Source organism: Physcomitrium patens, chromosome 2, assembly GCF_059467195.1.
Source record: "Physcomitrium patens ecotype Gransden chromosome 2, ASM5946719v1, whole genome shotgun sequence".
Classification (NCBI taxonomy): Eukaryota; Viridiplantae; Streptophyta; class Bryopsida; order Funariales; family Funariaceae; genus Physcomitrium; species Physcomitrium patens.
Window position 1 is genome coordinate 23,149,000 of NC_143411.1, and position 144,179 is coordinate 23,293,178.

Consider the following 144,179-nt stretch of genomic DNA (forward strand, 5'->3'; position numbering starts at 1 on the left):
TCCAAAGAAGCGACGTAACTACAAAATGAGGAGTACGGCTGTCAAAGAAGACAGTATGTCGGAAAACGAGTACGTCCAGCTACAATAGGGACCGTGCGGCTGGAATCTTGTACAACTTCTAATAAAGGTCCTATCCTCTCCTCAAAACCATCTCCTTGTTTTATAATAGACGTGCGTTTAGGACCTAATAATTACAAAGCCTCTGCCTTGGTAGATTCAGGAGCCTCAGCTTGTTTTTTAGATGAAGAATTTGCTAGATGTCATAGAATATCATTAATACAAAAAACTAAACCTGTACACGTAGAAGTCATAGATGGTCGTCCGTTGTCTTCTGAAGATGTAATTCACGAAACACTTCCTGTAGATGTAGTAATAAATGGTCATAGTAGTTGCGTAATTTTTAATATAATTAGATCTCCCTCTAATCCAGTAATTTTAGGCTTATCATGGTTAGAAAAGTATAATCCTCGAATAGATTGGATTTCTCGTAAACTTGATTTTCCTCGGAGCATTAGTAACAGTTCTATTAATCAAGTAAAAAACCATGAGTCTAGTATAGTAAAACTCACACCTATAGGTGCAAAAGCATTTATACACGCAGCAAAAGAAGGATCAACTTTTGCTATTTATGCTGCACCTATTTCTGAAAGCATAAAGACTTCAAGTGGCATTCCAAGTCAATATCAGGATTATCAAGACGTTTTTGAGAAAAAGAATGCAGATATTCTTCCTGAGCATCGCCCATACGATTGTTCAATCGATCTCAAGGAAGGAACTCAGCCACCATTTGGACCAATTTACAGTTTATCGCAAGATGAGTTGGCTGAACTCAAGACATATATTGACGAGAATTTAGCGAAGAATTTCATACGCCATTCAAAATCTCCAGCAGGAGCTCCAATTTTATTCGTAAAGAAAAAAGATGGATCTTTACGAATGTGTGTTGACTATCGAGGACTCAACAAGATCACAATCAAGAACAGGTATCCATTACCTTTGATATCAGGACTCCTTGACCAGTTAAATCAAGCTAAGATCTATACAAAAATAGATCTAAGAGGAGCATATAATCTAGTACGGATCAAAGAAGGAGATGAATGGAAGACTGCGTTTCGAACCAGGTACGGGCATTTTGAATATAATGTCATGCCTTTTGGACTCACGAATGCACCAGCTGCTTTTCAACATCTCATGAATGATGTATTTCGTGAATTCTTAGACAATTTTGTCGTTTGCTACCTAGACGATATCCTGATTTATTCTAAGAATGTTGAAGAACATGAAATACATGTTCGTCAAGTATTACAAAAACTTAGAGATGCAGGATTGTACGCCAAGATGGAAAAGTGTGTATTTCACACTACTCAAGTTGACTTTTTAGGATACATCATTTCAAATGATGGTCTTATGATGGATTCTAAGAAAGTCCAAACAATCATGGATTGGAAGATTCCAAAGACTGTGAGAGATGTCCAATGTTTCTTGGGATTTGCCAATTACTATCGGATCTTCATCAAAGACTTCTCACGAGTTGCAGCTCCACTTACACGCTTGACTAGTAAAGATAAATTCCAATGGAATCAAGAAGCGGAAGCAGCATTTGAAGCCTTGAAGACATCGTTTGTCTCTGCACCAGTCTTATATCGTGTTGACTTTTCCAAGGCATTTTTTATGGAAACAGACGCATCGGATTTTGCCTTGGGTGCAGTTTTATCACAAATGGGAACAGATGACAAACTTCATCCGATAGCTTTTCATTCAAGAAAATTCTCAGCAGCCGAGATCAATTATGAGATCCACGATAAAGAACTTCTTGCAATCGTGGATTCCTTTCAAGAATGGCGTCATTATCTAGAAGGCGCTTCTAGTCCAGTCACTGTGTATACAGATCACAAGAACCTCGAGTATTTCATGTCAGCACGCGTGTTGAATCGTCGTCAAGCTCGTTGGAGTATGTCTTTGTCAAGATTCGACTTCATTATCACTTATCGGCCAGGAAAACAACAAGGTTTGTCCGATGCCCTGTCTAGACGTTCTTATTTTGCACCAAAAGAAGGAGATGCAGCTTTTGAGCAACAAAGAACGGTCCTCTTGAAACCGGAGCAATTTCATCTCCGAGCAGTGAAATCAACATTGACTGTTGATTCAACTTTTCTCAAGCAAATCCAGTCCAGTATGTCCTCAGACCCTCTTGTTCATGATATCGAGAATAATTCTTCCAAGTCTCATGATTCTTCTAAGTTCGAGTTCAAGAATAATCTATTATATTTTGAAGGACGCCTATATGTTCCAGAAGGAAAAGCACGTTTGCGTGTTCTTCAAGCACGTCATGACTTTCCAGCAGCAGGGCACTTTGGATATAATAAGACTCTGGAACTCATATCAAGAGATTTTTGGTGGCCACAAATGTGGAAGTCAGTCAAAGACTTTGTACAATCATGTGATATTTGTTCAAGATCAAAAATTCCTCGACATCGACCTTACGGACTTCTTCAGCCATTACCTATACCAGAACAACCATGGTCTTCTGTTTCTATGGATTTCATCACAGATCTTCCAAACTCAAGATCTTATGATTCTATATTTGTGATAGTAGATCGTTTCACCAAGATGGCACATTTTATGCCATGTACAAAATCTATCACAGGTGAAGAAACAGCTAAGCTTTTCATTGATAATATCTATCGCTATCATGGATTACCTAAAGATATCATATCGGATAGGGGAACTCAATTTGTGTCGAGATTCTGGAGGACTCTTTTCAAGATTTTAAAAGTGGACATAAAGCTATCTTCAGCTTTCCATCCTCAAACTGATGGACAAACAGAGCGCGTAAACCAAGTCTTGGAACAGTATTTAAGGTGTACCATCAACTACCAACAAGATGATTGGACAAACCTTCTGCCATTGGTAGAGTTTGCTTATAATAATACGGTACATTCCTCCACGCACCAAACACCTTTTTTTGCCAATTATGGCTATCATCCACGACTTGATACTTTTGATTTTTCAAAAGTTGGTAATCCTGCAGCAGAAGATATGGCAAATTGGTTGTCAGAGTTACATGCAATAATGAAGGCGCAGTTGAAGAAAGCTCAAGAACGACAAAAGATAAATGCAGATGTATATCGTAAAGAGCAATCACAACTCAACGTGGGTGATAAGGTATGGCTACTTCGTCGCAATATCAAGACCACTCGACCTTGTGACAAATTGGACTATCGTAGGCTTGGCCCCTTTTCTGTTTCTGAACAGATCAACCCCAGTTGCATATCGGTTACATCTACCAGAGTCAATGAAGATCCATCCTGTATTCCACGTATCTCTTCTTGAACCATATAAGACAGTGGATATACAAGGAAGAAGACAAATGCCACCGCCTCCTATAGAAGTAGATAATAATGAAGAATTTGAGGTGGAAGAGATATTAGACTCAAGGCGGCGCCGAAATAAGCTGGAATATCTTGTTCATTGGTGCGGATATGATATTAGTGAGCGCACATGGGAGCCATCCATGAATCTAGCAAATGCATCAGCTAAAGTCAAAGTTTTTCATCAACGACATCCATCAAAACCAAGATGAAAACCTCTCTTATAAAAGAGACAAGATTGAGGCAAGATAACATTCAATTTCCTATCCTTGTTTGTAACTTCTTTGCATTTTGTGACGCTAATTAGATGGAGAGCCAACAACCAGCGGATTCAACTCAAGAACCTTCGTTTGCTGACTTACCGAATGAGACATTGCGATTGTCACAACCTTCAAGACGACGCAACCGAAATGAAGACCCTCAAGAACGACATGTTCTTCCTCGAATAGATGGTGAGATACAACGCGTTTGGTATCACGACCTTGGAAGAGATTCTCGATGTTTGGTGATATTATTGGAGATAGGAACGACTCCTGATGGTGTTTCAAATGTATTATTTGAAGGAAGTTATGAAGGCCTCAACAGTGATCAAATAACAGGGTGGTCTTCTCGCCCTGGAATGGGACACTATCGATGGCTAAGAGGACCCATCAACTATCTTCGAAGAGAACAAAGATCAGAGTATGTAGCAAATACAATTCGCCGCATATTAGATTTTCTCAATATATAATCACCGCTCATCGTGGAACTCGTCTCTAGAAGGGGGGGTAATGTCACGGACATACATATAATTACCTATATGAATAGATAAAAGTATGTAAAAGTAGGTTAATTGTGTAATATCTTCTAGAGAAGCTTCTTAGAAGCTTCATAGACGCTGCTTTGACTTTATAGGAGTCTATAGTTGACTTTTAGGTTAGAAACTTGGTCAACAAGTTAGCCATGTGCCACACATGTTGGAAGCTTAAAGAACAAGCTAACTACGTGGTCCATCCATAGAAAACTTGCCTTGCAAGCAAAGGCATGTGGCCTAGAAAGTCAACATATATTGGAGGTCTTATAGAACATCGCCACGTGGCTTCTAGTTAGATAGTATATATAGAGGCAAGAGTGAAGCCTTCTTCACTCTTGTCAACTCCTTTCTTGCTTCTAGTCTAGTTTCAAGGGTCTCTAGTTTTCTTGTATTTTGGCAATAGCCATTCCAATTTCTTTCTTAATATACATATTTCTATTTTGTCCTATTTCTTTTTGAGAAAAGTCTCACTTACTCTTTAGCTTTCATCGAGTTCTTGTCCCTGACATAAAGACTGGTTGTCAGATATAGTTAGTAGGATATTTCATCATGACGAATCGTGTGAAATAAGGGATAGTCGATCCAATTGATTAGACCATAGTAAGAAATAGGAGAGGGGCTCTTGACAAGCATTGTGTTTTCTTTTGTGTAAGTAGCCATGTATGTGTATTTTGAAAGATTAGTTGTGAGTGCTTGCTTGTGTTAGAATACTATGGCGATTGAGAAGACTAAGAGGCAGTTGAATAGGAAAGAGAAACAACGCAATGTAAGGCGCAATGATGAGTTGCTACCATTGGAGTATATTATTGTGACTAATATGGAGCCGATCCGATTGGATGTTTGTTGGACTAAGGAGAAGTAGTAGGATTTTCGAGGAGCGCATATGCATGGGTTTTTACGCATTTCACAAAACTTATTATTAATTGACATTGCGCTGGTAGAGGTTGGGGTTAAGGAGAAGTGGATGGCGGAAAAGGAGAAGGTGGCAAACATGGTGTCTGAGAAAGCAAAGATGGAGACCGATTGGAAGGAACAGCAAGAGTGGCTGCAGGTAGAGGTTGCGATGTTGCAGACTAAACTAGCTGCATTAGAAAAGGAGGCCAATAATTTAGTGCGGACCAATACGCTAGTTTCAGCGACAATACCTTCGGTGATACCTTTGAAACCGATAGAAGAATGGTAGAAGATGTTGGAGGAGCATGATAACCATATTGCCCGTCTTGAGTCTCAAGTATGGGAATTGAGTTTCTTGAATGAAGATCTGACAGCGCGTTTGGATGGAGAATCCTCGAACACTAAGGCACATGACAAAGATGTAGTAGAGGAAGAGGTCGCCAATTCATAGGGTGGTAAGCCTTTGACTGAAGAAGCCAACGCTGCTACGTCTTTATAAGTTGAGGCTAAATAATGTTTGCGAGGGCACTATACAATTAAGAGTGGAGTTGTATAGAATATGTAAATAAATTTTGTGGTAAGTTACTAGTTGGTTATTGATAACCTTGAGAATTAGACTTATGGTTAGGCATTTTAGTTGGTAACAGTAGGTTGTTAGTGGAACAAATGGTTAAGAATTCAAAGGTTCATAACCTTTGGAATCTGATGGCCGACGGTCCATCTTTTGGTAGGATAAAGAGGTTGAAAAAGGGAGATCGTGGCCAGACTAAAATAGTCATAAGTTGCGATAAGCTTCGTGCTACCTCTTTGTTTTCTTTGCTTTTATTATTTTCTTATGAAGAATTGTGATTGAAAGAAGTATTGTTGAAATTGTGATTAGAATATTGTGGAATATGACTTTGGACTGACCGTTTTGGAGAAAATCTGTGACCTTGAGAATTGAGATTATCGAATTGTGTTGTGTTAAGTGAAGATATTGAATTCTGTGTGATGAATTGAGAAATTGAATATAATAAGTAAACTGGAGATCAGTAATTGAATATATATAAACCGCAAAGAGAATAAGTGGGAGATGAACTGATAAGAATATAGAAGTATTGTTGAATTGATATTCGTAGAATGGATTATGTGTTGAATTAAGATGGAAGTAGTAAGCCTTGGTGCTTTGTAGTTTGATAATTGATTTTAGATAGCTAGAATACAGTCAATTGTGACACTAACAGATCCAATTCATATAACCAGTCTTTCCTCGTGTTCGAACCCACCGCTATTAGTTCAATTGCTTTGGTATATTGAAGCTTGAAGACAACAAGAACAACATAATATAATATAAACTTTTATTCTTCTTGTGAAATATTCCAACACTATGGTCAATTCCAGAAAAGTAAAAGGCTATTTTTTCAATTCATTTGAGATTCAGACAATTCAATAACCAGACCCGACCACTCACAATTTGACACGTGGAAACAACGGAAACGATTATCTCGAAGACGTCAAACTAGTCCTTGTGCCCCAATTACCGTCGCTCCACGGCACCCCCCTTACAATATTGCCGCGCCACGTTTCCAAAACCGCGTATTTGTCCGATGGGTAACTGTACCCATCACCGAGGGATCGCCGATCCGCTTCGCATGAAAAAGCTTTGTCACGAGAATTCGAGCCTCGGCAGCCGGATTTTGCCGGAATTTGCCGGGTTCTCGTCTTCGAAGCGTGGATCGCGAAGGTTTCCTCGCCAGAATTCCTTATCGTAGGACTTCTTACGATTTTTACAAACCCTAAATTCGATGATACAGCCGTGTCGGATTTTTCCACGCAAAGCCCAATTTGGGTTTTGCACCATTGCCCAACTGAGTTTTCCATCAACACAAGCGAATGCCAGAAGATTTGTTCAAGCTCGTCAGCTTGCACTGAAACTTGCCGGATCTGCCGAATTCAAGAGAACGCTGTGCATTTTGGGTTTTGAACCAGAGCTCCCGGCGTTGATTGTCATTCTGGATTGCATAGGGTGGCTTTGCTTGAAATTCCACCGAATAACTCCTCGCATCCCTCCCCCCCTGTGTGACATTCACTTTGGGCCGTGGAAGTGGAGTTTTCGTACTCAACTTTGTTCGCTTTATTTTTCACAAGTTTGACTTGGGTTTCTGTGCATGGGTGTTTGCTTTTGAATATAGACAGTTGACTGACCGTTGAAAAGCTGTTGGGCTTCATCCATCATCGTGGGTTGGTTGTATCATCAAGCTCTACGATGGTTCCAAGAGTTCCACCAGATATCATTCTGAGTGTCTTAACAAGGTTAATTGTATGACATGCCACTTGATGCTGTTGGGGGTCTGCGTTGGGTCCCCTATCCCTTTCTCTTCACCAGCACACACCTCATGGGGCTGGATTGTCAGGTGAACCCTTCAGAAAAGACCTCTGGCAATGCTTCAGATGCGACGACACGCTTCCGTCGAATCCGGTTCTGGCGGCAGAACTGAATTATTAACGATTAACAAATACAGCCGATTCAATAATGTCCTCGAAGAACGGATGGTGCATCCTTCAGTAGGTCACAGTACAGCCTTTTCCAGATTCGCACAACAATGCACGCTATTTTTGAGCTCATCCCTGATTCTATTTTTAACATTTTTATTTCGTTGTCCTTTTCTAGTTAAGATCTCAGGAGGCGACATCCGGACTTTCAAGACAGTGCGTCTGAGAGATGGTGAGCATGTATGAACGTTGGTGGCTATGGCGGGTCCGAAGGAGATTTTACGAGTGGTTTGTGCAGACTATTCTGGTTGACTGATCATTGACTGAATGGTGACGCTGGAGCCGATGGCAAGATGCCATGCATTCGGGTACGCACTGCCCCGGGGAGCTTTTATTCTGCTCGCCATCCCCGTCATGGTTCTATTCTTCGTGCAGCTCCCCAAGGCCATTCTGCCGCAACGCCTCGATCCAGTTGTGCTGCCCTGCAGAATGAGCGCCACTCACAGCAATGGCACCGATTGCGTGCCCTTCCACCGATCGCTGTTCCCGGACAAATTCGTGTTTGGGGCTGCCACGGCTGCTTTCCAGGTTAGGATAGTCCGTCTATTTATCGAGGGTCTTGCATGCCCACATTTTACAGGACTTACTTCTCACAGGATCGGTATGTGTTGTAGGTGGAAGGCGCTGCGTACGAGGGAGGTCGGGAGACAAACATTTGGGACACATTCTCGAAAACCCCAGGTAAAGCCTTCATCAAGAACATCGTGACAATAAAAAGGGGAGCCGTGGCCAAGAGCTGAGAAATTTTAGTTCAATTTCAGCTTGGTTAATTTTAGTGGAGTTTCGATCTGCAGGGAAGACTGTGGATGGAAAGGATGGCGATGTGGCAAGCGACCAGTATCACAAGTACTTGGAAGACATCGACCTGATGAGCCAGATGAATCTTGATGCGTTTCGATTCTCCATCGCCTGGTCGAGAATCATGAAACTAGGTCATTTTTCGTGACGCCTAGTCTAGTGAGCTTGTTGTCGTACGCCGAATTGTTTCCAATTTTTATTTGTATTAGTATGTGTGTCTAGTGTGCTTGAGATTTAAATCTTGTTGACCTGTTTGTAAAATTTCTTTATTCGCTTGCAGGTGGGCCAAACCCAGTCGTGAACCAAGAAGGAGTGGCGTACTACAATAACCTTATAAATGGTCTTTTGAAAAAAGGTTTGGTTGATTTTCTGTGCTCTTTTCGTCATTATCACATGTTTGAATTCCCTTTTAACCGTTCTGTGATGTGTGTTAATGTTTAGAGGCTATGAATGTGCAGGTATCCAACCATACGTGACACTTTATCACTGGGACCTTCCGCAGTCTCTTTATGATTCATATCGCGGCTGGATTGACCGCAGAGTTGTGTGAGTTTCAACGTCCGTCCTCTTTCTAGTTTGTTGATTGTTTTGGTTAACTCTAATAACCTGCTTTTCAAAGCTCCGACCTCATTCAAAAAAATGAAAGCTAATTGAACTTTTCATGATCATGATAGGAATGATTTTGCGTTGTACGCTGAGACTTGTTTCGCTGCATTCGGCGATCGAGTCAAGCACTGGATGACATTCAACGAGCCTCAGCAATTTTCTAATCTTGGATATGGAATTGGATTACACGCACCTGGAAGATGCTCTGACCGAATGAAATGTCCTGAAGGTAACTCAGCTACGGAGCCTTACCTTGCGGGCCACAATGCGCTTCTTGCTCATGCTGTAGCTGTCGACATATACCGGAAAAAATTCAAGGCCACACAGGGTGGCATGGTGGGCATTGCGGTGGACTGCGAGTGGGGTGAGCCGATGACCGATTCTCCTGCAGATAAAGAAGCTGCAGAGCGACATGTGCTTTTCCAGTTGGGCTGGTATGAATTTTAACTAATGCAGATTTCTGAAGTGCCTCGCTTTCTGAGAAAGCCTTGTGTGTCATAGGAGGTGATCAAACCTTCTCATATAATCTCTTATCGTTCTCATTTTTAGGTTTTTGGATCCAATATACTATGGCGATTATCCAGCAGTCATGCGCAAATATGTGGGTGACCGATTGCCTTTGTTTACTCCGGACGAGATCACATTGCTGAAAGGATCCTTGGACTTCATCGGCCTTAACCACTACACTTCCAGATTTGTAGCTGCCGGTACTCCTCCAGCGAATGCACTGGCCAGCAGCTATTGGGAAGATCAGGCAATGGTGTCTTCAGGTATTCTGTTTTGTTCTCAATGAGTGTAATGATTTTTTGCATTGCTCAGGACGCTACTCTTTATTGACGTGTGAACTTGATTCGGTGTTGCAGTGACGCGGAATGGAGAATTAATTGGAAATCGGGTACGGCTTATTTGCCTTCTGATAAAACTTAGCTCTTAAGCTTAGACCTTATATTCCTAGCTCCCTCCACTTGCTGTTGGTGCAGTGGAGTTACATGTCATGATACGATGCATTTATATATCCAGAAAGTGGTATTGTAAGATAAGACATGAATTGTTTGGATATTAATTTCACAATCAGTTTCATCGATTCTAATGTGCACACCACCTGCAGGCGGCTTCAGAGTGGCTATACATAGTACCTTGGGGTATTGGGAAAACTTTGTTGTGGCTGACAGAGCGATACCAAAAACCGTTGCTGTACATCACAGAAAATGGTGACTTGCAATCATTCTTTCCTCATTGTACAAATGCCTGAAAGACTCCCAAATTTTGTCTTCAATGAGTTGTGTTTTCAAGCTGCAGCGATGTTTTGAAACTAGCAGTTTCTTCATCTTCAATCAGGTATGGATGACTCGGACGACCTCGGCAACACCAAGCTTGCGACAGATTTTCTAAACGATTCCAACCGTATCGCTTACTATGAAAACTATCTGTCATCTGTTCTTGAATCCATTCGGTAAGTTCGTCAGAAGCAGAGCATGAGCTTGTTGAGTGTGTGCGTAACAGTCTATAAAGCATTTAATTTGGACATGTTTTAATCCTCTGCGAGCTTGTGGCGTGTTGCAGGAATGGTGCGAATGTGCGTGGATATTTTGCCTGGTCCCTTATGGACAATTTCGAGTGGGCCATGGGCTACACTAGGCGGTTTGGGCTAGTCTTCGTAGACTACGACCATGACCAGAAGAGGTATTTGAAGGACTCTGCCAAGTGGTATTCCCGGTTCCTATCTCGCCCCATGTGAGTACTCCCACGACGAACCCCACTATAATTTTGGATGTGGAGGCAGCAGCACTAAGGCATACATTTTGCTCCTGAAAATGTATATTGTCTTATCTCTTCATCTATAAATACGTATCCATCTCTCATGAATGTAGACTATTTTCAACTTGAATGCTCCATATGTACAATGTCCAGTGTTTTTCTTTGGTTGGGAACTTGCTTATTGCCTGTTATACTACCTTCTTGGAAGGCCTGCTTCAGAGCATGAGGATGGGCTACTCCCCCAAAAAGAGAATCAAAATCTGGAGATTAATCTCCTGGGGTCAGACAAACACACCATGGCTCACCCCAGTTAGTTTCCCACCTCAATAAGCGTGCCCAGTGGGCCTGGGTAGACATTGTATTAGAGGTTTTATTCCTAGCTATGAGAAACATAACTGGAGAAACCTAGAAACTTGCTATCTCATGGACTAGACAGAAGTGGTGTCTGACAGGCTTGGTACTGATGTTGCCATAAGTACCAAGCCTGTGCTTTAGCAGTTTAGGCTCATGACCACCTTGCATGTTGTTGTGATGTCACACAAACCATGCTGATTCTCACTTGTTGCTTCCTCTGGTTGGTTATTTTAGTTGGTACATATACCATCCACTGGCTCTGGTTGTGGTAGCTCACATAACAGGGTTTAGTACATCACTTTCAAACCATAGTAGTCTAATCCAACCATGTCCTTACATTTACGAAATTCTAAGATTTAGTTTGTTTGATGGTCTTCCACAATGAGTCAGATATTGGAACTACAGGGTTGGTGAGATCCATTGTATTTGTGTGATTCTGATCTGTGCTATATGCTGAAATTGAACAGAGATGTTCTTATTTTCTGTGGCAAATTTATTGGTGTACTTTAGTGTGGAGCAGTAGGTTAGTGCACCACAGAGTTTTGCACTAACCAGCTGGGATTTCTCCAATTTCTTTAATAAAATATATTTTTGACAAAAATCTCAGTCTTCCCTCTGACCAAAACCTTCAAAAACTAAAATATAAAATTTTAAAAAAGCTTAGAATTCGAATTAAATTATATAAACTAAAATAATCTTGAACACGTCCACAAACACTTCTTATCCTCCCAACCTCCAAAAATGTTCTTTCTCAAACATAACAAAGTTAAATATGTATATATATATATATATAAACTATTTATTTTAACATTAAAAAAAGTAATCACCTTCTAAATTTGATTTCTATTTTCTACTTATTGTTTTTCAATTTCATTTCATTTAATTTAATTCTTTTTCAGAGACATCTAATTTGCTTGAATCAGATCTTGAATACAACGATTATGGTAAATAGCTTCAAGGTACTATGAAGGATAAAAAAAATGTTCAGAATTTTTATTTAATACACAACAAAACAGCCATGATTAAAAAAATTATTTGGATTATTAGTAGTAAATCAAAAGTAATCAATTAAGAACCTATGTATATACAATAAATCTTTGGTGGCTCTTTGAAAGCTTTTGATATAAACAAGAACTTATTTTAAGAAAAATATTATGAGAAAAATCTGTTATTTCTTTTGAATCATAACTTATGTGTTTGATATAACAACAACAAGGATCAATAATTAGAATACCATTATTTCTAAAAGAATGTTGTGTTTAACCTCATAATATATATTTAAATATATGTATTGGTATTTTTTTCTCTTAATTTTTTATATTAATAAATAATAAAATATAAAAATCAACACAGAAGAAAGGAAAAAAATAAAATAAAATAGTATAGCACAAGATATAAAGTAAATAACTATACAGAGTCATATATATAATCAAAATTCACAAAATCAACAGAGTCTAAGAAAACATTTGAAGAAATTGAGGATATTTTAAGTTCCATTCCATTTATATTAAAATTTGAAAATTAAAAAAATGTTGTGGAAGATTATTCTAATTTATTGCAAAAGTAAATAAAATAAATATACATATATATTACCACCATGTATATTAACAAAAATCTCTACAAACCAGTTCTGTAAAATTTCTAAATAAATTCCAAATAGATTTAAATTTTATAAAAATGTGACAACTTGTATACAACATGCAATGTGAGAGCATGTATTTCTCAAAAAGTCAATCCAAATTGAGTAATGTATCAAGTTGAAGTTTAAAATATGCATTAGTTATAACATCCATGTAAAAATATTAATGTATAAAATTTTATAAAATGTTTAAAACAATGATGTGATGTATTGAAGCAACTTGAAATACACATCCAGCCACTCACCTGCACACATATTCTGACAACCTTGGAACAATCCTCTGGGCCGGCAGCCAAAGACCCAATGGGGTTTAGGATCCATGGTGCAGAAGGCATCACTAGCTCATTCTTTGACCTTTCACCATATCTAAAACGAATATATATATAACATATCTTGACATCTAGTGATCTTGCAGTGCTACTCTTGGCTATTTGAAGTCCATAACAGGCAGATTTTGTTCTTTGATTGATCAAAAGTTGAGTTATTGCTTCACCTTTGATGAAAACAATAAAATATGCAGTCAATCAAAGAAAGTTTTTGTCTCCTCTGATTTATCCCATCAATTTATCTCCCTGAATTGTTTTATATAAGCAACATATACATATACAGACATATAATTTTGGGCTTTGTAAGTGATGAGCAGGCTATCAATCACTGCAAAGCATAGTCCCCTTTAGATTCTTGTCCTTCAAAGCATCATAGTCCCCTTTAGACTTTGAGCATGAGAGGGGGCACAAGATGGTAGGGTCTCCATGTCCTTGAAGCAGTTAGAATCCTTTTTGGACCCAGTGCCTCTCTCTCCCTGTGTTCATTCATTCACTATTATCATATGTTCATTTACAAATACACCCACAGTTTGTGGACCCAGTAAGCAACACAAGCAGCAGCCTTCCATGTGCAAAGCCACCACCACATGACAGGGTCATGCTCTCTACTGTGAGAAAGCTATGTGGTTGAAAATGTCCTACAAAAGAGTTTTGTAACTTTGAGACAAATGTAAAGTCCTGGATAGGGCAAGAAATTTGTGTTATTTTAATTTGTTATTTTTTTTTTACATGGGTTAGAGAGGTTGCAGTGGCCAGCTACTTTGAACCCAAGTTTAATACCAAATGTAGAATCCTAGTTTTTGTAATTCTAGTTGGCTCCATTCGAGGGTGGCATTTGGAGGAAAGTTGCTTTGGTCCCAAGTGGATTCCTTGTGTTTAGTTTTCCCTGCTTAAATTCTCTCCTCATCTTCTGCCCTCTCTAATGCACCACAACATTCTGAAAACCCCATTCATTGGTTTTATCAAACATTGTTGGAAGGTAAGTTGTCTCTTACATTCTTGTCCAATAATGTTGGTATTATTGATAAGAATATTTTGGAGTCTTGATAAGCATTTATGTGTTTTAATAAAAGGAAAAATAATGAAGATGTTAATTATAATTTTATGTTATTTTGTGTATGTTGAATTTGATTAAATAAAATTGATGTGTTTTTAAAATGATATTCAACAAACATTCAATGTATCATATCAAAAATAAATAAATCAAATGAGATTATGTTGGTCACTAATATATTAATGATTTTAATACTACATCTAGATAGTTTTTTGATTATTTGACTTTAATGAAAACAAATAAAGATAAAAAAATAAAATGAAGACTTAAATTTTCTTCACTTTGTTTATCAGGATGTTACTATGGGTACCAAAACCAATACCGATGTGCCAACAATCAATCTCTTCTATAAAACAACTCAAGGGATAAACCAAAGGAGACAAAAACCATCTCTGATTAGCTGCATATCTCGTTGTTTTCATCAAAAGTGAAACAATAACTCAACTTTTGATCAATTAGAGATCAAAATCTCTATGTTGTTGTTACAGATTGCCAAGAGTAGCACTGCAAGATAGGAAGCTTCCTACTGTAATCTTCAGTAAATATTTTTTGTGGCCAACAACATTGGTTTCCACTAATTTTATCTCAATTTATCACAATAATAAGTCTTTACATTAACAGATGATGAACAAAGGAAGAAAGTGAATTGGCTACAAGACAAGCATGCAAATCTGTGATGAGGGCTTAAACAAACCACACCCATGCATCAGGAAGCAGCTAGAAAACATGGACCAGTGCAACCAGATACAAACAATTTGACTCCTCTACCTTGTGATTCATAGCTACATGACCCAGAAAAGGCCCATTTTATTTATTTGTTTGTTTGTTTGTTGTTTACTTAGAACCAGAGACAAGTCCTCTGTGCAAGCTGGTTGAATGATTCCATGGTCTCTCGCCAGGAAATCGAATCTAAATGGCACTGCGCTGATGATGTTTGTAATACGAAGCAAGGCAACAAAAGGTTGGCAGAGTGCGGTGCAATCACAATAAGGGTCTCTCACCTTGGCCTCATCAATGTCCATAACCTGGCCTTGAAACTTGTCCTTTTGAACAAGTCTCGCAAAACAAGTCGGCTGGGTGAGCAAACAAGAAAAAAAGGAGACCGCCTCTATCACAACACTCTGCTGTGATCTGACCGCAACATCAAAGCAGTGTTTCTAGACTGCACACGCACACATGCGACCCTGCAGGGCTCGGCTCGGCTCAACAGCAGCAGCACACATCAAGCCACCCCACATTCTGGAAGCGATCCTGATCGGGTCCTTGGAATCCTGATAGCCTGAATGCTGGCTATGTCACTTTATAGACTTGTTCAATCATGCACCCTCCTGATTCTTAGTCCAGTTGATTGCTGTCGATGTTGAGCTCAACTTTTACAACAGGGCTCACTTTCTGCCTTTCCGTTTTTGAATCTGATTTCTCTGGGTTAGAATTAAATATCTCGAATTTGATCTCTCAAAATCAGAAAATGTGGTTTGAATGCATGGCAATCCAAGATAGTGAGGTGTTTAAAAAACATGGATTTTTCAACAGACAGAATGAAATTGTGTATTAAAAGGTTTCTTAGAGAACTGGAATAAAAATAGAAAATCTCAAATCTCGAAGAAAAGTAAGAATGGTGGGGACACACCCAACTCAAAATGGGTTCCTCCTGATTGAAAGGAAGGTGCAAGTACTGTTGAGGTTCAATTATGTTAGTTTCTTTATTTAGATAGAATCCTAGAATTCATTCAATAATGTGGTTGCTGTGAGACTAGTCAGGTAAGGAAGGCAAAAACATAGCAAGGTTGTGTGAACGTTGTTTTGTATTTTTTGTTTATTTTGTTTATTTTGTATTTTGTAATTTTTTTTTACAGAAATTGGAAATTACTTGATACATTATATTTTATAGAAAACAGCTTACAGAGTGCCTGAGGTCTTAATTCTTGAGGTCCTTACTCTCTGTGGGCAAGACAGATCCCATAGCAAGAGCACACGGAAATACAAATCACACCCAAAAGTCTAACATTAACCTTCATGCACCATCAAGTCACCATGAGAAACTCTGGAGTTTCATGTAATTTTCAAACTGGTTTTGGTCTATAACATATTATTGGTCATCCAAAGGTTTGTCCCATTTGTTGGTGAATGTTTTTGTAGTTGTCGTGTTGTTTTTTTCATTTGTTGTAAGTGATTTTTTGGGACATTTTTTCATCATGTTCTATCAAATTATTCTATATCATCTTTTGTGTGTGATGATTGCTCCATTCTTCACCTTCAAAAATGAGTGTAATTCATTGAACCTAGATAGTCCTCTTACATTGTCCTTTAGATAGAGTCCAAACCGTGTTAGATTGGTTATTAATAAAGAGAATTTGGGTGGGAGAAAATCTAAGATTTATAAGAAAAGCTTTTCATTATTTCTAATGCTCTGGACTAGAGGTGAAAATCGCCTTCAAAACCCACACATCATTATTAAAACTACAACTTTGAGAGTTTTGTGAGGTGCCCATTCCGAAGACAACCGCTACTCAAGGCCTGGAATTTTCTGCCGCGATTGTGCTGTACACTGAGAGACTGCAGGGATGTTCACAGACGATGTCCACCTCTCGGATCTTGAGGTCTAGATAAGAAACCTGCAGATTGTGGCGTGCACGGGGAAATCATCGCCTTCAAAGAGCCGTCCAAGCCCTCGCTTGAAATCGCGGTGGAGATCCTCCACCACGACCAGTCTTCAACATGCGCAAAGACCAGGAACCAACGCCGCCCTTCCAGTTGTTGACCTCAATCCATCAATCAACCCACAATGCAAAGGTTCCTCTTTTCCATCGCACCGAAAAAGCTGCAAATCATACAATAAAAAAAAGCAAAAATACGATATTTATACTAAAAGAGAAAAGAGGAAGCGTGAAAACCGAGAGAGAGCGAGTGTGCTGTTTGTTCTGTTGCGTGCCTCAAGTTTGTGTGTGTGTGTGTTTTTTCCTGCTTTTGGGGTGCCGACGGTGGACTTGTGATGATGCTTTCAAGATGAGTGCCGCAGGTGGACGTGGTCGAGGGCTGTGCGAGTGCATGGACCCCATGGGAGGCAAGCTACTCCCCTACTGCAGATCTTATCTGCAATGGGGTGACTAATCAACACCTACTACATTCTCTAGTCCCGGGTGACCTTACCACCCCTCGCACACAACCAGTCGCTCTCATTCAGATCTAAGCTCCACTGTTGCTCACTTCATTCTCATAGACACACACATGCACAAGCAAAGAGGAATGAGGAATGGGTTTACACGAGAGACAGAAAACACGGAGTTAGAGATGAGGAACAAAGATGAAGCCTTTTTTCTATGATCGGAAGAATTACTTTCACTGTGTTAAGTAGAGTGTTCGTTTTTCTTCACGAGACATGTTTTTCAACGTAGGAGAATGTTAACTAGACTTAATATGAAAGCTTGAAGAAATGTCTGAAAGCAATGAAATGCCATCGAAGTGGGAAGGTGACTGAATTTTGCAAGACCCATTTCTGTGCTAAAAAAAGTACTGGTTTATATTTGTGTCCATACTTTTTATTTTCCTCTTCTTCTTCTTCTTGTGTGTGTGTGCATTTGTGTATGTAGATAAGTTAGATAATAAAATTTAAACATTTTTAGCAACATTCATACGTACATACATACACACACACACACACACACACATATATATATATATATATACAAATAAAGATATATAATTTGGAGTTGATTTATTGTAAGTGGGTTTTTTGTGTCCTATATGTATGTATTAAATGTCCAACATGCCAGAATCAATGTTGATAACCAAGGTAGTCACTTTTGATAATAAAATACGATACGTAAACAATATGCTGAAGTATCCAATGTTATTCGTTTTTATTCGTTTCTTTAAGATTGAAATAGTCATCATAAATTTTCAATTAACAATTAATATACATTTCACAGAATCTAAATTTCATTTCTGTTTGATAACTACACAATGCTGATGAAATATCACACAAATGACACAGTGTTTGTTTCAGTTGCACTCACATGTATAATGTGTGATTTCAAAGTGCAACCAAAACCATCTCATATCAATACTGAAAAGACTGAAACTAGAAAATCATTCTTGTGATAACTTATAAGAATAAAAGATAGAAGGAGAAACAGAAAAAAAGTAAAAGTAAAAAGGATCAATCAGTTTGACATTCACACTTGGACGAAAAAGGCACGACGACTTGATCACAACGACGGCGACTTGACTGGATGTGGACGAAAAATACAGGACGACACGACTACGTTAGTGTTGATGACTTTGATCATTCATCCATGTATTAAATATCATTAATCTCCATCTTCGCAGTACAAGAGCTTCGCGGCCTGAAGGGTTTTCGTATTCTTCTCGCATCGTCTCGCAGCTCTGCTCGCTCCATCGGTCGGCAGTCAATTGCATAACCTCGCAAATTAGGAATTTGATTGTTTCTGTAGTAATCATAGTTCATTCAGCTACCGAAACTTCACCTGCATTGCGCATATCACAATTGAGCACTCTTGTTGTGTTGTGTTGGGTGCTTTTGAGGGGTCTGTGCAAGGTCTCAAACAATCTCGTGTGGCAATGGCGTGAAGAAACCAGGAATAGAGAAAATCGCAACGAGAAGGAAAGGTGTGGACTCAGTATGTTCAGCATGTGCAGAGATTTAGAATCGAAATATTCGGGAATCTATTTTGGGTCAATAATTGGATATTCAGTGATGAAGTTGTTTTTGTCGTCTGGCTTTTTTGTGGAATATTTTAAATGAAGAAATTGTGTCCGGCAGATCTGAAGAAATTTTTGGAAGAGAGTGGGAGGAGGTTGAGTTTAGGTCTGTTGAATGGTCTTTTAATGGCTGTGCGGAAGTGTGGTTCTGAGTAGGGCTCCAGAGATTGGCTGATTTATATTCTTGGAATTGTTTCCACGGTTGACGGTACTATTTAATGTAGGTTTCCTCGAGACGATTTTACGAACACAGGAATCGGAAACATGGGAATTGGATTGGTGGGAATCTTGACGATCAAAATGCATAAGGATAATCTTGCTTAGAAGTTTTCAGACTGACTCTTGTACAGAATGGAGACATCGAGTCGATTGACTAGACATGAAAGGAGGTCAAAATGAGGGTTGCTAGTTGCTTAATTAGGTGAAAGAGTACAGGTTTCTTGCATTGACAAAAAATTGTAGCTTTTTGGTCTTTCAGCTCCTGATTGTCGCAGTACAAGCCTCTTCGTAGTGATTGCTTCATCCTTCACTCCTGATTCTGGTGGCAACTGATCTCTGTACACGAACCACTCCCTGTTGCAAAACTCGTAGTTCTACAATTCCATTTTTCATGAGCTGATAGTTCTCTTGTGTGCCTCCAGATTCAGATTACTGTCGAGCACTTCGTAACATTGATTCAAATGATTACATGCATCAACTCTAAGGACGGTTGAGGACGGACCACTCACATATTTGTTTGTTTAAATTTTGTTTTCCTCGAGATCAATTAGCATACTCTTGTTGCGGAATCGGTGGCGATGTCAGAGGCAGGGAAAACATTCATCTGTCCAATTTGCTTGGAGTTAAGCTACAAGCCCGTGGTCCAAGGATGCGGCCATATGTTCTGTTTCTGGTGCGTCCACCGCTCCATGAATACTTCCACTGTCTCTCACTGCCCCGTCTGTCAAAAATCTTATGTCCACATCCCTCGGATCTCACCCCAGCTCCACCACCTCCTTCAACTCGTGAATCCTAGCGAGTACCAATCCCGCACTCAAGAGATTTCAGCTGAAGAGCACGACCAGAATATTTACTCTCCTGAAATCCCCCCAAACTCATCTTCCTTAGGGCGCAAAGCCGCCATAAATTGTAAGATCTGCAAGAAAATGCTCTACAAGCCGGTGGCTATGAACTGCGGCCACCTCATGTGCCAAACATGCGCCGCGTCCGGTCCAACCAACAGCTGCCGTTTCTGCGGTGTCTACCATCCAGACGCCTTTCCGCAGGTATGTGTGGAGCTGGAGCAGTACATGGAGAGGGAGTTTCCGAAAGACTACAAGTTGAGAAGCGAGGAAGTGAAGAGCAGCGATAAGGCGAAGATGCAGATGAAATCATGGAGGTCCCAGCCAGCGGATGATCCTGAGGAAATTGGCGTTACGCAGAACCCGATTCATCAGAACGTTGGATGCGACGGGTGTGGCATGATGCCCATTCTTGGCAGACGATTTCACTGTCTGGACTGTCCGGAAAGTTGTGGGTACGATCTTTGCCAGACTTGTCAGGATCGTGGGAACTCTTTGCCTGGGAGGTTCAACCAACGGCACGGGCCTCGACACCGCATGGAGGAACGCTCCTTGCGAAACCCCTGGATATTTGTGTGGGCTTGGTGAAGAGCCTGTCAAGAATTTCAGTTGCTTAAAATCTTGACGTATGAGTTGAAGTAATGTTCCATAGAAGTAGCTACGGCGACAGCAGTGCATATTATCTTCATCAACGAATGCTGAAACGGGATAATCCAATCCTCGTACGTGCTTAACAACGGTAGTGATTTGTGCTTATTGACGATATTCCCAAACGTAGAACACAGTTATTAGCAACTTAGAGGACTATCCTGCAACTAGAACAGTCCAGTTGTACATTCAGTTGTATATCCAGTTGTATCTGGCAACATCAACTGCACAGGATAGTTAACTGCAGAACGGGAGTTTTGACGCGTTTGCCTCACCTAAATCTCATCTACGCCTCCATGACCCTTATATTTCAGCTTCATTCTACGACCGTTCCACTGAAGTGTCACAGGAATCATCACTCACAAAACAGTCAATCTACCGGTTGCAGTCTCTTCAACCAGGTCTGACTTCTATTCCCATACAATCTTCTGATTCGTTTCTGCAAACTGTGTTGCAACTGCCTCTCCAAGTTCCCAAATTCTCTCAATACTTTGCAAAGTCCTCTGTCAGTGCAGGGAGCTTCCGCACCACCATGCAAAGCACAGCTTGTGTGAATCCACCCCTCATTTTACTGTATACTGTGAATCTGTCTTGACCGATGCAATGTGCTCCGTGTTGGAATGTGAATGATCTTAACATACGATGGGTTTCCTGTCTTACGGATCTTGTTTATATAGGTAGATTCCAAGTAGTCACACTGGACATAGGAATTGAACCTGAGTTGTCAGTAAGGAAGTAAAAAATTACATTTCTTCTTGTTGGGAAAAAATTCTCACTGAACCATTCTTTTGGAACAAAAAATTACTGACACACTGTGAAAGGTTTTGAAAGTAAATCATTTCATTTGAAAAAATTAACTTTACCCTTGGTAGACATTCCAAATTTTTATTCAATCTTCTTCAATGCACCAACAGTTATTACAAAATAGTTTGCAAATTCAAGCCATATATATATATATATATATATATGAAAGGTGAACAACCAAGGCAATGACACGGACAAAGGAATTTCTAAGAAATGTGTGGCAAATTGAGAAGTTGATAGATTCTTAAAAACATAAATTCTTCAGCTGATAACAAATAGTATTTGTTGATTAGATAATAAATGTATTGGGACTACTTTTTGGAGAAATTTTGGTACGAATTGGTTATATGAACTGACGATGTTAGATCAAAACATCCCAATTGAAACATTGCTAATATCTTATATAAATAATCCAAATCTAATGTGTATACATAATCATCTTAGATTATTTGTGATTGTGTATTACTATGTGATTGTGTATTACTATGTGATTGTATATCATTAATATGCGATTGTGTATCATTATTACGTAAATGCATAAATTAATTAGTTATAATATAATATTATAAATTTTTTATATGATTAATTTTGAGTGTTATTTTAATTTTGAAATTTAGGATTTATATTTTTATAAAAAATAACCAAAATTGTATATGTTTATATATTTATAAAAACATATATGAATAGATATATGAATAACTTTTTGGATCATGTATTTTTATTTAGATATAACTAAAATATGTCATTTAATTAGAATGTGTTTTACTTTATCTAACAACAGTAAATATAATTCAAACTTTGCAAGACTTGGAGTATGTACATGTATATATTTTTGTATGTATATAGGTATATATATATTTATTGTATTTTAAATTACATTTAAAAATAATAAAAACTAAAATAAAAAGAAGACAATTTATCTTTAAACATTACCAATAATGATTTGTTATGTGTATATTTTATTATCTATTGTGTAAATATTGCATTTATTATAAAACACTTTCATGAAAAGAAAAGAAAATACATTCAATAAATGTTATAAGAATAACTTTAATTATTGAATTATCATAGATGCATTCAAAATACTGATTTTTTTTTATAGTTTGGATGATGATATTTGTCTTAAATTTTTTCTTTTTAAAACAAGTGATAACAATTTCAAGAGAATAAATTCTATTACTAAATCAACAAAAGAACTAAGAGTGAAGAAGTGAAAGACTACTCAATTAAAACATTCTCAATCAAGATATTTATTAATATATATGGAAAAATTCAATCCTTACTTAAATCATCATTTATTGAACTACAAGAAAATTAAATAGAAAAAAATCTATACCTTCTTGAGTTATATTAATTCTTTGTTTTTCATTGTCAATACTGCACAAAGAATAGGCTACGTATACTATAATATAAAGAATAGTATAAGTAGGCTACTTAAACCATGGAAAAATGAACAATAAAATATTTTTTTATTTTTAAAATTAAAATTCATAAATTAGAATATGAACACACTCTATTTAAGATAAATTAGGAATAAATAGTTAAAAAATCTTAAATATCTTCAAAGAAACCATATTTAAATACTAATTGACATTCCTTAGTTTTTGAGTACTATACTCTTTTTTCATTTTGTTTCATACCATAAATACATATAATTTTTAAAAATATAAATTTATTGTAATGTAATTTTTAGTAATTGTTCTCAAAGGTGCTGCCCACAGGAAGGCACATTAACAGAGGCACCTCGAGCCTTCTCAGTGCCTGCGTTCATCCAATTTTAATCCATCCAATGGATGAACCTGGGGCATTACTCAAAGTGGTGATGGTCCAAACCGGCACTCAGTGCCCTGCATTAGGGTTTTTGGTCCCTGAAGGGTTTAGGGTATAGGGCATTCATTCTCACGATTTTCGTAGCTCCTCTGGCTGTGGGAGGACCTGGGACGCATGGCAGTTTGCAATCTGGGTTGAAATTTGAAGTACCGGAGTCAATTGTATTGTAGGTTTATTTTTATTTTTATTTTGTTTCCTGGTGGAGATTAGCTGCGATGGGTAGCGAGGATGCACCGCCACCAGCGGCCGGAGCTTGGTCTGCCATAGCCAGGAAGGATGCGGTGGTGCCTGTGAAGGCGAAGGTTGAACCAAGCGCTGTGCGCTGTAAGAGCGGCTTGAACACCGTTGTGGTGGATACCAACGCAGTTATTGGGAGTGGTATGCATCTTGTGGGAATTGCTGAGCGATTTGTGACGATGCGGGAAGTGCTGAAAGAGGTGCGAGATCCGATGTCGCGTATGAACCTGGCAGCTTTGCCTATAAAATTGGAAATCATGGAGCCAGACCCGGAAGCTGTTACCAAAGGTGAGTGCGAGCTTGTATTCGTGGGAATTGGTCAATTAATCCTCAAACCTGTGGTGTTGCCACTGCTCTAGTTCGCGAACTTTGTCAGCTCGCGTCGTCGATGAGAGTCTTCTCTTTGAGGTTGCGGAAGGCTGTCATGGAGGACTGTTGATTCAATCTAGTAGCTTTTTACTCATTACAAAGTTGCTACAGTCGGTGACCATGTTCGTTTTTTATTTTATTTGTAGTGGTGCGATTTGCGAAGGCGACTGGTGATTTGCAGTCACTATCAGAAGTAGATACGAAACTTATAGCTCTAGCTTACACTTTGGAGTCTCAGATTCATGGTGTATCACACCTTCGAACACGCCCACCTCCTCTGCAGGTCCACCATACTACCTAAATCTTCAATTTCTCAAACATCAGCAATTAGTGCATCGAATTCTGCTAGGTTTGTCGATATTAGGTTAGTATATTATGCCCACTTCCTTGTGCTGCAGAGTATGATTAAATAAATTCAACCAATTTTTTTAATTCTTCTTGATTGAACTTATGGAGAATCTAAAGTGTGGAGATTGGGGGTGCCACAGGTGACGCCTGTGCTGAAAAATAAGCCACGTGAACCGCTTGGCTGGGGTTCAAATGTTCCTAATCTGAAGGAATGGGAAGAGTTGGAGGAGGCGGAGAAAAGTCAATCCAAGATCAACCAGTCAAGAATCCTTGGATTGAAGTATTTGAATTTAGATGGGTCGGAGTCGGGAAACTCCTCACCAGTAGTTGAACTTGAGAGTGCTAATTTACCTTCAGACCCAGGTTCAAACGAGTCAGAGATTCCTTCTACTGCACGTGCTAGTTCGCGAGGTGAGACTAATTCCGAGGGACGTGGGGGGTGGTCAAAACGAGAGCCTAAGGCGCCAAAGCTCAAGCCCACCATCAGCATTGAGGGTAAGAAAAATGTTGCAGTCGGATTGGACGCGTCTAAATCGGAATTAGCCGAAGCGGATACCTCTGGTTGGGTGCACGCATGTAGCAGGACTACTCGGAACAAATTTCTAAAGCGACAAGCTAAGCGGGAAGCCAAGGCGGCGGCTTTATCAGAATCATCCTCTGTTGCGGGGGATCATCACCCCACTGAGATGGATGTACAACCTCAGAGATCATTCTTTGAAGGGGAAGTCGTACCTCCGCCCCTACTTGATGAGGACGAAAATGAGGATGTCGAAGATCTGACCGAGGAGTGTATTAAGAACGAAGGTGACACTGACCCAGGTGAAGAACAGGACGAAGGAGCAACCGCTAATCTAGAAATAGAGAGTGCTAAGGTGGCAGACGAGGGAAAAGGAGCGTCTGATAGTGACGAAGGCGACGAAGGTGATGAAGAGGATGATACTAAAGCCTTCGAAGCAGAAATGGCTGCACATGCAGCCTCAGGTGAGGGTTTGCAGACGGATGAAAATGAGAGTAGTGCGATTAGCGATGCTAATGGCGTAGCACGATCTACAGAAGCTGAAAAGAGAGATTCATCGTGGCAATCCTCGGTTGCCTGTGCGACTGGAGATTTCGCCATGCAGAACGTCATACTTCAAATGGGTCTGCGGTTACTCTCGCCTAATGGAGCCCATGTTCGTGAATTGAACAGGTAAGTGTAACCGTTTCTTATTTTTATTTTTTCATGTAAGCTGTTAAATGCTTACACCTTTGAAGTTAATTACTGTATCGGATTAGGCTCGACATTTCTTGGTTGCTTTGGGATACTTGGTGGATCATATGTGGTTATGGTTTTCCGAAATAATCCTCTTCATTTTTTTTTTTTTTTTTTTTTTTTTTTTTTGTAGGTGGGTTCTTAAATGTACGGCTTGCAATAACATCACGGCTGAGGTGGGGCGCATCTTTTGTCCCAAGTGTGGGAATGGAGGCACTTTGTACAAGGTGTCTGTTACTGTGGGAGCTAACGGCACCGTTCACGCTGGAAAAATTAAGCGTGTGAACATTCGTGGCACTCGGGTCTGTTCCTCTAATCGCCTTCTGCCCTGCAATCTGTAACACCCAGATATTTGTAGCTTTATTTACACGTCGTGATTCTCTTTTCACTCATACATTCTTTTCATGATGGGTGCAGTATTCACTTCCTATGCCCAAGGGTGGTAGGATTGGAGCTGCCCAGAATCCCATTTTACGGGAAGATCAACTGCCTCACAGGGTCCTGTATCCTAAACAGAAGAAATCTTCTCACGCGGTAAGAATCTCTTCTTTTTCTCAGTTTTGCGACCCGTTCGCTCAATTATTCCCAGCTAATTACTTGCTCCTAGTTGTCTTAGCATTGGATATATCGTAGGTAAGAACCGGATTGTTTGCCTAATGGTATTTTTGCTTTAATGAAGTTTGTAGAACATCCATTTTAGAAACAAAAGAACATTAGTATGGCTGGCCTGGTTAAGTATGTTGGTACTGATTGAAGTCGTCTGTATCACGTGATCTCTTGTTCATGACAGGGTGGTGATGTGTATGTGACTGCGGACACACTATTCACAAACAACAAAGGGATGCAGAACATAGGATTGATGCCGGCAGTGCAACAAGCATCTGCAGTCTTTAGTGGTCGCCGGAATCCAAATGAGCGCCGGAACAACCGGAAGCACTGATATTAATTTTATATTTATTTTACGTAGCAGACTGTCTTTTTCTATTGACTCCTCTGGTAACCTCCGAGATTATTCACACCACAATACAGTAGACTTTCCTTTTTAGTTCCTCAGCAACATGCTTGGCTTTTAGATTCCAAATTAGCAAATGGAATAGGCTTTCTTCTGCTTTTTATTTTAGTTTACTTTTTTTGTTTGTTTGTGTGTGTCATGGTTTTTGTTTTGTTTTTGTCTACCTGTTCTAAGCTAATTTGTTGCAAAAATGAAAGAAAAACTCTATTTTGGTTCCACATGAACATACGTAGGGGGTTTGTAGAATCTAGAGGTCATGGTTCAAAAGTCTTTCAAATATTGTTTTTTGGGTGCAGAATTGTTTTTGGAAATTTTGATCTCTGGAAATTGTGAAAATAATGAAGAGGTCACAAAATGAATCAAATTGTATTCTAATATGAATCTAAATGTGTAAGTAGATATGTTGTTTCTAACAATTATGAAAAGTACAAAGAATTTGATTTGTTAGTTTTCTTTAGTTATTTGTAGATTTTTCTGACATGATTTGTTAGAAATAAAATCATCTTTGAGTTGGGCATACTACAGAGTCAATGTTATGTAAAAAAAACAAGCATTCTTGCCCATACTTGGGCCAATTTTACTGAGTCTATAGCTTAATAATTGTGGCTTGTGAATCCCAGCCAATTAAGTAATTATAAAGTTGTGGCCACTTGCCTTCTCTAAGTGAAAAAAACCTCTATAATTCTACACAGCATCTAATTGGGGTTATTACTAATTTCTAGATTTGCTTACAATCAAAATAGTTGAAGAACATTTTATCAACTAATTTACTAACAATTTTAAAAAAACAAATTTGTATTGTAATCATTATTATCAAAATACAAAAAATATTTGATTTAAAGTAGAAACATAATTATCATAATTCTTTTCTTGATTTTATTAAAATTTTATACAATATATGTAATAAATATTTGTATATTAAATATTTAATTTTAGAATACTATTTAATACTTAATATGTTGACATATTATAGATTGAAGATGTGTTTAATATAACTATATACTAAAAAAATGTTTATTTTCTGAACACAAAAAAAGATTGTAGAAATTGATATTAATAGTTGCTAATCACTTTTCTAAAATGTTCAAAGAGATAAGATCTCAGATGTATTTCTCTTATATTAAAACATAAATATAAGGTATTGTAATTTTTGGTCAAGTGCATATCATATCTTTTGACATTAGAGTCTTATAAATAATAATTATTCTAATTTATTACAAAAATAAAATAAAATAAAAAGGTATCATTGTTGAGATATAGTCTTAAAAGGTTTTTAGGTTTTGAATTGTCATTCTTACATATGAAAATATAAATCCATAAAAGTAGAAACAAAGTTTTTGTAAGATATAAAAAATTAAAGATTTTTTAAGATGTGAATTAATTGAGATGTAATTTAAAATAAAAATATTTATTTGGTATTATTTAATTTTAAAAGTAGAATAATATAATTATTTAAAAATATTTTGTAAAAATAAATAAATATATATAATGAGTTATTATTGTTACTACAATTTTTGTTATAATCACCACAACTTATCATCTATCACATGCCAACACAAATTGTCTTAAACTTAAGTTGTACATCACAATGTACTTTTTGCAACTACCTACATTGTTACCAAAATTCTTATTTAGTCTTATTTTGAATTATTATCCTTATCTTCAAAAATTGGGGCATAAGAAGGTTGTGCTTCCGTTTCTTTCACCTTGGCCTTAAATACAAACTTTGCACCACCTTCTCTTTTATCTTTCTTCCTCATCTACTCACAACATGCAAGTATTGGAAGAGCCATGAATTTTGAACACAAAGGCATTTGAAGATGTGAAGTGGTCCAAATCCTTTTTGGTTGTTTCTAAAAGCTATCTAAACAAATTAACTTAGATAGGAAATGCTAGACCAAGGTGTTTTTCCATTGGCGATATGATACATAGTCCCTATAGCTAATATTGTTGTTTCTATGTACTAAACTATGAAAGAGTCGATACATTGAATAACATTATTAATTCAAAAAGTGAATGCTAACTTAGAAAAGTAACAATATCTTCATTAGTTACAAAATATGATTAAGATTTTTGCCTAACTTTGTATACTAATTACACTAAGAACCTTTCTATATTTTCATTTGAATCAATGTTTTTTTCTTTGCATATATCTATATTACAGCAACAAGGAAAAACAAAGAATTTATGATTTTTCTTATCTGTTGATTTTGATACTATGTGTCAAGGACAAGAATTTAAAGAATGTAAATAACCAAATCATATGTTTTTTAAAGAAAGATGACAAAAAATAAAAATAAAAATAATGAATATGTACATTCAAGAAAAAATTGAATTGACTATTGCCAAGAACTAAGAAATTAAAAACTCTTAAAACTAGACAAGAAGCAAAAAATGAATTGATAAGCGTGAAGAAGGCCTTACTCTTATCTTTGTATGTACTATCTAATTAGGAGCTATGTGGCAAAATTCTATAAAACTTCTAATACTTGTCTAACTTATAAGTCACATGTCTAATTTAGAAGGTAAGTTTTTTATATGTATGCTACATGTGCAACTTATACCACAAGTGGCTAACATGAGTAATTTGAGGCTAACTTGTTGTGAAAGTTTTCAACCTACAAATCACCTACAAATACATAGTGAAATAAATCCAAGTCTAGGTAGCTTTTCCATGAGATACTATCAAATCTATCTACATCTACATACTTCTATCCATTCATATCATCTAGATAATTATTAGAGTAAATATGTATATCTATAATACTATAAGGCCAAGAAAGTTTGTAAATTTCAACTACATGGAACAATGCCACCAAGTATTATGGCTCTTTAATGTCAACCAACTTTAGTGCAAAATAGATTAGACTATAGCAACACCATTAGATTAGTTAGGATTGATTTGGTATAGTCATGTCATATCTTTAGGGCTACTACTAATCTAACTTCCAAGGTTGTTAAGATTTTTGATGTCTTAATTAATCTAAACCATGTATGCCTAAGTATTCATCATGATATTAGATCATATAATTTTTTCTCATTGTACTATCCTTTAAGTTAACTTGAGTATCACATGTTTTATTTTAAATTAAGTTAGGTTGTTTAGAGACTAGATCTCAAAATTTCTTATATTGTTTATTTTTATTATTTTTTACCAATTAATATTTTTGTATGTCTTAGGATTAGATTCCATTTTATTTTTATTTTAAATTGATTATTATTATTTAAGTTTATAATTCATATTTATTGTATCAAAGATTAGTTTTTAATCACTTTTTGTATTTTTATATTTTATATTTTTTTCTTTTTATTATTTATTTATTTATTTATTTATTTATTTATTTTTATTACTAATATTTTAGATGATGAAGATTGCTAATTTTTTCGCTAAAGTTGACAAAATTGATGGTAAAAGTAATTACATTATGTACAAAATTTGGATCAAAGTTCTTTTCATTCAAGATGAGATTTAGGATGAATTTGCAATGAGCCACCTAATATTATTATTGCTATAGCTATTGCTACGACTAATGATAATGTTATTGTTGATGAAGAGATAAAAAAATCCAATAAATTGTGAAGATGATGCTCTATTATTGCTGATTGCTAGCAAAGAAAAAGAAAAAGAAAGATAATCAATTTTATTTTTATTTTCACAACTATTACTTGTGTTAAAGTTTTGTCAAAAATTGAAGGCTATTATATTGATTTAGTAGGATGTTAAATCTATTTCAAGCAACAATATAATAAGAACTTGTTCTAATATAAATCAATGCTTGAATATTGATGTATTATGTATATTCTTGCTTGAAAATGCACTGGGCACATAATTGTGGAAGATAAGTAACAATGCAACAAAAAATCTACCAAGTCTAATAAAGCCTTAAATAAGCTTTAAGTAATTCTTAATAATCCAATCAAACTTTAACCTATTGAAATAAATTTAAAAGAAGTTACAAAAAAAATACAACGGATCCTAAAAAATACTAAAAATAAAAAAACTAATATAATTTTAATTAAAATCCTAATTAAATCTTAATAAAAGCTTAAGTCAAATCCTAATTGAAATTCTAATTGAAATCTTAATTAAACCTTAATAAAATATTAGGTCAAATCCTAATAAAATCCTAATGAATTTCTAAATCCTAAATAAACTTTAGACAAGTTTTAAACCAAATCCTAAGCAAATCCTAATCCTAAATAAATCTTAGACCAAATATTAAACCAAATCCTAAGAAAATCTTAATCCTAAGTAAATCCTAGACCAAATCTTAAACCAAATCTTAATCAAATGTTAGATCTTAAATAAATTCTTAATAAATCCTTTAGCAAAATAGAACATCATTAGTTAATAATTGAACCATTGATATCAACTCAAAATTTGCACATTTTTTAATGTCTTAGTTAGGAACAAGCACAAGAAAAATAAATAAACTACACTTATCAATTTAGAGAAATACAAGATAATCCAATTAAGTATTATGTGGCCTCTTACTCCAATTTGAATGCTGAACTTCCAACCCTAATATCTCCTAAATCCTAAACCATTGAATTGCTCTTAATTTTTACCTAAAATTTTGAAAATTGAGTCTAATATCTATAATTTTTACCTAAAATTCAATTTTATATATACCAAAAAACTCAATAAACCTTCAAATTTGTAAACATATTTTTATTTCTCAAAATCTAAGCCAATCGAGAATATTACTAACTTTGAAAATCCCTCAAAAGTTTAATATTGATTCAATTGATATAAAACCAATGCTTAAAAATTTCTAATCAAGTTTTCTCTCAAATTCTACTTTTTTATTTATCAAAGAATTCCAAAGTCACCATATGTGCGTAGTTTTGTATCTCAAGGTCTAATTTCAATCCAGATTGACAATTGATCTTCTCTGGGTATCAATTCGTAGCTTCTTGAAGTAATTTTTTCTAAAATCTATTTTTAATTATCTCTTATATATACTTATATCATTTAATTTTCCAATCTACTTTATTTTGCCTTATTTTTGGTCCTACAAAGTAAATAAAAGCTAATTTTGACAAAAAACAACATTAAGATTATTTAACTTTACTATCTTTTGACTATTATCTATATTTTTAAGATAATTTGCTATAATATTTTAAAATAAGATCTTCTATAATATAATGATTTTTTCTCTCTTTCATTCGTTAGTCGTATTACATGATAATAATGTCAACTTTAAAATGTCAACATATTAGAAGGGACTTTTGTTGTGGATTACTTCAAAAAAGTTGAAGACATCACTAGCAAGCTAGCTAGCTTGAATATTAAGTTAAAACCTATAAAATTAATATACATTATTTTGCAAAGCCTTTCTAAAAGTTAACATCTATTTATCTCATAGTTTGATAATGATCTCTTTAAAATTCCTAGCCTACGTATATAATTTTAGTATAGTATACAAAAATTGAAGAGTTTTGAAAGAATGGTTCTTATAACAAAATCAAAAAAGATGCTATGTATTCTAGATTCTATAACCATGGCCTATATATTTTAATAAGAAGAATTTTTAGGAATACAATTCCTATGGTGGACGTGATTGCTCAACTTATGGTGCCTACTAAGGCTATTTTTTAAATTATCAAGAAATAAAATAATAACAAAGATCTATAAATGTGTACAACTATTATAATAAATAAAGATACTAAGAAACTGAGTGTAACGTGAAGTACATTAATGAGCATGTTATTATATCTTAAGCATGTGTTGCTATAATACATTGCATCAAGAAATGCATTCTTATCAAAGCTAACATTAATGAAATGTCCAATGAATACTACTTAAAAAATGATAAATATTATGAAATCTCTTAAGAACAATTTGAAGCAAATTTCAAAAACTATCATACTCTACTTTGATATATTAATTTTATCGCATCCAATAATGATTAGGAAGCAAAACGTTTAGAAAACTTTAAGCCAATTGAATTTGATGGTGATGTTACCGCTACCAATCAAATAATAATCTTTATTTTTGGAAAAAAAACTGCCATTATTGATAATAAAGCCTTGACTCATGTTTTGAATGTGTTAGGTCTGAGTAAAAATATCATCTTTGTAAAAAAATTGATTGATGTTAGATTTATTTTAATATTTTTATCTTGTTCTTGCATAGTTTATAAATAATCTTTTTGTCAAATATTATTTCATGTATAGTATAAGATCCACATAAAAATCTCTATATAATATGTGAACAAATGTTGAATCTTAGAGTCAAGGCATATCTTCTCTCAAACACCTAATTCTCACAACATATTGACTTATCTCAACTTATGTATTGTACTATCTATTAATGGACTAAAATTCATGAAATAAGACATACTTCAAATATGTCAAATAATCTTAGGTATATACATCTTAGTTATATAAATTTCCAATTAGCTTACTCCATGGTTGCATAAAATTTGGTTATAAAAGTTCTTTTGCTATTGATTATTAAACAAAGATATTTTTGTACTTTCAACAAAAGTTCTAAAAAAAATTCTTAAAAAGACTCAATCTACCACCAATTGACTGTTTAAACTTCTATATACTAATCTTTATATATTATTGACATCAACTTTTTAAAACAACCATATATTCACATTTATTGACAATTTTATCAGATATTAGTGGATTTATTTTCTTAAATTATAAAAAGATATTTTAATATTTGTAATCTTTTAAAAAAATAATCAAAAGATAGTTTAGACTTAGCATCTTATCCCTATAGAGTGACTATGGCAACAAATACTACTCTACTTAAATTTCTTAAATTTTGCTCCATCTATGGTATACAATGACAACTTACAAATCTATTGATTCTTTATTAAAATAATTTTATTTAATTTTGTTGTATTCTAATACTATCATATGATAAAAAAATATGGATTCTATTATAAAATATCCTAATTGAAAGATATAATAGCAAAACATAAATAAAACATAAGAATGTAATAAATTATTTTAGTATTAATGTTATTTTTTTATAAAAAAGCTTATATTTATTTTTTATAGCTATAAATAAGGTAAAATAAAGTAGAATAGAAAAATAAATAATATAGTCATCTTTAAAAGAGATTTAAGAATAGTTTATAGAAATAATTACATTAAAAAACCAAGAATTAATATCCAAAGAGAACTATTTGTGAACTAGAGTCAAAATCAGATCTTTAGGCATTGAATTATATATCTTTATTATTTTTAAGTTTTTTTTATTAATTAAATAATTAAATTAAATAGAAAATTTTAGAAGAAATATTTTAGTATTTTTATAAGTGATTTGAATGGATATTAAGTTTCTAAAAGCTTTTCAAAATAAAAGATGTTTCTAGTGATATCAAACATATTATCAATGCTTTTTTAATCCTTAGTCTTGTTTCAAGACCTTCTAATCTTTTTTTCTTTGGCAATAGCCATTTTAGTTTAATATTATATCATCTTCAAAAGATTTTCTATTCTTTTAAAAGAATACAAGAATGTATTGATATTTTAGTTCTTTAAGGTTTATATCTTTTTAATTTGGCAAGAGTACTAATTCATTATTTTTATCTTTTTTAGAAGTGAATAAATTACTCCACTTCTATTATTTTATTTTAAAGGTTACAAACTATCTATTTTTAAATAAAAAAAAATTAATTTTCTAAAATTGATTTTTTCTTTAATGAGAGTAAATTATTCTTTTTTGAAGATTTTTTTTTATTTAATATTAGAAATTTTAGTTTATCCTCTTCTAATTTTACTTGTGGATTTATCAAGTTATTTGAAATAGAAGAAAAAATCATAGATGATACACTTGGTGGAAGTAAGAATAGATTTGCAACTATTACAGATCTTTACAAGCTTGTCAATACTCTTAGGATAGAAATTTCATGCATCACTAGTATTAACCATGGAAATATTAATCTTATAACTATGAAAGAAGTTCAGAATTAGTGTCAAGAAATTATGTACAATTGAAAGAAATAAATAGATCAATTTCACAACCAAATCTAGGAATTTTTGCTTTTATAAGTACGATAGAGACAAGGATTAGTATGCCCATGAAATTTGATGGAATAAGACCAAAATTTTGAAGATTTTTGCAACAAATCAAGTTCTATCTAAGATTTCATGCTTTTCAATATCTTGATGGATTTATTCAAATTGGATTTATAAGTGCACTTCTATCTAGAAGTGATTTTTCTTGATTTATATCTTTGATGGAAAAAGATTCATAATTCTTTTATGTTTTAAGTTTATTTTTAAAAGTGTTTACAGTCACATTTGGAAAAAGTGATCAAGAAAGGGTAGCAAAGACCAAATTCTTATTTTTACGACAAAAATCATAATCAACCACCATATATGTTGCTAAATTCTAAAACCTTGCTAATTATATGGACTAGAATGACAAAGCCCTTATTAATCAATAATAAATCTTTTTCATTTATTATTTATTGTTAATAACAAATCTCTGATATTATCCTTCAATCTACATTGTCAAAGATTTGTTATTAAAAATGCCAAAAGTAGATTTTTTGGAACAATTTATTATTCAAGCCATTGCATGCAATAATTGATTATTTGAAAGGCATTAAGAACAAAGATTTGGCTAAAAAAGAACAAATTAAGTAATGATGGTAGCTTCTAAGTTTTTAGAAACTTATTCATTAAAGCCAAAATCAATACAAATTGATACACTATATTTTAAATCTTTTACAAAGTAAGAAAAGATTTAATATTATCAAGAATGTTTATGCTTATATTGTGGAGAAGTTAAGCACATTATTCAAAATTATCCAAAAAAGTAATATCAACACAAAATGAGGAGCATGATTGCTAAAGAAGACAATGTATTGAAAAATAAATTTTTCTAGTTATAATATTGTGAGCTCTAAATTCACCACTCACTAAATTGATGCCACACAACAAATTCAAGAGGTGGAATGGAGGGACTCCCAATTGTGAAATTATTGAATTAATTTAATTATGGATGTTTGTAGTTCAATTCAAATTAATGCCTTCCAAGCAATGATTTTCGACATTAAACTAAAATGTTAAATGAAATTTACTATATAAACATAGTAAAAATAATTAAATAAATTATTACTATTAATTGATCGTGAGATTAAAAACTTAAATTTGAATTAAAAGTTAAAGTTAAAAGTTAAAGTTAAAAGTTAAATTTTAAAATTTAAAGGCTAAGTTAAAATTTAAAATTCAAGATTAAGTTTAAGAGTTAAAGTTAAAAGTTAAATTTAAAAATTAAAGTTAAAACTTAAGTTAAAAGTTAAAGTGATAATATTAAAGGTTAAAAACTAAAAGTTAAAATATATTAGCCAAAAGGTGAAATTTAGAGATTACAAGTCACTATGAAGATAATAGTAAAAATAAAATAAGAGAGGTAAAAGCGAAGGTATCTTGACAATACACAAGGATTGAAGGCAGCAACCCCCTTCTACTCCAAGATTTGCCAAAATTTGTAATTAGTTTTGATTTGAATGATTCTTAGCTTGTTGCAAGGCTAATTTAAAGACGCTCCTGATATAATAAATTTAGTTGCAATCTAATGAATCAGTCATGAGAATTCCTCCTTTGAAGTTGAATGATCCAAACTGCTGTGGCGACCAACCCTCTTCATTTAGAAATTCACTAAAAATTCAGATTATTTTTAAATCCAACAAAACTTGTGCTTTTCAGAGCTTAACTTATAAATCTTGATGCTCCTAAAATTTCAAATGTAGGCAATTATCAAGAACTGAGAAATGCCTTTCCAAACTCGATTGATCCAAACTGCAAAGGTAGTTAATTCCCTCGCATTCAAAAATTCACCAAAAATTCATTCTTACTTTAAATCAACCAAGTATTATCTTGTCAAAAAGTTAACAAAAAAAGCTACATTAATTTGAAATTTTACATTAAAACAAAAGAAATTAAGTAACTGATTGAGGAAAATCCGAGGCCCTTGAAACCCTTGGGATATTTGGGAGGCCAAGGGAGCTATCTACATCAATGAAGCATATTTTAAAACTTAATGACCATCCTTTACAATTCAAAATCCATACATACACAATCACAAGGTTCAAAATGAGATTTAAAATCTAAATAAAATTAAGATTAGGGTTTTGGCCAAATTTTGGTATGGCTTTGCCCTTTATCCAAAAGAGGAGAGAGAGGGCTTGGAAAACCAAGCCTGTCTTATACAATTGAGTGGAGGCTTGTAAAAAGGTGGCTACATCTCCACCTTTGATTTTTAAGATTCATAATCTAAATCTACAACCTTCATTCATCTGACAGCCAATCTCGTTACAAAGGCTGATGGATCTTGTAAGTGGTCAAGGAAGAATTTTTTGGTAAATCTAACTTCACCATTGTATTCAAAACATCTTTTTAAGCTAAGATTGACTACTCACATGCCTCAATCCATGCTCAATTATAATTTTTATGGAAGTTTTTACTTACAAGGATCTTGGCAATTTTTTGTAAAATTCTTCAAAAGGAGAATTTCATTGCTTCACTTGTATTTTGAAGGAGAGGGTGCTGATCTTTTTTTTTTCACTCTACATGATAAATCCGGTGCCACTATTGCATTAAATTGCTAACTTCACTAAATCTTTTAGAAAATTATAATTCTAACTCCTAAATCACGTGACTGATTATAGGTGCATTCATAGTCTTTTAGTCAACCCTCATATTAATGATTAACAAACTCTAAATTATTAAACTAACTAAGTTGCTATTTTAATTTTTTAACTCTTATCACTTTTCTAATTAGTCTAATTCAAGGAATTAAGCTATAATTTATACCATCAAAGATTGTAATCCTAAATATTCTATAAAACTAAATTTTACTTATATGAATTCTAATCTAACATGCTCAATTATCATAAAATAAGAAAATAACAAAAATTTAAATTTTAGAATATAATTGAGAGGTCACAAATAGAGACCATACAATTGAAATCATGTGCAACACCTAATAAAGGTCCTATTCTCTTTTCAAATTCTTCATCTTGTTTTATAATAGATATATGTTTAAGACCTAAAAATTACAAAATCTTTACAATATTAGATTTAAGAGCTAGAGGCTATTTTATAAATAAAGATTTATCAAAAAATAAGAAATATTTTTAATCAAAAAAACTAAATCTATAGATGTAGAAATCATAGATGGTCATTTATTATCTTACAAAGATGTTATATACAAAAAAAATTCTTTTAGATGTAAAAATTAAAAATCATAACAAAGTAATAATATTTAATGTGATAAAATCTTCTTTTAATTTAATTATTTTAAGGTTATTATATTTAAAAAAATATAATCTTCAAATATATTAAATTTTTCATAACTTTAATTATTTTAGTAGTTTAATTCAAAATTCCATTAATCAAGCAAAAATATATAAGTCTAGTACATCCAAATCCTTATTGGTAGGTGCAAGAGCTTACATACATACTAAAAAAAGTAGTCATCTTTTTCTATATATGCCACATTCATTTTTGATGGTAAAAAGATATCAAATGATATTTCTAGCCAATATTAAGATTTTTAAGACATTTTTGAAAAGAAAATTGCACATATTATTTCTGAGTATCAATCTTATAATTGCTCAATTGATCTTTGAGAAGAAGCTCAACCATCATTTGGACCAATCTACAACTTATTGCAAAATTAGTTGGGTGCATTAAAGGAATACATTGATGAAAATTTGGCTAAAAACTTCATATGTCATTTGAAATCTCCAACATATTCTTCTATCTTATTTATGAAAAAAATGATGGATATCTATGGATGTGCATAGATTATCGAGGACTTAATAAGATCACCATAAAAAATAGATATCTTCTACTTCTAATTTCAAGATTTTTTGACTAATTCAATGAAGCAAAGATTTATACAAAAATATATTTATAAGGAAGATATAATCTAGTCCACATTAAAAAAAAGAGATGAATAGAAGACTATTTTTTGAACTAGGTATAGACATTTTGAATATAATATTATGCCTTTTGGACTCACAAATGCAGTAGCCACTTTTTCATGTCCTATGAATGATATTTTTTTTGAGATTCTTGATGATTTTGTAGTCTTCTATTTAGATAACATTCTAATCTACTCTAAAAATATAGAAGAATATGAACTTCATGTTTGTCAATTATTACAAAATCTTAAAGATGTAAGATTATATGCTAAGATAGAAAAATATATATTCTACACTACTCAAGTTGACTTTTTAGAATACATCATTTTTAATGAAGGTCTAATGATTGATTCAAAGAAGGTTCAAACTATCATAGATTAGAAGATTTCAAAAACAATAAAAGATAAATAATACTTTTAAAACTTCATCAATTACTACCAAATCTTCATTAAGTTTTTTTTTCAAACTGTAGCTTGACTTACACGTTTGACTTGTAAAGACAAATTCAAGTAGAACAAAGAAGCTGAAATAACTTTTGAAGCCTTGAAGTCAATATTAATTTTTGTACCAATCTTATATTGCATCAATTTTTTCAAGGCATTTTTCATGGAAACAAATACATCAAACTTTGCTGTAAGTGCCATTTTATCACAAATGGGAGCAAATAAAAAATTCAACCTAATAGCTTTTTATTCTAAGAAATTTTTAACAATTGAGATTAATTATGAAATCTATGACAAAGAACTTCTTGCAATCATAGATTCATTTCAAGAATGGCATCATTATTTAGAAGGCACCTTGAGTCCAATTATTGTATATACAAATTATAAGAATCTTAAGTACTTCATGTTAGTATATGTTTTGAATCATTGCTAAACTCATTGAAGTATGTCTTTATCAAGATTTGATTACAAAATCACTTATCAATTTGAAAAAAATAAGATTTCCTAGATGTTCTTTTTAGATATTCTTATCTTATATCAAAAAAAAAAAAAAAAATGTATCTTTTGATCAAAAAAGAATAATTGTCTTGAAGTTGGAATATTTTCACATTAGAACAATAAAATCAACATTGACTATTGATTCAACCTTTGTCAAAATAATCCAATCAAGTATGTTATTTGATTCTTTTATTTATAATATTAAAAATAATTCTTCTAAATCTCATGATATTTGTAAGTTCAAATTTAAAAATAATCTACTAAATTTTGAAAAATAATTATACATTCTTAAAATTACGTATTTTTTTAAGCTTGTCATGATTTTTTAACAGCGGGATATTTTAGATACAACAAGACTTAAGACCTAATATCTAGAGATTTTTGGTGGCCTCAATGTAGAAGGTAGTCAAAGACTTTTTATAATTATGTGATATTTTTTTAAGATCCAAAATTCCTCATCATTGACTTTATGGATTTTTTTAGCCATCACCTATTTTGGAATAACCATGGACTTTCGTTTCTATGGATTTCATTATGGTTCTTCTTGTCTGAGGTTTGTATGATTCTATATTTAAGATAATAGATCATTTTATTAAGATTTTATAATTTTTATCATGTACAAAATCTATCACAAGTAAAAAAATGGCTAAGTTTTTTTTTTGACAACATCTATTTATATCATAGATTGTCTAAAGATTTATATTAATCAAAAATTCAAAATAGAAGAAATCTTAGATTTAAGGCAATGCCAAAATAGATTAGAATATCTTATTAATTGGCATAGATATGATATTAATAAATGTATATGGAAGCCAACAAAGAATCTTACAAATATAACAAAGAAGATTAAAGCTTATCATTAATGATATCTATCAAAACTAAGATATAGAATAAAAAAATCTTTACTATAAAAGAAAAAATATTCAAAGAAGATAGCATTCTACCTTTTAGTCTTATTTATAACTTTTTTATATTTTTGATGCTAAAAAGATAGAAAAAAAACAACCAATAGATTCAATTCAGGAGCTATTACTTGTTGACTTATTAAAATGAGATATTGTGATTGTAACTTTCAACTTTCAAGATAATGTAATTGAAATGAAGATCCTCAAGAATGATATGTCTTTTTTTGAATAGATAGCAAGATACAACATGTTTAATATCACAACCTTGGAAAAGACTTTTGATGCTTGGTAATTTTATTAGAAATAAAAAAAAACTCCTAATATAGTTTCAAATATTTTAATTAAAAAAAATTATGAAGGCTACAAAATAAATTAAATAATAAGGTGGTATTTCCATCTTTATATGAAATACTATCAATGGCTAAGAGGACTTATCAACCATCTTCAAAGAAAATAAAGATCAAAATATCTAGAAAATATAATTTTTTGTATCTCGAATTTCTTCAACATATGATGACTATTCTTTGTAGAATTAATCTCTAAAAGGAATAATAGTGTTACAAATATATATATTTATTTGAATAATTACTCAAATAATTAAATAGAAGTAGATAAAAGTAGATTTATTTTATAATATTTTTTAGAATAGCTTTTTAGAAGCTTCATAGATGCTACTTTAACTTTATATGTATTTGAGGTTGAAAGATATATTCAAAACTTGATCAACAAGTTAACCACATGTAGCTACTTATGGAACAAGCTAACTATGTAGTATTCATATACAAAACTTATAAGTTAAGATATGTATTCTGCAAAGTCAACATGTTTTAGAGGTACTATAAAATATTTTCATGTAATTCTTAGTTAAATAGTATATATAGAGACAAGAGTGAAGCCTTCTTCATTCTTACCAATATCTTTCTAGTCTTTAGTCTCATTTTAAGACTTTCTAGTCTTCTTGTCTTTAGCAATAACCATTGTAGTTTAATACTACATCATCTTTGATTGAATTTTTATTCTTTTTGAGTAATAAAAGAGTATATTGACCTTTTAGTTCTTTAAGGTTCATGTTCTTAATAAGAAGTCATTTTAAAATAAATTTATATTTTTGAAGATAACATTGATGAAACTCCTATATCTTTGTAGCACATTAATTAGATTTTTTGCTAATTTCTAAATATGTCCATTGATATTGTAGCTATGCCAATGAATAAATTATTCATATTTATCTCTTATATGCCAAAAATCAAGGAATATTTCCACCTCATATTCTTCATGATTGTTTATTTCAATATAAGGCGGTGATAGTTACATTTTTTTTGAAATAGTTGATTTTGAATAAGACTTTAAAAGAAAAACATAAAAGACTAGAAGCATCTTTATAGATGTAGATAGTTCCAACTAATAAGCTACTAAATTAATTTTTTTTTTGAATACAAAATGGTCATACTCTTTAATTGTTCAACTTATTATAAGGCCAATTAGTCTTGATATTTTGTCAAAAAAGCCATACATTATCTTCAACTTAAAAAGCAAGGAGTTCTTTTCTTAATTCATCTAAAGATGCTTTGTAAGAATCATAAGTTGTTATAAATCGAGCTTCAAAGTTGTCAAAAGTTGTAATAATTGTTATATAAGATCTTATGCTATTGAATTTTTATCGTTTGATGTATCTAAAAAAACAAGCTTTGGATGGTAATCATAATTAGTATAAAATAGTATTTATTAAATTAAAGAATGAAGAATATTATTATAAGTAATTTCTATGCAAGATAAATATAAGGTCGAATTATATTATTAATAATTAAGAACATTATAGATACTACTCCAAAACTTAATTGACTTATTATATTTGACCATTGATTTAAGAGCAAAAGATAGAAGAAAGTTTTATATTGACCTTTAATATCTCAAAAAAGAATTTCTAAAGCTTTGATATAAATTGAGGTCATCAATCAAAAATGATGTCATGATATATGCCATGATATCATTATATATATATATATAGTCAAAAAAGAGCCTCGTTATTTTTTCTCTAAAAATTATTTTTTTGTATAAGATAAGATGTGCCATCTTTATAAATTGATCCAAAAAAATATAGATAGCATCAATTATAGCTAATGGTAGTAGATTAGTGATGAAATTTATTGATATAAAAAAACATAGTTACTTCAAAATTGGAAGTGGCTATAAAAGTCTATAAGGGCAATGTTAAGAATTCTTGAATCTTGAATACATGTTATATGAGAGGACAAAGTCTTTTATTATTTTTTTCATTTGAGGCCACCAAAAATCTCAAGAGATAAGTACCAAAATATCAAAGCTAAAATGTCTTACAGTTGAAAAATTATGACAAGATTGAAGAACATGAAGTTGTATTGATCTTTCTGGAATATATAACCAATCTTCAAAATACAAAAGATCTTCAACAAACTTGGGCTTGTTATTGTTAGAAAATTATTTAATATTATTAATTAATGAATCTTTAGTTGATTAAAAAAACTTATATCAATATATGTAACTATAAAAGTAGCACAAAGATAAAATTATTCTTGCTTCAAGAAAATGATATATTGCTGATCAAATGTTGCTTTTTTGGCCTTTGGAGTAAGATATGATATCTTTGATAAAGCGCCTGATAGTCCTTGCTACTTTTCTAGTCAGTATGTAATTACAAAATCAAAATAATATAATAATATATTCCAACGAACTTTGCGGCGATTCAAAATTTGAAATGACATGAAATACTCTAAATTTTTATGATTTGTATATATAACCATAAGATATGTAGTGTCTTCTAACAAATGACACCATTTTTAAAAAAGAGTCTATAATTGCAAGAAGTTCTTTATTATGAATTTCATAATTGATGTCTATAGTTGAAAACTTTTTAGAATAGAATACAATTTTATGGAGCTTTCTATCATTTTTCATTTGTAATAGTACCACTTTTAATGCAAAGTTAGAAGCATCAATCTCTAAATAGAAGTCCTTCATGAAATTTGGATGTATTAAGAATAGAATTGTAATAAAAACTACCTTCAAATCTTAAAAAGTTCTTTAAGCTTGAGGTCTACATTCTAATTTGGCTTTAGATATTAACCAAATGAGAAGAGCATCAACTTGAAAATAATTCTTGATAAATATTCAATAGAAATCAATAAATTCAAAAGAAACATTATACATTCTATATTATTTTTGGAGTTACTCTCTCCATATAGCTTGAACTTTCTTCAAGTCCATCAATAGATCTTTATTGGATATAAAATATCTAAAAAAGTTTATTTTTGGTTTATAGAATATACATATTTTTAATATTTTATATAATATTTTATTTTATAATTTTTGTAAGACTAATCTCATGTATTCTTCATATTTTTTAGGAGTCTTAAAATAAATTAAGATGTCATCAAGATAATAGATAATAAAATTATTTAAGTTTTTTTTAAAAAAATCATTCATAAAATATTGGAATATAGTTAGAACATTTTTTAATTCAAAAGGCATAATATTATATTTAAAATATCTATAGTTTGTTTAAAATATTGTCTTTTATTTATTTTATTTTTTAATTTATATTAAATTATAAGTTCTATAGAAATCTATTTTAAAGTAGATTTTAGCTTGATCGAGTTTTTCTAAAAGCCTTAATATCAATGATAATGAAAAATAATTTTTCACCGTTATTTTGTTGAAGTTGCAATAATCAATACACATTTATAAGGATCTATCTTTTTTCTTTATAAAAAATATTAAAGAACTTATTACAGATTTAAAATGCAAAATAAAATTCTTTGTGAGATTTTTATTAATATAATCTTTCAATTCTAAAAGCTTGTTTTGTAATAGGTTGTAGATTAGGCCAAATAGTGGTTGAGTTTTTTCTTGAAGATTGATAGTACAATCATACAATCAATGTTCTTGCAATAAGTCAGTATTCTTCTTTTTGAAGATATCTTAAAATTCTTTATACTACTCTAGGATAGTTACTAGTGAGCTTATTTCTTCACAAATTGAACTTGCATTAATGACAAATGGAATTTTCTTCTTAATAGTCTTCATAAAAGTCCTTGCTCTAAGAAATAAGGGCTTTATTTTTGATGATTTTTTCATAGGTTTTGACAAAAAAAGTTCTATTAAAAATTCGATCTTATAAAATCTCCAATCTATAGATAGATTATATCTTTTAAACCATGAAAGTCCTAGAATAATAGGATTGGATAGGATTCTAATATTATTGAATATTATTTTGTTACTAGGGACCTCAAATGATATTTTTAATAGTATGGTTTCATGAATAATATTACCTGAAGATAAAAGTTGACCATCAATTATTTTTATATTATATATGTTTTGATTTTTGTATTAGAGGAATTTTATGAAGTTTAAAAAATTCTTTATGTAAAAAACAAGAAAATGCTCTTGAATCTAATAAGGTATTTGTTTGAAGTTTTTGTAGGCTAAAAAATAAAAATTTAATAAAATAATGAATAGATTGGATAGAAAAAGAAGGATCTTGGTGAAATTGAGGTATTGGAATGTCTAGTTGCATGGTCTTTATTGTGATTGGGCCTCTTTGTTTTTCTGAACAATTATACTTTCAATCATGATTGTAAGTTGTTTCTTTAGATAGTTCTTAGATTTGTAGTCTTTTTTATCATAATACACGCGTAGATCTTTTTCAAATTGGTGCTTCTTATCTTTTGCTCAAAAAAATTTGAACTATTTTGCATCAACTTGCATATCTTCAACTTCAAAGTATAGAAGTAATATATTTGTTGAAGCAACAAAGTACAAATTTTTGGTCCATTGTTTTTTCAAAGTTGACAAGCATTGATCTTGATGGAATTGAAATAACTAATTATTTTACTTTATAAATTGGCTTATAGTTTCATTGAGTATTTGAAGATGAGATAATAATAATAATAGGTCTTTTATATTTTCTCTTAGTCATTAATAGAATTGGCTCATATGAGCTTGTTCATCATAATTGATATCAGAAGCCAATTATCTAAATTCATATACATAAAATTCCTAATATTTAATAGAAAAGTCGGATCTTGTTATGTTCTCCAAATACTTCTACAAATGCTTCTAAAAATGCTTCAAAGTTGCTTAAGATTGGAGATTTCTTCTCAAATAAAGAAACAAACTAAGATAAAGATTATCTTGTGAATACAATTCTAATTAAATCAATTTTAGAATTTTCTATTAGATAGCACTTAAATTGTAGAAAAGTTATCAATTAAATTTAGTTAATAAATCCTCAAAACTTAAAGCATATGCCATCAATTTTTTTTGAAGACTAATTTGAAGCTCTTTATATTGTTGAATAGGTGAGTTTTCTTGTTGAGGTATGAATGGTACTACCCCTTTCAATATAGAAGCTTAAGAAAGTAGTTGCATCATAGGCTAAACTGCTTCAAGTCTTGCATCACTACAAAATCTTATAAAGAATCCTTCAATTTTAGTAGTTCTATGAGATAAAGCATTTAGCATGTTTATAATAATATTTTACTAACATCTTCATTTCCAACAATCTTAAAAGAAAAAAAAAGAGTTTCTAAACAATATCAATTTATAAAAAAAATAATTTGCAACCTCTAAAGCATTCGAATGCCTTGAAGAAAAAGAGTAATCTATTCTCTAGCAAGAAAGATCAAACTCTAATATTAATAAGATAGCAATTTTGACAAATTGTCATGGATATATTATACAAAAGATCAAGTAAAAAATTAAACAAAAGAGTTTTAAGAAGAAAGTTAGCATGAATTTGATTAAATCAAATGAATATAAGATCATTACCAAAAAAAATTAATTAGAGCTTCAAAGAATATATTGTCAAGATTGAAGATCCTCTCAGCCTTGACTCTAATATATATTAGATATTAGGAATTATTTTGAGAAGTTCTCATATTTCTTGATGATAAAATAACCTTAAAAAGCTTCTTAGACAACTTAATCATCCTAAAAATTTCTAGAATCTATTAAAATATTTTGAAAACCTTTTATAATCTTTTATAATAATTTTAAAATATTTCTAGAATATTTTATTAGAATATTTTAAAAATATTTTAAAACCTCTATTGGAATATTTTAAAAATCATTTAGAACCTCCTAGAATTTAATAGATATTTTTAAATTATTTTCAAAATCTTCTTCTTAGATGTCCATAATAGGTCTTAAAAATACATTAATTGAGTTTCTATGGGTGATTGATCAAGTATTATTTAGCTTGTTATTTGATAGATGCTACACTGATGATGTTATTATTTTTAGTAGCACCCCATAAGATCATGTGAGAAATTCATAAGTAATATTTGAGCAATTATGATAATAGAAATTATGCTTAAATCATGGCAAGTATAAATTCTTTCATGAATGATTATCATACTTAGATTACATGATTATTTTAGAAGGTCTTAATATAGAGCTAACAAAAGTAGATGCCTTGCAAAAAATCTTGGTATTAAGTGATATTTCATAACTTTGGACTTTTCTAAAGTTGACAAACTACTACCAAATATTTGTTAAAAATTTTATTTTGGTTGTCAGGTCTTTAATTTTTATTTTAAGCAAGAATCAACCATAAACTTGAGATTGTAAGCAATAACATACATTTGACATATTGAAGCAAAAGTTGGATTTAGCTTGAATGCTTTGATGTCCAAATACCATTAGACCTTTTCAATTATACATGGTTAAATTTCATTAGGATTGGAAGTAGTCTTGACATAAAAGAATGATGTGAGATAAAAATATATCATTGCATTTGCTTCTAAAATCAAAAACAAAGCAAAGTTCAATTATTCATCTCATAAAAAAAAAGCTTTGGTAGAAATTTAAACCATTACTCTCTTCTACCCTTACTTGTATAGTTAAAAATTTATATTGGTAATTGAACATCATACTTTGAAGTGGCTTATAGAATTAAAGAAGATTATTGATAGGCTTGCAAATTATCTTTTGTTGTTTCAAGAATACAACTTTGAGGTTGTATATTGAGTAGGTATTACCAATTTGAATGCCAATGAAGTGTTTTGTAATCCAAGTCCTTCAAAAGAAGACTTAATCAAAGTTTGGTAGTATAGAGATTATAATAGAGAGGTAGTTCTTAGATGGCATGCATCTACATACATGACTTTGATGTCAAATTCTACAACTGTGGTTCTTAATTAAAATTTAGATGAAGAATTAGACAAGAATCAAGTGATTAACAATGTATGGAAGGAACTTATAGACTTGTATAAGTTTTAATAAAGAATATTTTTTCAACTATTTTTAATATAAAAGAGATATAATTAGTTACTAAATAATAAGATTTTATTGGAAGAATAATTTTTTATTTTATATGTGGCCAGATAGAGCTAGGCTTATAGTTTTAAGACCAAATCAAAGAACATCCTGGATATAACAAGTACATGAAGAGCTTAGAAATTTTGAAGTACACATGATATATTCTATGTTACACAATCAATATTGGTGGAGTGGTATATATCAATAAGTAGCCACATATGTTTCTCAATGTAAAGTGTGTGATTGGATTATGTCAAGCTTTAACACCTTATCACTTTGTAGAATAGATATTAGTTCATTTCTATAAGATATTGATAAAATAGACTAATAGTCTATAGAATAGTCAGTTCAGGAGGACGGATGATTGATTTAGTTATTAAAAGCGGTTAATTACAAGATTACGGTTAGAATCTAGAAATCATAAGCAATTATATAGGAGTTGTAGAAGTTTGTTGGAGTGCCAGACTGTGATAGTCATGAGCCGGAGTAAGCTTGATGCTACCTCTTTGTTTCTTTGTTTTATTTGTTGTTGAAGAGTAATGGATAGTTTTTGAATATTGAGAAGTGAGTCTGTAGAATAAATCAGAGATTGATTTATGAGTTATTGATTATGTAATTGGAGTACTGAGTGATTGAATTATATGAGGAGTTATTGGAAGATTATGATTGTTGTTTATTGAGAGCTGTGTGTATTTTGGACAAAGGAAGTTGGTGATTACATAAATTCTAAAAATTGAGATTGATTAGAGTGAAGTTTGTTATTTCTGGTATTGGATAGAAATTATGTGTTTTGAGCGGTCTTTTGAGAGTGTAGGATTGCACACTGTTGTTATCAGTTGATGAAGGAGTATTATTACTGGGAGAAAGCATTGTAGTATTTTTTAGTATTTTAGTGGTTCGGAATACTGTTAATTGTATGACCCTTATGAGCAAAATTCATACATTTAGTCTTTTCCTATGTTCGAATTCTCCTATACATGTTTATTCTAAAAGGAATTGTAGAATAAGTAAAACAACAATCACACATTTCAATTGAAGCCTTTATCTATCATAGAATTGAATTATTATTGATCTTTGGACTTTGCTAGATCACTTGTTGTTACTTCACATAGAGCTAAATATAAATTAGTGATGGTATTATATTTTAGCAAGTTAATTAAACTTCTAGCTTTACTACAAAAAAATTTAAAAATGGCAGCTATAGCTTTTTTTGATCATATATTAGCTTGTTTTGGAGCACTTGCTGAAATCTTAACAAATTGAGAAAGAGAGTTCTTTAGATCATTTGAAGCTTTATGTACTAAAGCTTTGATAGGTCATTATATTACCTCTAAAAATCATCTTAAGATAGATGACTTAACTGCATAGATTGCTCAGATTGTCAAATATGGTTTATAGAAGCGTAGATCATTTCATAGCAACCATCTTCATTGAAACTTGATATTGCTATAGATTACAATAGATTATTATTTTAATAGACTAGCATCTTTGGTATCTTATAGTCCTTACCACTTGTTGTATGAAAAAGAACCAATCCTACCAAACTCAATACATAATTAGCTGGCTTTAGTTGTAGACTTAGATGATCTTAATATTTAGACTTAATGTTTAGACAATCAAGTAGAGTTTTTTAAATAAGCCATGCTTATGGCTATAAAAAACTTATCTATTACTCAAAATTGTATTATTTTATGATATACTTATATTTGTAGTAGAGCTTATGGACCTCAATTACAAAGATTTTCTGAAGAAGATTATATCTATTTGCAATATGAGGTGCCTATAATACTTGATGTTAAAGTAGGGTGCATAATTCTACATGTACAAGATGTATTACCTAGTGGTATTTTATTATTGAAAGGTAATAATAGATAAGAAAATTGGAAGCATTCAAAAAATTGTAATCTTTATTATTTATCTATTGATGATTATATACATCTTGAATTGAAAATTGTACCAATTTATCTTTTTTATTTTATATGTGGTAAAAATAAAGGGGCTACTACCATATTTTTTTGTAATCAATTCTAATGTGGGTGGCATATGGCATATTTAGCACCACTTCTTTCAACTCTTTCTTTAAGAAACTAGATTTGTTCTTATTGTAAGATGACTTTTAGCCATGACTTATTTATTGATAAGGATTAAAGATTTTTTCTATCATATTTGTCATGTATTCAAATTGAGAGTATTTTGGTTGTGCATTTGTATTTTATTTAGATTACATACTTTGTGATTGATTTGAAGCATTCAATGTATTGTGTATAATAATTTTTTTTTACACAACAGCTATCATGTGATATGGCATTAGATACCAAATTCTATTAAATATATGTAGTTTAGTTTGATTAGTGGTTTTTCATCCATTGAGATTTTTTTGTTAGTTGACTTTGTTAATATCAACTAAGGTTTGTATACACAAGTAGAAATTTTTTTTTGACTTGACATTCTTCTCAAGTCAAGTTTAATTAAAGATTTTGAAAGAGAAAAAATTTATTGTAAGGATTTGCTTGAATATGGTGATTTAGCTATTTTAATAAAAAAATAGATTTTTTTTCTATTTTTACACTTATATTCCTAGATTTCTTCTTTGTGATATGAAAGATAGCTTAACTTAGTTGTATATAGATTTCTAATACTTTTTTGAAAATAAATTAGATGTATATTTTTATTTTATTTAGATTACAAATTTTATGATTGATTTACAACACTCAATATTTTTTGTATAATGACCTTTGTTTATACAAAAAAAATATATAAAAGCCAAACATCATTTTATAAGAAAAAAATTCTAAAAAGAAAAGTTTCATTAAAATACATTACAATCAAGTTGCAAAACATATATATATATATATTTATCAAACAAGTTTCACAACAATGTTTTGAATCTATGTGAGCATTATTGGAGTTCAATCACTTATACAATAAAAAATAGCTCTTTAGCTACTAATCATCTATTTTTAATACTTTGATGCCTAATAATAAGTAAGACATGGTGTTATAAATCTTATCACTTTATATTAAGTAATATATAACAATAGTTCATATCTATTCTTTATAAACTTAATTATGCACCATCTTATTATATGTTTCTTTAGTATTCTATTACTTCATTGCTTTTTAGTATAAACTAAATTAGTAAGAATTAAATTATGCTATAATATTATCTTTAAAATAATTAGGATTGATCTAATATAATCATATTATATCTTTGTTGCTACTAATAATCTTCACAAATATAATTAACACTTATAATTATATAGATTAAATAAGATAGATAGAAATTAATAGAAGTAAGTAAATTTGATGATATCTTGTTGACAAGCTCTTTAGAAGCTTTATACATACAAATTTGGCATTATATGAATTTATAGGTGATTAGTAGGTTGAAAATTAGATCAATAAGTTGGCCACATATTATACATGTTAATAACTTGAGGTACAAGTTGGCCATGAGGCGCTTATATAATAAACTTGTTTTACAAGTTAGACATTTTTTTTGTAAATTGAATACATGTCAAAGGTCCTATAAAACATTGCAACACAATTCTTACTTATGTAGTATATATGGAAGCAAGAGTGAGGTCTTTCTTATTCTTCTCAATGCCTTTCTTGTTCTTAGTCTTATGTTAAGAGTCTCTAATCTTCTTATCTTTAGAAATAGCCATTCTATTTTTAATATTAAACCATCATTAATCAATTATTTTTTCTTTTTTAATAACATAAGAGTATATTGACTCTTTGTTTTTTTGTGATTCATATCCTTGACATTGATTGGACTACTAGTCTCTTTAATTAACAAAATTTTTGAAATTTGTAGTATCTTAGTTAGTCTAGACTATGTATAGCTAAATTATTTATCAATGGAAGGAGGTGTGGTATAAGTAAAAGAGTTTTTTTTTACAATTATAAAGATTTCATGCAAAGTGAAGAGGTTAAAGTTGAGGTTTATTATGAAAAATAGAATAAAAGAGATTAAACAATGTGCAGATGAGGTAATATAGTTGGATGAAAGAAGGTGGTACTAAATATGTATTTATAGTTGAGATAGAAGAAGTAGAAGTACAACTTGTGCCTCTTTAGCTTTTGAAGATGAGTAGAATAATTAAGAGTCATAAAATAAATCAGAGTTACCAAGTAATTAAGATTTAAGAAATAATTAAGAATTTTAGTTGTAATATAAGTAGTTTAAAATAGTACATCATTGTATATAACTCAAGGTTCAAAAATTTGTAGTGGCATTAACAAAAAACCATAGTAGCATTTGGTAGATAGAAAATTATAATTGCAATAGGAAGATCCTATATATATATATATATATATATATATATATAATTTCAAATGTCAATACTCTTTACTAAGATCATTTATACAAAGATATTTTAAATGGATATGTGAATTTCTTTTTATTATTATTCTTTTTTGTATCAAAAGTCACCATAATTTTAGTGATTTGAAATAAAAATAAAAAATAAAAAATTATATATATTATTCAAGGAATAAATTAACATATTAAGTACTCTAAAAATTTTAATGTGGCAAATTAATCAAGGCTTTTAGTGATGAACCTTAAGGGACAACAACTCTATTGATTAATATAATAATAAAATCTATTATATATTCAAAATAATCTTTAAAACGTAAGAGAAGGCTATTCTAATTTTTTAATTAATGTTCATTATTTGAAAAAATACCAAGAAAGAATAAAATGTTTCTTAATAAGTGACCTATAATTAAGTATTTTCAAGATAAAAGTTACAAAATAATTAAACTAAAAGGCTAAGAAAGAGAAGTGTGATTAGAAAAAATAGAACCACAAAGAATACATTAATTTATGTTATGATTATAAAGACAATCCTAATAGAGAAGCAAAACCACAAGTACCAATGTCACTAATATTTTAAAGATTATAACATATTGTAACATATTATAACATGATTTTTTTTCTAAATCTTTATTTTTTCTAAGTATTTTTTTTTATTCTTACTTGAGTTTTATTAAACCTTTATTTTTTTAAATACATATGTATATATTAATAGATAACTTAAACTTTAAAAGTTGGTGTAATATTTTTTATTTGAGAAATTAAAAAAATATTATATGCCATATTACTGTCACGGACATAATCATGTAAGCTAGTAATTACATATACAAATAGGTAGAAGTAAGTAAAAGTAGGTAAAAGTAAGTTAATTCTATAGTATTTAATATAGAAGCTTCCTAAAAGCTTCATAGACGCTGCTTTGACTTCATAGGTATCTTTAATTGACTTTTTGGATTAGAAACGTGGTCAACAAGTTGGCCATGTGCCACACATGTTGTTAACTTGAAGATCAAGCTAACTATGTAGCCTACACGTAGAAAAACTTGCCTTGTAAGTCAAGGCATGGGTTCTACAAAGTCAACACATATTGGAGGTCCTATAGAATGTCGCCATGTAGCCTCTAGTTAGATAGTATATATAAAGACAAGAGTGAAGGCTTCTTCACTCTTATCAACTCCTTTCTTACTTCAAGTCTAGTTTCAAGGGTCTCTAGTTTTCTTGTCTTTTGGCAATAGCCATTCCAATTTCTCTTTCAATATACATACTTGTTTATTTATATTTTATTATCTTTCTTTGAGTGAAGGCTCACTTGTCTGAATTGTTTTTTCATCAAGTTCTTGTCCTTGACAGATTGACAAGAGTACACCTACAATATCAGAGCTTTGTCTAATCTTGATTAAGAGTGGATTACTTCTTTTTCTTGATAAGATATAAGCATATTAGAAGTTGCAGATTACCCTCTTCTAAACTGATATTGTCTTTAGTATTTTCTTTGTTCTCAAGTCCTCTCTTCTATTTGTCTTGAGCAATATTAGACATCTTCTCTTTTTTAAGTGTTATCATGGCAGAACTTGTTGAAATGAAGAGTGCAATGGCACAAATGTAAGAGCAATTGAGGGAATTAATGCTTGCGATGCATCAACTCAATTTACCACCACAAGGAGCAACAAGATTGGCAAGAAGTGAAGATATAGAAATGGTTGGAGCTGCTTCAACATCTGCACCAAATCATGTCCTTTCTCCTATGGTGGAACGCCCTTCAAATGTTAGAGAATGAAGAATTCCCTATTCGAGAAGTTTGATGGCACCAGATCCAAGTTTCGAGGATTTATCAATCAAGTGCAACTTGTGATTGAACTTCAATCCCAAAGCTATCCAACTCCAAGATCGCAAGTTAGATTCATTGGTACACTTCTTTCAGGTTCAGCACTATCGTGGTTTTCATCTTTTCTTGAACGACGAGATCCAATATTGGATAATCTAGAGACTTTTTTGGTGGAGTTTCGATCCATGTATGGAGAACATGATGCAATTCGTGTTGCAACCAATAAGATCCGTATTTTATGACAAGACAATCGATCAGTAATGTTATACGCTTCATAATTTTGACAACTTGCAACTAATATCAAGTGGGATGATGCTGCACTTATTAGTCAATTTTTCTACGGATTACAATATGAGATAAAAAAATTAATGCTCAACTTACCTGATCCTCAAACATTGAGTCAAGCAATTGACTTTGCTGTGAAGTGCGACAATCATCTTTTTGAATTCTGATCTAAGAACCATACAAGTGGACCTCAACGTTACTATAATTCAATGGCAACACCAACACCTCTTCAACACATACATTCGAAAGTAGAGGATATGCAAATTGATGCAGTACGTTTCAAACCTCTTATTGAGCAAGAAAAGACTCGTCGTCGTCAAGAAGGATTATGTTTATATTGTGGAGAACCTAAGCACACTGCTCAACATTGTCCAAAGAAACGATGCAATCACAAAATGAGGAGTATGGTTGTGAAAGAAGACAATATGTCGGAAAATGAGTTTGTCCAGCTACAATAGGGACCGTGCGGCTGGAACCTTGCACAATATCTAGTAAAGGTCCTATTCTCTCCTCAGAGCCCTCTCCTTGTTTTACATTAAATGTTATTTGAAGACCTAAACATTACAAAGTCTCTGCCTTGTTAGATTCAGGAGCCTCAGCGTGTTTCTTAGATGAAGAATTTACTAAAAGACATAGCATATCTTTAGTAAAGAAAACTAAACCCGCTCATATAGAAGTCATAGATGGTCGTCCATTGTCTTCTGGAGATATTACTCACGAAATCCTTCCTATAGAAGTAATAATAAATGGTCATAATAGTTTTGTAGTATTTAATATCATTAGATCTCCCTCTAATCCAGTCATTTTAGGTTTATCGTGGTTAGAAAAATACAACCTTCAAATAGATTGGATTTTTTGAACTCTTACTTTCTCTAAAAGTATAACTAACAATGTAGCTAATCAAGTAGAAAGTCATAAGTTCAGTTTAATTAAACTCGTATTTATAGGTGCAAAAGCTTTCTTGCATGCTGCTATGAAAGAATCACCATATATTATTTATGCCACACCCGTTTCTACTGGTGAAAAGACTTCAAGTGGCATTCCAAGCCAATATCAAGAATTTCAAGATATATTTGAAAAAAAGAATGTGGATACACTGCCAAAACATTGTCCCTATGATTGTTCAATTGACCTTCAAGAAAGAGCACAACCGCCATTCGGACCAATCTACAGTTTATCACAAAATGAGTTGGCTGGACTCAAGGAGTATATTGAAGAAAATCTAGCCAAGAATTTCATACGCCATTCTAAATCTCCGGCAGGAGCTCCAATTCTATTTGTGAAGAAAAAAGATTGATCATTGCGGATGTGTGATGATTATCGAGGACTAAACAAGATTACCATCAAGAACAGGTATCCACTATCTTTAATATCTGGACTTCTTCATCAGCTGAATCAAGCTAAGATCTATACAAAAATAGATCTTTGAGGAGCATACAATCTAGTACGCATCAAAGAAGGAGATGAATAGAAGACAGCGTTTCAAACTAGGTATGGACATTTTGAATACAACGTCATACCTTTTGGACTTACAAATGCACCAGCAACTTTTCAACATCTAATGAATGATGTTTTTTGAGAGTTTTCGGACGATTTTGTGGTCTATTATCTAGACGACATCTTGATCTATTCTAAGAATCCAAAAGAACATGAACTTCATATTTGTCATGTGTTACAAAAATTAAGAGATGCAGGACTCTATGCCAAGATAGAAAAGTATGTATTCCACACTACTCAAGTCGATTTCTTAGGTTACATCATTTCAAATGATGGACTTATGATAGATCCTAAGAAAGTTCAAACTATTATAGATTGGAAGATACCAAAAATGGTAAGAGATGTCCAATGTTTTTTGGAATTTGCCAACTACTATCGGATCTTCATCAAAGTCTTCTCTCGAGTTGCAGCTCTACTTACACATTTGATTTGTAAAGACAAACTCCAATGGAATCAAGAAGTGGAAGTTGCTTTTGAATCTTAAAAGACAGTGTTTGTTTCTGCACCAATCTTGTATCATGTTGATTTTTCCAAAGCATTCTTTATGGAAACAAATGCATCGGACTTTGCTCTAGGTGTGGTTCTATCACAAATGGGAACAGATGACAAACTTCATCCAGTAGCCTTTCATTCAAGAAAATTTTTAGTAGAAAAAATCAATTATGAGATCCATGACAAAGAACTTCTTGCAATTGTGGATTCTTTTCAAGAATGGCATCATTATCTAAAAGGCGCTTCCAGTCCAGTCACCGTGTATACGGATCACAAGAACCTCGAATATTTTATGTCAGCACGCGTATTAAATTGTTGCGAAGCTCGTTGGAGCATGTCTTTATGAAGATTCAAGGTCATCATCACTTATCGGCCAAGAAAACAACAAGGTTTGTCTGATGCCTTATCTAGACATTTTTATCTTGCACCAAAAGAAGAAGATGTAGCTTTTGAGCAATAAAGAACAGTTCTCTTGAAGCCGGAGCAATTTCATCTTCGAGCAATAAAATCAACATTGACTGTTGATTTAATTTTTCTTAAGCAAGTCCAGTTAAGTATGTCTTTAGACCCTCTTGTTCATGATATCAAGAATAATTCTTCTAAATCTCATGATCCCTCTAAATTTGAATTCAAGAACAACCTACTCTATTTTAAAGGACGCCTATATGTTCCAGAAAGAGTAGCACGTTTACGTGTTCTTCAAGCTCGTCACGACTTCCCAGCAGCAAGACATTTTGGATATGATAAGACTTTGGAGCTGATATCTAGGGATTTTTGGTGGCCTCAAATGTGGAAGGCAGTTGAAGACTTTGTACAATCATGTGATGTTTGCTCAAGATCAAAAACTCCTCGTTATCAACCTTTTGAACTTCTTCAGCCATTACCCATTCTAGAACAACCATGGTCTTCTGTTTCTATGGACTTCATCACGGATCTTCCAATCTCAGGTTCTTATGACTCTATATTCGTGATAGTAGATCGTTTTACCAAGATGGCACATTTTGTACCATGTACAAAATCTATCACAAGTGAAGAATAGCTAAGCTCTTTCTTGACAATATCTATCGCTATCATGGATTATCCAAGGATATTATATCAGATAGGAAAACTCAATTTGTATCAAGATTTTGGCGGACTCTTTTCAAGATTCTAAAAGTGCATATAAAACTATCTTCGGCATTCCATCCTCAAACTGATGGACAAACGGAGCATGTTAATCAAGTTTTGGAGAAATATTTAAGATGTACCATTAATTACAAACAAGATGATTGGACAACTCTTTTACCATTGGCAGAGTTTGCTTACAATAATACAGTACATTCTTCTACAAAACAAACACCTTTTTACTAATTATGGTTATCATCCACGACTTGATACTTTTAACTTTTCAAAAGTTGATAATCCTGCTGCGAAAGATTTAGCAATTCATTTATCAGAGTGTCATGGACATACATTGGAAGATTCTTCGAATATTCTTCTAGAATATTCTCTAAAGATTCTCTAAAGATTCCTTTAGAAGGTTCTAGAAGATTCTTAGAATATTCCCTAAAGATTCTTTTAGAAGGTTCTAGAATATTCTGATAGATTCTAGGAAGTTGCTCGAGAAGTTTCCTAATTAGTAGAAGTTGTTGGAGAAGCATCCTAGTTAGCGGAAGTAGCTCGAGAAGCTTCCTATTCAGTAGTATATATAGGAGTCGAGGCTGAAGGGTTCTTCAGTCTCGACAACACATCTCTTGGAGTTCTAGCTCACCTTTCTGGTGTTGTTCTTGTACTCATCTGTTTAATCTAGTTTTGCCACTTCTTCTTGAACTTCTTGTTAGATTTCAAGTCTGTATTTTGTGTTCGTGACAATTTGTCGAGACTGCATTTTCACTGGTATCAGAGCTAGTTCCTTCTTGTTAGAGAGTGGATTACCCCTCTTCTTGAAGGTGTGCTAGTGTTTTAGAGGTTGCGGATTACCCTCCTCTAAACTGATATCTCTTCTTTCTCAATATTGGAGCCTTATTCTTCTTGGAGAGAGTGGATTACCCCTCATCTTGGAGTCTTAAGGCGTTTTAGAGGTTGCGGAGTATTCTCCTCTGAACCAATATTGTCCTCTTGTCAAAACTCTTTTTTCTTCTTTCTGAAGGTTAGCCGAAGGTTAAGACGTTAAAATGGCTGAAAGTTTGGAATCCAAACTAGACGCCATCATAAATGCTCTTGCCTCGTTGTCACATAGGACAACAGAGATCGAAGGAGTCATGGTAGGACTCCATAACAATGGAGCATCTGGGATAGCGCCATCTAAAGCATATCAGCCTCAAACTTCTGCGCCAGAAGAAGCAGTTCTACCTCCATTTCAACAAGATCGAGTAGTCCTACAACGAAAGGAGCCTCGAGTTAGTCTTCCGGATAAGTTTGATGGAACTCGTTCCAAGTTTCGAGGTTTTGTCAACCAAATCAGGTTGATAACAATTTTACAACCAGAACGTTATCCGACGGAGGAAGCGCGTGTTGGGTTTGTTGGAACCTTGCTTACAGCACAAGCTCTGTCTTGGTTTACTCCCTTGTTTGAGAAGCGATCGCCAATCCTGAGCAACTTTGAAACGTTCTTGGAGGCGTTTGCAGAAGCATTTGGCGAGCATGATAAAGTTCGATGGGCTACAACAAAGATCCGATCGCTACGACAAAGAACACGCTCTGCATCAGTCTATGCCTCGAATTTCAGACAATTGGCAAGTGACATTAATTGGGGTGAAGAGGCGTTGGTGAGTCAATTTTATTGGGGCTTGAAAGATGATGTGAAGGACTTGCTGTTATCTCTTCCTGATCCTCAAACGCTCAACGAAGCTATTAGCCAAGCTGTAAAGTGTGACAACCGCCTATTCCAGCGTCGCCAAGACCAACGTCCAAGACACCAAATGACTCGTTACGACGTGACTATGTCTGCAAATAGCTTAAACTCACATTCGGAGGCAACAGACATGCAAATCGACACGGCGCGTGTCCGATCTCTTACTCCAACAGAGAAGAAACGGCGTATGGAGGAAGGATTATGTTTGTACTGTGGAGAAGAAGGTCACAAGGTTGGAAATTGCCCAAAGAAGCAAAATTGGCACCCTGTCAAGACTAGAAGTGTGATGATTCCGGAAAACGACGATGCCCAGCCACAGTAGGAACCGTGCGGCTGGACAATCTAATATCACGACAACAATCAGGTTCCTCCTTCTCTGTCCAACCTGCCCGTTGTTTTACAATTCCTTTGTTTTTAGGCCCTCAAAAACAAAAAACTTTAGCTTTATTGGATTCGGGGGCATCTACTTGTTTTTTAGATGAAGAGTTTGCTAAACGCCACAAGATCCGTTTAGTACAAAAGTCGAAACCTGTTCACGTAGAGGTGATAGATGGACGACCCTTATTGTCAGGCAACGTTACCCACAAATCAGAACCTATAGAAGTGGTGTTTAAGGACCATAGTAGTCACGTTATTTTTAATATTATTAGAACCCCATCAAGCCCTGTTATCCTTGGTCTTTCTTGGTTAGAAGATCATAATCCGTCCATTGATTGGAGACTACGAAGGATAACATTTCCTGAAAAAAATAATAATAAACCTCTTGGTAGAACCTACATGAAGAAATCCATGTTTATTGGAGCGAGAGCGTTCCTAAGATCGTCCAAGGAAGGCGCACCATTTGTCATTTATGCAGCTCCAACTAGCGGCGAGAATATCTCAACATCAAATATACCAGAGCAATATAGGGATTTTGAAGACGTGTTTCAGAAGAAGAACGCCGATATACTGCCGGAACATCGACCATATGATTGCGCCATAGACTTAGAGGAAGGAGCGCAACCACCTTTTGGTCCAATATACAACCTATCGCAGACGGAGTTGGCAGAATTGCGGAAGTACATCGATGAGAATCTAGCCAAGAATTTTATTCGACATTCAAAGTCGCCAGCTGGAGCACCAATCCTATTCGTGAAGAAAAAGGATGGCTCACTGCGGATGTGCGTGGACTACCGAGGACTCAACAAGGTGACCAAGAAAAATCGCTATCCCTTACCTTTGATCTCCGGCCTCTTAGATCAACTTGGACGTGCAAGAATTTTTACAAAGATTGATTTAAGAGGAGCCTACAACCTTGTGCGAATCAAAGAAGGAGATGAATGGAAGACAGCCTTTCGTACAAGGTATGGCCATTTTGAGTACAATGTCATGCCTTTTGGTCTTATCAATGCTCCAACGGTCTTTCAGCATATGATGAACGACATCTTTCGGGAGTACCTCGATGACTTTGTTGTCATCTATCTGGATGATATTTTCATATTTTCCAAGAATGAAGAAGAACATGAGAAGCACGTTTGTTTGGTTCTTGAAAAACTACGCGAACGAGGACTCTACGCCAAGTTGGAGAAGTGTCAATTTCACCAGAATGAGATGGAATTTTTGGGCTTCATTGCGACTACAGAGGGCTTGAAGATGGATCCAAAAAAGGTAGAAGCAATTATATCTTGGGAAGTTTCGAAGACGGTTAGAGATGTTCAGTGTTTTCTTGGATTTGCTAACTTCTATCGGATCTTCATCAAGAATTATTCTCAAGTTGCTGCACCACTCACGTGTCTAACAAGCAAAGACAAGCTCGAATGGGGATCACAAGAAGCAAAAGCATTTCAAGATCTCAAGACGGCATTCACTACGGCTCCAATCTTGGTACACCCTGACTTTGCAAAGGCTTTCTATTTAGAGACCGATGCTTCAGATTTTGCTTTGGGAGCTGTGCTTTCACAGATGGGCATAGACAAGAAGCTTCACCCAGTTGCGTTCTATTCACGAAAGTTCTCTGCTGCTGAGATCAACTACGAGATCCACGACAAAGAGCTGCTTGCTATAGTAGATGCCTTCCAAGAGTGGCGTCACTTCCTCGAAGGAGCTGCACATCCAGTGACTGTTTATACGGACCACAAGAATTTGGAGTACTTCATGACAGCTCGAATTTTGAATCGTCGTCAAGCTCGATGGAATATGTCTCTATCACGATTTGACTTTATTATCACCTATCGCCCTGGAAAACAGCAAGGATTATCTGACGCATTATCGAGGAGATCGTATCTTGCGCCAAAGGCTGGAGAAGCAGCGTTTGATCAACAATGTACAACATTGTTGAAACCAGAAAAATTCAGGATTTTTGCTACTGTTGCAACTATCGATGACGGCTTCCTCAGCGAGGTACGTACTGCGACCATTGAGGATTCTATAGCTCTTGACATCAAACAACGTGTCGATAATGACAAGTTTAAGGTGGAGGGAGATCTTCTGTATTTTGAGGAGCGGTTGTATATCCCGAAAGGACCAACTCGACTCCGAGTACTTCAATCTCGCCATGACTTTCCAGCTGCGGGACATTTTGGATTCAACAAGACTTTGGAGCTCATTTCACGAGATTTTTGGTGGCCCCAAATGTGGAAGGATGTGAAGGAATTTGTCCTTTCTTGTGATGTTTGTTCAAGATCCAAGATCCCTCGACATCGTCCGTATGGACTTCTCCAGCCATTGCCTATTCCACACCGACCATGGTCTTTAGTTTCTATGGACTTCATTACGGACCTACCGCCATCGAATTCATTTGACAGCATCTTTGTTGTGGTAGATCGATTTACCAAGATGGCGCATTTCGTGCCTTGCAAGAAAACATCGTCAAGTGAAGACACCGCAAGACTCTTTCTTAATAACATATATCGTTATCATGGCCTACCAGATGATATCGTGTCGGATCGAGGTACTCAGTTTGTATCCAAGTTTTGGAGGTCCCTCTTTGAGATATTGAAGGTGGATATTAAGCTCTCTTCGGCTTTTCATCCTCAAACTGACGGTCAAACGGAGCGGGTGAATCAAGTTTTGGAGCAATATTTACGATGCACCATCAACTATCAACAAGATGATTGGACTGCATATCTACCGCTTGCTGAGTTCGCATACAACAACACTCTTCATGCGTCAACTCAACAAACACTATTCTTCTCCAACTACGGATACCACCCCAAGCTCGATTTATTGAGTTCTTCAGCAAATAACAACCCAGCAGCTGAAGGATTTGTGAAGCAACTATCGGAGCTTCAAGCGACGTTGAAGCTTCAATTGCAATCTGCCCAAGAGAGTTACAAGGCATCTGCAGATAAATATCGAAATGAGGTGCCTACTTTTAAAGTTGGAAGTAAAGTATGGCTTCTTCGACGGAATATCAAGACCAAGCGGCCATGTGACAAATTGGACTATCGGAGATTAGGGCCATTTGTTATCGGGAAGCAGATCAATCCGGTGGCATATCGTCTGGAGTTACCAGCTACTATGAAGGTACATCCAGTCTTTCACGTGTCTTTGTTGGAACCTTATCGAGAGTCAGCTTTTCCCCAAAGAGTACAAAGTCCGCCACCAAGTATCGAAATTGAAAACCATGAGGAATACGAGGTAGAAAAGGTACTAGATTCACGGCATAATAGAAGAAAATTGGAGTATTTAGTGCATTGGAGTGGATACGACATCAATGAACGAACGTGGGAGCGTGCCGAAAATCTTGCTAATGCGCCAAAAAAGGTACAAGAATTTCATCAACGATATCCTCATAAACCTAAGCCAATTCAACGATAGCTTCTTGCTGAAGCTTGCTCATCAAGTAGCATAAAAAGGGAGGAGGGCACCTCCAAAACCCATAGTTCGATAGTGTAGAACTTTGTTAGCAACTATAGTTTGCTCTCATCATTTTAGCCTTTAGACATGGATAGTCAAGATACTACACTTGTTATGTCATCTCAAGCGACTAGCTCACGAAGACGATCGCGAGATGAAGAACCGCCTGCACCACGACGACGTCGAAGGATACCGAGCAACAGATCGCTAGTAATTGTATTTGAAGTCGAGCCTGCCTACGATGGTCAGTCAGAAGGTGTGTTTGGAGGACAGTTTCACAATGAAGACACAGAAGTCCACGCTTGGTCAGAGGTTGAAGGTGTTGGTCACTACCGTTGGCTCCAAGGGCCGATGAATCATTTGCCTCGCAAACAACAATTGGAATTCATAGCGGATGTGATGCGACAGATTTTCATTTTCTTGCGTTGGTATTGACTGATAACAACATTGCTTCTCGGAGACCTCGAAGCTAAAAGAGGAGGTGATGTCATGGACATACATTGGAAGATTCTTCGAATATTCTTCTAGAATATTCTCTAAAGATTCTCTAAAGATTCCTTTAGAAGGTTCTAGAAGATTCTTAGAATATTCCCTAAAGATTCTCTTAGAAGGTTCTAGAATATTCTGATAGATTCTAGGAAGTTGCTCGAGAAGTTTCCTAATTAGTAGAAGTTGTTGGAGAAGCGTCCTAGTTAGCGGAAGTAGCTCGAGAAGCTTCCTATTCAGTAGTATATATAGGAGTCGAGGCTGAAGGATTCTTCAGTCTCGACAACACATCTCTTGGAGTTCTAGCTCACCTTTTTGGTGTTGTTCTTGTACTCATCTGTTTAATCTAGTTTTGCCACTTCTTCTTGAACTTCTCGTTAGATTTCAAGTCTGTATTTTGTGTCCGTGACACAGAGCTACATGCAACGATGAAGGCGTAGTTAAAAGAGGCTCAAGAACAACAAAAGGTCAATGCGGATGTCTGTCGAAAGAAACAACCATCATTCGTCTTGGGTGATAAGGTATGGCTACTTCGTCGCAATATTAAGACCACTCATCCTTGTAACAAGTTGGACTATCGAAGCCTAGGACCATTTTCTATTTTTGCACAAATCAATCCAGTTGCATATCGTTTACATCTACCAGGGTTAATAAAAATCCATCCAATATTCAACGTGTCTCTTCTTGAACCATACAAGACAATGGACATACCAAGAAGACGATAAGCTCCACCTCCTCCTATAAAAGTGGAAAATAATGAAGAGTTTGAAGTAGGAGAAGTCTTAGATTCAAGGCGACGCCGAAATAAATTAGAATATCTTGTCTATTGGCACAGACATGGTATTAGTGAACGCACATGGGAGCCAATAAAGAATCTTGCAAACACAGCAAAGGCGGTGGAGGCTTTTCATCGACGATATCTATCAAAATCAAGATGAAAACCTTCTTTATAAAAGAAACAACATCTAGGCAAGATAACATTCTACTTTCAATTCTTATTCGTAGCTTCTTTGTAGTAGTGACGCTCAGGAGATGGAGAACCAATAACCAGTGGATTCGACTCAAGAGCCTTCATTTGCTGACCTGTAAGATGAGACATTACGATTGTCACAACCTTCAAGACGACGCAATCGAGATGAAGATCTTCAAGAACGACATGTTCTTCCTCGAATAGATGGCGAGATATAACGCGTTTGGTATCACGATTTGGGAAGGGACTCTCGATGTTTGGTGATTTTGCTAGAGGTAGGAACAACTCCTGATGGTGTTCCAAATATTCTATTCGAAGGAAGTTATGAAGGCCTCAACAATGATCAAATAACTGGGTGGACTTTCCGCCCTGGTATGGGACACTACTGATGGTTGAGAGGCCCTATCAATCATCTTTGAAGAGAATAAAGATCAAAGTATGTGGCGAATACAATTCGTCGCATCATAGATTTCCTCAACATATGATGACCGCTCCTCATAGAACTCGTCCCTAGAAGGGGGGGTAATGTCACGGACATAATCTTGTAAGCTAGTAATTACATATACAAATAGATAGAAGTAAGTAAAAGTAGGTAAAAATAAGTTAATTCTATAGTATTTAATATGAAAGCTTCCTAGAAGCTTCATAGACACTGCTTTGACTTCATAGGTGTCTTTAATTGACTTTTTGGATTAGAAACATGGTCAGAAGTTGGCCATGTGCCACACATATTGTTAGCTTGAAGATCAAGCTAATTTTGTGGCCCATACGTAGAAAAACTTGCCTTGTAAGTTAAGGCATGTGTTCTACAAAGTCAACACATATTAGAGGTCCTATAGAATGTCGCCACGTAGCCCCTAGTTAGATAGTATATATAGAGACAAGAGTGAAGGCTTCTTTACTCTTGTCAACTCCTTTCTTGCTTCCAGTCTAGTTTCAAGGGTCTCTAGTTTTCTTGTCTTTTGGCAATAGCTATTCCAGTTTCTCTTTCAATATACATACTTGTTTATTTATATTTTGTTACCTTTCTTTGAGTGAAGGCTCACTTGTCTGAATTGTTTTTTTATCGAGTTCTTGTCCTTGACAATTACATAATAAAATTTATCATTTCATAACCAAATTTATTGTACTTATTTCAATAATAACTAATTATTTTATCACATCTAATTATAACTGTATTATTTTAGATTGTGACATACTTTTAAAACACATGAAAATATCTTTGTATCTTTAGAATATACTTCTAACAAATTTAATAAGATTATTGCTAATTTATCTTGGTTTATTTTTTATGATTTGATATCATGAAGCAAATGCTTTTTAATATCTTTTATTAAAAAAACTTTATTTCATTATAAAATTTTCTGATACACTTCAAATTTTCATTAAAGTCATCTTTTTAAACATATATAACAGTTTTTTTTCATTCTCTACATAATATCTTTCAATTCAATTGAATTTATTTATGTTACAAAGAAAAAGTTTTTTTTTCAAAGTTTCACATTCTTCCTTCAATTGCCCAATTGTCACAACTTCTTCAATGTTATTTGGCTAAGTGCATATTAATAAGGTTTATTAAGTTTTGCGTAAGTAAAAAAACGATTATAGCAAGTTTAGATTTGTAAAGGTAAAAGGACCTCTCTTATTTTAAATTATTCATAAAAACTGGAAGCATAAAAAAAAGTTGAACCTATTAAAAATATTTTCAATATCCAAAAGAAATAAAATGAAAAATTATAAAAGAGGTTGAGGAATAGAGACAATTGAAGAATAATTGAGTGATATAATAGATCCCGAAAAGACCAATGTACAAATAATTCTTACTTAAAAAGATTGCAGTCTTTCTATTTCAATAGAAGTTGAACACCAAATCTACACATTTCAAACCAATAAGTTCAATGTCAGCTAAGAAAGTTCTGTTCCATCCAGCACAATAAGGTTGATAATTTGATTCATACAGTAAATAATGTGGTGCTTCTATATCCAAGTGTGTGCGTAGTTCTTGAGAAGGTTTCTCATTCTATTATTGTTTAGAATTGCTACTGTGGAATCCTTTGCAAAGTTATCAGAGTTCGCTCCACTAATTGATAACACAAGCCTGCCAAGAAGCAAACTATGGGCACTTGTGAAGATTGATGGCATGCATTAAAACTGCTCTTTCATCCCCTCTTTTATCACATCGGTACACCCTCCAACATGGTAGACAATACTATGTATGAGGCGATCAACCAATACCTGATCCCTGCCACTGATAAATTTTGTTGCCGCAGAACTGAAATAATCTCTGAACCGCTCCGCTGCACCGAAGAATCTCTCGTCTACAGGTTTCAATCTTGTGGCCAAAGGACACTTCCCCCATGACCTGGTTTGTTGCCCAACTTGTAAAGTGGCCCTTCCGCTGCACACAAAGAAATGAGATGAGAATGTAGACAGTTCAGTTTTTCCATCTTGCAGCCCACACTGGTTCAGGAGTCTCATACCATTGTATCCGCCGAGGACGGGATCTTCTGCCAGGAGTAGAGGGGTATCCAAATCTATGAATCTGAGCATACAAACAAACAAGTGCGAAATACAGAAAAATGGTGAGCCACACTATGGTGAAGCGAGTCAGATTCCCGGATCAAACTTGAGCAACCTGTACATTTTCAATGTGAAAGGAGCCTGGACACGTCAAAAATAGGCATTTTCTAGCAGCCAACTTTCCATTCATCTACGATAAGATGTGAATTGAGAAAGAATTTAGGGTCTAGGAAGTTCTCAGCCTCAGTACTTAAGCGGTTGCAAAATGGGGCATGGGTTTTTGTGGAATCCAACCTGAAAGAATTTAGGCCTGCAGCCATGTGAGCTGCAAAACCCATTGCAAGGCGCGTTTCGACCATGCCTCCTATCATTAGTCCCAGGCCCGCTTGTTGCACAAGGGACACCACCTATTAGATACACGAGACAGACAGTTAGTAGATCACCCCTCCCCAGAGTATACTCCATAAAATCCTGTCCTAATAGGCGTAAAATCCTTAGAATTTCGACGGCGAGAATAAGAAGAAATGGTTTTCAAGTCCGATCTAGTACTTCCAGTGCGACCAAAACCCCCATCTTGCATAGCTTGAGGTTCACAACGTGAGCCAATTTGTTGTTGACAATGCGAGTCACATCCTCCATGTTTCGACAGCTCTCATCAGCAGCTATGAGGACGCCGAATCGGTCAAAAGCTTCGGTGGTTACTTGATGAAGTCCTTCCCAGTCGTCTCGTGCCACGGGCTGCTCAAGTAAAACTGGAGATAACTCCAACTCTGCAACCAAATCCTCCAATAAGCCCTGCATTTCGTATTATACTCGAAGGAGCACTTCATCAAGGAGCAATACTCGAATCAGGATTGAAAATTAAATGTACCGTGGAGTTGCTTGAGAACCTCAAGAGCATCATTGGCATTGTAGCCCCCGTTTGCGTCAAGGATAAGTGAACACTTGGGATGGTTTTGACGAATTGCTATCAGCATGTCAATGTCATCTTGTAAGGCCCTGCCACCGACTTTTGTCTTGATCGTTTGAAATCCTCGAGCTTCGTACTCCGAGGCCAACATTCCCGCTTCATTCGCAGAGCATATTGGAATCTACAAAGCATCGAAAAATCACTTGAACTTGATTAAACAATCCGTCGCAGACAGTTTTGCGATCCTGAAATCCTGTCTGAAACAATCTGGAACAGCCTGCTGTAGATGGATGCCTTACCGTGATATCTGTGACAACCGTATTGCTGTGACCACCAAAGAGCCACCAAAGAGGCATACCCACGCTGTGTGCTAAAGCATCGAAAATTGCCATCTCCAAACCTGCACGTACCTGCTCCATGCTCACAGAGCTTAAACGATAGTCCTGCAATCTGCAAGAATTTACACTAAAAACTACCATGCCCTAAAACCAACTAACGGACGGAAAGATATGAAACCTAAGAGACTCACATTACCAATTTTCAAATGCGAAATACTTGGTAAATAGGCCGAGCAAGGCAAGATTGTCAAAATACAAGTCCTTGGTAATCAACAGCAGAAGCAGTAGTAGATAGTCCGATTCCTCTTCACTAAGACAGGGTTGGACAAAATGTCAAGATTCAGGATACGTGTGGGGAAGGGGGAGAGGGATTATATATTCTTACCGAGGCGAAGTCATGGCCAGGGAGCAAGTGGGCAACATTCTCCAGCACCTCCCTGCAGCTCATGGCCGGCGAGTTCTTCAGCAAAGAGCATATTTGCAAGGCCTTGGACAACGCAGTGGGCTGGTCCTCAGCGGTAACGGCCGGCAGAATGGAGGTCTCGCCCCAGCCCACGCTCCCATCCATCAGCTGAATACGAACTGCAACATTTCCCACGCACTCCAATCTCGACGAAGAGATGGTGAAGGCGGCTTTGAGCGGGACGTTTAATACACGGGCTTCTGCTTCTACCACTTTTATGATCGAGAAATCCAATAATGTCAGTAGGCTGGTGAGTGGAGGGTAGGAAAATGCATCACCTCCACGCTGAACAGGCGGAATCCGACCAGTCCCACTCATTCTTGCCTCGCCACGACCTCTATATCCTCCAAATCACAACTCCGAACCATCATCGACACACGGATTGTCACATCTCACAAATCCATGCCGAAGCGCCACGCACGCGGACACCACAGACAAACCACCCGATTAAAAAGAGAATAAGACAGCCACGGTATGAACTTGAGTCTCCAACACTCAAAAATAGTATTCTTCATCGCAAAGAACCCCTAACTAATGCTTCGTCAGCCCGTATCACATCAGATTCCGAGTCAGCCGTAGTCTTGTCCGCAGTCCGTCCCAGTGGGCCAGCTGACCGATTATGAACATACGATCCGGTTCCCCCCGTCACCTCTGCGCAAAATGTGCTTTCCAGCGCTCAAGTGGGTGAAAGTAACACCATCTTCAGCTGTCCAAACTGGAGGGTAAAAGATATTAACGCATGAGTTTACAAGCATGTATTTACAGAGTAACAGGCAGCAGAGCCATGAACAGCCTCTCAGCGTAAGTTGCAGCGATCGTCTGCAGAATCATGAGCCCATCTTATCTGTTAGCCCCAATCCCCCAGCGTAATCCACTGCATTGTTTAGGAAAGAGCTTCTTCAAAGTACGATCTCCTGCAAGCCTTGATTTGAATTGCTCACTTTCATGCAGACACACTGAGCCCACATCTACTGGCGATGTGCAATGACGTTCCTGAGAATATAAAGTATTGTAAGACCTTTACCTCCTCTTCCGCGCAAGTCTTAAACAATAACTATTCTCTTAGGAAATGCAGCGTGAACCGATTCATTGTCCACAGCAAAGTTACTGAGCTATGAAAGTCTGGAAGCTTGGTGGGGTTAAACGCAGACACAAGATAAGTGGCGCACGTTGCCAGGGTGACAAGGTGCGATCCAATGGGTAGGCCTTGTGCTTGCTAATTAGGTTTTCATGAAGCATGTTTTTTCCGTGTAATTTGAAAATTAAGAAGTGAATCTGCGCCTACATTGGTTCACGAAGGAAATATTCAACCCAGCGAATGACCAAGAAGGATTGCCTTGGTCTCACCAGTACAAACCCAGCAACCACTTCGCTTCCCTGCATGGGCACCTACGTTTTGGCGGCGGTAAATTTTTGGACCTGTGGGGTGTTCAACAGATCCTGCGAAGCTGTCCCTTGCTGGAGGTGAATAGTACTTGACCCATGACTGGGTATAACCAGTTCATGATTGTGTGAGGCAATAACATAATAAGCTTCACAAGCTCGACAATTACATACGAAAGCACGAGGTGAGTAGTTGTTGCACACTCATTCCTGTAGGCAAGAACACTCAGATTCATTTCAGAGAGCGATGATGGGATTGTCACTCCGGAATAGAGATCCTCTTCCCCTTGCTTAAAACTTGTTCAACTTGTTCAACACACAACATTTTAGTCACTGTTGTATACCCTAATCCTAAATTATTTATTTATTCATTTTTTTTACCAGATTTCAGCAACAACCTTTTTTCTTCGAAGGAGATTCATTTGGGTGAGCGACATTCAGGACAAGTGTTTGATAGAGACAAATACAAACTAGTGAAAGAATTTTACTTACATTGGAGGGTCACATTTCATCTTATTCAGAGAGAATATCATGTGATATGGCATTGAAGGCCAAACTTTGATTAAGTCAAAGTAGTTTGTTTAGTAGATTGGTCTAGTTTTGACAATTTATTTTAGTTTTGAGGTAATAGAACTATTGCATAAAAGAGAAAAAAAAATGATTTTATTATAGAAGAGATTAATTGAAAAGATAGTAGCAAACTACTTTAAAAATATAAGTAAAATTTAAGAACATAGTAAAATCAATTTAATTTTGACATTATCTTTTTGTAAAAAAGTATTTTATTTACTTTGTATAGCCAAAAAATGAAATAAATCAAAGTAGATAAAAATAATAATTAAAACATGCATCTTTAGGATAGAATTATGAATAGTTTGTAGCAAAAATTACCTTAAGAAACGAAGAATTAATGCCCAAAGATGACTAGTTATGAACTAGACTCAAAATCAAACCGTGAGACAATCCTAGAATTTTATGTTTGATTGAGGAAGCAAAATTTAAGAGCAAACTAAAGCAAGGCTATTTGGATGATAATTTTGAGTAATTTGAGTTTATAATGACTTTGTAAAGACTTTGCAAAGTCAAGGTTGTTGAAGGATGACTTTGGTTTTTTTGAAAAATATTTTTTTTTTGTATTTTGAAGAATTTTGTAAGATAAGTAGTATATCTATGGATGAAACTTTGTATTTTTTTGGCCATAGTTGTATTAAATATGTGTTGTAAGTTTGATCTTCATCAAAAAAACTATTTGAAAGTTATCAAAATTTAAGAATATTGGGGTCTTGAAAATTGGAATTTAGAAGATAAATGAGAATTTGTAAGATTTTTAATCATTTGCCATGTAGATTGAGATTAAAAAAATTCAGAGAAGTAACAAACTTGATTTCTAAAATTGCAAAAATTTTGAAAGCAATTTGATGATGAAATCAAGAAATATTGGTGCTAGGAGATTAGTATCAAGGTTGAAAAAGGAGACCAGGCAATACTCAGGTAGATTATGAGATTTATTTTTTATTTGGTAGGTTTGATCTTCTTCAATTATTTTTTATCAACTAAGTAATTAAAAATTATACAAGTTTTGAATGAAAATTTATTATAACATTATTAATTATTAAGATTTTAATTTATTATAAGATTTAATTATGATTTATTTAAGATTTAGGATTTAATTTTAATAGAATTTGATTCAAGATTTAAGATTTTCTTGGAATTTGATTTGGATTTGTTTGAGAATTGGGATTTTATTAGGATTTTTTTTAAGATTTAAGATCTGATTATAATTTGATTAAAATTTAATTTAGAGTTTAGGATTTAGGATTTTATTAAAATTTATTTAGGATTTAAGCTTTGATTTAGGATTTGAGGTTTTATTAGAGTTTTATTAGAATTTTATTAGGTTTTATTTAGGATTTAGAATTTGATTAAGATTTATTTAGGATTAGATTAGAATTTAATTAGAATTTGATTAAATTTTAATTATAATTTTTTAAAATTTAGATTAGAATATAATTAGAGTTTAATTAAAATGTATTAAATGTTATTTAAGAACTATTTTTAAATTTATTAGAATTTAAAAATATTTATTTAGGTTTTTTTTAAAAAATTATAGAATGTATTTAATTTAATTATAAGCTTACTTAGATTATTGAAGATACCAAAGCATTTTTTTAAACATCTTATGTATTTTTTTAAGTTATAAATTAAACTTCAAAGTAAGGTCAAATCTTTCTACAATCAAATGTCTAGTGCATTCTTAAGTTCCAGCAGACAATTAAGTGATGTCAAGGTGTCAAGGATATAAATTTCAAAGAAAGAAATTCTTAATACATTCTTGTATTACTTAAAAGAAATAGAAAATTACTCAAAGATGACATGGTATTAAATTAGAATGGCTATTACTAAAGATAAGAAGACTAGAAAGTTTTAAAATAAGATTAAAGACTAAAAAGGCATTAACAAGAGAGAAGAAGGGTTCACTCTTGCCTCCATATATATTCTTAATTAGGAGCTATATGGCGATATTTTACAAGACTTCCAAAATGTATTGACTTTGCAAGACATATATCTTAACTTACAAGGTAAGTTTTCTATATATATGCCACATAATTATATTATTTTGTAAGCTACTAATATGTGGTTAACTTGTTGACCAAGTTTCTAACCTACCAATCAATTACAAACACATCTAAAATCAAAGCAATATCTATAAAACTTCTAGGAAGCTTCTCTAAAAAATATTATGAAATAGATCTAATTTTACATATTTCTACTCAATTATATAGATAAATATTAGAATAAATATGTATGTTTATGACATTATTGTTGAAGTAAAAGTAAAAATAGAATAAATTATCTTGTGGAGAATATTACCTAAGGTAAGTTACTAATGGTCAAAGGGTTGACTCTTGATGTATAAAAAGAGCATCCCATGGATATAGGATGAGGTCAAGGATCAAGAATCAAAGTCAAGAGGACAAAGTATGAACTAGGGAATATCCATTAATAATATAAGAGTAATTAGTATTTGGCATAGGAGACCTTTGTGGTTAGTAAGATGCCAAAGGATCTAAAGACCACAGGATATCCTCGAGATACGTTAGATATCAAAGGATCCTAGGACCAAGGATCATATGTGTAAAAGTCAATGAATGGAAGTTGTCTTGTAGGGCAGCAACCACAACCTATAAGTATTGGGTGTTGGAAGTGAGAGACATCTTATTCCATACTCTCTTTGTGTACAACCTTGCTGATGCTATGTATTGTGACTTCAAAGTTCTATTTCTTCAATAGGTTATGGACCCACTCACCTTTAGTTGTGAGTTTTGAAGTTCTTTGAAGTTTTTTTGTTGTTATGAAGAGTAGATCTTATGGTTGTTGCTGATGTTAGAGTTTGGTATCTTTTAAATTTCTTTTTGCATCTAGTTCTTGATATAGTTATGCAATTACTTGTTGTTAAGTACATTCATAGTTTGGAGATTTTTATACACTTCAAAATGTTGTTGTAAAACAATAGTGGTATATTTCTTTGTTGACCTACTTCATTGATATATTAACATTGAATTTTTATGTGCTTAAGTTCCTATTAGATCTTCTTATAGTCATAAGAAGTGTTATGAGACATTAGAGGTGATAAAAGAGTGGCAAAGCTTGTATGAGAGTTTTTGATAGTGTGTAAGACTTGTGAGAAGTCTTATAAATGAAGTTGAGAGTGATCAAAGAGTGAAATCACTAGTTTACTCACAAAGAGGGCATTCTAGGATTCTAAGGCAGCAATACCTTTTTATTGATTTTGAGAGTTCTACTTTCTCTTTTCTTGATTTTTTTTGATACACCCCTTTTTTAGACATGGCTTTAAGTGAGGGTGAGGATTTGAGAGTGATTGAGAAGTTTAGAGGTGACAACTTCTACCATCGGAAGAAGAAAATGGAGCTTTTACTGGCTTCATTGGACCTTTGAGACATTGTTGATGAAAGTGAAGAGCCTCCTAGTGATGATAATGATGTGAAGGTGAAGAAAGAGTACAAACGATGTGAAAGAAAGGCTTTTGGCATGATTACAAAAAATCTTGATAATGCCAACTTTTCACATATCATTGTTTGCAATGGACCAGCAGAAGTATGGAAGACTCTTTGCAACATCTATGAGAGTAGAAACCTTGCTAATATTCTATGGACAAGGAGGAAGTTCTTAACAGTAAAATGGAAGAAAGAGATGATCTCATGGCTCATGTCAACAAGGTAAAAGCACTTGCAAACCAACTAATAGTTATTGACACGCCAGTCGATGATAGAAAAATTGTGTTGACATTACTCATGACCCTTCCCGAGTCCTACAACTACTTTATTATGGCATTGGAGTCTATCAACATGAAGGAGCTTACGATGAATTATATCACATCAAGACTTGCACATGAAGTAACCACGAGGAAAGAAAAGGAGCTTCAAAGTGATGATTCGGCTCTATTCTCAAGACAAGGCAAAGGTAGCTTTCCACACTAATGTGATAATTCAAAAAGTAATATGAGGAATTGCTATATTTGTAAAAAATTAGGTCATTTTGCTAAAAATTGCTACAAGGTAAAGAGAGGAGATACGGAAAAATACAAATAATGCTAGTAATAGTTTTGGTGGAGATGATTATGCTTTCATAGCAAGTGAAGGAGCCTCCATGGCTGCCATATCTAAGTGGATTATAGATTCGGGTGGCACTAAGCACATGTCACTATACAAGTGTTCATTTGACACTTATGAAACAATTCCAGCAACAAAAGTATGGTTGGGAGATAATGGTATGGTGCAAACTATTGGAATTGGCTCCATTGTGGTGGAGATTGTGGTGATGGACCAAATCAAGAGGATCAAATTGAAGGAAGTCTTACATGTGCCAAAGATGAAGAAGAACCTTCTTTCGGTGAGCAAACTTGTATCACATGGTTGTAAAGTTTAATTTGACATGGATGGGTGTTTTGTGAAGACATTGAGTGGACAACATATTGCCAAAGGCCTAAGAGATGGCAACCTCTACTTCATCAATTGTAAGAAGATGAATGGAGTTGAAGTAGCAATATATGCTGATTTTTCACAAAATGAAGACAAGTTTGGGATTTGGCATCAATGACTTAGTCATTTGAATGCCAAAAACATGAAGGAGCTCCAATCTATGGTAAGTGGCTTGGACCTTGGTCAATTCAGCTAGAATGCTATGACACTTGCTTATGAAGGTTGTATCCAAGGCAAACAACAAAGGGCTTCATTTTCAAGTGGAAATGCAACACGTGCAAGCAAATTACTGGAGATGGTTCATTCTGATGTTTGTGGACCAATGAAGATACCATCAATTGGAGGAACAAGGTACTTTGTACCATTTATTGATGATTTTTCAAGAAAAGTGTGGATATACATCATTAAAGCTAAGAGTGAGTGTTTCTCAAAGTTCAAAGAATTCAAGGCACTTGTAGAGAAGCAATATGAGTGCAAGATAAAAGTATTATGCACAGACAATGGAAGTAAATACATGTCAAAGCATTTTGATGAATTTTTGAGAAACCAAGGCATTGCAAGACAAAGCACTACTCCTTACACTCCACAACAAAATGGAGTTGCTGAAAGAGCAAATCACACCATTGTAGAGATGGCAAGGAGTATGCTTCATGCACAAAACCTTGGGCATGAATATTGGATAGAAGCTGTGGTCAATACAGTATATACAAGAAATAGATGTCCAATAAGAACACTCACATCAAAAATTCCCTAAGAAGCTTGGAGTAGGAAGAAACCTTGTGTTTCACACATGAGGATCTTTGGATGCATTGCTTATGTAAAGGTACCAAATTGCATGAGGTCTAAACTTGATACAAAGAGTAGAAAATGTATATTTTTTGGATATCGTAAAGGTACTAAAGCATATAGGCTTATGTGTTTAGAAACCAAGAAAATCATTAAAAGTCGTAATATAGAGTTTTTAGAGCACAAGAGTGCTTGTGAGCACTTGGAGATGTGTGCAAGTGGGAGTAATGGTGTGTTTGTGGATACATCTTTAAATCTAACAATGAAAGAAGAAGAAGAAGATGATGATGATACTGAAGATGGTGGAATTTCAAATCAAGATGAAGAATCAATGAAGGTAGATCATGAGGTGCCTACAATTGCTAAAACCAACAATGAAGACAATCAAGATGTTGAAGATGATGATGGTGATGAGGAGTACTAACTTTTAAATGTAAAGAGACAATTTTTAATAGAAAAGAAGATTGCAAGAGCTATTGGAGTGCATGAAGGTGAATCTTCATCAAGTGAAAGGAGATATCCTTTAAGAGATCGAAAATAACTTGGTGCATAGTAGAAGAACCACATCTTTCTTTAAGTAAGTGAAGAACATGCCAATGTTGCACTCCTTGCTCATCCATTGAGTTTATGTGATACAATGAAGTCCACGGATGCTATCAAGTAGGAGAATGCCATGGAAGAAAAGTACAAATCACTCATGGACAATGAAACATGGGAATTGACTCAACTTCCACCAAATCGATTTTCAATTGGTTGTAAGTGGGTATTTAGAACGAAAAGGGATGCAATGGATAATATTGTGAGATACAAGGCTAGGTTGATTGCCAAAGAATATTCACAAGTTGCTGGAGTTGATTTCAATGAGATATTTGCTCTTGTGGCCACATTCACAACCATTAGAACTATTGTGGCAATTGGGGCAGCAATGGACTTTGAGATGCATCAAATGGATGTGAAGATGGCTTTTTTGAACAGAAAGTTAGAAGAAGACATCTGCATGGATCAACCTCAAGGATTTGTTGAAGTTGGCAAACAAGACCTTATTTGTAAGTTGAAGAAATCCTTGCATGGGCTGAAACAATCTCCAAGGGCATGGTACCAATGTATTGATACATTCTTTGTGAATGAAGGGTTTGTAACGAGTGAAGCTAATAATTCATTGTATGTGATGCAATCAAATGAGTTTATATTGATTGTCATCATCTATGTTGATGATTTGATCATCTCAACCAATGCTATGAAGATGATGGATTAGTTGAAGGCAAAGTTAAAAAAAAAATATGAAATGAGTGATTTGGGAGAACTTCACTACTGTTTAGGAATGGAGTTTGTGAGAGATCCAGCTAAGAAGACCATTACAATGAGTCAAAGTAAGTATATTAAAGAGGTGTTGAGACGATTCAACATGGAGGAGTGTAAGCCTATTGGAACACCTTTGGAGGCCAATTTGAAGTTGATGAAGCTCACGGAAGAAGAATTTTCTGAAGTTGAAGGACAAATGCAAGGTGTTCCATACAAGATAACAGTGGACTCACCAATATATGCAATGGTTGGCACAAATGTGGATCTTGCATATGTAGTGAGTATTGTGAGTCAACACATGTCAAAGGCTAGACCAATCCATTGGGAAACCATCAAAAGGATCATGAGGTACTTAAAAGGTACTTTGAACTTCAAATTATGTCTTGGAAGTGATAATATTACTATGCATGGTTATTGTGATGCGGATTGGGCTGGAGACACAAATAATAGAAGGTTAACAATGGGATATGTATTCTTTGTTGGAGTAGGAGCAATTTCATAGAATTGCAAAAGACAACCAATAATTGCAAGGTCAACAATGGAAGCGGAGTACATGGCAGCAAGCCATGGTGCAATAGAGGCAATATGGCTAAGACAACTTTTAGAGGACATTGGAGATGTACAAATGGAAGCAACTCCAATGAAGTGTGACAATCAAGGATGTCTTGTATTTGCAAAGAATCCAAAGCATCATTCAAGGACCAAACACATTGACATTCAACATTACTTCATAAGAGAAAAGATTGAAATGGGAGTGATTGATATGAAGTATTGTGCAAAGGAAGACATGCTTGCTGATTTGTTGATAAAGGCATTAATTAAGGATAGACATCACATGTTGACAAAGGCATTAGGATTAAAAGTTTTTTGACCAATAGCAAAGTGGGAGTGTTGAAGTAAAAGTGAAAGTAGAATAAATTACCTTTTGATGAATATTACTTAAGATAAGTTACTAATGGTCAAAAGGTTGACTCTTGGTGTATAGAAAGAGCATCCCATGGATATAGGATGAGGTCAAGGATCAAGAATCAAAGTTAAGAGGACAAAGTATGAACTAGGGAATATCCATAAACAATGTAAGAATAATTAGTATTTGGCATATGAGACCTTTGTGGTTAGTAAAATGCCAAAGGATCCAAGGACCATAGGATACCCTCGAGGTAAGTTAGATATCAAAGGATCCTAAGACCAAGGATCATGTGTGTAAAAGTCAATGAGTGGAAGTTATCTTGTAGGGCAACAACCACAACCTATAAGTATTGGGTGTTAGAAGTGAGAGACATCTTACTCCATACTCTCTTTGTGTACAACCTTGCTGATGCTATGTGTTGTGACTTCAAAGTTCTATTTCTTCAATAATTATCATCTCTTTTTAGAAATGAGTTCTATGAGGAACAATCTTTATATTTTAAAAACATCCAAAATATAGTAAATTGTGTTTTTCTTATAATTTGATCTTTGTTTTTTTTTAAGATGGTTGATAGATTTTCTCAGCCATCTTTAATATCCTATACAAAGGTAAAAAGACCACCCTATTATTTGGTCGTTGTTGAGGCCTTCATAACTTCCTTCAAATAAAATATTTGAAATACTATTAACAATTGTTTCTACTTCTAATAAAATCACCAAACATTGGAAGTCTCTTCTAAGATTGTAATACCAAACATGTTGTATTTTGCTATCTATTTGAAGAAAGATATGTCATTCTTGAAGACCTTCATTTCAATTATGTCATCTTGAAGATTGTGACAATTACAATATTTTGTCAAGTAAGTCAGCAAATAAATGTTCTTGAGTTGAATTTGTTGATTTTTGGTTCTCCATCTCTTTAATGTTATAAATACATAAAAGCTACAAAAAAAAGTAGAAGGTAGAATGCTATCTTCTTTAGATTTTATTTCTTTTATAGTAAAGATTTTCTTTTCTTTATCTTGATTTTGATAGATGTCATCAATGAAAATCCTCAATTCTCTTTGTTACATTTATAAGATTCTTTGCTCACTCCTATGTTTTTTCATTAATATCATATCCATACCAATAAACAAGATATTCTAATTTATTTTGGTGCCACTTTAAATCTAAGACTTCTACTACCTTGAACTTTTAATTATTATCTACTTCTATAGGAGGAGGTGACATTAGTCTTCTTTCTAAGATATTTACTGTCTTATATGGCTCAAGAAGAGATACATAAAATATGAGGTGGATTTTCATAGACTCTGATAAATATAATCAATAAGTAACAAGATTGACTTATTTACAACTAAGAAAGAATCCAAGCCTATGATAGTCCAACTTGTCACAAGAACAAGTAATCTTGATATAATAATAGAGTAACCATATCTTGTCACCCACATTAAATTATAGTTGTTCCTTACAATAGGCACCTGCATTGATCTTTTATTGTTCTTGAGCTCTCTTTAAGTGTGCCTATATTGTTGTATATAACTTTGACAATCTTCATATAAATTGAGTCACCTAATCTAATATAATATCCATGGACAATCTATGATAGCAATAAATGTTGTTAAAAAAAAACTTAACTATTTCTTTACCTGTGATAGATTTTGTATATTGTACAAAATATGCCATGTTAATAAAATGATCTACTATTACAAATATAGAATCATACAAACTTGAAATTGAAAGATCCATCATAAAATCCATAAAAACGAAAGACTATGATTGTTTTAGAATAAATAATGGCTAAAAAAGTCAATAAGATTCATAGGAAGGAGTTTTGAATCTTAAATAAATATCACATAATTATACAAAGACTTTGACTACCTTCTACATTTGAAGCCACCAAAAATCTCTAGATACTAGCTTTAAAGTCTTATTATATCCAAAAAAATCTAATTATTACAAAGTCAAAGCTTGAAGAACATGTACTCATATCCCACCTTCTGAAATGTGTAATTATCTCTCAAAATAGAATAGGTTATTCTTGAACTTAAACTTGAAAGTATCATGAAATTTAGAAGAATTATTCTTAATATCATGGACAAGAAAATCAAAAAATATACTTGATTGAATTTACTTGACAAAGATTGAATCAACAATCAATATTGATTTTATTGCTCAAAAGTGAAAATGTTCTAGCTTCAAAAAAATTATTCTTTGTTGATCAAAATTTATATTTCTTTCTTTTAATGCAAGATAAAAATGTCTACAAAAGGCATCTAACAAACTTTGTTGTTTTTTAGGTTGATAAATGATCTTGAAATCAAATCTCGATAAAAATAGATTTCAACCAGCTTAGCAATAATTCAAAATATATGCTGACATGAAATACTTAAAATTCTTGTGATTTATATATATAGTGATTGGATTCAAGGCGCCTTCTAGATAATGATACCATTCTTGAAATGAATCTACTATTGTAAGAAAGTCTTTTTCATGGATTTCATAATTTATTTCAACTGTTGAAAATATTTTAGAATAGAAAGCTATTAGATGGAATTTCTCATATGCTCTCATTTGTGACAATACTATACTTAAGACAAAATCTGATGCATTTATTTCCATGAAAAATGCCTTAGAAAAGTCAACACAATGTAAGATTGGTACAAAAGTAAATTATTTTTTTAAAGTATCAAACAATACTTCAACTTCTTTATTCTATTCAAGTTTGTCTTTACAAGTCAAATATATAAGTGGAGCTACAACTTGAGAAAAATTCTTAATAAAGTTTTGATAGTAATTGGCAAAGTCCAAAAAGCATTACACATTTCTTATTGTTTTTGAAATATTTTAATTCATGATGCTTTGAATCTTCTTTAGATCCATCATTAATCCTTTGTTGGAAACAATGTATTGAGGGAAGTTAACTTGAATAGTGTAGAATACATATTTTTTCAATTTGGCATATAATCCTACATTTTTAAGTTTTTATGACACATGGCAAATATAAACTTCATATTCTTTTATGTTCTTAGAGTAAATTAAGATGTTTTCTAAATAAAAAATAATAAAATCATCAAGAAACTTTTAAAAGTTATTATTAATTAAATATTAAAAAGAAACTAGTATATTTTTGAATATAAAAGGCATGATATTATATTCAAAATGTCCATATTTAATTCAAAATGTTATTTTTTATTCATCTCTTTTTTTAATGCATACTAGATTATATGCTCTTTGTAGATCTATTTTTGTATAGATCTTTGCTTGATTGAGTTGATCAAAAAGTCTTAAAATCAAGATAGAAGATACCTATTTTTAATGGTGATCTTATAGAATCTTTGATAGTCCACATATATTTGTAGAGATCTGTCTTTTTTCTTTACAAATAAAATAGGAGCTCCGATTAAAGATTTAAAATGGCATATGAAATTTTTAGCCAAATTTTCATTAATGTATTCTTTCAATGCAGCCAATTTTTTTGTGATAGGCTATAGATTGGTCTACATTGGGTTGAGCTTCTTCTTGAAGATCAATGGAACAATCATAAGGATGATGCTCTAGAAGAATTTCTACAACCTTCTTTTCAAAAAAGTTTTGGAAATCTAGATATTAATTAAGAATATTACTTGTCATCTTTTAATCATCAAAAATGGATGTGGCATATATAGCAAAAGATGACCTTTCTTTTGCAACATACATGAAAGCTCTTGCACCTATTAGTAAGTATTTGGATATACTAGACTTATGTATTTCTACTTTACTAATAAGATTTTGGATTAAACTACGAGAATAATTAAAATTACAAGAAATCTAATCTATCCAAGGATTATATATTTTAATCAAGATAATCTTAAAATAATCAAATTGAATGGAGATCTTATTACATTGAATATTTTTATACTACATGATCTTTAATTGCAACATCTAAAGGAATAGTCTTATGCATAACATCTCCAAAAGATAGCAAACAACCATCTATGATTTCAACATATACAGGTTTAGTTTTCTTGATTAATAATAATTCTTATTTTTTGAAAAAAATTTTATCCATAAAATAGGTTGAAGCTCTTGAATCTAACAAAGCTAAAACTTTGTGATTTTTTGGTCCTAAATAAACTTCTATTGTAAAACAAGGTGAGAAGTTTGAACAAAAAATAGAACCTTTATTAGGAATTATGTAAGATTCTAATTGCATGGTCTTTTTTGTAGCTAAAAAAATTTGTTTTTCAACATATTGTCTTTTTTGACAACTATGCTTTTTATTTTGTGGTTGCATTGTTTTCTTGAACAATGTTGAGCAATGTATTTAGCTTCTCTACAACATAAGCCCTCTTCACATTATCGAGTCTTTTTTTACTTTGTCAGGGATTTAAAATGTATTGTATTAATTTGCATTGATTTTGGCCTTGATAAATAAGTTTTTGAAAGCTTGGGAGTTGTCGTCATTATTTGACTTATTCCTCTTTAGCCAAATCTTTGTTCATAATATCTATTAAATAATTGATTATCACATGCAATAGCTTGAGCAATAAATTGTTCCAAAGATTTTGCCTTTGATATTGTCAATAAGAAATACTTGACATTATCCTTCAATCCATATCAAAATTGATTAATAAGGGCTTTGTCATTTTAGTCCATATTACAAGCGAGGTTTTGGAATTCAGCAGCATATATGGTGGTTGACTATGATCCTTGCCATAAAAATAAAAGCTTGGTCTTTGCTACTCTTTTTCCATCAATTTTTTCAAATGTTATCATAAATACTTTTAAGAATGAATTCAAATCATAAAGAAGTTACAAATCATTTTTTATTAAAGGTGCAAATCAAGAGAGAGCACTTTTTGGTAAAAGTGTGCCTATGAATCCAACTTGAGTAAATCCATGAAAGTATTTGAAGGAATGGAATCCTAGATAGAACTTGACTTATTGCAAAAATCTTCAAAATTTTGATCTTATTCTATCAAACTTCTCACGCATACTAATCCTTGTCCTTGTTATATTTATAGAAGTAAAACTTCTTGAATTTTATTGTGAGGTTGATCTACTTGCTTCCTTCAATTGCACAACTTCTTGATGCAAACTCTAAACTTCTTTCATAGGCATAGGAATAGTACTTCTATAATTTGCATTAGAAATACGTGAGATTTTGACTCTTAAAATATTGACAAGCTCATGAAGATCTACATTAGTTGTAAATCTATTCTCACTTCTGTTGAGAGTAGCATCCATAATCTTTTCTTCCATAGATAAGTCAAACAAATTCAAAAGCTAAATTAAAAGATAGTAATCTACAACTAATATTAAATAATAATTTCTATAAAAAAAGATAATCTACTCTATTTAAGAAAAAAATCAGTGTTAAAAAATAAGATTATTTGTTTAAAGGTGGATAGTTTGCATTCTTCAAAACATAACAATAGAAGTAGAATAATCCACTTACTTCTAAAACAAGATAAAAATAATAAGTTAATACTCTTGTCAAACTATCAAGGATATGAATCTCAAAGAAAGAAATCTTTAGTAAACTCTTGTATCACTTAAAGGAACTAGAAAGTCTCTCAAAGATCATATGGTATTAAATTAGAATAGCTACTGCTAAAGAGAAGATGACTAAAAGGTCTTGAAAGAAGACTAAAGACTAGAAAGGCGTTTACAAGAAAAAAGAAGGCTTCACTCTTGCCTCCATATATATTCTTAATTAAGAGCTACATGACAATATTTTATAAGACCTCCAAAATGTGTTGACTTTGCAAGACACATATCTTAACTTGTAAGGCAAGTTTTCTATATATATGCCACATAATTACATTATTCTCCAAGCTACTAATATGTGGTTAACTTGTTGACCAAGTTTTTAACTTACCAATCAACTACAAACACATGTAAAATCAAAGCAACATCTATGAAGCTTCTAAGAAGCTTTTTTAGAAAATAGTAAGAAATAAATCTAATTTTAAATATTTCTATTTAATCATATAGATAAATATTAGAATAAATATGTATGTCTGTGACACAAAGACATAAATAAAAAAAAACCAAATAATAAATATACTCTTGTGTGACTTGAAAAGAATAAATTAATAACTTATAATTTATATAATATTAAGATTAAAATGGATATTGCCAAAAAAAAGAAGACCAAAGATTCTTGAAATCAGACTAAGAATTAAAAAAAAATGTATTATTTTTGCTTTTATATATATTATTTAACAAAGAGCTTTAAGACAATATTCTATAGGACCTTTAATACATGTCAAAGTTATGAGATATGTATTTAACTTATAAGACAAGTTTCCTACATGTATGTAAGATGGCTTACTTGTACTACAAGTCACTAATACATGCAACATGTAGCCAACTTGTTAGCTAAGTTTTAACCTATCAATCACATACAAACATATATAAAGTCAAAACCACATCTATAAAACCTCTAAGAAGATTTTCTTTAAGATATTATCAAATTTACTTACTTCTATTTATTTTTCTAAATTAAATAAATATGTATGTCAATGACAAATAATAATGTTAAAGTATGGTAAGACATGACTATTAGATAGATGAATGTGAATTGTAACTTATGAATATTTAGTGCTTGAGTATAGAAATGGTTTTGATTTTTACTTTCAAATTTTATATATTATTGTTGAAAAGAAAAAATCAATTTGGATTTTTGAATTTTTGTTTGTTTGTTTGTTTGTTTTTTTCTTTTCTAATCTTTATCAATAGATGATATATTGTCAAAGATTTCCAATATAATTCTATTTCAAATTGTGCTTAATTTATATTTATAGGTGTATTATAGAAATAAGGTTGAATAAATGGCTGACAAATCATATTTTTTGGTACCATATAGACAATATTAGTTGGATTATTATAATTAGAGGTAATAATCCATTTATTACATAGTTTGATTGTCATTACAAGTGTAGCTTGATCTTTTCTCCTTTGGATAGTTGGAAGTACCCAAGTAATTATTTTTTGGTACATAAGCAGAATTAATTTTACTAATCTCAGTTCACCAAATTACTTGAAATGTCTCCAAACCAACAATTGAGGATACCAACAAGGCTATTAAACCTATTTTGGCATTATATACTACAAATATGCTTTAGGTTTGGAGTGTGTACATAATTGACAAGATGGACAATAACCCTTACAACATTAACCCTTACAACATTGTAAGAGATTAGGTCTCCAAAGAAGCTAGGGGCATTTCTCTACCAGACTGGATGGTCAATTTCAACGCTAGGATGAAGGAGAAGCGACGTCGACGGAGGCAACGGCGGTTAGACGGCGTGAGTACCGACGGTGACGGCGGGGGCGACGATGATATTTCCCCCGCTCTCCCCAAGGGAGGCGAAAGTCTTCCCGACAGTCGGCCCATGTTTCTCTTCGCTGGCTGGGCTCATCGCTGGATCCGGAGGAATTCTGGCACTTGCGAATCTAATTTAGCGACTCGTCGCACGGCGCCGCTTCCTTGAAATTCCACACTCTGTCTGACCCGCAAGGGTGTTGTTGTTTTCTTGCGGAGAGAGGTAGGGGGCAGATCGGATGCGATCGCCGCGCATCGACACATGATTACAGTGCCTCTTTTTGTCGCATCATTCCTTGATTTCGACCATGTGCTGGAGGTTTGGAGCAAGCGATGGGTACCGTTTCTAGGAAGCTGCTTTTCGGTCTTGTGCGTGGATTCGGTTGTCGTGTTGACCAGGCGTTAGTCTCGTGGGCATGTGCGGGAGTGATTGGGCGCCCGCTAACCTTGGATATGGTGGGTGTTCGTCGTCCCAGTACCTGGCTCTGCTTCGGCGATTTCAGTGAGTGAGTTGCATACTCTCCTTGTCTTTTCGTTTGTTTGCTGGTGTGTGTATGTGCGTGTGTGTTGACACAAGTTCAACTGTAGGATCGAGATTGTAGTTTGCATTGGCCGCACGTGGATTTTTTTTGTTCTTGGAGAAGCGCCATCTGGCAGCTCACAGGTGGGTCATACACGATCTTTGAGCGTTATGGTAGAAGAAATTCTGGAAGTCTTAGAAGGCAGTAAATGAGATGACTCGTTCGAACTGGGATGTTTGGATTTAGAAAGCTCTGGATTTTAGAAAATTGTGGATTGAGGATCCCTGTCAATGTTGCATTCTTTCTGTTTTTTTTAAAGAGAGAAGACTGACAGATCCCATCCAATTACTGAAGTATGAATTTACATTTTTGGATTGCATTGTTTATGCCAGAAAGCAAAAACTATGGGCATGCTACCTATCTCTGATATCATCACTGAAGATCGTGGCCACTAATCTTATCATGGGTGTGTTGGAATTTTAATGTAGATTTAAAGATTAACTCCAGGAACTGTATTGAGGTTGCTGACCATTCCAGTGATTATCAAGTCTAGTCGATTTCAACTCAAAAGATGGTGGAGCAAAGTTGAGAATTATTTGTGAGGGTTAGAACGGATTGAAGGCAGAAAAGGTTTTGAAATATTGATATGACGACATCAATCGAAGCTGAGGTGAAGGTGTTTCTGGAGCAATGCAAGGTTTCAGGGGACAGTGCTTACAATGCCATCAAGGGTGTGTTAGAGAGGTTACACAACGTGGACACGCGTGTGGACGCGAGAAAGCTTCTCACTGCAGTGGAGAAATACGTGCAGAAACAAGAACCTGGGGTGGATAGCATGTCTCTGTACCATTTTCGGTTCCATGACCTCTCCCTCACTGATTACGAAGGTGTGTCCTGCTGTCCTCTATGTTTGCATCGTCTTCAGTAATCATACGCGCTCCTTTTACTTCTGAAGATCTGGTGTCTGATAAGATAATGGCTCCATCATCTGGCCCTGAATTGCTCAACTCCATGCTCAATATCCTGATCAGCAGTTGTGTAAGAAGTGACGGTGATATAAAGTCAATGCACCATGTTGTGCTCTCATTCAAGGGTCGCCATTGTTAATCGAAGAGCAATAGTAATCAGGATCTTAAAGAATAATGTGGCAATTACGAAGGTACCTGATGTTATGCTCCTGTCCACTCTTTTTGGTGTATTTAGCTTCGTTTGCGGATTGTTGTAGCAGATTAAGATACTAATCGCCTTCTGCAGGCATGAATCAAAGTGTTAATGCTCTTCTTCTTCTTCTTCTTCTTCTTCTTTTTCTTTCTTTTTATTTATTTTGAGCGCTCTCTCGTCTGTCCCTCTGCATGAATTTACACTATGATTAAAAGGTTTTGGGTCATACTGCCATTAGTTGTAGAATCACACAGATTATCCTCAACACAAGAGGTATACAAAGGTTGCGTCCTTACATTGGCTTCTCCATATTCTTGAACTCACTTTTTGCTCTCTCCTTCTCTGTTTTGTTTAATGAACAGGTTTTAGAGAGAATAGGCAAAGCCTGAAGTTATTGGAATTACCAAGTATTTTCATTCCAGAGGATTGGTCCTTCACCTTCTTTGAAGGTATTAGCAGACATCCAGATACTGGATTTAGGGATCGGGATGTTACAGAACTGGGTTGCGGCAATGGATGGGTGTCCATTGCGATGGCGGAACGATGGTTGCCCCGAAAGGCAAGCTTTACAAGACTGAAAATCTTCATGGCTGTTGCATGAGCTGCCGGGTCTGCAGTTGCTTTTCTGCATTCTTCAATGTAGATGCTGGGTTAAATTAAAGAATGGGTTAGGTACCCAATCAGAAGTGAGTGATCGCCTTGTTCGGTTGTTTGATTCGCAGCTCTTGTGAGTTTTGAGAAGTGGTAAATTCATGGTGGGTGATTGGGGGAAGGATTTCAGGTCATTGGGCTTGACATCAACCCGAGGGCAATCAAGGTGGCGTGGGTCAACCTCTATTTGAATGCACTAAGCGATGATGGTTTGTCTGTACTCGATCACGAGGGAAAATCGTTGCTGGATAGAGTTGAATTTCATGTTTCAGATCTGCTTGCGTACTGCAGGGAGCAGAATTTGACAATGGATCTCATCGTTGGTTGTATACCACAGGTAGGGGTTGGTTGAATGGCAGATGGAGCTCAGTGCTTATGTTCTGGCTTACTATGAATTGGGTGCTACTTTAATACCATTTTATGTGTAACTATATCTGCTATTGAGGTGATTGTGGTGACTCTTGCTTGTAGATTCTTAATCCCGATCCAACAGCTATGTCGAAGCTCGTGAGCGAAAATGCTAGCGAAGAGTTCTTATATTCTCTCAGTAATTATTGTGGTCTTCAGGTAAGTTTACATGAGATCTCACAATGCACTTTGGAATCTTTATGTAGTTCACATCAATCATGAGTGCTCTGATCATTTGAGCTGCATTACTTGTTTGTATTATTCAGCGAAATAAACTTTACCAATTTTGCCGTACATTTAAAATGCTGTTTACGCAAGATCGTCAAGGTAGGGTGCCATTCTTTTGCCTTGAATAGTTCAACCTTCCGTGTATGTTTCTTGGACGCAAGACAATCGTGCAGATATTCTACATTGATAATACTGGACTCAGCAATCAATTCTGCTGTAATCAACTACTTCTTGCAAGGTCGATGAAATTGGCGTAAAGGAGTGGCCGCATTGCTGTATCATAATTTATGTTTGGGTTGTCGTTGGCAGGGATTTGTTGAGGATCAGTTTGGGTTAGGTTTGGTTGCAAGGGCTACAGAGGAGGGTATTTCAATCATTAGACCGACTGGAAAGCTCATATTCAATATTGGAGGCCGGCCTGGCCAAGCTGTGACCGAGCGGTTATTCAGCAGACGTGGGTTTCATATCAAAAAATTGTGGCAAACTAGAGTGAATCAGGTTGGACTTCTCTTGAATGTTTTCACGTTTTTGGTCTATATGACGACTTTTCAATGAGGAGTTTCACTTGGTGGTCGATCGACATTGGTGGCTCTTAATGAATGTCTGTGTTGTGAAGTTCAGAATTAGATGGTGGGGTTTGTAAGATTTTATTTGACGTCATTATCATTCGTCTGTTCCCAGGCAGCAGATACTGATATATTAGCGCTAGTGGAAATTGAGAAAAACACACGACATCGGTTCGAGTTTTTCATGGGACGTGTGAGTGAGGAGCCCATAAGCGCAAGAACAGCATGGGCATTTTTGAAGTCAGGAGGCGAGATTTCTCACGGACTGTCGGTTTATGAGTGCAGACTTAGGATGCCTAACCAGGTTTGCAATCAAATCCAACTTCAATCCAACCAGTCCTGATGTGAATCATTACATTCGCTTGCTGTTGTTAACGTAGTCGGACATGGAGACTGAGGCTCAGAAGGTGCTTATGGAAGTATGTAATCTTCATTCTGATTTTTAGAGTAACATCATTAATTCTTGGTGGGCGACGTGACAATTATATGCCTATTACAGGTCAAGACAATATCGAAATTTTTGAACAATGGATTTCATGACACTCGAGGAGCCCTAGACCTCTCATTTAAAGATGAAGCAGTAGCCGAAGAGAAAATACCTTTCCTGGCGCATCTTGCACGTGGACTAGAGGATCTCTCGTATTTCCCACACGAGTCCCCGGCTGGAAGTTGTCGGTTTAGAAATCTGATAGCAGGTTTCATGAGGATCTACCATCATATTCCACTAACTCCAGCGGTGAGGCAACACATCTAGTAATGATATGTGATGCGCTTTTCAAAATTAGAGTGCACTTGTCATCGTACACTGAGCTCTTTTGAGGAGCTTAACCCTCGGTTTCAGACGTGGTAGGGAAAAGAATTTCACTTTTAGTTGTGTTGGATTCCATGTCAATGTCACGCTTTTAAATTTCTTGAGTTGCACGATCTGTCATTTTTTCTGGCCAGTAGCATTTAACCAGATAAAGCTAAGAACAGTCCTGTACTATCGATTAAATTGTGCAAATTTGCTTTATTTTGCAGAGTGTTGTGATCCTCCCCTCAAGAGCTGTGGCGATAGAGAATATACTTCGCCTATACTCACCTCGATTAGCACTGGTGGATGCTGCTCTCACACGTTGGTTGCCCAAGAAATGGATCACTGCGCTTCCTGCTCAGGCTCATATTGTACTGCCCTTCTCCATCCGTAATAACTAATAGTTGTCTTTTTTGCTTACGTAATCATCAATCCACACTTCGGACAACCATCTTTGTTTTCTTTCTCTTTTTTAGCTTGTAATATTTCATTGATGATGTTAGATATTTTGTGCGCCTTGTGACCGTCACTTGAATTGTATATAGGCCATAAATGTAATTGTAGAAATGGCTGAATAACATCATGAATATAGTTCATACTTTCTCATAACCAAATGTCTGGAGCCTTCTCTTTCAAGATGCATGACTTGATGTGAACATTGAAAATAGCACACTTTGATACTTCATAGCAAGTTCTCCTTTTTCGTGCATCAGTTTTTTGGTGATAAATTGGCTTCTGTAGGGTACAAATTCAATTGGGAGTTCTAAATCCAACAATAGCGTGACGGTTGTGGAAGCGCCTCGTCGGTCCGACTTAGTGGTGCAGCTGCTGAAGAATCTGAAACCTCAGATAGTTGTCACAAGTCTAGCGGATTATGAGATGCGGACATCCACTGCATTTGAGCTGCTTCTAAATGCCACTGCCAGCATAGGAGCACGCCTGATTTTGGATATGTCGGAGTACTTGGAGCTTTCAAGTTTACCAGGGACAAACGGAGTTCTGCAGTACCTATCATCTCATCCAATGCCTTTGCATGCCACCGTCATCTGCGGCCTGTTAAAAAACCAGGTGAATGTGGGGCTTATCTTTGTTACTCACTGGTAGGGGGATAAAAACTTGGTTGAATTCTCTTGTATTAATGCCATACCCAATGTAATTCAAAGGTATTAGCACAAGAGAACCAAGTTGAAAATAGGTCAACTAGTGATCCGTCTCCTAAAATTGGTCAAGCTCACTTTTTTCTAGTTATTCATTATCGGCCATTTGAATTTCAGCTGGTTGCAATCTATTTACTGTCTTTCTTTAAAGCAGGTGTTCAAAACTTGGTTTCGTTGTACCATAGCTTCCACTCCTGGGTCCGCCTTGGTACGAGGTATTGGAGCCTAGGCAGTTTTGTTCATTTGCTCCCCTCACCAATTTGTGCGACGGGTATTGCTCAGTTGTGTCAAGAAACAATATATATATATATATATATAACTTAGAATAATTTGGTTACTTTTGATGATCTTAGGATTGAATGGAAATGTAGCGAACGTATCCTAATCTATGGATTGCACGGACTACACTATCCAGTCATAACATGCTTTGTTTTAATTCTCATATCCCTGAGGTTCGGATGGTTTGCAGGTTTATTCAGACCTCGAGGTTGCCTTCGTCATGTCAGAGAATCGGACCCTTTTGAATGCGCTTGCCAAGGCAGGGGATGTTACATATGGCCGCACTGCCATCTCAAGCCAGTTTTATTATGGCTGCCTCTTTCACGAGCTTCTAAGCTTTCAGCTTCCTGAACGTCATACTAATGAACAGGTATGTACTTAGGAAAATCTAAGTTCAAACTTTCTAGATCCTTGGAGGACAGCATAATTCCTCTTGGAAGAAAATTCCTCATTTCTTAGGAAGGACGATCGTTGGGTCAGCTTGAGAAGTTTCCGGAAACAAAATTACAGGAGTCAGTCACGATATTTGTAAGTATTTCTAATTAGGTCTATGGAGAATTTAATAGTGCTAAACCAGCTGTGGTAAGATTAGCTCCAGTCAATATTTTCAGTGATTCAAGTTACCCTCATCACTCCTTTTTTCGTATCAGAAACTAACTTTGCTTTCGCCCTGGCACTTTTGCAGAGGTTACCTAGGGAGGAGGAGGCTTCGGAGTACATCAGTATTTCACGTAGCACTGCTGAAGCACTAAGCGGCGTGGAGAATGTCAATCTCGACCAACGACCCCCTACGATCTGTATGGACTTCGACGAGAATCTTCTCCAAGTCCCTGCAGCAGTCAAAGTGTCAGTCTTTGAAGGTTTCGCACGACAGAATATTTCGGATGACGAGATAGACCCACGGCCGGAAATACTTGAATACTTGGAAAGTACATTTGGGGTTCCTCATTCATATACGAAGGAGATTTTCTTGAGTGATACATCTACTTCCCTTTTCACTAAGTTGGTTCTGGCATGTGTCGAGGAAAACGGAACTCTTGTCTTTCCCATGGGTTCCTGTGGGACTTTAGTCTCGGTCGCCAAGTTTCTGGAGGCGGACTTCAGGATATTACCCACTAAGGTTTCTGACTCCTTTAAAGCTACTGCAGGGCAAATAGATTCTTTTTTGACAGGTATTAAGAAGCCATGGATGTACATTCCAGGCCCGACCATCAATCCAACTGGACAACTCTACACGAACTCTGAGATCAGCGAGATCCTATCTATTTGTAAGAAATACGGGGCTCGGGTAATACTAAATACCTCTTTCTCTGGGCTGGAGTACAGTGAGAATGGTTCCTGGAAGTGGGACCTCAAGCAAATTGGCACTGAATCCGAGAATTCCACCTACGCTGTTGCAATCTTAGGAGGCTTATCAACTGGCCTTATGACAGGAGGGATTGAGTTTGGCTTTTCGGCTGTTGCAGACGCAGTGTTTATTGAAGCCTTCAAGGATGCACCTACCTTGAGTCGGCCGCATGGAACCCTGAAGTACTCCATAAAAAAGTTGCTTGGACTGCTGGTAAGTCAGAAATTTGATGATCTTGTTGCAGGTCTCGAGGTGCAGAAGAAGATCCTGCAGCATCGAGCAGAGCAACTCTGCAAGGTAATGAGAACTTACCTCGTCAGGAAAGAGGCCTTTGGATACCTGGAACCGTAGAACTTCGTGGCTTTGGGCATTTGCAGGATACGATTGATACTATCTGTAAAAACCTGAGTCATATCACAAGGTTCAATCAGATTATCAGCTTTATGTAGAGTATTGAATGTTTTTTCAAGTCTAGTTTCTAATTCCGTCGCTATCAGAATTAAATGAAGGTGTAAACACGAAGTTGTAACCGTCCTGTGGAACTTGCCCTTGCAGCTTCTAAAAGAATGTGGTTGGGACGTCGTTGAACCCTTGGGAGGTACATCCATGGTGGCTACCCCATCGGCATTTTACGGCAAATGTGTGAAGGGGGAGAGCACTGAAGCACTATGCAGTGAAAATATTCGAGATGCTCTTCTCAAGTTCACAGATCTTTCTATCAGCAGCAGCTCTTGGACAGGGATACCCAACTACTGTCGCTTCATGCTGGGTCTTACTGATGAAGTCTTCGCAGCGTCGTGTCGTGCTCTGCTGAGATTCAAAGAACTCGTGCTCTAGTAGGTGTGAAGCTTCATGCCGTATGTGCATCCACTGCAAAAGCTTTCGCATTCCATAGTGCAACAATGTGCTGTCTTTACCTTGTCTCTCTAGTGCGGTTTCTTTTGTATAATTCATAATGCACAGATGATCATAGCCTGTACAATAGGTGTGTAGCCATGGTGGTTGTTTATTGAATATATCACTTCAGTATGACAGGGAAGCCTGTAAAATTCATTTGTTATGCAGAACGTCTAAAACTTATCACAGATTTGTTAAGTAACTTTCATTTTTATCGTATGTTTGTCCTTCAAAAATGGCATGAAGTTGGCTCCTTTAGCATGATTTCCTTCGTAAAACCAATATTTTTATTTTTATTTTATGTTTTATTGAAAAACATAATGCAATGAGGATCCGTGAATTTAGACAATTTGAATATACAAAAAGACCAGCCATATACTTTCACAACCATATATTAATAGCTCTTATGTATAAAATTGTTATTGAAATATGCTCTATTTAGTAATTCAAACTCTTTTAAAATTGTAGCAGTTTTAGCAAGTGCATGAAATATAATTGTCGGTTCAGCTTTTGTTTTTAATACGCTTCTCAAAAAATTACAAATAACATGTAAATAATTCATTTACTAAATTTACATCTTAAGATTTTATGTTCAATTGGTACAAGCTAAATGTTGAAGTTTACATTGTATTGACTATTAAAATGATTCATGATTATTATTTTAACTTTTTTCTTGAGATTAATAACACTTTTTCAAAATCTGAATCATAATATATTAATTTCGATGACTTTTGTGTATCTAGAATAGGTAAGAATGATCCATTTGACTTGTTTAAAAATATTGCATTTGAAGATATGGCAGTTGGTGTTATCTTGCTATTAAACATTATTATTTTACATGAAACTTCTAAAATTCTCAACTTTTTTTATACCTTCAATATTCTTCTATAATATTTTATAGAAGTTTCAGAAGCTTTAAAAAGTTCTACGATCTTTCAAAGTTTATTTTTTATTTTTATTAGGATTTTTCTACATAAAGTTATCTAGTTTTTTAAAACCTTTTATGTTCTCTTAAAAAAGGTTTTCTGAGGCTGATGTATTTTAATATGTATAATAAAAAATTAAAATACATTTCAGTTTAACCAACAACATTTGAGATGTAATCCATGATGTTTTATTTTTTATTTTTTTATATTATTATTCCTCACAACCACCTTTAATGTGAATAAAAATAAGTTTAATAAGTTTAACAAGTTTTTAACAAGATTAATGTTAATCTTATTATAGCTTTATCTTTTGTAAGAAAAAACATATATTGTTTTCTTTATATATAATACAAGAATATCTTTTATATTTCAAATCAACCACCTTTTAACCATTCTTGGATATGTTTTGGCTTAACTTGTCTTTAAAAAATATAATACTTAAGTTAAAATAATATTATGATGTAATAAATATAGAATAATTATTTTTAATTGTATTTAATAAATAATTTAATTTAACTTCAAATAAATAAGCACTAATTTTAAAATCAATTAAGTTATTAATAATACACATAAAAGATAAATTTATCAAACTTATAGATTTTAAAAAAATAAAAAATACTATTTAGACCAATTTTTTACTTGTGGTTTATTTATCTATAATTTACTCACTACAATCTAGAGGTACAAATTTGCAATATATAGTCTTTAGGCTCTATAGTTGGACTTTGGTTTTTGATGAAATAAGACATTTATTAATTGATGATCTTCATAATATTCATTGTTTTTTTTTTTGAATATATTATTTTCTTATCTTACTTCACTTATAAATTCCTCAAATATAATATCATTGATGGTACTATTTAAAACTTAATCATTAAGGACTTGTATAATTGAGGGTATTAGATTACTTTTTGGTAATAGGAAGGTAGAAGGCTAAGAGTTGCATAAAGCTCAATATTGATGGGATTTAATAGGTCCATATTGTAAAGGTATAAAGCAGAGATTAATTTCTTTGTATTTTTAAGCATACAATCATTTTTCTTATCAACTGCTATATTTCATAAGAAATATCATTTGATCAATTTAAATTTTTTTTAAAGAATATTGGTTACTTCCATAGTTTAGATTGATCTTAAAGTTGAAAAAGGTGTCACGGACATATGCATGTAAGCCAATAATTACATATATAAATAGATAGAAGTAAATAAAAGCAAGTAAAAGTAAGTTAATTCTATAGTATTTGCTATAAAAGCTTTTTAGAAGCTTCATAGATGCAACTTTGACTTTACAGGTATCTTACATTGACTTTTTGGATTAGAAACAACGTCAACAAGTTAGCCATGTGCGACACATGTTATTAGCTTGAAGACCAAGCTAACTATGTGGCCCGCATGTAGAAAAACTTGCCTTGTAAGTCAAGGCATGTGTCCTGCAAAGTTAACACATATTGAAGGTCCTATGAAACATTGCCATGTAGCCCCTAATTAAATAGCATATATAGACAAAAGAGTGAAGCCTTCTTCACTCTTGTCAACTCTTTTCTTGCTTCTAGTCTAGTTTCAAGGCTCTTTAGTTTTTCTTGTCTTTTGGCAATAGCCATTCTAATTTCTTTCTTAATATGCATATCAAGTTATTTCTATTTTTTCATCTTTCTTTGAGAGAAGTCTCTCTTGTTTATTTTTTTTTATCATGTTCTTGTCCTTGACACATTGACAAGAATGCACTTATAATATCAGAGCTTTATCTAATCTTGATTAAGAATGGATTACTCCTTTCTCTTGATAAGACATAAGCATATTAGAAGTTGCGGATTACCCTCTTTTATACTGATATTGTCCTTAGTATTTTCTTTGTTCTCAAGTCCTCTCTTCTATTTGTCTTGAGTAATATTAGATATCTTTTCTTTTCTAAGTGTTATTATGGGAGAACTTACTGAAATGAAGAGTGCAATGGTACAAATGTAAGACCAATTGAGGGAATTAATACTTGTGATGCATCAATTCAATTTACCACCACAAAGAGCAACAAGATTGACAAGAAGTGAAGATATAGAAATGATTAGAGCTACTTCAACATTTGTACCAAATCATGTCCCTTCTTCTATAGTGGAACACCCTTTCAGTGTTAGAAAACCAAGAATTGTCCTACCCGAGAAGTTTGATGGCACTAGATCAAAGTTTAGAGGTTTTATCAATAGAGTACAACTTGTGATTGAACTTCAATCCCAAAGTTATCTAACTCTAAGATCGCAAGTTAGATTCATTAGTACGCTTCCTTCAGGTTCAGTATTATCATGGTTTTCATCTTTTCTTGAACAACAAAATCCAATATTGGATAATTTGAACGGTTTTTTGGCAAAGTTTTGATCCATGTATATAAAATATAATGCAATTCGTGTTGCAACCAACAAGATCCATGTTTTGCATCAAGGCAATTAATCAATAACATTGTATGCTTCACAATTTTGACAACTTGAACTAATATCAAGTGAGATGATGCTAAACTTGTTAGCTAATTTTTCTATGGATTACAATATGAGGTTTATAAATTAATGCTCAACTTACCTGATCCTCAAACATTGAGTCAAGCAATTAACTTTACTGTGAAAAGCAACAATCATCTTTTTAAATTTTGATCTGAGAACCGTACAAGTGGACCACAACATTACTATAATTTAATAGCAATACCAACATCTCTTCAACACATACATTCGGAAGTAGAGAATATGTAAATTGATGTGATACATTTTAAACCTCTTACTTAGCAAGAAAAGACTCGTTGTCGTCAGAAAGGATTGTACTTATATTGTGGAAAATTTGAGCACACTACTCAACATTGCCCAAAGAAATGACACAACCATAAAATGAGAAGTATGGCAATCAAAGAAGATAGCATGTCGGAAAACCAATTTATCCAACTACAATAGGAACCGTGTGGCTGGAACCTTGTACAACACCTAGTAAAGGTCTTATCTTCTCTTGAGAACCCTCTCATTGTTTTACAATGAATGTTATTCTAAGACCTAAACATTACAAAGCCTCTGTCTTGTTAGATTCAAGAGCCTCAGCATGTTTCTTAGATGAAGAATTTGCTAAAAGACATAGCATATTTTTAGTGAAGAAAATTAAACATGTTCACGTAGAAGTCATAGATGGTTGTCCGTTGTCTTTAGAAGATGTTACTCATGAAATCCTTCCTATAGAAGTAGCAACTAATGGTCATAGTAGCTTTGTAATATTTAATATCATTAGATCTCCCTCTAATCCAATCATCTTAGGTTTATCATGGCTAGAAAAATATAATCCTAAAATAGATTAGACTTCTCGTAGTCTTCACTTTTCTGAAAGTATAACTAAGAACATAATTAATCAAGTAAAAAGTCATAAGTCTAATACAATTAAACTTGTATTTGTAGGTGCAAGAGCTTTCTTGCATGTTGCAAAAAAAAAATCATCTTATGAGATTTATGCCGCTCTTATTTCTACTGGTGGAAAGACTTCAAGTAGCATTCTAAACCAATATCAAGATTTTCAAGATGTATTTGAAAAGAAGAATGCAGATACTCTTTCAGAACATCGTTCCTATGACTATTCAATTGACCTTCAAGAAGGAGCACAATCGCCATTTGGATGAATCTACAGTTTATCACGAAATGAGCTAACTAAATTCAAGGAGTATATTGAAGAAAATCTGGCCAAGAACTTCATACGCCATTCCAAATCTCCACCAAGAGCTCCAATTTTATTTGTGAAGAAAAAAGATAGATCATTGTAAATGTGTGTCGATTATCGAGGATTCAACAAAATTACTATCAAGAATAGGTATTCGCTTTCTTTGATATTTGGACTCTTTGATCAATTAAATCAAGGTAAGATCTATACAAAAATAGATCTATGAGAAGCATACAATCTAGTATGCATCAAAGAAACAGATGAATGGAAGACTGTGTTTTGAACAAGGTATTGACATTTCAAATACAATGTCATGCCTTTTGCACTTACAAATGCATCAGCAGCATTCCAACATCTAATAAATGATGTCTTTCAAGATTTTTTAGATGATTTTGTTGTCTGTTACCTAGACGACATCTTAATCTATTCTAAAAACATAGAAGAACATGAACTTCATATTCGTTGTGTGTTACAAAAACTAAGAGATACGAGACTCTATGCCAAGATAGAAAAATGTGTATTCTACACTACTCAAGTTGACTTCTTAGGATACATCATTTTAAATGATGAACTTATGATAGATCCTAAGAAAATTTGAACTATTATGGAATGGAAGATCCCAAAAATGGTAAGAGATGTCCAATACTTTTTGGGATTTGCCAACTACTATCGGATCTTTATCAAAGACTTCTCTCAAGTTGTAGCTCCACTTATACGTTTGACTTGTAAAGACAAACTTCAATGGAATCAAGAAGCGGAAGTAGCATTTGAAGCTTTGAAAACAGCCTTTGTTTTTGTACCAATCTTGTATCATGTCAATTTTTCTAAACCATTTTTATGAAAATAAAGACATCAAACTTTGCCTTAGGTGTTGTATTGTTATAAATGAGAAGAAAAGATAAACTTCACCCAATAGCTTTTCATTCTAGAAAATTTTCAGCAGCCGACATCAACTACAAGATTCACAAAAAAGAACTTCTTGCAATCGTGGATTTGTTTCAAGAATGGCACCATTATCTAGAAGGTGTTCTTAGCCAAGTCATCATATATATGGATCACAAGAACCTTGAATATTTTATATCAGCACATGTTTTGAATTATCGCCAAGCTCATTGGAATATATCTTGGTCAAGATTCAAATTCAAGCTCACTTATCGACTAGGAAAATAATAAGGTTTGTCAGATGCATTCTCTAGATGATCTTATCTTGCAGCAAAGGGAGGAGATGCTACTTTTGATTAAGAATGGACAATTTTCTTGAAGCTAGAGCATCTTCATCTTCAAGCAATGAAATCAACACTAACTGTTGATTCAACTTTCATTAAGCAAGTTTAGTCAAGTATATCTTTTGATTCTCTTATTTGTGATATTAAGAAAAATCCTTCAAAGTCTCATGATACTTCCAAGTTTGAATTCAAGAACAATCTACTATATTTCAAGGGATGCCTATATATTCCAAAAGGTGAAGCTCGATTACGTGTTCTTCAAGCTCGTCATGACTATCCAGCAGCTGGACATTTTGAGTACAATAAAACTTTGGAACTAATATCCACGGACTTTTGGTGGCCCCAAATGTGGAAAGCAGTCAAAGATTTTGTACAATCTTGTGATGTTTTCTCGAGATCAAAAAACTCCTCGTCATTGACTTTATAGACTTCTTCAACCGTTATCTATTCTAGAACAACTATGGTCTTCTATTTCTATGGATTTTATCATAGATCTTCCAATTTCAGATTCTTATGACTCTATATTTGTGATAGTAGATTATTTTATCAAGATGGCACATTTTGTACCATGTACAAAATCCATCACATGTGAAGAAACAGCTAAGCTCTTTCTTGACAATATTTATTGGTATCATGGATTATCCAAGGATATTATATTAGATAGGGGAACTCAATTTGTATCAAGATTTTGGCGGATCCTTTTCAAGATTCTAAAAATAGATATAAAACTATCTTTGGTATTCGATCCTCAAACTAATGGATAAACGGAGCGTGTTTATCAAGTTTTGGAGTAGTATTTAAGATGTACTATCAACTACCAACAAGATGATTGGACAATTCTTTTGCCATTAGCAGAGTTTGCTTAAAATAACATGATACATTCTTCTACAAAATAAACACCTTTCTTTGTCAATTATGGTTATCATCCATAACTTGATATTTTTGACTTTTCAAAAGTTGATAATCCTATAGTGAAAGGTTTGGCAATTCATTTGTCAGAGCTTCATACAACAATGAAGGCACAGTTAAAAGAAGCTCAAGAACAAAAAAAAGTCAATGTGGATGTCTATCAAAAAGAACAACCACTATTCTACACAGGTGACAAGGTATGGTTACTTCGTTGCAATATCAAGACTACTCATCTTTGTGACAAGTTGGACTATCGAAGGCTTAGACTATTTTCTATTTTTACACAAATCAATCCATTTTCATATCATTTACACCAATCAGAGTAAATAAAAATCCATCTAGTATTCCACGTATCTCTTCTTAAACCATACAAGACAGTGCATATACTAAAAAGAAGATAAGTTCTATCTCTTCCTATAGAAGTAGACAATAATGAAGAGTTCAAAGTGGAAGAAGTCTTAGATTGAAGGCAGCGCCAAAATAAATTAGAATATCTTGTCCATTGGCACATATATGATATTAGTAAATGCACATAGGAGCCAATAAAGAATCTTGTCAATGCAACAAAGGTGGTGGAGGCTTTTCATCAATGACATCCATCAAAATCAAGATGAAAACCTTTCTTATAAAAAAAAAAAGATCTAGGCAAGATAACATTCTACTTTCAATCCTTGTTTGTAGCTTCTTTGTAGTTGTGCCACTAAGGAGATGGAGAACCAACAACTAGTAGATTTGACTCAAGAGCTTGCGTATGTTGACTTGCCAAACGAGACATTACAATTGTCACAACCTTTAAGATGACGTAATTGATATGAAGATCCTCAAGAACGACATGTTCTTCCTTGAATAGATGGCGAAATACAACACATTTCATATCATGACCTTGGAAGGGACTCCCAATGTTTGGTGATTTTATTAGATGTAAAAATAATTCTTGACAGTGTTTCAAATGTTTTATTCGAAGGAAGTTATGAAGGCTTCAACAATGATTAAATAACTAGGTGGTCTTTCTGCCTTGATATGAGACACTATCGATGGTTGAGAGGTTCAATCAATCATCTTTGAAGAGAACAAAGATCAGAGTATGTGGCGAATACAATTCGTCGCATCATAGATTTCTTCAACATATGATGACTGCTCTTCAGGGAACTTATCCCTAAAAGAAGGGATAATGTCACGAATATATACGTGTAAGCCTGTAATTACATGTATAACTAGGTAGAAGTAAGTAAAAGAATGTAAAAGTAAGTTAATTCTATAATATCTTCTATGGAAGCTTCTTAAAAGCTTTATAGATGCTACTTTGACTTTATAGGTGTCTTAAATTGACTTTTTGGAAAATAACAACGTAGTCAACAAGTTGACCATGTACCATACATGTTGTTAGCTTGAAGACCAAGCTAATTATGTGGCCCACACATAGAAAAACTTGCCTTGTAAGTCAAAGCATGTGTCCTACAAAGACAACATATATTGAAGGTCCTATAGAATGTCGCCACATAGCGCCTAGTTAGATAGTATATATAGAGAGAAGAGTGAAGCCTTCTTCACTCTTGTCAACTCTTTTCTTGCTTCCAATCTAATTTCAAGAGTCTCTTGTTTTCTTGGCTTTTGGCAATAGCCATTCTAATTTTTTTCTTAATATGTATTTTTAGTCATTTCTATTTTGTTATCTTTCTTTGAAAGAAGTCTCGCTAGTTTATTTGTTTTTATCATGTTCTTGTCCTTGGCAAAAGGTGAAGGATCTACTAGAGTTTCTAAATGATATCTTTTACCTTACTATATTCTATCAAAAGCTTATAATATATTGTTATAAACTTCTTATAGTAAGTCGGCTTTTAAAATTGTATTTTTTAATTCTATTTAGAATTGTAAAATATATTTGGATTACAAAACATAGTCAATAATAAGATAAATTACTTTAGAGTGAAATCTAAGGAGCATAAAACTAAATATATGTTTTTTAAGTTAATCACTTGAGACAAAAAGACCTATTGAATGATTTAAATTTAAGATAATTATAAATCTAATAATTCTAATTTTTAATTTTATGAAATATCATAAAATCTTTTCATTTTTAAACTTATTAAGAGACACATGGTTTAACTCTGTACTAAAATGAGATCTTATGTCAATCTCAAGATAGTAATGTCACCTAATAATCAAAATCTTTTTTCACAAGTAATGCATAATTTCTAACTAAAAACCAAGTTAAGATCTTGTACTATTCTTAAAATAAAGGAATTACCCCATAATTGGAATTTATTTTATATTAAAGGATTAAAAAACAAGGCCAAAGAAATTACTCATAGTTTTAAAATTATAATACATAAATACCACAAAAAAGAGATGGATTGAGTAAAGGACAACTTATGAAATAACTTACAAAAATTAACTATTTTTCATAGATATCATTACTTTCTAAAAATATAAATTCAATGAAAAAAAGAAGTCATGCCAATTATTAATCCAACTTCATTTCTCTTGAAACATGTAAAATTAAAGCAGTTACTACAAAAACAACCAAGTTCTTTTAATAAGAGAACTAAAGTTGATAATATTATGATGCATATTATTAAATATTTTTGGTATGCAACTACAATATGAAGTGATAAAATGGTTAAGAAATTACCTCTAGGATATCAAATCTTCTTTTATTCTTCTCTATGTATATTTTAAATTTAAATTTTTTTTAAAAAAAAAAAAAAAAAAAAAAAAAAAAAAAATTAAAACTAAAACTAAAACTAAAACTAAAATTTGGAATCCACCTAATTTTTCTAAGCAATTCTCTTTTCTTGATTTTGTCTAAAATTTTAAATTAGTTTAAAGAGCTAAGATTTAGAACCCACCTTCTTATCTTAATTTTATTCCTTTCTTATTTTTTTCAATTTTTTTAAAAAACATCACAAGGTAATATTTGATAGTTACCAAGGTTATTCTTTTGCATTTTGATGTTATACTTCAACTCCTCTCTTTATTGCTCTTGGAAAAGTAAAAAATTAACCAATAAAACCATGTTGAAATATAGTCTTTATGGTTTTAAAATATTAAAAAAATGTTATTTAACTTATTCTTCCTAATTCCATTAAAAAAATATATATTTATAAATAAAAAATTAAAATATTGTCAACCAAAAAGTTGTCCTTTTCTCTTCAAAAACCTTAATATTCTCTTCTACTAGAAAAATATAAGACAAAATGGTAAATTCAATTAACTATCTATGGTAGATGACTATAGATACCAAAACATGTTTAGTAGAGATTTTTCATGTTACTTTCCACCTTCATGGCTTCATGAGTTTGTATTACCAAATCAATAGAATGTCATTCCTAAAATTTGTAAAACCTAATTACCTTTCCTATTAGGCCTTTGATATTACATCTTTGTAAGATAGTTTTAAAAAAAAAATCAAAATGGATAGCAAATTTAGATATAAGTTTCTTAAATTTGAAAAATTTGAATGTATTATCATCAAGCCAAAGAAATTTGTGGGATTCTTATTTTAAATAAGATCTTTTATACCAACAGATAATCGTACATATTTTAATTAGTTGCAATATATATTTACACTATTGTTTACATATATGAAAGCATTTGGTTCAATTTTATTAAAATAAATATATATCATGCATTTATTAAGTCAATTATATCATGTTTTATTGTTTGATCATAATCAAATAAATTTTTTATAGAATTTTTATTAGAAAAGGTTTTTAGATTAACATTATATTTATACATAGTCTCTTTTTTATATCTTATTTTTACATTGAGTACCTAAGGTGCAAAGTAGAGAGGATTAGCATATGTGTAATGATTATATAATCTACTTATCTTTAAATAATGGATAATAACTATAAAATAAAGAAATATTTAGAAAATTAATATTTTTATGTATTTACATAGGTACCAAATTTTAAATATGAAAACTATGTAATTATAATAATTACAGATTCTTTGTAGCAAGCAATCATTTTAAGCTATCTCATTAGAATTTTACTATAAATTAGTCTTAATCATTATTTTTACTATTCTTTTAAAATATAAATCTTCTAATCTTATTTTTAAAAAATATCTTAATTGATAAAAAATTAAAATTAAAATATTAAAATATGTCTCATAGATATTAAAATTAATCCTCTAATGTTTATGCATATGGATTACAAGTATCTTGGATATGTTAAAGTTTAATCTTCTATTTCTTCTTATATATATAAAAAAAAACTCGTTGACTTAAAATAAATAAATAGCAAAAAATTGACATGTTTAAAACTATCTTTAAAATTATTTGTTGAAAAGTATTTAAATAAAGTTATCAAATTAAAATAAAAAATCCAAAATTTGATTTATAAATTAAAGTAAAAGATTCAATTAGTACAGTTAGTACATGTCTTTAATTCTCTAAGTTACTTTAGCACATCCAGAAAAAACTCAAAGCTCTTAAAAATGTTATTTCCAGCACATAAATGCTTAAAACGATTCAAATGTCTAATACTATAAATTTTACTTCTTTAAATCTTTTATTTTTGCTATCCCTATTCTAATAGAAAGTATTTAGATTAGATCCCAAAAAAACCATTGGTGGCTGAATTTGACAACTATTGCCCTCTTACCAATCTATCTAACTTTTGTTTCCTTTTTAGTCATTTTTTTCTAATTCTTGTGGTTCTAAATCCAAATTGTCATTTAAAAATAAACTAAAGATTGATAAGTGATTTAAAACATATATAGAATATAGATTTAAATTATAAAGATAAAAAAATGGCATAGTAATAACATTAGTATATGATCATATTATAAGAGAGTAAAAATAAACAATTCAAATTAATCTATTACTACTAATATAACTACTAATTAATCTACATGATAAAAATACAATCTAAAATCCTTTAGTCACTATGACAAATATTTCTAGATTATTAATTTTTAACATCAATTTTTTAATTGCATAAAATTCAAGTACAAATATCTATGCATGATTTTCAAGCTTAAAAAATATTATATATGTTAAATCATTAAGATATTATGTATTAAATAAACAAAGATACAACCTATTTTACAAATCCTATTGACTTTTATTAGGTTTGAACTATCAAACAAGCCATATAATAGTTTTTTTTAAATCTATATAAATCTTTAATATTTGATAGTGAAAAATAAAAATAAATAAAATTAAAAAGAAGATAAGATTATCAAATAGATAAAACATTGCAACTACAAATTTGTCACATGTAATATTACAAAAATTATAAAAATAGTATATTCTTAATTATAAAAAAACATGAATTTTATGTTATTAAAATAAAGTATTTATTTTTTACAATATGAATAAAAAATAAATATATATATAAAAGTCATGTAAACTTAGTAAAGAAATTGCAGTCTATTATCAATTGAAACTGATTTTTAATCAAATAACCATTCTACTTATCATTGATAGTGTTTGGATCTAATTAATATAATATAAATAATGATCATTATATATATATATTTTTATATATATATATATATATATATATATATATATTCTTTTTAAAATTAAACTAAAAAAACTAAAATTTACATAATAGTAATGTACTGGTGAAAATATCTATTGGATGTTTAAAATTAAGGTATCTCCAAACCAATATTTAAAATTTGCAATAAATATATTTTAGCAAAATCGAAAAAAGCCAGATAGGTCTAGATTCTTTCTAATAATAGAAAAATGTCATGGTTTATAATACATAAATCATATGTTCTTTTAATAACAATCAAATACAAGGTTAATCTCAATTTTAAGTATTTTAGTTTATTAATATATAAATTTGTATATATGTACATATATAATAATTCAAATAATTTAAAAATAGAATACACGAAACTTAATAGATTATTATTTTTAATTTATAAATTTGTTTAAAAATAACATAATATAATATTTTTTAGAAATGATAGCAAAACTAGTCAGTATATGGATCAGTACCCTAAACTAGTCACTATACCATTATGTCACAATGCAGTTCTAACACTGGTTGCTTCAAAACTAGAAACCAAAAAATCCTGAAAATTTCAAAATATTCATTGAAAAATGAAAAATATTCATTAAATATCATCTTTCTACTGCATACAAAATGATATTGGAACTGTCTTGTGGGAAGCTCTCCTTTATTATGCAATCCTTTAAAATCAATTCTCCAACCCATTCTCCTACTTCAACACAGACCCAGTGATTACTATTCAAGCAGAGTGTCAAAAACAGTTTTTTTAACCATAAACCCCATAACGCCATGAATATCTGTGCATCTAAAATAAACCAGAAACCTAAATGAGTTGGAAACACTCATGCCTTCCCTGCCAAAGTGGGTATCTGTGAATCCTCGAAATCAATGCATAAAGCTTTTCCTTTGGCAATTCAGTGCTTGTGGAAGGGTGATCTTAAGCCACAGCTGATGCTCTTCTTTAAAAAAATGCTGCAATTAAGACTACGTTTTGTTGGTTTCATGTGTTCAAAACCTTGAATACAACAAGTGGTGGAGAGTATGACATGCAAAAGCTTTTGAGCTGCAGACGTCGGTGTTTCTGGACGAAGAAGGTCTCGAGCCACGTAGCTGATAACGGGGTCAGAGAATCACCTACCAATGGCTTCTACCCACTTCATGCACCTCGCATGTGCGACGAGCTGGGTGCTTGTTAAGCTTGTTAGGTGGTCCTGGACAGATTGCAATCTTTTAGATTAAGGAGCTTTCAGATTCACAAATTACTTTTTTCTTTGTGTTGATACGGCAGCAGTCGCTGGGTCTGAAACTGACCCTGACTGCGATGTACGTCATGCTTATAGCCATTATTTGGAACCGCTGTGAATGTCACTTCGATTTCGCGGATATGGTGGTCCCTTGTGCTCAAATGGGCTCGGATTCATCTCCGTGGTACATGCAACGGGGGGTAATGTGGGAGCAGGGAAAAACTTTGAGCTCCCTGTGGTGGAAGTATCGACCATTCTAATTGAAGGTTTTACAATGTTGGCTGGCAAAGTTAATCTGCAACCGCACAAGGTTTATAGTCTTTTGGAAGTTGGAGTTCTAACACAAAGCTTGTCACAGCCTGTAACCTGTGGCGGATTTTTCAATATGGAGCAAGTGGTACCTCCTTTGATGAATTCGAAACCATGCAACAAGTGTAGGATTAATGCTGAGTTGCACGAAAGTTCAGATCAGTGTGTGCTGCAAGTGCCATTGCTGTTGGAAGGTCACCTAGAGCTCCACGACGAGTGGCAAGCCCAGAAGCTGTCAACAATGGGGGAATCCTATCGAATTGGTGGCGCATCATATGACAGGGTGCTTCGAATGGTAGTTTCGTGCTCCTCGTCGATGTTCTTCCATAGGTTATGATTTTGCCGATGATTCGTCATCTGGGTTTGATTTTTCTGATGCGTTGCAAATGGTGATTGACAGGCCGGAGCCGAGTTGATTGCGGTGTTTCTCGTTATGTTTAGTTCATGTGGTACTGCGATCGCCAACAAAAAAGCCAACGGGAACCTAAATTTGCTAGGATTCGCGACCGCCGGTGGGTTGTCTGTGATGATGATGGTGTTCGCGGTTGGCAACATATCGGGAGCTCATCTGAATCCGGCCGTCACTCTCGCTTTCGCGTCCAAGAAGATGTTCCCATTACAGCTTGTGAGTGAAGTGGTCTTTTCTCCTCACAATCTGACACACAAATTCCATTTTCAGGCAAATAGGTGAAATCTTCTAAACTAGGATGAGTGATTAAGGAGTAGAACCTTTTGATGTTGATGATAACGTTGTAGATGTTCATGAAATGCTGTCCTAGTGATTTATGCCCCCATGCAACAACTTGTTCACCAAATTGACGCTCCTCCAGGTTCCGATTTACCTGATTGCACAATTTCTAGGAGCTTTACTCGCAGCAGGCATTCTACAAGCGGTAACTGGGGATACTGAAGTAGCTCTGACAGTTCCATTTGCGAGCTATGCACAAGCATTCGTAGTTGAACTAATCCTAGGATTCAACCTCCTGTTCGTTGCGACGGCGGTGTCCACTGGTTCCAGTAATGTGCGCAATCAAAAACTCATCTCTTCTTTATTCATTCTAAACAATCGCCTATGCAACAGAATCACCAACGTTGTGTCACATCATTCTTCATGGCCCCGTAACTCTAATCAACAGAATTTGTAATTGGGTGCAGAATGGCGAGCTATCAGGAATTGCAATAGGGGCGACTATCATCCTCAACGTCTTGCTTGCAGGGTACTCATCAATGCCTCCGAAGTTCACAACAAGTTGTTGCTTGCTTGCATGACAGATTCCATGAAAGGTTGAACAAATGCCGCGTTCCTCACTCTGGATGTTCACACTTTGACGCATTGCAGGCCTGTATCCGGAGCTTCAATGAATCCAATGCGAAGCTTGGGACCAGCAATAGTGGCCAACAAGTATGACGCCATTTGGATCTACATAATTGCGCCGCCTGTGGGCGCTCTCGCCGGAACCTGGACACACACCATGCTCCAAATCCAAAGCTCCCAATCCTCTCACCCCCCAACGCAGGAATCAAAAGCGCATCAATGTAGCTCAACGTCGACCTAAACCACTGATTGCACACCCATAGTCCTGGAACTGGATTCATAAGCATTCAATCTGCAAGATCTGATAAATAGGCAGCGTTGAGCCCATTAGCACCTAGAAATCAAAGCTTCACCTGAAAGTTGATAGTGTTGTTTGTAACGCAGTGTTGATTCGGAAGATAACTGCTCATGTTTTCGAATCATGTCTTAGATCGTGGCAGCTACGTGTACAATCAGCTAGCATGACTCAAGTCTTAGCAATGATCAAGCCATTGTCTTCAAATCCTCTTAAGATTGAATGCTGGCACTTGCACAGCATGCAACAGATCAAAGAATTCTCAAAGACAAATGCTTTCATACCTTTTTAAAGATCAGGTTGAAATGTATCTCTCCTTGTTGCCTAAGTACCCTTTATTCCATACTCTTCTTTTGATTGTTTTGTTTGTTTGCTTTTCTTCTCTTTTTTTTGGTTCTAATATTTTTAGACATGCTCTTTCATCAAATACAAATGGACAAAAAAACAAATATTTCTTAGGACTTAACACAAATATTTCTTGATTGTATTGATACAAAATGAGCTAGGCTTTGGTTTTTTTAATGCTTCATGGCTTAGCACATATTTATGTTTCTTTTTTTACAAAAACATTATTAAAATAAGTAAGTAAAAATGAAAGTAGAATAAGTTATCTTGTAAAAGATATTATTTTACATAAGTTGCTAATTATCAATGAATTGACTCTTGGTATATAAATAGGGCATCTTATGGATATAAAACAAAGTTAAGGGTTAAGAGTCAAAGTCAAGAAGATAAAGCATCAATTAGAGAATATTCAAAGACTAAATAAGAATAATTAGTATTTGGTGTAGGATATCCTTTAGGTTAGAGATATACCAAACCTGAGACCATGTCACGAACATACACATGTAAACTAGTAATTATATGTATAAATAAGTAGAACAAAAAGCACGTAAAAGAAAGTTAATTCTATAATATCTTCTATGGAAGCTTCTTAGAAGCTTTATAGATGCTACTTTGACTTTATAGGTGTCTTAAATTGACTTTTTGGATTAGAAACGTGGCCAACAAGTTGGCCATATGCCACACATGTTGTTAGCTTGAAGACCAAGCTAACTATGTAGCCCACACGTAGAAAAACTTACCTAGTAAGTCAAAGCACATGTCCTACAAAGTCAATACATATTGAAGGTCCTTTAAAACATCACCACGTAGCCCCTAGTTAGATAGCATATATAGACAAAAGAGTGAAGCCTTCTTCATTCTTGTCAACTCTTTTCTTGCTTCTAGTCTAGTTTCAAGGCTCTTTAGTTTTTCTTGTCTTTTGGCAATAGCCATTCTAATTTCTTTCTTAATATGCATATCAAGTTATTTCTATTTTTTCATCTTTCTTTGAGAAAAGTCTCACTTGTTTATTTTTTTTATCATGTTCTTGTCCTTGACACATTGACAAGAATGCACTTATAATATCAGAGCTTTATCTAATCTTGATTAAGAATGGATTACCCCTTTCTCTTGATAAGACATAAGCATATTAGAAGTTGCGGATTACCCTCTTTTATACTGATATTGTCCTTAGTATGTCACGGACACAAAATACAGATTTGAAATCTAATAAGAAGTTCAAGAAGAAGTGGCAGAACTAGATTAAATAGATGAGTATAAGAACAACACCAGAAAGGTGAGCTAGAACTCCAAGAGATGTGTTGTCGAGACTGAAGAACTCTTCAGCCTTGACTCCTATATATACTACTGGCCTATGGTTCTAAGGAAGCGCATCAAGAAGCTTCCCAAGAACTATGAAGCTTCTCGAGCAACTACCTAAGAGCTAGGAAGCTTCTCAAGTAACTTCTTAGAATCTACTAGAATATTCTAAGAATCTTCTAGAGCCTTCTAAAGAAATCTTTAGGGAATCTTCAAAGAATATTCTAAGAGAATATTCAAGGAATCTTCTGGAAGTTTCTAGAGACTTCTTTCTAGAAGGTTCTAGAAACTTGTCTCTAGAAAGGTCTAAGGACTATGTCCCTAACATACTATTTTCTTTGTTCTCAAGTCCTCTCTTCTATTTGTCTTGAGTAATATTAGATATCTTTTCTTTTCTAAGTGTTATCATGGGAGAACTTACTGAAATGAAGAGTGCAATGGTACAAATGCAAGACCAATTGAGGGAGTTAATACTTGTGATGCATCAATTCAATTTACCACCACAAGGAGCAACAAGATTGACAAGAAGTGAAGATATAGAAATGATTAGAGCTACTTCAACATTTGTACCAAATCATGTCCCTTCTTCTATAGTGGAACACCCTTTCAGTGTTAGAAAACCAAGAATTGTCCTACCCGAGAAGTTTGATGGCACTAGATCAAAGTTTAGAGGTTATCAATAGAGTACAACTTGTGATTGAACTTCAATCCCAAAGTTATCTAACTCTAAGATCGCAAGTTAGATTCATTAGTACGCTTCCTTCAGGTTCAGTATTATCATGGTTTTTATCTTTTCTTGAACAACAAAATCCAATATTGGATAATTTGAACGGTTTTTTGGCAAAGTTTTGATCCATGTATATAAAATATAATGCAATTCGTGTTGCAACCAACAAGATCCATGTTTTGCATCAAGGCAATTAATCAATAACATTGTATGCTTCACAATTTTGACAACTTGAACTAATATCAAGTGAGATGATGCTAAACTTGTTAGCTAATTTTTCTATGGATTACAATATGAGGTTTATAAATTAATGCTCAACTTACCTGATCCTCAAACATTGAGTCAAGCAATTAACTTTACTGTGAAGTGCAACAATCGTCTTTTTAAATTTTGATCTGAGAACCGTACAAGTGGACCACAACATTACTATAATTTAATAGCAACACCAACATCTCTTCAACACATATATTCGGAAGTAGAGAATATGCAAATTGATGTGATACATTTTAAACCTCTTACTTAGCAAGAAAAGACTCGTTGTCGTCAGGAAGGATTGTACTTATATTGTGGAAAATTTGAGCACACTACTCAACATTGCCCAAAGAAATGACACAACCATAAAATGAGAAGTATGGCAATCAAAGAAGATAGCATGTCGGAAAACCAATTTGTCCAACTACAATAGGGACCGTTGTCGTATTGTAATATGAGTATACCGTGAAAATATAAAGAAAGGGGACTTTTATTAATGTTTAGTTACCTCGAATATTGGGAGCAATGATTGATTCCAATACCAATATTCAAGGGCCAGTTTAGACATCCTATTATAGTCGGTCAGGGCATACTTACCAATAACAAAATGCTCGATTCGAGTCCAATAGTGGAAGTCAATAGAATCGGAAGGACTAAATCGATGACTGAGCGAGCCTGACGCGAAGGACCAATTTGACCCAATTACGGGAACATCCAGGTCTTACTACGGGCCTCTTAGCCAAAATGAGACCTGATTTGGTCGGGCGACTCAATGTAGTCCCGATTACGGGGGTTTTGATTCTATTTCAGGCTGTCATGTTCTCTGTGCCATTTTCGAGAATGTTGTTTCTGAAAAAAGAATCCTTTAAAAGGCAAAAAATGGAGAAAGCTCTGACCGCGGAGCCAATTGGATCCAATTTCAGAAGACCTCTAATCCAGGTCCTACTACGGGTCTCTTATCCAATATGAGACCTGACTTGGTCGGGCAATCCAATGCAGTCCAATTACAGGGCTCTGATTCCATTTCAGGCTGTTCCGTTCTTTGTGCTGTTCTGGGAACGTCCTCTCGGTAAAAGGATCTCTTAAAGGTAAAAATGGGGGAGAAAGCTCCATCGACTGTTCCAATTTGAGGAGTCCAAGGTGGGAGAATAGGATCTTCTCAGGATTAAAGGAGAAGATAGGTTAAGAAATGAAGGGGAGAGAACTAGGGTTTTAAGAGTCGGAGAGCTAGCTTCATGCTTCAAGGGGGGAAAAGACAGAGAATTGGGATTTTTTTTCATAGGGTTTTGAAAAAGACTGAGGCAATCCTTGCTGAAAGTCAGTGTTGTATTGGTGAACTGGATTTTTTTTCCGAAAGAGAGAAAAAAAAAAACATTCAGAAATGGTTACGGTGGAGGAGAGGATTCAGAGATTCGGGAATTAGGGAGGTTAAGAAAAAAAGAGGATACAAGGTTCTAAGGTAGGGGTCAGAAAAGGGACTTCTGGCGATCAATGTAGAAAGGTCGATGTGTTGTATTGGTGAATCAGGGTTTTAATGAAGTGGGTGTGATTACTCTTGACTGTTTTGTGAAATCGAAGTTACATCTGTGATTGAAGAATTAAAAGGGTGTCTATAGGATTGAGTATGCGGAGTGAATGAAATTTTTTTGGATTAATCTAATAAGACAGTCAGTGGATACAAGGTTGTGAGTATAAAGCAGTATCAGAGATTAGCAGATTGGGTTGTTCGGGGTTCTCTGTAACGTCGAGACCTATGGGCCAGGACAAAAAAGATTTCGGCGAGCAGTCGAAGGACATTCGTATAGATTTATGGTATATTCTTGCAATCGTTTATATTTCAAAAGTCAAAAACCGATAGACTGCTTCAATATTAGCGAATCTCCATACTACCTTCTACAGCCACACATCCGGTGCGTTCTCGAGCAGAAAAGCATATAATACGATATAAGTGGTGAATCCAATATGAAAGCTTGAGGTGGAAGGTATTGGATTTTGTTTGATTTTATTTTTATTTTTATGGAGAACGAAAATAAAAATTTTGAAGGATCTTTGGGAGGAGTTTTTGGTGGGGGTTCTTCTAAAGGACAAGGTATGCTCATGGATCCGCCTATTGCTAGTATGTTTCAAGCCTTCTCATTATCAATGCAGCAACAACAAAGCAATGATCGAAAGGAAGCTTTGGCAACCAAAGCATTGCAAGCAGTGGTCAATAAAATTGATCAATTTGATGGAAGGAATATTTCAAGGTATATAAGATGTTATGTTTGTGAAATGGAATTAAATCGAGTTTCTAAGAAGAAAATGGTTGAATTATTTGGACTTCCCATGATACCGGAGATAAGAGACTATATTACAACGATTATGGATTGTTATGGGAATTCATGGGAGGTTTTTTCACATGCATTGAAAGACGAATATTTCTTGAAAGATGCTGATCGCGTTACTAAAAAGTTGTTTTTGGAATGGATTGAACGGCCTAATAAGAATTTGCAAGCAACAGAGCTACTAAAGGAATTTGAGAGGCAGTACTCTCAATTATCGAAGGTAGAAAAATTGACATTGGAGCTGCACAAAGTTGATCTACTTTTTCAAGCTGTTGATGGAGAATTGCAAGAGAAATTAGAAACCCTTCTTGAAGACAAAGAAGAAGATGAAGGATTGACAACGAAGTGGAAGAACGTTGAAGATGCGGTGGGGTTACTTACAAAAAAAGAAAGGACGAAGGATAGGAGCAATATTCCGAAAACAGTACAAGCACTCAAAGCTCCAGTACGTACAACACCACCAACAATGCCTACAGTTCAACCTTCGACATCCTTATCAAAGAAAGCAGATATGATATGGAAGAAATTATACGAGGAATACGAGATCTTCAAATCAAATTGGCAAGACTTGAAGAGAATACTTCTATAAATAATTCGAAGAATGTTTCAAAACAAGAATATGTACAAAGATGCATTTGGTGTGATGATGCTTCACACACTAGAAAAGATTGCAATGAATTTAATAATATGATACGGCAGGGAATTATTTGCTAGAAAGATGGAAAGATAGCATTGAAAGATAGGGATGATCTTCTTCAAACAAATTTTGGCAAGGGAGGAATGAGAGCATTGGTTCAAGATTACTTAAAAGAGCATGAAACAGCAGCACGAGAAAGTGCAAGTTATGGTGCTAGAGTAGATGATGACCTTGGTGGAAGTACGAAAACTAGTGAGTTTTGGGCTTCTGCCGTTTCTACAATGAAAGAAGGAAAATTATCTCGAGAAGCGTTATTGAGGACTCCAGCTACAATACGAGGTACAACATGTTGGGAGGATACTGTTAAGTCTCTTTCAGTTCATGCATATATTGCTAAGAGCCAACATGAAGCTTTGATGGAAGAAAAGAGACGAGGAAATTTTGATGATACGAAAGAAGGAAATTCTTCTAAGAGGAAAACTCAAGGAAACAAGGCTCGGGAGGCAGCTTCACAAGAATTGCTTGTAAAGGATACCTCAGCATCATTGGAAGAAAAAACAAGAAAGACAAAAGATAAGAGCAAATCAAATGCTTATAAGCTACTTTCTGACATTGAAGTGGCAACAAATTTGAAAGGGGTGTTAAAAGAACATATATTAAACGCTAAGGTAGAATTCACATTGAAAGAAATCTTGGAAATTACAAAGAAGGAGTTTCATGATATTATCATTGATAGCATTAAGCAAAAGAGGCAATTAATGGGCAAAACTGGAATGAGTCATGCTATTGATGCAAGAATATACAAAGATAAAGAAGAGGTTGATATTGGTTACAAGCAACCAACAAATGAAAAGAATGGATATAATCAACGAGTACGTTTCGAAGATTATAGTGATAAGGAAATGGAAACTTTGAGCCATTATACTCGAAAGCATTGGGCAAGGGCAACTACTGAGGTATTGGTGAAAGTAGGAGATATAGAAGAACCAATTGTTGCTTTGGTCGACCATGGTTCTGAAATAAATCTCATGTCTAAAGATCTTTATAAGAAGCAAAAATGGCCAATTGATATGGAACATGGATGAGCAATACAAGCAGCTAATAACACACGGGGCGAATTATATGGAGTTTGTCCAGATGTCAAAATTCGGATTGGGGATGTTGCGATGAAGCAACATTTCTTTGTTCAAGATACAACGTCTTATCCGTTGATTTTAGAACAACCTTATATTATGGCAACACGGATGGAAATAAAAGTACTTGACGATGGTCCTGCTTATGCAAGGGTACGTAGCGAGGATGGGAGGAAAGCTGTACAATTTCTAACAATACCTCCTAACCATGAACGGAATCGAGATAGGTTGAGGGAGAAACCATTGCCAAAGATTGTTGAAGGATTTAAGGATTTTGGGGAGGTACCACTATAAAGCGAGATTATGGAGGTACAAAAGAGGAAGTACTCTTGCAAAATGAAGGTACCTTTGATGCGAATTTTATTGGTATTTTGGAGAATGGAAATATTATGTATAAGAAAGTTGATGATTTTAAAAGAAAAGAAAGAAAAAGATTATATAATATTGAAGGAGAATTATGCAAGTTAGGTACATTACAAGATGCTGAGAGGATTTTAGGTGTTTATAAAGAAAATGGACTGGAAGATTCATTGGAATTGATTACATCTATTGGGTTAGGGGATAATGATAAGATTTTTGAGATTCATTCAAGAGAGGTTTATACCATACTTGAATCTTTTCAAGCACCAGAAGTCACTATAGAGACGAGATATAAAATGGCAGATAAGAAGGTAAAGCCTGTTGCCGGACCATTATCAAAAGATTCTAAAGAACAAATGGAAGAAGCATCAAAAGAAGCAAGTTTAAGAGATCCAATGAGTATTGGACATCAGTTTACTGAAGAGACTTTTGAAGAATTGAAGATTGGTTCTGATGATTCTTTACTGTTGGAGGAAATTACTTGCTTCAAAAAGATGTTGGCTAAACAAGGTAGATCATTTGCCTTCGAATCTTATGAAATTGGGTGTATAGATCCGAATATTATAACACCTATGGTTATCTTCACTATACCGCATGTACCTTGGAATCTAAGATCGATTCTAGTATCGAGGACACATTTACCTAAATTAGTGGAATTATTAAAAGAAAAGATAAAGATGAAAATATTGGAACCCTCATTTGTGTCGTATTCTAGTCGATGATTTACGGTACCTAAGAAGAATGGATCACTACGGTTTATTCAAGATATGCAACTGGCGAATGCAGTAACTATCAGGAATGCAGGAATTGGACCTATTATGGATGAATTTGCTGAGGCGTTTGATGGAAGGGCGATCTATTCAATGGGTGATTTGTATTCAGGTTATGATCAATTTCAACTTGCCGAAGGAAGTAGAGATATGACAACGATGAGGACACCACTTGGATTGATTAGAATGTGCACTCTTCCTCAAGGCGCGACCAACTCAGTTGCGCATATGATGAATGGGATGAATAAGGTATTGAGAGATTTTATTCCAGAAAAGACTATGCCTTTTCAGGATGATGTTCCTATAAAAGGGTGCAGAGAAGGAGACAAGGATGAAACTTTAGATAAGAGAGGGTGTCGCAAATATGTTGTTGATCATATACAAGATTGTGAAAAGATTTTAACTTGGCTTGGAGAAGTTCATCTTACATTATCGGATATGAAGTCCATATTTGGAGTACGAGAGGTTGTGGTTGTTGGACATTTATGTGGATCTTATAGAAGAAAACTAGACTTGACTAAAGTTGATGCAATTGGAAGGATGAAAGAGGATTGTGATTCTTTAACAGAGATTCGAAGGTTTTTAGGTGCATGTGTATTTTATCGAATTTGGATCCCTCATTATGCTCACATAGTGGATCCATTATATGAAGTGTTACGCAAGGGCTACCGATTTAAATGGAAAGAAAGGCATATTCAGGCAATGTAAAGATTGAAGAAATTATTGATGTCACCTCCAATATTGAGGAAGGTTGATTTTAAGTGCAATAGACTAGTGATTCTGACTGTGGACGCTAGTCCAATTGCTATTGAATGGGCTGTGGGTCAAGATGATTCAAGTGGGAATAGATTTGCAGTTCGATTTGGGGCTAAAGTTTTAAGTATTCGTCAACGTGCATATTTGCAAGTCAAAAGAGAACTTTAGAGAGTTGTTTCGGCTATGAAAGCTGAAACGGACTATTTCATTGTGGTAGTAGTAGTAATTGAAACAGATTGCTTGCCATTGCTTAGAATGATTACTAACTGTTCAATGCCAGATATTGCAATGTTGAGATGGATTGCTTATATTAAATCACTAAATCCAGAATTTAAGCATGTTACTGGGAAGGACAATTTAGTAGCAAACATGCTATCTCAAGCAAGATATGAGAGGGAGGACGAAATGGTTGAAGACATTGATGACGTCAGATTGAAATTCTATTCAATATCAAATCTCAACAAAGAAGACAAGCTATTTCTTGAAGAATCTTATGAAGGAGAATTATTGAATATTAGTCATTACTTGAATACCTTGACTAAGCAAGGGAATTGGTCTACAGAAAAATTCAAACAAATAAGAAAAAAAGCATATGGATTTTTGCTTCGAGATGGATTCTTATGGAAGAGACCGAAGAAAGGAATTGGGATGCCTTAACGAGTGATTGATAAAAAGGAAGAAAAATAAAAATTATTAAAGAAGTTTCATGATAATTTATGGGTAGGGCATAGAGGAATCTGGGCTACTTTTGCGAAACTCAAGTAATGATATTGGTGGAAAAATATGTATCGAGATGTGCTCTCATTTGTAGAGTCATGTGAAATCTGTCAATCGTATTCTAATATCCGACATCGAGATGGTCTTCATCCTATGTATCCTCTGACTATTCATTTTAAATAGGTTGTTGATTTGGTTATTATGCCAGTTGAGTTATGGCAGATGAGATATTTGGTTTTAGCTCGTGAAGATTTATCAAATCAAGTAGAAGGAAGAGCATTGAGGACAAAATCTACAAAGGGGATTTGTAGGTTTTTGCTTGAAGATGTCATTTGCCGCTACGGATGTGTAGGAAAAATCACTATAGATCGTGGAGAATTAAATGCACAAGAAGCTGGTAAGTTCTTTGAAAGATGTGGAATTAAACTATCTCTGACAACTGCTTATAATTCGGAAGGGAATGTAAAAAGCAAACGTTGTCGTATTACGTGCTTTCCTGCTCGAGAACGCGTCGGGCATCTGGCTGTAGAAGGTAGTATGGAGATTCGCCAATAGTCAAGCAGTCTATCAGTTTTGATTGCTGGAATATAAACGACTGCAACAACGTACCGTAAATCTATACGGATGCTCTTCGACTGCTTGTCGAAGTCCTTTTTGTCCCAGCCGGTAGGTCTCTAGACGTTACAGAGAACCCCGAACAACCCAAACTGTTAATCTTCAATACCGCTTCGTACTTACGATCTTGTATCCACTAACTGTCTTGTTAGATTAATCCAATAAATTTCATTCACTCCGCATACTCAATCCTATAGACACCCTTTTAATCCTTCAATCATAGACATAACTCGATTTCACAAAACAGTCAAGAGTATTCAAACCCACTTCATTAAAAATCCCGATTCACCATTACAATACTGACTTCAGCAGCGATTGCCTCAGTCTTCTCAAAACTCTACGAAGAAGAAAAATCCAAATTCTATGTCTTTCCTTCTCCGATCCGAAGCATGAAGCTCCTCTTCTCTAATCCCCTTGATCTTCAAAAACCTCCAATGAAAACCGAACTAGTAACCTTGCAAAAGCTTGAAACTAGCTCCTCCCGATTCCCCGAAAAAAAAAAAACCCCCTCTTCAAAACTATATTCATCCCTAACCTTATCCTCTGAATTTCTTCAATCTTCCGTCTTAGATCCGGAATTGGCTCCCACCGTCAAGCTTGGATCCAAAATTGGCTCTCGCCGTCAGAGCTTTCTCCTCCATTTTTACCTTTAAGAAATCCATTTATCGAAAACAACGTTCCCTGAAATGACACAGAGAACAGGACAGCCCGAAACAGAATCAAAACCCCGTAATCGGGACCACATTGAGTCGCCCGACCAATTCAGGTCCCATATTGGAAAAGATGCCCGTAGTAACCTGGATGTTCCCGTAATTGGGTCAAATTGGTCTTCGCATTAGATTGGCTAAGACCCGTAGTAAGACCTGGATTTCTCGTAATTAGACTGCATTGGGTTGACCGGCCAATTCAGGTCTCATATTGGATAAGAGGACTCGGATTGGATTCTCGAAATTGGATCCAATTGGCTCTTCGAACCCGTTGTGTGAATTGGCCCTTCTCTTCCTGCTGACTCCCGTTATTGGAATCGAACGGAGCATTTCAGTATGCCCCGACTGACTGTAACGGCGCGACTGAACCTGACCACTCAGTATTTACACTAGAGTTGGTCGATGCTCCCAATATTCGAGGTAACTGAATATTAATAAAATTCCCCTTTCTTTTTATTTTTACTATATACTCGTGTCACAACACGACATCCACCCGCTCTGAACCTGTGCATCCTTCGGTATGCACCAATTTACCCAATTGTTGTTTGATTCAGAATATATCCTCTACGTCTTTGTCCAGTTCGTCTTCGTCACCTTCATTATCCAAATCACTTTCATCTTCTTGCTGCAGAATCTCTATACCTTCATTAAGGTCTTTCATATTCATCTCTGCGTGTCTTCGTTTAAATATTTTTACTCGCTTCTCTACAATTGGTAGTTTCAATTTTGTACCATCTAACTCCCGTAATGAGTAAGTCGCATTATCATGAACAGTCTTTACCACATATGGTTCCAACCAACGTTTTGATAATTTCCGCAAAGTACTATGTTGATTATCCAGACTATTGTCATAAACAAGTACCCAGTCACCTTCCTCGATTACTTTTGGTCTCAATCGATGGTGCTTATCAAATCGTGCATTGTTTTTTAACCTTGCTCTTTTTAACCTTCTCAATGCTATTTGGAAATCTTTTATTTTTTTCTCCAATTGTCGAATCTTAATAGCCAGAAGTTCTTCTCTTGTCAATCCATCTTCCCATGGTAGCATACTCCAAGTAAGTACCTTTTCTTCGATCGGCATAATTGGTTTTTGACCTGTCATAAGTTCTACTGGCATATATCTTGTCACTGAACTATATGTAGTTCGATCAGCCCATAATGCAAATGACAATAGCCGTGGCCACTCTTTAACTTTCCCATTACAAGCTTTAACCAATGCTTTTACAATCGACGGGTGACCGCGTTTGCTTTTTGCATTCCCTTCCGGATTATAAGTAGTTTTCAGTGATAGTTTAAATCCACATTTTTCAAAGGAGTTACGAGCTTCTTGTGCATTTAATTCTCCACGATCTGCAGTGATTTTTCCTATGCATCCGTAACGGCAAATGACATCTTCAAGCAAAAACCTACAAATCCTCTCTGTAGATTTTATCCTCAATGCTCTTCCTTCTACTTGATTTGATAAATCTTCACGAGCTAAAATCAAATATCTCATCTGCCATAACTCAACCGGCATAATAACCAAATCAACAACCCATTTAAAATGAATAGCCAGAGGATACGTAGGATGAAGACCATCTCGATGTCGGATATTAGAATACGATTGACAGATTTCACATGACTCTACAAATGAGAGCACATCTCGATACATATTTTTCCACCAATATCGTTCCTTGAGTTTAGCAAAAGTAGCCCAGATTCCTCTATGCCCTGCCCATAAACTATCATGAAACTTCTTTAATAATTTTAGTCTTTCTTCCTTTTTGCCTATCACTCGCTGTGGCATCCCAATTCCTTTCTTCGGTCTCTTCCATAAAAATCCATCTCGAAGTAAAAATCCATATGCTTTTTTTCTTATTTGTTTGAATTTTTCTATAGACCAATTCCCCTACTTACTTAAGGTATTCAAATAATGACCAACATCCAATAATTCTCCTTCATAAGATTCTTCAAGAAATAGCTTGTCTTCTCTGTTGAGATTTGATATTGAATAGAATTTCAATCCGATATCATCAATGTCTTCAACCATTTCGTCCTCCCTCTCGTATCTTGCTCGAGATAGTATGTCTGCTACTAAATTGTCCTTCCCAGTGATATGCTTAAATTCTGGATTTAGTGACTTAATATAAGCAATCCATCTCAACATTGCAATATCTGGCGTTGAACAATTAATAATCATTCCAAGCAATGGCAAGCAATCTAATTCAATTACTACTACTGCCACAATGAAGTAGTCCTTTTCAGCTTTCATAGCCGAAACGACTCCCCAAAGTTCTCTTTTGACTTGCGAATATGCACGCTGATGAATACTTAAAACTTTAGCCCCAAATCGAACTGCAAATCTACTCGCATTTGAATCATTTTGACCCACAGCCCATCCAATGGCAATTGGACTAGCGTCCACAATAAGAATCACTGATCTATTGCACTTATAATCAACCTTCCTCAATATTGGAGGTGACATCAATAATTTCTTCAATCTTTGCATTGCCTGAATATGCCTTTCTTCCCATTTAAATCGGTAACCCTTGCGTAACAGTTCATATAATGGATCCGCTATGTGAGCAAAATGAGGGACCTAGATTCGATAAAATACACATGCACCCAAAAATCTGAGAACCTCTGTTAAAGAATCACAATCCTCTTTCATCCTTTAATTGCATCAACTTTAGTCTGATCTGGTTTTCTTCCATAAGATCCACATAAATGTCCAACAATTACAACCTCTCGTACTCCAAATACAAACTTCATACCCGATAATGTAAGATGAACTTCTCCAAGCCGAGTTAAAATCTTTTCACAATCTTTTATATGATCAACAATATATTTGCGACACCCCCTCGTATCTAACGTTTCATCCTTGTCTCCTTCTCTGCACCCTTTTATAGGAACATCATCCAGAAAAGGCATAGTCTTTTCCGGAATAAAATCTCTCAATACCTTATTCATCCCATTCATCATATGCGCTACTGAGTTGGTCGCGCCTTGAGGAAGAGTGCACATTCTAACCAATCCAAGCGGTGTCTTCATCGTTGTCATATCTCTACTTCCTTCGGCAAGTTGAAATTGATCATAACCTGAATACAAATCACCCATTGAATAGATCGCCCTTCCAGCAAACGCCTCAGCAAATTCATCCACAATAGGTCCAATTCCTGCATTCCTGACAGTTACTGCATTCATCGGTTGCATATCTTGAATAAACCGTAGTGACCCATTCTTCTTAGGTAACGTAAACCATCGACTAGAATACGACACAAATGAGGGTTCCAATATTTTCATCTTTATCTTTTCTTTTAATAGTTCCACCAATTTAGGTAAATGTGTCCTCGGTACTGGAATCTGTCTTAGATTCTAAGGTACATGCGGTACAGTGAAGATAACCATAAGTGTTATAATATTTGGATCCACACACCCAATTTCATGAGATTCGAAGGCAAACAATCTACCTTGTTTAGCCAACATCTTTTTGAAGCAAGTAATTTCCTCCAACAATAAAGAACCATCAGAACCAATCTTCAATTCTTCAAAAGTCTCTTCAGTAAACTGATGTCCAATACTCATTGGATCTCTTAAACTTGCTTCTTTTGATGCTTCTCCCATTTATTCTTTAGAATCCTCTGGTAATGGTCCGGCAACGGGCTTTACCTTCTTATCTGCCGTTTTATATCTCGTCTCTACTGTGACATCTGGTGCTTGAAAAGATTCAAGCATGGTATAAACCTCTCTCGAATGAATCTCAACAATGTTATCATTATCCACTAACCCAATAGATGTAATCAATTCCAATGAATCTTCCAGTCCATTTTCTTCATAAACATCTAAAATCCTCTCATCATCTTGCAATGTACCTATCTTGCATAATTGTCTTTCAATATTATATAATCTTTTTCTTTCTTTTCTTTTAAAATCATCAACTTTCTTATACATAATATTTCCATTCTCCAAAATACCAATAAAATTCGCATCAAAGGTACCTTCATTTTGCAAGAGTACTTCCTCTTTTGTACCTCCATAATCTCGCTTTACAGTGGTACCTCCCCAAAATCCTTAAATCCTTCAACAATCTTTGGCAATGGTTTCTCCCTCAACCTATCTCGATTCCGTTCATGGTTAGGAGGTACTGTTAGAAATTATATAGCTTTCCTCCCATCTTCACTCCGTACCCTTACATAAGCAGAACCATCGTCAAGTACTTTTGTTTCCATCCGTGTTGCCGTGATATAAGGTTGTCCTAAAATCAACGGATAAGACGTTGTATCTTGAACGAAGAAATGTTGCTCCGTCGCAACATCCCCAATCCGAATTTTGACATCTGGACAAGCTCCATATAATTTGCCCCATGTGTTATTAGCTGCTTCTATTGCCCATCCATGTTCCATATCAATTGGCCATTTTTGCTTCTAATAAAGATCTTTAGACATGAGATTTATTTCAGAACCATGGTCAACCAAAGCAACAATTGGTTCTTCTATATATCCTACCTTCACCAATACCTCAGTAGTTGCCCTTGCCCAATGCTTTCGAGTATAATGGCTCAAAGTTTCCATTTCTTTGTCACTAGAATCTTCAAAACGTACTCGTTGATTATATCCATTCTTTTCATTTGTTGGTTGCTTGTAACCAATATCAACCTCTTCTTTATCTTTGTATATTCTTGCATCAATAGCATGACTCATTCCAGTTTTGCCATTAATTGCCTCTTTCGCTTAATGCTATCAATGATAACATCATGAAACTCCTTCTTTGCAATTTCCAAGATTTCTTTCAATGTGAATTCCACCTTAGTATTTAATATACGTTCTTTTAACACCCCTTTCAAATTTGTTGCCGCTTCAATGTCAGAAAGTAACTTATAAGCAATTGATTTGCCCTTATCTATTGTCTCCGTTGTTTTTGCTCCCAATGATACTGAGGTATCCTTTACAGGCAATTCTTATGAAGCTGCCTCCCAAGCCTTATCTCCTCGAGTTTGCCTCTTAGAAGAATTTCCTTCTCTAGTATCATCAAAATTTCCTCGTCTCTTTTCTTCCATCAAAGCTTCATGTTGGCTCTTAGCAATATATGCATGAACTGAAAGAGACTCAACAGGATCCTCCCAACCTGTTCTACCTCGTATTGTAGCTGCTGTCCTCAATAACGCTTCTCGAGGTAATTTCCCTTCTTTCATTGTAGAAACGGCAGAAGCACAAAACTCACTAGTTTCCGTACTTCCACCAAGGTCATCATCTACTCTAGCACCATAACTTGCACTTTCTCGTGCTGCTGTTTCATGTTCTTTTAAGTAATCTTGAACCAATGCTCTCATTCCTCCCTTGCCAAAATTTGTTTGAAGAAGATCATCCCTATCTTTCAATGCTATCTTTCCATCTTTCTAGCAAATAATTCCCTGCCATATCATATTATTAAATTCATTGCAATCTTTTCTAGTGTGTGAAGCATCATCACACCAAATGCATCTTTGTACATATTCTTGTTTTGAAACATTCTTCGAATTGTTTATAGAAGTATTCTCTTCAAGTCTTGCCAATTTGATTTGAAGATCTCGCATTCCTCGTATAATTTCTTCCATCCCCATATCTGCTTTCTTTGATAAGGATGTCGAAGGTTGAACTGTAGGCATTATTGGTGGTGTTGTACGTACTGGAGCTTTGAGTGCTTGTACTGTTTTCGGAATATTGCTCCTATCCTTCGTCCTTTCTTTTTTTGTAAGTAACCCCACCGCATCTTCAACGTTCTTCCACTTTGTTGTCAATCCTTCATCTTCTTCTTTGTCTTCAAGAAGGGGTTCTAATTTCTCTTGCAATTCTCCATCAACACCTTGAAAAAGTAGATCAACTTTGTTCGGCTCCAATGTCAATTTTTCTACCTTCGATAATTGAGAGTACTGCCTCTCAAATTTCCTTAGTAGCTCTGTTACTTGCAAATTCTTATTAGGCCATTTAATCCATCCCAGAAACAGCTTCGTAGTAACGGAATCAGCATCTTCCATGAAATATTCATCTTCAATGCATGTGAAAAATCCTCCCATGAATTCCCATAACGATCCATAATCGATGTAATGTGGTCCCTTATCTCCAGTATCGTGGCAAGTCCAAATAGTGCAACCATTTTCTTCTCAGAAACCCGATTTAATTCCATTTCACGAACATAACATCTTAAATACCTTGAAATATTCCTCCCATCAAATTGATCAATTTTATTGACCACTGCTTGCAATGCTTTGGTTGCCAAAGCTTCCTTTCGATCATTGCTTTGCTGTTGCTGCATTGACAATGAGAAGGCTTGAAACAAATTAGCAATAGACGGATCCATGTGCATACCTTGTCCTTTAGAAGACTCCCCACCAGAAACTCCTCCCAAAAATCCTTCAAAATTTTTATTTTCGTTTTCCATAAAAATAAAGATAAAATCAACTGAAATCCTATACCTTCTACCTCAAGCTTTCACGTCGGGTTCACCACTTTTTGTCGTATTACGTGCTTTCTTGCTCGAGAACGCGTCGGGCGTCTGGCTGTAGAAGGTAGTATGGAGATTCGCCGATAGTCAAGTAGTCTATCAGTTTTTGACTGCTGGAATATAAACGACTGCAATAATGTATCGTAAATCTATACGGATGCTCTTCAATTGCTTGTCGAAGTCCTTTTTGCCCCAGCCGGTAGGTCTCTAGACGTTACAGAGAACCCCGAACAACCCAAACTGTTAATCTTCAATACCGCTTTGTACTTACGATCTTGTATCCATTGACTGTCTTGTTAGATTAACCCAATAAATTTCATTCACTCCGCATACTCAATCCTATAGACACTCTTTTAATCCTTCAATCACAGACGTAACTCGATTTCACAAAACAGTCAAGAGTATTCAAACCCACTTCATTAAAAATCTCGATTCACCATTACAATACTGACTTCAGCAGCGATTGCCTCAGTCTTCTCAAAACTCTACGAAGAAGGAAAATCCAAATTCTATGTCTTTCCTTCCTCGACCCGAAGCATGAAGCTCCTCTTCTCTAATCCCCTTGATCTTCAAAAACCTCCAATGAAAACCGAACTAGTAACCTTGTAAAAGCTTGAAACTAGCTCTCCTCGATTCCCCAAAAAAAAAAAAACCCCCTCTTCAAAACTATATTCCCCACTAACTTTATCCTCTTAATTTCTTCAATCTTCCGTCTTAGATCCGGAATTGGCTCCCACCGTCAAGCTTGGATCCGAAATTGGCTCTCGCCGTCAAAGCTTTCTCCTCTGTTTTTACCTTTAAGAAATCCATTTATCGAAAAAAACGTTCCCTGAAATGGCACAGAGAACAGGACAGCCCGAAATAGAATCGAAACCCCGTAATCGGGACCACATTGAGTCGCCCGACCAATTCAGGTCCCATATTGGGAAAGATGCCCGTAGTAACCTGGATGTTCTCATAATTGGGTCAAATTGGTCTTCGCGTCAAATTGACTAAGACCCGTAGTAAGACCTGGATTTCCCGTAATTAGACTGCATTGGGTTGACCGGCCAATTCAGGTCTCATATTGGATAAGAGGGCCCAGATTGGATTCTTAAAATTGGATCCAATTGGCTCTTCGAACCCATTGTGTGAATTGGCCCTTCTCTTCCTGCTGACTCCCGTTATTGAAATCGAATGGAGCATTTCAGTATGCCCCTGCTGACTGTAACGGAGCGACTAAACCTGACCACTCAGTATTTGCACTGGAGTTGGTCGATACTCCCAATATTCGAGGTAACTGAATATTAATAAAATTCTCCTTTCTTTTTATTTTCACTATATACTCGTGTTACAACACGACAACGTGGTCACCCACCGATTGTGAAAGCATTAGTTAAAGCTTGTAATTGGAAAGTTAGAGAGTGGCTATGGCTTTTGTCATTTGCATTATGGGCTGATCGAACAACACATAGTTCGGTGACAGGATATATGCCAATAGAACTTATGACAAGTCGAAAATCAATTATGTCGATTGAAAAAAAGGTACTTACTTGGAGTATGCTACTATAGGAAGATGGATTCATAAGAGAAGAACTTCTGGCTATTAGGATTCGACAATTGGAGCAAAGATCAGAAGATGTGCAGATAGCATTGGAAAGGTTAAAAAGAGCAAGGTTACAAAACAAGGCGCGATTTGATAAGTAACATCGATTGAGACCTAAAGCAATTGAAGGTGATTGGATACTTATTTATAATAGTAGTCTGGACAACCAATATAGTACTTTACGCAAGTTTTCAAAACCTTGATTTGGACCACATGTGGTAACAACTGTTCATAATAATGCAACTTACTCATTGCGGGAGTTAGATGGCACAAGGTTAAAAATACCAATTGCAAAGAAGAGAGTGAAATTATTTAAACAAAGAAATGTAGAAATGAATATGGAAGACCTTAATGAAGGTATAGAGATTTCGCAGTAAGAAGATGAAAGTAATTTGGATAATGAAGGTGACAAAGACGAACTGGACAAAGACGTAGAGAATATATTATAAATCAAACAAAAATTGGGTAAATTGGTGCATACCGGAGGATGCACAAGTTCAGAGGGGGTAGATGTCATGTTGTAACACGAGTATACCGTGAAAATATAAAGAAAGGGGACTTTTATTAATGTTCAGTTACCTCGAATATTGGGAGCAATGACCGATTCCAGTACCAATATTCAAGGGCCAGTTCAGACACCCTATCACAGTCGGTCAGGGCATACTTACCAATAACGAAATGCTTGATTCGAGTCCAATAGTGGAAGTCAACAGAATCGAAAGGACTAAATCGATGACTGAGCAAGCCTGTCACGAAGGACCAATTTGACCCAATTACGGGAACATCCAGGTCTTACTACGTGCCTCTTAGCCAATATGAGACCTGTTTTGGTCGGGCGACTCAATGTGGTCCCAATTACGGGGGTTTCAATTCCATTTTAGGCTGTCCTGTTCTCTGTGCCGTTTCAGGGAACGTTGTTTCCAGAAAAAGAACCCTTTAAAAGGTAAAAAATGGAGGAAAAAGCTCTGACCGTAGAGCCAATTGGATCCAATTTCAGAAGACCTCTAATCTAGGTCCTATTACGGGTCTCTTATCCAATATGAGACCTGACTTGGTTGGGCAATCCAATGCAGTCTAATTACAGAACTCCGATTTCGTTTCAGGATGTTTCGTTCTTTGTGCTGTTTTGGGAACGTCCTTTCGGTAAAAGGATCTCTTAAAGGCAAAAATGGGAGAGAAAGCTCCATTGGCTGTTTCAATTTGGGGAGTCCAAGGTGGGAGAATAGGAACTTCTCTGGGTTAAAGGGGAAGATAGGTTAAGAAATGAAGGGGGGAGAACTAGGATTTTAAGGGTCGGAGAGCTAGCTTCATGCTTCAAGGGGGGAAAAGACAGAGAATTGGGGTTTTTTTTCATAGGGTTTTGGAAAAGACTGAGGCAATCCTTGCTGAAAGTCAGTGTTGTATTGGTGAACTGGATTTTTTTTTTCGAAAGAGAAAAAAAAGAAAAAAATATTCGGAAATGGTTAGGGTGGAGGAGGGGATTCAGAGATTCGGGAATTAGGGAGGTTAAGAAAAAGAGAGGATACAAGGTTCTAAGGTAGGGGTTAGAAAAGGGACTTCTGGCAATTAATGTAGAAAGGTCAATGTGTTGTACTGGTGAATCGGGATTTTAATGAAGTGGGTGTGATTACTCTTGACTGTTTTGTGAAATCGAAGTTACATCTGTGATTGAAGAATTAAAAGGGTGTCTATAAGATTGAGTATGCGGAGTAAATGAAAATTTTTGGGTTAATCTAACAAGACAGTCAGTGGATACAAGGTTGTGAGTATAAAGTGGTATCGGAGATTAGCAGATTGAGTTGTTCGGGGTTCTCTGTAACGTCTAGAGACCTACCGGCTGGGGCAAAAAAGATTTCAGCGAGCAGTCAAAAGACATCCGTATAGATTTATGGTAAATTTTTACAATCATTTATATTGCAAAAGTCAAAAATCCATAAACTGCTTCAATATTAGCGAATCTCCATATTACCTTCTACAGCCAGACGCCTGGTGCGTTCTCGAGTAGAAAAGCATGTAATATGACATCGTGTGGCTGGAACCTTGTACAACACCTAGTGAAGGTCTTATCTTCTCCTCAAAACCCTCTCATTGTTTTACAATGAATTTTATTCTAACACCTAAACATCACAAAGCCTCTGCCTTGTTAGATTCAAAAGCCTTAGCATGTTTCTTAGATGAAGAATTTGCTAAAAGACAAAGTATATTTTTAGTGAAAAAAATTAAACATGTTCACGTAGAAGTCATAGATGGTCGTTGTCGAATTACGTGCTTTCCTACTTGAGAACGTGCCGGACGTCTGGCTGTAGAAGGTAGTATGGAGATTCGCTAATATTCAAGCAATCTATCGATTTTTGACTGTTGGAATATAAACAACTGCAAGAATATATCGCAAATCTATACGGGTGTCCTTCGACTGCTCACCAAAATCTTTTTTTTTGCCCCAGTCGCTAGGTCTCTAGACATTACAAAGAACCCCGAACAACCCGATTTGCTAATCTCCGATACCGCTTTATACTCACGACCTTGTATCCACTGACTATCTTGTTAGATTAACCCAATAAATTTCATTCACTCCCCATACTCAATCCTATAGACATCCTTTTAATTCTTCAATCACAGACGTAACTTCGATTTCAAAAAACAAGCAAGAGTAATCACACCCACTTTATTAAAACCCTGATTCACCAGTACAGCACTGACTTCAGCAACGATTGCCTCAGTCTTTCCAAAACCCTATGAAGAAAAAAAATCCCAATTCTCTCTCTTTTTCTCCCTCCCGAAGCATGAAGCTTGCTCTCCGACTCCTCTAAAATCCTTATTCTCCCCTTTTCATTTCTTAACCTATCCTCCCCTTTAATCCTAATTCTCTCCTCTTTCAAACCTTAGCCTCTGAATTTCTTCAATCTTCCGTCTTGGATCCGGAATTGGCTCCCGCCGTCAGAGCTTTCTCCTCCGTTTTTACCTTTAAGAGATCCTTTTACCGAAAGGATGTTTTCGGAACGGCACAAAGGACAGAACAGCCTGAAACGGAATCGAAACCCCCGTAATCGGGACCACATTGAGTCGCTCGACCAATTCAAGTCTCATATTGGCTAAGAGGCTCGTAGTAAGACCTGGATGTTCCCGTAATTGGACCGCATTGGGTTGCCCGACCAAATCAGGTCTCATATTGGATAAGAGGACCCGGATTGGATTCTCGAAATTGGATCCAATTGGCTCTTCGAACCAGGCTCATCCGTCGTTGAATTGGTCCTTTCTCTTTCTGCTGACTCTCATTATTGGAATCGAACGCAGCATTTCAGTATGCCCCGGCTGACTGTAACGGGGTGACTGAACTTGGCCACTCAGTATTTGCACTAGAGTTGGTCGTTGCTCTCAATATTCGAGGTAACTGAACATTAATAAAAGTCCCCTTTCTTTATATTTTTATGGTATACTCGTATTATAATATGACATCCACCCCCTCTGAACCTGTGCATCCTCCGGTATGCATTAATTTATCCAATTGCTATTTGATTTAGAATATATTCTCTACGTTTTTGTTCAGTTCGTCTTCGTCACCTTCATTATCCAAATCACTTTCATCTTCTTGCTACAGAATCTCTATACCTTCATTAAGGCCTTTCATATTCATCTCCGTGTGTCTTCGTTTAAATATTTTTACTCGCTTCCCTGCAATTGGTATTTTCAATTTTGTACCATCTAACTCCCGTAATGAGTAAGTCACATTATCATCAGCAGTTGTTACTACATATGGTCCAAACCAACGTTTTAAAAATTTCCGCAAAGTACTATATTGATTATCCAGACTATTGTCATAAACAAGTACCTAGTCACCTTCCTCGATTGCTTTAGGTCTCAATCGATATTGCTTATCGAATCGTGCCTTGTTTTATAACCTTGCTCTTTTTAACCTTTCTAATGCTATTTGCACATCTTTTGATCTTTGCTCCAATTGTCGAATCCTAATAGCCAGAAGTTCTTCTCTTGTCAATCCATCTTCCTATAGTAGCATACTCCAAGTAAGTACCTTTTCTTCAATCGACATAATTGATTTTTGACTTGTCATAAGTTCTATTGGCATATACCCTGTCACCGAACTATGTGTTGTTCGATCAGCCCATAATGCAAATGACAAAAGCCATGGCCTTTCTCTAACTTTCCAATTACAAACTTTAACTAATGCTTTCACAATCGGTGGGTGACCACATTCGCTTTTTGCATTCCCTACCGGATTATAAGTAGTTGTCAGTGATAGTTTAATTCCACATCTTTCAAAGAACTTACAAGCTTCTTGTGCATTTAATTCTCCACGATCTATAGTGATTTTTCCTACGCATCCATAGCGGCAAATGACATCTCCAAGCAAAAACCTACAAATCCCCTTTGTAGATTTTGTCCTCAATGCTCTTCCTTCTACTTGATTTGATAAATCTTCACGAGCTAAAACCAAATATCTCATCTGCCATAACCCAACCGGCATAATAACCAAATCAACAACCCATTTAAAATGAATAGCCAGAGGATACATAAGATGAAGACCATCTCGATGTTGGATATTAGAATACGATTGACAGATTTCACATGACTCTACAAATGAGAGCACATCTCGATACATATTTTTCCACCAATATCGTTCCTTGAGTTTAGCAAAAGTAGCCCAGATTCCTCTATGCCCTGCCCATAAACTATCATGAAACTTCTTTAATAATTTTAGTCTTTCTTCTTTTTTGCCTATCACTCACTGTGGCATCCCAATTCCTTTCTTCGGTCTCTTCCATAAGAATCCATCTCGAAGTAAAAATCCATATGCTTTTTTTCTTATTTGTTTGAATTTTTCTATAGACCAATTCCCCTACTTAGTTAAGGTATTCAAATAATGACCAACATCCAATAATTCTCCTTCATAAGATTCTTCAAGAAATAGCTTGTCTTCTCTGTTGAGATTTGATATTGAATAGAATTTCAATCCGACATCATCAATGTCTTCAACCATTTCGTCCTCCCTCTCATATCTTGCTCGAGATAGCATGTCTACTACTAAATTTTCCTTTCCAGTGATATGCTTAAATTCTAGATTTAGTGACTTAATATAAGCAATTCATCTCAACATTGCAATATCTGGCGTTGAACAGTTAATAATCATTCCAAGCAATGGCAAGCAATCTGTTTCAATTACTACTATTGTCCCAATGAAATAGTCCTTTTCAGCTTTCATAGCCGAAACGACTCCCCAAAGTTCTCTTTTGACTTGCGAATATGCACGCTGACGAATACTTAAAACTTTAGCCCCAAATCGAACTGCAAATCTACTCACATTTGAATCATTTTGACCCACAGCCCATCCAATGGCAATTGGACTAGCGTCCACAATAAGAATCACTGATCTATTATACTTATAATCAACCTTCCTCAATATTGGAGGTGACATTAATAATTTCTTCAATCTTTGCATTGCCTGAATATGCCTTTCTGTCAGGGACATAGTCCTTAGAACCTTCTAGGGACAAGTTTCTAGAACCTTCTAGAGACAAGCTTCTAGAACCTTCTAGAAGCAAGTCTCTGAAACCTTTTGGAAGCTTCTTAGTTGCTAGAAGATGTTAGGGACATAGTCCTTAGAACCTTCTAGAGATAAGTTTCTAGAACCTTCTAGAAGCAAGTCTCTGAAACCTTCTAGAAGCTTCCTAGTTAGTAGAAGTTGCTTGAGAAGCTTCCTAAATAGGAGTATATATTGGAATCGAGGCTGAAGAGTTCTTCAGTCTCGACAACACATCTCTTGGAGCTCTAGCTCACCTCTCTGGTGTTGTTCTTGTATTCATCTGATTAATCTAGTTCTTGCCAGTTCTTCTTAAACTTCTTGTTAGATCTCAAGCTTGTATTTCTGTGTCCGTGACAATTTGTCGAGACTTCACTCACCTCAGATATCAGAGCTAGTTTCTTCTTTGTTAGAGTGTGGATTATCCCTATGCTTGGAAGTGTACTAGAATTTTAGTGGTTGTGGATTACCCTCCTCTAAACTGATACTTCTTTTGTTACAATATTGGAGCCTTATTCTTCTCAGAGAGAGTGGATTACCTCTTTTCTTGAAGCTCTTAAGGCATTTTAGAGGTTGCGGAGTACCCTCCTCTAAACCAATATTATTTTCTTGTAGAGTCATTTTTGTCCTTCTCTTAGAATGGCCAGGGGCCAAGACATTAGTATGACGGAGAGTTCAGAGTCCAAGTTAGATGCTATCATGAATGCCCTTGCTACGTTATCGCAAAGAACTGCAGAGATTGAAGGAGTCGTGGCAAGGCTTCATAATGATGGAGCATTTGGGATGGCACAATCTAGGTTGCACCAGCCTCAAACTTCTGACCTTGGAGAAGCAACTTTGCCTCAGGTTCGACAAGCACTACTGGTTCTACAACATAAGGAGCCCCGAGTTAGCCTTCCGGACAAGTTCGATGGTACGCTGTCATATTACGTGCTTTCCTCCTCGAGAACGTGCTGGGCGTCTGGCTGTAGAAGGTAGTATGGAGATTCGCCAATATTCAAGCAGTTTATCGGTTTTTGACTGTTGGAATACAAACAACTGCAAAAATACACCGTAAATCTATATGGATGCCCTTCGATTGCTTGTCAAAGTCCTTTTTGTCCCAGCCAGTAGGTCTCTAGACGTTGCAGAGAACCCCAAACAACCCAAACTTCTAATCTTCGATACCGCTTTATACTTACGATCTTGTATCCAGTGACTGTCTTGTTAGATTAACCCAATAAATTTCATTCACTCCGCATACTCAATCCTATAGACACCCTTTTAATTCTTCATCACAGACATAACTCGATTTTATAAAAACAGTCAAGAGTAATCAAACCCACTTCATTAAAAATCTCGATTCACCATTACAACACTGACTTCAACAACGATTGCTTCAGTCTTTCCAAAACCCTATGAAGAAAAAAAAACCCAATTCTCTGTCTTCTTTCCCTGCCCAAAGCATGAAGCTAGCTCTCTCCTATCTTCAAAACCTCCCCCCCAAACTTCTTCTCCCCTCTAACCTTATCCTCTGAATTTCTTCAATCTTCCATCTTGGATCCAGAATTGGCTCCTACCGTCAGAGCTTGGATCCAAAATTGGCTCTTGCCGTCAAAGCTTTCTCCCCCGTTTTTACCTTTAAGAGATCTTTTTATCGAAAACAACGTTCCCTGAAACGACACAAAGAACAGGACAGCCTGAAACAGAATCGAAACCTCGTAATCGGGACCACATTGAGTCGCTCGTCCAATTCAGGTCTCATATTGGCTAAGAGTCCAGTAGTAAGACCCGGATGTCCCCGTAATTGGATCAAATTGGTCCTTCGTGTCAGATTGGCTGAGGCCCGTAGTAAGACCTGGATTTTCTCGTAATTAGACTGCATTGAATTGCCCGACCAATTTAGGTCTCATATTGGGTAAGAAGACCCAGATTGGATTCTTGAAATTGGATCCAATTGGCTCTTCCAACCAAGCTCACCCGTCATGTGAATTGGTCCTTTCTCTTCCTGCTGACTCTTGATATTGGAATCGAACGGAGCATTTCAGTAGGCCCCAACTGACTGTAAAGGCGTGACTGAACCTGGCCACTCAGTATTTGTACTAGAGTTGGTCGTTGCTCCCAATATTCGAGGTAACTGAACATTAATAAAAGTCCCCTTTCTTTATATTTTCACGGTATACTCGTGTTACAACACAACATCCACCCCCTCTGAACCTGTGCATCCTCCGGTATGCACCAATTTACCCAATTGCTGTTTGATTTAGAAAATATCCTCTACGTCTTTGTCCAATTCATCTTCGTCACCTTCATTATCCAAATCACTTTCAATCTCTTGCTGCAGAATCTCTATACCTTCATTAAGGTCTTCCATATTCATCTCCGTGTGTCTTCATTAAAATATTTTTACTCGCTTCCCTGCAATTGGTATTTTCAATTTTCTACCATCTAACTCCCGTAACGAGTAAGTCGTATTATCATGAACAGTTGTTACCACATATGGTCCAAACCAATGTTTTGAAAATTTCCACAAAGTACTATGTTGATTATCCAGACTATTGTCATAAACAAGTACCCAGTCACCTTCCTCGATTGCTTTTGGTCTCAATCAATGTTGCTTATCGAATCACGCCTTGTTTTGTAACCTTGCTCTTTTTAACCTTCTCAATGCTATCTGGACATCTTTCATTTTTTTCTCCAATTGTCGAATCCTAATAGCCAGAAGTTCTTCTCTTGTCAATCCATCTTCCCATGGTAGCATACTCCAAGTAAGTACCTTTTCTTCAATCGGCATAATAGGTTTTCGACCTGTCATAAGTTCTACTGGCATATATCATGTCACCAAACTATGTGTTGTTCAATCAACCCATAATGCAAATGACAAAAGCCGTGGCCACTCTCTAACTTTCCAATTACAAGCTTTAACTAATGCTTTCACAATCGGTGGGTGACCGCGTTCACTTTTTGCATTCCTTTCCGGATTATAAGCAGTAGTCACTGATAGTTTAAATCCACATCTTTCAAAGAACTTACAAGCTTCTTGTGCATTTAATTCTCCACGATCTACAGTGATTTTTCCTACGCATCCGTAGCGGCAAATGACATCTTCAAGCAAAAACCTACAAATTCCCTTTGTAGATTTTGTCCTCAATGCTCTTTCTTCTACTTGATTTGATAAATCTTCACAAGCTAAAACCAAATATCTCATCTGCTATAACCCAACCGGCATAATAACCAAATCAACAACCCATTTAAAATGAATAGCCAGAGGATACATAGGATGAAGACCATCTCGATGTCGGATATTAGAATACGATTGACAGATTTCACATGACTCTACAAATGAGAGCACATCTCGATACATATTTTTCCACCAATATCGTTCCTTGAGTTTAGCAAAAGTAGCCCAGATTCCTCTATGCCCTGCCCATAAACTATCATGAAACTTCTTTGATAATTTTAGTCTTTCTTCCTTTTTGCCTATCATTCACTGTGGCATCCCAATTCCTTTCTTCGGTCTCTTCCATAAGAATCCATCTCGAAGTAAAAATCCATATGATTTTTTTCTTATTTGTTTGAATTTTTTTGTAGACCAATTCCCCTGCTTAGTCAAGGTATTCAAGTAATGACCAATATCCGATAATTCTCCTTCATAAGATTCTTCAAGAAATAGCTTGTCTTCTTCGTTGAGATTTGATATTGAATAGAATTTCAAACCGATGTCATCAATGTCTTCAACCATATTGTCCTCCCTCTCGTATCTTGCTCGAGATAGCATGTCTGCTACTAAATTGTCTTTCCTAGTAATATGCTTAAATTCTGGATTTAGTGACTTAATATAAGCAATTCATCTCAACATTGCAATATCTGGCGTTGAACAATTAATAATCATTCCAAGCAATGGCAAGCAATCTAATTCAATTACTACTACTGCCACAATGAAGTAGTCCTTTTCAGCTTTCATAGCCGAAACGACTCCCCAAAGTTCTCTTTTGACTTGCGAATATGCATGATGACGAATACTTAAAACTTTAGCTCCAACTCGAACTGCAAATCTATTCCCATTTGAATCATCTTGACCCACAGCCCATCCAATGGCAATTGGACTAGCGGCCACAATAAGAATCACTGATCTATTGCACTTATAATCAACCTTCCTCAATATTGGAGGTGACATCAATAATTTCTTCAATCTTTGCATTGCCTGAATATGCCTTTCTTCCCATTTAAATCGGTAACCCTTGCGTAACAGTTCATATAATGGATCCGCTATGTGAGCAAAATGAGGGATCCAGATTCGATAAAATACACATGCACCCAAAAATCTGAGAACCTCTGTCAAAGAATCACAATCCTCTTTCATCCTTCTAATTGCATCAACTTTAGTCTGATCTGGTTTTCTTCCATAAGATCCACATAAATGTCCAACAATTACAACCTCTCGTACTCCAAATACAGACTTCATACCCGATAATGTAAGATGAACTTCTCCAAGCCGAGTTAAAATCTTTTCACAATCTTCTATATGATCAACAATATATTTGCGACACCCCCTCGTATCTAACGTTTCATCCTTGTCTCCTTCTCTGCACCCTTTTATAGGAACATCATCCAGAAAAGGCATAGTCTTTTTTCGAATAAAATCTCTCAATACCTTATTCATCCCATTCATCATATGCGTAACTGAGTTGGTCGTGCCTTGAGGAAGAGTGCACATTCTAACCAATCCAAGCGGTGTCCTCATCGTTGTCATATCTCTACTTCCTTCGGCAAGTTGAAATTGATCATAACCTGAATACAAATCACCCATTGAATAGATCGCCCTTCCAACAAACGCCTCAACAAATTCATCCATAATAGGTCCAATTCCTGCATTCTTCATAGATATTGCATTCACCGGTTGCATATCTTGAATAAACCGTAGTGACCCATTCTTCTTAGGTACCGTAAACCATCGACTAGAATACGGCACAAATGAGGGTTCCAATATTTTCATCTTTATCTTTTCTTTTAATAATTCCACCAATTTAGGTAAATGTGTCCTCGATACTGGAATCGATCTTAGATTCCAAGGTACATGCGGTACAGTGAAGATAACCATAGGTGTTATAATAATTGGATCTACACACCCAATTTCATAAGATTCGAAGGCAAATGATCTACCTTGTTTAGCCAACATCTTTTTGAAGCAAGTAATTTCTTCCGACAATAATGAATCATCAGAACCAATCTTCAATTCTTCAAAAGTCTCTTTATGAACTGATGTCCAATACTCATTGGATCTCTTAAACTTGCTTCTTTTGACGCTTCTTCCATTTTTTCTTTAGAATCTTCTGGTAATGGTCCGGCAACGGGCTTTACCTTCTTATCTGCCATTTTATATCTCGTCTCTATAGTGACTTCTGGTGCTTGAAAAGATTCAAGCATGGTATAAACCTCTCTTGAATGAATCTCAAAAATCTTATCATTATCCCCTAACCCAATAGATGTAATTAATTCCAATGAATCTTCCAGTCCATTTTCTTCATAAACATCTAAAATCCTCTCATCATCTTACAATGTACCTAACTTGTGTAATTGTCCTTCAATATCATATAATCTTTTTCTTTCTTTTCTTTTAAAATCATCAACTTTCTTATACATAATATTTCCATTCTCCAATATACCAATAAAACTCGCATCAAAGGCACCTTCATCTCGCGAGAGTACCTCCTCTTTTGTACCTCCATAATCTCGCTTTATAGTGGTACCTCCCCAAAATCCTTAAATCCTTCAACAATCTTTGGCAATGGTTTCTCCCTCAACCTATCTCGATTCCGTTCATGATTAGGAGGTACTGTTAGAAATTGTACAGCTTTCCTCCCATCCTCGCTACGTACCCTTGCATAAGCAGGACCATCGTTAAGTACTTTTGTTTCCATCCGTGTTGCCATAATATAAGATTGTCCTAAAATCAACGGATAAGACGTTGTATCTTGAACAAAGAAATGTTGCTTCGTCGCAACATCCCCAATCCGAATTTTGACATCTGGACAAACTCCATATAATTCGCCCCGTGTGTTATTAGCTGCTTGTATTGCTCATCCATGTTCCATATCAATTGGCCATTTTTGCTTCTTATAAAGATCTTTAGACATGAGATTTATTTCAGAACCATGGTCGACCAAAGCAACAATTGGTTCTTCTATATCTCCTACTTTCACCAATACCTCAGTAGTTGCCCTTGCCCAATGCTTTCGAGTATAATGGCTCAAAGTTTCCATTTCCTTATCACTATAATCTTCGAAACGTACTCGTTGATTATATCCATTCTTTTCATTTGTTGGTTGCTTGTAACCAATATCAACCTCTTCTTTATCTTTGTATATTCTTGCATCAATAGCATGACTCATTCCAGTTTTGTCCATTAATTGCCTCTTTCGCTTAATGCTGTCAATGATAACATCATGAAACTCCTTCTTTGTAATTTCCAAGATTTCTTTCAATGTGAATTCCACCTTAGTATTTAATATACGTTCTTTTAACACCCCTTTCAAATTTGTTGCCGCTTCAATGTCAGAAAGAAACTTATAAGCAATTGATTTGCCTTTATCTTTTGTCTCCTTTGTTTTTTCTCCCAATGATGCTGAGGTATCCTTTACAGGCAATTCTTGTGAAGCTGCCTCCCGAGCCTTGTTTCCTCGAGTTTGCCTCTTAGAAGAATTTCCTTCTCTAGTATCATCAAAATTTCCTCGTCTCTTTTCTTCCATCAAAGCTTCATGTTGGCTCTTAGCAATATATGCATGAACTGAAAGAGACTCAACAGGATCCTCCCAACCTATTCTACCTCGTATTGTAGCTGCTGTCCTCAATAACACTTCTCGAGGTAATTTCCCTTCTTGCATTGTAGAAACGGTAGAAGCCCAAAACTCACTAGTTTCCGTACTTCCACCAAGGTCATCATCTACTCTAGCACCATAACTTGCACTTTCTCGTGCTGCTGTTTCATGCTCTTTTAAGTAATCTTGAACCAATGCTCTCATTCCTCCCTTGCCAAAATTTGTTTGAAGAAGATCATCCCTATCTTTCAATGCTATCTTTCCATCTTTCTAGCAAATAATTCCTTGCCGTATCATATTATTAAATTCATTGCAATCTTTTCTAGTGTGTGAAGCATCATCACACCAAATGCATCTTTGTACATATCCTTGTTTTGAAACATTCTTCGAATTGTTTATAGAAGTATTCTCTTCAAGTCTTGCCAATTTGATTTGAAGATCTCGCATTCCTCGTATAATTTCTTCCATCCCCATATCTGCTTTCTTTGATAAGGATGTCGAAGGTTGAACTGTAGGCATTGTTGGTGGTGTTGTACGTATTGGAGCTTTGGGTGCTTGTATTGTTTTTGGAATATTGCTCCTATCCTTCCTCTTTTCTTTTTTTGTAAGCAACCCCACCACATCTTCAACGTTCTTCCACTTTGTTGTTAATCCTTCATCTTCTTCTTTGTCTTCAAGAAGGAGTTCTAATTTTCCTTGCAATTCTCCATCAGCAGCTTGAAGAAATAGATCAACTTTGTTGGGCTCCAATGTCAATTTTTCTACCTTCAATAATTGAGAATACTGCCTTTTAAATTCTCTTAATAGCTCTGTTGCTTGCAAATTCTTATTAGGCCATTCAATCCATTCCAAAAACAACTTCTTAGTAACGCGATCAGCATCTTCTAAAAATATTTGTCTTTCAATGCATGTGAAAAAACCTCCCATGAATTCCCATAATGATCTGTAATCGATGTAATATGGTTTCTTATCTCCGGTATCATGGCAAGTCCAAATAGTTCAACCATTTTCTTCTCAGAAACCCGATTTAATTCCATTTCACGAACATAACATCTTAAATACCTTGAAATATTCCTTCCATCAAATTGATCAATTTTATTGACCACTGCTTGCAATGCTTTGGTTGCCAAAGCTTCCTTTCGATCATTGCTTTGCAGTTGCTGCATTGATAATGAGAAGGCTTAAAACATACTAGCAATAGACGGATCCATGTGCATACCTTGTCCTTTAGAAGAATCCCCACCAGAAACTCCTCCCAAAAATCCTTCAAAATTTTTATTTTCTTTTTCCATAAAATAAAGATAAAGATGAAATCTAATACCTTCCACCTCAAGCTTTCACGTCGGGTTCACCACTTTTGTCGTAATACGTGCTTTCCTGCTCGAGAATGCGTCGGGCGTTTGGCTGTAGAAGGTAGTATGGAGATTCGCCAATATTCAAGCATTTTATCGGTTTTTGACTGTTGGAATACAAACAACTGCAAGAATACACCGTAAATCTATATGGATGCCCTTCGATTGCTTGTCGAAGTCCTTTTTGCCCCAGCCGGTAGGTCTCTAGACATTACAGAAAACCCCGAACAACCCAAACTGCTAATCTTCGATACTGCTTTATATTCACGATCTTGTATCTACTGACTGTCTTGTTAGCTTAACCCAATAAATTTCATTCACTCGGCATACTCAATCCTATAGACACCCTTTTAATTCTTCAATCATTGGCATAACTTCGATTTCACAAAACAATCAAGAGTAATTAAACCCTCTTCATTAAAAATCCCGATTCACCATTACAACACTGACTTCAGCAACGATTGTCTCAGTCTTCCCAAAACCCTATGAAGAAAAAAAACCCAATTCTCTGTCTTCTTTCCCCGTCCGAAGCATAAAGCTAGCTCTCCTCTATCTTCAAAACCTCCCCAAAAACTTCTTCTCTCCCTTAACCTTATCCTCTGAATTTCTTCAATCTTTCGTCTTAGATCCAGAATTGGCTCCCATTGTCAAAGCTTGGATCCAAAATTCGCTCTCGCCGTCAGAGCTTTCTCCCCCATTTTTACCTTTAAGAGATCTTTTTATCGAAAACAACGTTCCCTGAAACGGCACAAAGAACAGGACAGCCTGAAACAGAATCAAAACCTCGTAATTGGGACCACATTGAGTCGTCCGACCAATTCAGGTCTCATATTGGCAAAGAGTCCAGTAGTAAGACCCGGATGTCCCCGTAATTGGATCAAATTGGTTCTCGCGTGAGATTGGCTAAGAGGCCCGTAGTAAGACCTAGATGTTCCCGTAATTGGATCAAATTGGTCCTTCTCGTTGTCGTATTATGTGCTTTCCTGCTCGAGAACGCGCCGGGCGTCTGGCTGTAGAAGGTAGTATGGAGATTCGCCGATAGTCAAGCAGTCTATCAGTTTTTGACTGCTGGAATATAAACGACTGCAACAATGTACCGTAAATCTATACGGGTGCTCTTCGACTGCTTGTCGAAGTCCTTTTTGCTCCAGCCGGTAGGTCTCTAGACGTTACAGAGAACCCCGTACAACCCAAACTGTTAACCTTCAATACTGATTTGTACTTACGATCTTGTATCCACTGACTGTCTTGTTAGATTAACCCAATAAATTTCATTCACTCCGCATACTCAATCCTATAGACACCCTTTTAATCCTTCAATCACAGACGTAACTCGATTTCACAAAACAGTCAAGAGTATTCAAACCCACTTCATTTAAAAATCCCGATTCACCATTACAACACTGACTTCAGCAGCGATTGCCTCAGTCTTCCCCAAAACTCTACGAAGAAGAAAAATCCAAATTCTATGTCTTTCCTTCCCCGACCCGAAGCATGAAGCTCCTCTCTCTAATTCCCTTGATCTTCAAAAAACCTCCAATAAAAAAAACCCCGAACTGGTAACCTTGCAAAAACTTGAAAAAACTCGCTCCCCCCGATTCCCCTCAAAAAAAACCTCCCCAAAACTATATCCCACCTAACCTTATCCTCTGAATTTCTTCAATCTTCCGTCTTAGATCTGGAATTGGCTCCCACCTCAAGCTTGGATCCGAAATTGGCTCTCGCCACCAAGCTTTCTCCTCCGTTTTTACCTTTAAGAAATCCATTTACCGAAAACAACGTTCCCTGAGACGGCACAGAGAACAGGACAGCCTGAAACAGAATCGAATCCCGTAATCGGGACCACATTGAGTCGCCCGACCAATTCAGGTCCTATATTGGGAAAGATGCCCGTAGTAACCTGGATGTTCCCGTAATTGGGTCAAATTGGTCCTCGCGTCAGATTGGCTAAGACCCGTAGTAAGACCTAGATTTCCCGTAACTGGGTGAAATTGGTCCTCGCGTCAGATTGGCTAAGACCCGTAGTAAGACCTGGATTCTCCGTAACTGGGTCAAATTGGTCCTCGCGTCAGATTGGCTAAGACCCGTAGTAAGACCTGGATTCCCCGTAACTGGGTCAAATTGGTCCTCGCGTCAGATTGGCTAAGACCCGTAGTAAGACCTGGATTTTTCGTAAGTAGACTGCATTGGGTTGCCCCACCAATACAGGTCTCATATTGGGTAAGAGGACCCGGATTGGATTATCGAAATTGGATCCAATTGGCTCCCCGAACCCGTCGTGTGAATTGGTCCTTCTCTTCCTGCTGACTCCCGTTATTGGAATCGAATGGGGCATTTCAGTATGCCCCGGCTGACTGTAATGGAGTCACTGAACCTGACCACTCAGTATTTGTACTGGAGTTGGTCGATGTTCCCAATATTCGAGATAACTGAATATTAATAAAATTCCCCTTTCTTTTTATTTTCACTGTATACTCGTGTCACAACATGACAGCGTCAGACTGGCTAAGGCCCGTAGTAAGATCTGGATTTTTCCGTAATTAGACTACATTGGGTTGCCCGGCCAATTCAGGTTTCATATTGGGTAAGAGGACCCGGATTGGATTCTTGAAATTGGATCCAATTGGCTCTTTGAACTAGGCTCACTTGTCGTGTGAATTGGTCCTTTCTCTTCCTGCTGAATCCCGTTATTGGAATCGAACGGAGCATTTCTGTATGCCCTGGCTGACTATAACGGTGTGACTGAACCTGGCCACTTAGTATTTGCACATGAGTTGGTCGTTGCTCCCAATATTCGAGGTAATTGAACATTAATAAAAGTCCCCTTTCTTTATATTTTCACGATATACTCGTGTTACAACACGACAACGCGTTCCAAATTTCAAGGATTCGTCAACCAAATGAAGTTGATAACACTTTTACAGCTTGAACGCTATTCAATCGAGGAGTCATGTGTTGGGCTTGTTGGAACCTTACTTACAGGACAAACTCTATCATGGTTTGCTCTTTTGTTTGAGAAACGATCGTCCATACTAAACAACTTTGAAACCTTTTAGGAGGCATTTGCGGAAGCATTTGGTGAACACGAAAAGGTTCGATGGACTTCAACAAAGATCCGGTCACTACGACAAGAGATGCGTTCTACATCAATCTATGCATCGAACTTCAGGCAATTAGCATGCGACATCAATTGGGATGAAGAAGCGTTGATGAGTCAATTCTATTGGGGTTTAAGGGGCGATGTGAAGGATTTGCTATTAACTCTTCCTGATCTGTAAATGCTCAACGAAGCTATTAGCCAAGCTGTGAAGTGCAATAATCGCCTATTTCAACGTCACCAAGACCAACGTTCAAGACAACATACGATTCGCCACACCCCAACTATGTCGGCAAGCAGTGTGAATTCACATTCAGAGGTAGAAGACATGCAAATTCATGCGGTATGTGTCAAATCTCTTACTCTAGAAGAAAAAAAGCGACGTATAGAGGGAGGTCTATGCTTGTA

General features: G+C 34.8%; 6 protein-coding genes across 11 annotated transcripts; 5 read left to right on the forward strand and 1 right to left on the reverse strand.

The window, feature by feature from the left end:
- Nucleotides 1–7,752: 7,752 nt before the first annotated feature.
- Nucleotides 7,753–10,860, forward strand: LOC112278815 (beta-glucosidase 4). Its single transcript, XM_024512616.3, has 11 exons — nucleotides 7,753–8,118; nucleotides 8,205–8,271; nucleotides 8,385–8,522; nucleotides 8,669–8,743; nucleotides 8,847–8,934; nucleotides 9,063–9,428; nucleotides 9,544–9,764; nucleotides 9,858–9,889; nucleotides 10,103–10,205; nucleotides 10,333–10,447; nucleotides 10,558–10,860. Exons 1-11 carry the CDS (start codon nucleotides 7,858–7,860, stop codon nucleotides 10,730–10,732), a joined length of 1,641 nt encoding a protein of 546 aa, XP_024368384.1. The 5' UTR covers nucleotides 7,753–7,857; the 3' UTR covers nucleotides 10,733–10,860.
- Nucleotides 10,861–18,503: 7,643 nt separating this feature from the next.
- LOC112279143 (E3 ubiquitin-protein ligase PRT1) lies at nucleotides 18,504–20,880 on the forward strand. 3 transcript variants are annotated; one of them, XM_090248348.1, is made up of 3 exons: nucleotides 18,504–18,754; nucleotides 19,072–19,126; nucleotides 19,489–20,880. In XM_090248348.1, the coding sequence occupies exon 3, from the start codon at nucleotides 19,645–19,647 to the stop codon at nucleotides 20,494–20,496; it is 852 nt and encodes a 283-aa protein (XP_090104474.1). In that variant the 5' UTR covers nucleotides 18,504–18,754; nucleotides 19,072–19,126; nucleotides 19,489–19,644; the 3' UTR covers nucleotides 20,497–20,880. The 3 variants fall into 3 exon arrangements, with proteins under 3 accessions (XP_090104474.1, XP_024369062.1, XP_090104475.1); XM_024513294.3 differs by lacking the exon at nucleotides 19,072–19,126; XM_090248349.1 differs by lacking the exons at nucleotides 18,504–18,754; nucleotides 19,072–19,126 and adding an exon at nucleotides 18,933–19,067.
- Nucleotides 20,881–23,206: 2,326 nt separating this feature from the next.
- On the forward strand, nucleotides 23,207–26,532 carry LOC112279117 (RNA-binding NOB1-like protein). Its single transcript, XM_024513252.3, has 6 exons — nucleotides 23,207–23,715; nucleotides 23,943–24,079; nucleotides 24,285–25,333; nucleotides 25,530–25,698; nucleotides 25,814–25,930; nucleotides 26,187–26,532. Exons 1-6 carry the CDS (start codon nucleotides 23,406–23,408, stop codon nucleotides 26,334–26,336), a joined length of 1,932 nt encoding a protein of 643 aa, XP_024369020.1. The 5' UTR covers nucleotides 23,207–23,405; the 3' UTR covers nucleotides 26,337–26,532.
- Nucleotides 26,533–65,765: 39,233 nt separating this feature from the next.
- On the reverse strand, nucleotides 65,766–68,751 carry LOC112293590 (L-Ala-D/L-amino acid epimerase). 2 transcript variants are annotated; one of them, XR_002973073.3, is made up of 8 exons: nucleotides 68,156–68,751; nucleotides 67,732–67,842; nucleotides 67,394–67,613; nucleotides 67,072–67,292; nucleotides 66,817–66,929; nucleotides 66,483–66,544; nucleotides 66,238–66,400; nucleotides 65,766–65,874 (listed from the first exon to the last, which is right to left on the reverse strand). XR_002973073.3 is itself a non-coding variant. In XM_024543212.3 (7 exons), the coding sequence occupies exons 1-7, from the start codon at nucleotides 68,549–68,551 to the stop codon at nucleotides 66,330–66,332; spliced, it is 1,194 nt and encodes a 397-aa protein (XP_024398980.1). In that variant the 5' UTR covers nucleotides 68,552–68,749; the 3' UTR covers nucleotides 65,927–66,329. The 2 variants fall into 2 exon arrangements, 1 of the variants encoding a protein (XP_024398980.1); XM_024543212.3 differs by lacking the exon at nucleotides 65,766–65,874 and having other exon boundaries at nucleotides 65,927–66,400; nucleotides 68,156–68,749.
- A 16,229-nt stretch (nucleotides 68,752–84,980) lies between these two features.
- LOC112275594 (methionine S-methyltransferase) lies at nucleotides 84,981–93,150 on the forward strand. Of its 3 annotated transcripts, none has more exons than XM_024506092.3 (13): nucleotides 84,981–85,428; nucleotides 85,932–86,330; nucleotides 86,967–87,163; nucleotides 87,386–87,592; nucleotides 87,727–87,822; nucleotides 88,201–88,389; nucleotides 88,573–88,761; nucleotides 88,957–89,193; nucleotides 89,478–89,621; nucleotides 89,992–90,318; nucleotides 90,877–91,056; nucleotides 91,372–92,331; nucleotides 92,590–93,150. In XM_024506092.3, the coding sequence occupies exons 2-13, from the start codon at nucleotides 86,090–86,092 to the stop codon at nucleotides 92,869–92,871; spliced, it is 3,249 nt and encodes a 1,082-aa protein (XP_024361860.1). In that variant the 5' UTR covers nucleotides 84,981–85,428; nucleotides 85,932–86,089; the 3' UTR covers nucleotides 92,872–93,150. The 3 variants fall into 3 exon arrangements, with proteins under 3 accessions (XP_024361860.1, XP_024361852.1, XP_090104476.1); XM_024506084.2 differs by having other exon boundaries at nucleotides 85,422–85,586; XM_090248350.1 differs by lacking the exon at nucleotides 84,981–85,428 and having other exon boundaries at nucleotides 86,003–86,602.
- Nucleotides 93,151–106,502: 13,352 nt separating this feature from the next.
- On the forward strand, nucleotides 106,503–108,596 carry LOC112274131 (aquaporin NIP1-1). Its single transcript, XM_024503341.3, has 5 exons — nucleotides 106,503–106,988; nucleotides 107,094–107,318; nucleotides 107,524–107,715; nucleotides 107,849–107,910; nucleotides 108,033–108,596. The coding sequence occupies exons 1-5, from the start codon at nucleotides 106,503–106,505 to the stop codon at nucleotides 108,247–108,249; spliced, it is 1,182 nt and encodes a 393-aa protein (XP_024359109.1). The 3' UTR covers nucleotides 108,250–108,596.
- Nucleotides 108,597–144,179: the final 35,583 nt, after the last annotated feature.

Excerpts from the sequence above, each read along its gene's own strand:
- LOC112278815 (XM_024512616.3), top strand. The coding sequence starts at position 7,858 with ATGGTGACGCTGGAGCCGATGGCAAGATGCCATGCATTCGGGTACGCA. Across the intron at positions 8,272-8,384 it reads CACATTCTCGAAAACCCCAG|GGAAGACTGTGGATGGAAAG; the intron begins GTAAAGCCTTCA and ends TTCGATCTGCAG. Across the intron at positions 9,429-9,543 it reads GTGCTTTTCCAGTTGGGCTG|GTTTTTGGATCCAATATACT; the intron begins GTATGAATTTTA and ends TCTCATTTTTAG.
- LOC112279143 (XM_090248348.1), top strand. The coding sequence starts at position 19,645 with ATGTCAGAGGCAGGGAAAACATTCATCTGTCCAATTTGCTTGGAGTTA.
- LOC112279117 (XM_024513252.3), top strand. The coding sequence starts at position 23,406 with ATGGGTAGCGAGGATGCACCGCCACCAGCGGCCGGAGCTTGGTCTGCC. Across the intron at positions 24,080-24,284 it reads CACGCCCACCTCCTCTGCAG|GTGACGCCTGTGCTGAAAAA; the intron begins GTCCACCATACT and ends GGGGTGCCACAG. Across the intron at positions 25,699-25,813 it reads TGAACATTCGTGGCACTCGG|TATTCACTTCCTATGCCCAA; the intron begins GTCTGTTCCTCT and ends TGATGGGTGCAG.
- LOC112293590 (XM_024543212.3), bottom strand. The coding sequence starts at position 68,551 with ATGAGTGGGACTGGTCGGATTCCGCCTGTTCAGCGTGGAGGTGATGCA. Across the intron at positions 67,843-68,155 it reads CTGGCCATGACTTCGCCTCG|GTACGTGCAGGTTTGGAGAT; the intron begins GTAAGAATATAT and ends AGCATGGAGCAG. Across the intron at positions 66,401-66,482 it reads CGTCCTCGGCGGATACAATG|CGGAAGGGCCACTTTACAAG; the intron begins GTATGAGACTCC and ends CTTTGTGTGCAG.
- LOC112275594 (XM_024506092.3), top strand. The coding sequence starts at position 86,090 with ATGACGACATCAATCGAAGCTGAGGTGAAGGTGTTTCTGGAGCAATGC. Across the intron at positions 88,762-88,956 it reads GACTTAGGATGCCTAACCAG|GTCAAGACAATATCGAAATT; the intron begins GTTTGCAATCAA and ends TGCCTATTACAG. Across the intron at positions 91,057-91,371 it reads AACGTCATACTAATGAACAG|AGGTTACCTAGGGAGGAGGA; the intron begins GTATGTACTTAG and ends GCACTTTTGCAG.
- LOC112274131 (XM_024503341.3), top strand. The coding sequence starts at position 106,503 with ATGTCACTTCGATTTCGCGGATATGGTGGTCCCTTGTGCTCAAATGGG. Across the intron at positions 107,319-107,523 it reads AGATGTTCCCATTACAGCTT|GTTCCGATTTACCTGATTGC; the intron begins GTGAGTGAAGTG and ends ACGCTCCTCCAG. Across the intron at positions 107,716-107,848 it reads TGTCCACTGGTTCCAGTAAT|AATGGCGAGCTATCAGGAAT; the intron begins GTGCGCAATCAA and ends AATTGGGTGCAG.